Source organism: Carassius carassius, chromosome 21 (assembly GCF_963082965.1).
Source record: "Carassius carassius chromosome 21, fCarCar2.1, whole genome shotgun sequence".
NCBI lineage: Eukaryota > Metazoa > Chordata > Actinopteri > Cypriniformes > Cyprinidae > Carassius > Carassius carassius.
This window is the reverse complement of record NC_081775.1, coordinates 23207562-23351740: the sequence shown is the minus strand read 5'-3', so window position 1 is coordinate 23351740 and position 144179 is coordinate 23207562. Positions and strand designations below refer to the sequence as shown.

At 37.0% G+C, this 144179-nt stretch overlaps 8 protein-coding genes, 2 long non-coding RNA genes and 2 pseudogenes across 18 annotated transcripts in view; 5 read left to right on the top strand and 7 right to left on the bottom strand.

The window, feature by feature from the left end:
• Positions 1-29418, top strand: part of slc44a5b (solute carrier family 44 member 5b) — a 38257-nt gene extending 8839 nt beyond the window's left edge. For 2 of the 7 annotated variants that reach the window (XM_059503899.1, XM_059503902.1), the window contains exons 2-23: positions 9600-9648; positions 14092-14165; positions 15380-15464; positions 15641-15725; positions 15841-15969; positions 16719-16779; positions 17420-17543; positions 18973-19005; positions 20535-20618; positions 20711-20823; positions 21194-21325; positions 21477-21576; positions 21706-21798; positions 23035-23122; positions 23279-23541; positions 23659-23753; positions 23935-24038; positions 24257-24330; positions 24798-24868; positions 25097-25185; positions 26415-26499; positions 28347-29418. In XM_059503899.1, coding sequence (XP_059359882.1) covers positions 9600-9648; positions 14092-14165; positions 15380-15464; positions 15641-15725; positions 15841-15969; positions 16719-16779; positions 17420-17543; positions 18973-19005; positions 20535-20618; positions 20711-20823; positions 21194-21325; positions 21477-21576; positions 21706-21798; positions 23035-23122; positions 23279-23541; positions 23659-23753; positions 23935-24038; positions 24257-24330; positions 24798-24868; positions 25097-25185; positions 26415-26499; positions 28347-28498 — 2183 coding nt within the window. In that variant the 3' untranslated portion in view covers positions 28499-29418. Of the gene's footprint in view, positions 1-8974; positions 9207-9599; positions 9649-14091; positions 14166-15379; positions 15465-15640; positions 15726-15840; positions 15970-16718; positions 16780-17419; positions 17544-18463; positions 18488-18972; positions 19006-20534; positions 20619-20710; positions 20824-21193; positions 21326-21476; positions 21577-21705; positions 21799-23034; positions 23123-23278; positions 23542-23658; positions 23754-23934; positions 24039-24256; positions 24331-24797; positions 24869-25096; positions 25186-26414; positions 26500-26829; positions 27776-28346 lie in introns of those variants that run through there. The other 5 variants (XM_059503898.1, XM_059503900.1, XM_059503904.1 and 2 more) reach the window with 5 other exon arrangements.
• A 1829-nt stretch (positions 29419-31247) lies between these two features.
• On the bottom strand, positions 31248-34950 carry LOC132097907 (LIM/homeobox protein Lhx8). Its single transcript, XM_059503897.1, is given in 9 exon segments — positions 31248-31479; positions 31643-31802; positions 31937-32032; positions 32229-32329; positions 33368-33588; positions 33670-33791; positions 33900-34031; positions 34638-34718; positions 34720-34950. Coding segments are annotated over 9 exon segments (1128 nt in total). The 5' UTR covers positions 34858-34950; the 3' UTR covers positions 31248-31402.
• Positions 34951-42757: 7807 nt separating this feature from the next.
• On the top strand, positions 42758-50247 carry LOC132097906 (glutamate-rich protein 3-like). The gene is made up of 12 exons (XM_059503896.1): positions 42758-42895; positions 43799-43892; positions 44145-44270; positions 44565-44636; positions 44735-44863; positions 45169-45336; positions 46804-47001; positions 47077-47254; positions 47487-47673; positions 48167-48369; positions 48617-48778; positions 48887-50247. The coding sequence occupies exons 1-12, from the start codon at positions 42876-42878 to the stop codon at positions 49309-49311; spliced, it is 1962 nt and encodes a 653-aa protein (XP_059359879.1). The 5' UTR covers positions 42758-42875; the 3' UTR covers positions 49312-50247.
• On the bottom strand, positions 43199-47615 carry LOC132097909 (uncharacterized). The gene is made up of 3 exons (XR_009422795.1): positions 47475-47615; positions 47152-47241; positions 43199-43645 (listed from the first exon to the last, which is right to left on the bottom strand). It is a non-coding gene; the product is annotated as an uncharacterized LOC132097909 (long non-coding RNA).
• Positions 48377-51394, bottom strand: LOC132097908 (uncharacterized). The gene is made up of 3 exons (XR_009422794.1): positions 50682-51394; positions 48863-49164; positions 48377-48697 (listed from the first exon to the last, which is right to left on the bottom strand). It is a non-coding gene; the product is annotated as an uncharacterized LOC132097908 (long non-coding RNA).
• Positions 51395-55836: 4442 nt separating this feature from the next.
• Positions 55837-72285, bottom strand: fpgt (fucose-1-phosphate guanylyltransferase). The gene is given in 26 exon segments (XM_059502923.1): positions 55837-55996; positions 56076-56137; positions 57266-57306; positions 57308-57374; positions 58212-58235; positions 58238-58298; positions 58301-58330; positions 58588-58636; positions 59039-59089; positions 59262-59366; positions 63557-63751; positions 63827-63889; positions 63970-64057; positions 64380-64436; positions 64544-64580; positions 64582-64662; positions 65497-65594; positions 65597-65629; positions 65776-65821; positions 65824-65873; positions 66017-66120; positions 66260-66404; positions 68750-70144; positions 71354-71446; positions 71592-71759; positions 72004-72285. Coding segments are annotated over 26 exon segments (3354 nt in total). The 5' UTR covers positions 72077-72285; the 3' UTR covers positions 55837-55858.
• Positions 72286-72657: 372 nt separating this feature from the next.
• On the top strand, positions 72658-76472 carry lrriq3 (leucine rich repeats and IQ motif containing 3). The gene is made up of 7 exons (XM_059502853.1): positions 72658-72936; positions 73002-73325; positions 73433-73563; positions 73710-73842; positions 74348-74425; positions 74996-75119; positions 75192-76472. Exons 1-7 carry the CDS (start codon positions 72670-72672, stop codon positions 75824-75826), a joined length of 1692 nt encoding a protein of 563 aa, XP_059358836.1. The 5' UTR covers positions 72658-72669; the 3' UTR covers positions 75827-76472.
• Positions 76473-77479: 1007 nt separating this feature from the next.
• Positions 77480-85478, bottom strand: acot11b (acyl-CoA thioesterase 11b). 2 transcript variants are annotated; one of them, XM_059502852.1, is made up of 16 exons: positions 85305-85478; positions 83924-84135; positions 83261-83330; positions 83103-83163; positions 82006-82107; positions 81720-81855; positions 81102-81258; positions 80877-80996; positions 80167-80305; positions 79931-79986; positions 79713-79779; positions 79534-79617; positions 79286-79419; positions 78427-78558; positions 78211-78337; positions 77480-77993 (listed from the first exon to the last, which is right to left on the bottom strand). In XM_059502852.1, exons 2-16 carry the CDS (start codon positions 84111-84113, stop codon positions 77835-77837), a joined length of 1734 nt encoding a protein of 577 aa, XP_059358835.1. In that variant the 5' UTR covers positions 84114-84135; positions 85305-85478; the 3' UTR covers positions 77480-77834. The 2 variants fall into 2 exon arrangements, with proteins under 2 accessions (XP_059358835.1, XP_059358834.1); XM_059502851.1 differs by having other exon boundaries at positions 77481-77993; positions 83924-84123; positions 85305-85476.
• Positions 85479-86172: 694 nt separating this feature from the next.
• LOC132097904 (single-stranded DNA-binding protein 3-like) lies at positions 86173-96891 on the top strand. 2 transcript variants are annotated; one of them, XM_059503893.1, is made up of 17 exons: positions 86173-86364; positions 87013-87085; positions 87237-87298; positions 87607-87691; positions 90280-90369; positions 92845-92916; positions 93111-93170; positions 93291-93351; positions 93443-93566; positions 94149-94197; positions 94298-94333; positions 94442-94496; positions 94699-94763; positions 94940-95012; positions 95103-95131; positions 96375-96473; positions 96823-96891. In XM_059503893.1, the coding sequence occupies exons 1-17, from the start codon at positions 86309-86311 to the stop codon at positions 96853-96855; spliced, it is 1122 nt and encodes a 373-aa protein (XP_059359876.1). In that variant the 5' UTR covers positions 86173-86308; the 3' UTR covers positions 96856-96891. The 2 variants fall into 2 exon arrangements, with proteins under 2 accessions (XP_059359876.1, XP_059359878.1); XM_059503895.1 differs by lacking the exon at positions 92845-92916 and having other exon boundaries at positions 86175-86364.
• Positions 96892-100924: 4033 nt separating this feature from the next.
• LOC132097215 (type I iodothyronine deiodinase-like) lies at positions 100925-102679 on the bottom strand (annotated as a pseudogene).
• Positions 102680-124767: 22088 nt separating this feature from the next.
• On the top strand, positions 124768-125780 carry LOC132097214 (cystatin-like; annotated as a pseudogene).
• A 3315-nt stretch (positions 125781-129095) lies between these two features.
• Positions 129096-130110, bottom strand: LOC132097213 (cystatin-like). Its single transcript, XM_059502849.1, has 3 exons — positions 129913-130110; positions 129362-129472; positions 129096-129266 (listed from the first exon to the last, which is right to left on the bottom strand). The coding sequence occupies exons 1-3, from the start codon at positions 130108-130110 to the stop codon at positions 129189-129191; spliced, it is 387 nt and encodes a 128-aa protein (XP_059358832.1). The 3' UTR covers positions 129096-129188.
• Between the last annotated feature and the right edge of the window lie 14069 nt (positions 130111-144179).

Sequence of the window (144179 nt, the reverse complement as noted above, 5' to 3'; positions counted from 1 at the left end):
CACATGATTCTTCAGGAATCATTCTAATATTTCATAATTTGGTGCTCAAGAAACACTTTTTATTATAATAAATGTTGAATACATTTTTGTGGAAACTGTGGTATGAATATAAAGTTCAAAATAACAGCATTTATTTAAAAAAAAAGTTTTTGCCTAACATCGTAAATGTTTAACTACTTATTTTTGATCAGTTGAATGCATTCTTGATGAGATAAAGTATTAATTTCCTTGTGTGCATATATATATATATATATATATATATATATATATATATATATATATATATATATATATATATATATATATATATATATATATATATATATAAATAATAAATAAATAAATATTTTTTATTTATTTATTTATTTATTATTAGATGACATGACACTGTTTAAAATGAAAGTGTACCATTTACATATATGTCAGTCTTAATTACCAAAATGCTAAATGGGGCAGGAAGGATGTTTGTAATTAAAGAAGGTGTCACCGTTGAAATTAGTGTCACTGAGGAAACTGTGCCTGTCTCGCTTGGTGGTAATTTAGTTTACCTGGAAAGGATTGACACCAGCTGTTCCTTAGCTACGGTTCAGCTGATGCAATTAAACCATGCAAACTGACGAACCACTCAGTCTGTTAAATGTCGGACAGATTATAAATGAGATGGAGAAGTGGGGATAAGCCGTTGATCTGCTGTCTAGGGCCGCTGTGATGTAAGAGGTGTCTCTGGAGACGGCCTGTTAGCGAGGCAACTTTATTGCCACTCTTTTCATTGAAGTCAAATCGCGTCTTAGGGGAAATATAGTTCTGCTATATTGACTGCTTGAAGGATTTGTATGTTTCTTTGTATTCAGTGGTTAGGCAAGACCAGTAAATCTGTTCTTTAGTCTTTGGTTGTTAGTTTTGCTTGTTACTTGAGCTGTCATTTCATATAAAGCTTTCATTTGTTCTCTTAAATGAATCAAACTATGGGTGGGTGACATGGCAAAAATATCATATCACAATTTATTTCAGAAATATCACTATTCACAATTTTATCACGGTTCTTTGTCCTGTTGATTTTACTATTTTGCAAGTAGTCTGGGCAGAACAGCCAAAATAATTTCCCTTTTTTAAAAACAAGGCCTTTCAAGGTAGCAAAGTATAAAATAGAAAAGAATGGCAGATATTTAAGCCAAAATGAGCAAAGATAAAAATCTTTGTCATTATTTTATCTTTGTTATTAAAAAATAAGATCAAACATACACGTTACAAATAAAAATAATAAAAATAAAACCAACAGTGCTTTATTTTTCAGGTACAGTAAGTGAATTTAGCAGTATTAACAAATATAAAAAGTTAAACACTATATATATCAATTGCACATTTATTTTAATGAAAGCAACTAAGTTCTCAGTTAGGGATGGGACGATAACCGGTTTTATTGATAACCGTGATAAAATGTGCTGAAGGTTAGTAATATCGTTTAAAAATGAATTATCATTAAAACCGTGTTTGATTATCGCGGTTTTAATAACTCACTATTAAATCATGTCCAGCCAGCAACAGTCTGACGCAAGCGCAGCGCACAATGTTTTTTTTGTTTTTTTTTTCGAGAAGGAATGGCGAAAGTCAGTGACTTTTCTATGCTTTTCTATGCTTCTACACTTTTCATTGTAAGGAAGGAAATGCCACAGAATTTAATCTTTCTTTAAATTAAGTGCATAGAGTTGCTTGTTTTATTAGTTGTTTGTTGATTATTAAATATAAAACTTGCTGAAATGTTTTCAGTGTGAGCATCAACTATTTTTGAACACTTTCATCTCGTTTCAACAAAACCGTGATAATATTGATAATCGTGATAATTTTAGTCACTATAATCGTGATATTAAATTTTCATACCGTCCCATCCCTATTCTCAGTCAAGAGCAGTGAATTGTTTTTCTCTTTGTGTTTTGTTATTTTATTAATGTTAAAAGAATAGTTCATCCAAAAAAGAAAATACTGTCATCTGTCTGTCATAGTGTTTTATTTTTATAGCATAATTTACTCACTCTCAGGTTGTTTTAAACATGAATGAGTTTCTGTTTTCTGTTGAACGTTATATTATTAAATTAAGTGGGGACCAGTGTTGGGTAAGTGACTTTCAAAAAGTAATTAATTACTCTTACTAATTACATAATATTGTATTTAAATTACTAATTATTCTGTCTGAAAAGTAACTTAGTTACCCAATAAATAAATTTAATTATTCAAATTGCTAATTTGGCTACATCTTAAATCCATATAAACCTTAATAGAAATGTAATTCTTTATTCTTTCAATTTGAGTCAAACATAGAATAGTTTAGCCTTTTTAGCTTTAAAACAACTTAAACATTTTACAAAAAATGTAACTTTCTTTGGTTAACAAATAGCAATACTCCGAACAACAACATATCTGAATAACAAAAAAGCTTAAGAAAAGTTAAATAATGACAGAATCATAATTTTTGGGTGAACTATCCCTTTAATGACAGTCGGCAGCATGTCTCTCAATTGTTTACTTTTACTTTAGACATAAGCAACTGTGTTTATATGTAAACCTTGTGTGCTTTTGACAGTATTAGCACAATCAGATGATATACATAACTTCGTTTAGGCTATATTTGAAAGGCTTTTAGTGTGCATGGTCTTCAGGTGTACGCACAGGAAAAGTGCATGCAAGCATATTAAATGTTTAACCGGCAAGGTTTTAAAGCAAATAATGTACTTCTGTGATTGTGAATAAGTGCAGTGTCCTAGGTCAGTGTAGTGTATAAAAGCACGGATGAGCTCAAACTTCACCCTGAGAACACTGCTTCAAATTATCCACCCACCCACATCTATATTTGATCATCACAATACAATGATTCTAACTCTTAGTTTTGCATGATTTTTAACAGCAGATTCAGTGACGTTAGAGAGTAGACTATTCGTTTATACCGGCCGCACCACTACAAAATACTATTAAGAATACTAGAATAATTTTATTGTATTTTGTTGCGATGCTCGTCTCCGGTATTGCATAGATCCCATTAAAATCAGTGTTGTTGTCTACACTGTATGCAGTAAACTGATGCCTCATTCTGTTTATAACATGCTGACACACAAAAATGGAATTTGTTGTATAATGCGGAATTTCATGGAATTTGTCTTTTTTATGAATAAATTAAAAAAAAAACAGGTCATTACACACACACACACATACAGTACAGACCAAAAGTTTGGAAACATTACTATTTTTAATGTTTTTGAAAAAAGTTTCTTCTGCTCATCAAGCCTGCATTTATTTGATCAGAAATACAGAAAAAACAGTAATATTGTGAAATATTATTACAACTTAAAATAATAGTTTTCTATTTGAATATACTTTAAAAAAATAATTTATTCCTGTGATGCAAAGCTGAATTTTCAGCATCATTACTCCAGCCTTCAGTGTCACATGTAACATCCAGTCTATCACATGATCATTTAGAAATCATTCTAATATTCTGATTTATTATGAGTGTTGGAAACAGTTCTGCTGTCTAATATATTTGATTAATAAAAGGTTAAAAAGAACTGCATTTATTCAAAATAAGAAACAATTTCTAATAATATATATTCTAATAATATATTTTCTTTACTTTCACTTTTTATCAATTTAACACATCCTTGCTGAATAAAAGTATTGATTTTATTTTAATAAAAGAAAGAAAAAAAATAAATAAATAATTTCTTAAGGATCATGTGATAATGATCCTAAAAATTCAGCTTTGCATCACAGAAATAAATTATCATTTAAAGTATAATACATTTAAAAACAATTATTTTAAATTGTAATATTATATCACAATATTACATTTTCTTCTGTATTTTTGATCAAATAAATGCAGGCTTGATGAGCAGAAGAAACTTCTTTCAAAAACATTAAAAATAGTAATGTTTCCAAACTTATGGTCTGTACTGTATATATATATATTAAATATTAAACTGCAAAAAGATGATTTAAATATGAATGTTCTGCATTTTCATTTCATTACCAGAAAATAAACAACACAGTTTGTGTGAAAAATGTAATTATTATTTATTCATTGTACAGTCGTGGCCAAAAGTTTTGAGAATTACATAAATACTGGAAATTGGATAAGTTGCTGCTTAAGTTTTTATAATAGCAATTTGCATATACTCCAGAATGTTATGAAGAGTGATCAGATGAATTGCATAGTCCTTCTTTGCCATGAAAATGAACTTAATCCCAAAAAAAACCTTTCCACTGCATTTCATTGCTGTCATTAAAGGACCTGCTGAGATCATTTCAGTAATCGTCTTGTTAACTCAGGTGAGAATGTTGACGTGCTCAAGGCTGGAGATCATTATGTCAGGCTGATTGGGTTAGAATGGCAGACTTGACATGTTAAAAGGAGGGTGATGCTTGAAATCATTGTTCTTCCATTGTTAACCATGGTGACCTGCAAAGAAATGCGTGCAGCCATCATTGAGTTGCATAAAAATTGCTTCACAGGCAAGGATATTGTGGCTACTAAGATTGCACCTAAACCAACAATTTATAGGATCATCAAGAACTTCTAGGAAAGAGGTTCAATTCTTGTAAAGAAGGCTTCAGGGTGTCCAGCAAGTGCCAGGATCATCTCCTAAAGAGGATTCAGCTGCGGGATCGGAGTGCCACCAGTGCAGAGCTTGCTCAGGAAGAGCAGCAGGCAGGTGTGAGCGCATCTGCACGCACAGTGAGGCGAAGACTTTTGGAAGATGGCCTGGTGTCAAGAAGGGCAGCAAAGAAGCCACTTCTCTCCAAAAAAAAACATCAGGGACAGATTGATCTTCTGCAGAAAGTATAGTGAATGGACTGCTGAGGACTGGGGCAAAGTCATATTCTCCGATGAAGCCCCTTTCCAATTGTTTGGGGCATCTGGAGAAAGGCTTGTCCGAAGAAGAAAAGGTGAGCGCTACCATCAGTCCTGTGTCATGCCAACAGTAAAGCATCCTGACACCATTCATGTGTGGGGTTGCTTCTCATCCAAGGGAGTGGGCTCACTCACAATTCTGCCCAAAAACACAGCCATGAATAAAGAATGGTACCAAAACACCCTCCAACAGCAACTTCTTCCAACAATCCAACAACAGTTTGGCGAAGAACAATGCATTTTCCAGCATGATGGAGCACCGTGCCATAAGGCAAAAGTGATAACTAAGTGGCTCGGTGACCAGAATGTTAAAACTTTTGGTCCATGGCCTTGAAACTCCCCAGATCTTAATCCCATTGAGAACTTGTGGTCAATCCTCAAGAGGCGGGTGGACAAACAAAAACCCACTAATTCTGACAAACTCCAAGAAGTGATTATGAAAGAATGGGTTGCTATCAGTCAGGATTTGGACCAGAAGTTGATTGAGAGCGTGCCCAGTTGAATTGCAGAGGTCCTGAAAAAGAAGGGGCCAACACTGCAAATACTGACTCTTTGCATAAATGTCATGTAATTGTCGATAAAAGCCTTTGAAACGTACAAAGATCTTAAAGCAGTTTAGCAGCAAACATTTTGAAAACTAATATTTATGTAATTCTCAAAACTTTTGGCCACGACTGTATATGTTTACATTTGGAAAAGCTTTGCTTCCTGAATAAACCTTCCCCTGTTGGTTTGGCAGTAGCTTACTTGCCACACAGTTAACTCGTTTAACTTCTTAGTTCAAGTTTATATTTTATATATTTTTTATATTTTATTGTGTTATTTAAGTTATTTATAATAAGTGAAGTGAAGTGAAGTTTACTGTTAAGTGCACTGATGTCAGACTCATTTTGAATAATAAAGTTTATTGTTAAATTGTTAAATACCCTGCCATAGGCCTATGTTTGTTGCATCATTATAAGTGTTTGATCACCACATTTGAGTTAGCATTGCAAAAAATTTGCTTATGTGTGTCTATATATATATTCTGTTTATTTAGGCTATATACTGTATTCTATATACAGTACCAGTCAAAACTTTGGACAAACGAATGGGAAGTGTGTCCAAACTATACTTCCTACTACTTGTAGGAAGTATAGGACTACCTTGTAGGACTACTTTGACTGTACTGTACTATAATATAGCCTACACACAAAGAATATCGGCCGATATATATATTTATTCTCCCTAATATCGGTGTTGGCATTGGCCCCCCAAAAAAACATATCAGTCAGGCCCTAATGTGAATGTATGTCACATTGTACAGTATATTGACCCAGAGACGCCTCAACTGCAACTGATAGAATATGCGCTTTAACACAATGCTATTATATTTCTCCAAAAGCAGATTGTGGAGACATTTTTATTGTCCACTATTAAAAATCATCATATCGCCCTCAAACCATCCCAGCTAGTTTCCTAGTTTTACATCATGGATGGCCTAAGGGTGAGTAAATTTTAAGCAAACTTTCATTTTGAGAGCATTATTCCATTCCATTATCCCTATTGATAGTGTTTTGTAGTTGAGGGGTATATTAAAAGCATGTGGCAGCCACCAAGGAGGTGTTAATGAGTACCCTTCTGAAACCTATATTCAAATGGGACAGGACAAGGTAATGCTAACATTGTTATTCCCATAATACCTCAGGGGCATTTTCCAGATGTCCTGACCTGTTTGTCTGCTGTCGCCTGACCACAGTATCTTATCAGTTCTTCTTTTCTCTCTCTCTCTCTTCTTAATCTCATGTCTGCCAGTATTATTTATGTCTCTTTTTTCTTTTTCTCCTGTATATAAATGTTTTCTTTTGTAAAATACTCTTTTCTCTGAGGCTCATAATTTCTTTCTGTAAGTGTAACTGTGGTCACTTGTGTAGGGCAGTAAACATGAGAAATCCGTATCAATTTGTCAAATGGTAGAAATGTTGGATAACATCTCTATTGCAGTTATGCTGTTGTAAAGTTGCAATGATGCAATGAAATGAAAGTTTATCCTTTGCTTGCATTTATAAGCCTTGTCATTTTAAACTTTCAAGTGATTGTAACTGTTCAAGCACAGTAAGACATGAAAGATAACTCAATTCGGTACTCATATGCTTTTCTGGCAGGGCACAAACGAAGCACCCATTAAACAGCATATAAATGCTGAATTGAGGATCTTTTTGTTGTTTATTGCACTTAAACTGTCAGTTACACACATGAAAATGCCCAGCTTGGCTAGTTTTCACATAAACATAGTCCGTTTTGCATGTGAGTAAATTGGATCCGTACCTTAGGTCTTAAAGTGACAGTAGCCTAGTATACTCGCTGCTGTCTTGTCCTGAATGTTTTTCAAACAACAAAATACAAATAAAATCACTCAGCATTTGACTGAATAACTTTAGTTTAGATTTAATATGAATCAGTATAGAATAGAGACAATTTTGTTTTTTATTTCTCTTATATAGCCTAGGCCAACCTACCTGTATGTTTTCTGTTGTATTTATTTATTCTTTAACCCTTTAATTAGATACATTATTGGAGTACATTTACAAGAAAATATTATTTTCAGTTTAGTTCGATGTGTTATTAATTGATGATGAATTATTTGTGAGATCTACTAGCACTTTCTGAGGAAACATTGTTTTTACTCCACTATTTCTTTCCAGAGTAGTTTGAAAGGAGTGGGCATTCATTAAATTCACATTGTTTACAGCTCAGGATGTATTTCAGCCCTCATGATAAAAGAGACTGAGAAGCAGGGCTGACTACTGCTTATTGGAGCTCATCCAAAATCTTGTGTGTAGTTCTCCTTTCTTCTCCTTTGCCAAGGTCAAGAGGTCCAGAATGTTTTTGCAATTGATTTTTTTTGATCATGAAGCCCAACCCACTTGTATGGAGAACAAACCTTGTAGTTTACCCATTTATGTCTATAAGGAAAATGAACTATAGAATATTTGAATACAGAAATAGTCAATTTGGCTGTTTTTGAAAGCAATTTTTTGCACAAAAATGGTACTATGAAAAGCTGTATGTAAACTACTTTGTAGTGTTTAACATTTATATATTTTTTTCACACAATGTATAGAAGACATAAGTTTGGTTGTTTTGTATCAACCATTAATTTGCCATTCATATCACAGATTAAACAAAATTGCAATGTGATTGTTAGTTCCAGGCCTGCTTTAGAGAATATGCCATTCACACTCTTCATATCGGCCATCATAAACAGGACATCATCATGATTGCATCATAAAGCTGCATTGTCTTTAAAAACTGCTTTAACCAATCTAAGATGGTTTGCCAGGTTCTCATATCTTGGTCAATGTTGTCTGTTAGCTAGTTTTATAGGGGTTTTGGGGGCTTAAGAGCATCTGAAATCAGATGGCCTTATATATATGGCATCATGATATCATCATATAGTTGTATTGGAACATAAAACACTGCTTAATCCTGCCTAAGATTGCTTGTTGGTCTTAGCCACTTCTCCCAGCCTAGTCAGGGTTGTCTGTTGGCTGGTTTTATATGGGTTTTGGGGATCTAAAGTTATCTGAAAACCAGTTTAAACCAGCTAAGATGGCTTTTTTTCTTCCAGGATGGCATCACTGCCTGATCTTCAAACTTGGGCCACCTAGGCAGCAATCATCGTATGTGACAGCTGATGACCGTCTGCTCAGCTTGTTCACATACACTGGCACAGATCCTAGCAGACCTATGTATTGGTTCTGTTCTGTCAAAATTTGATACCAGACAGTGAGTCTGTCCATTTAAATTTAAGGATTTCATCTATTAATTGTGTTAGTAGCACATTGGGATGTTAATTCCACTGAGATGAAAAGTGATTGTATGTTAGGCAACATACAAAAGGCACTTTCTAAGTTTGTGTGTGTGTGCGTACAAAGCTTTGAGCAGGTGGCTGCCTTGCTGTTGTCTCATTGTGTTTGGTGTGTCAGTGGATGCTACCAATCTGAGCCGCGAGACACCAGTTCTGTTTCCTTTGTGAGCGGGCGAGAGAGAGAGAGAGAGGATAAGGAAAGTGTGGAGAGTGGATAGTGAGAGAGAGAGAGGCAGATGGAAGCGACGCAAACGCCCACCAGGCTGATTTCTCTTCCACCTCCTCTCGCAAACACGCCTTTGTGTGTAATGATTAACCGATGGGAGAAAGGCGAGAAGATAGCACCTCATAGGAAGTGACACACGCAGAGCAACATTATAAAAACACACAGTGTCTTCATTCAGAGAGCAGTGAACATGACCGGACCAAAAGGAGGTTACTACAAAGCAGAATTGGGTAGGAACTTACTGTAAATACTTTGACGAGGGGAAATGTCACTCTGTGAGCTTGATGTCAAAATTATCCAATGTGTTTAGAACTGTGGCAGGTACATTCTTTTGTTTGCCTGTGCTTTGCCTTTGCTCTTTGTTATGAGGCTGTTCAGACCTACTTGATCGATTTCTTTGTTTACTCAACATGGTGGTGACATCGTTTTGCATTGTTTCATTGTGGGCTTTTCAGAAATCAGTTAGTTTGTTTGCTCTTTGACTTGATCTGCCGCTTATGAGAAAATCTACTAACATGGCTCCTAACAAGAATAGATTAAATTCTTAGGGGGTGAAAGTATAGATTCAGTTGTATTGTGGCACAGTTTAAATGTGATTTTGACACTTTGTTCTTGCATTACAGGGGAGCCACACAAGTTTGACCCCACATTCAGAGGACCTGTTCACAACAGGTAGAGTAAATCTTACTTCCTTGTGATTTTTTTTGGAGTTCTTTTGAAGCCAAATTTATCACATGAGATACACGTATACATATTATTATTATTATTATTATTATTATTATTATTATTATTGGTATTCTGTTTTAATTGTATTATATATTATGTCTAATCAAATATAAATAAATATATATATATATATATATATATATATATATATATATATATATATATATATATATATATATATGTATGTATATATGTATGTATATAATTTACATGACATAATTTATAGATTTGATTTTCAATGAGCGAAATAAGAACAGCTACTAACATTTTTATACATGAAAAAAATGCTTATATATATAAAAGGGAACTTCCTATTGTTATAAATGAAGAAAATTCGAACTTCCCATTGTTTTAAATATAGCCAGTTCTAAGTACTATTGACTAAGCTTACAACTTAACATCTGGGGACTGTTTCATAAAACAAGTTCACCAAATAAGCCAGTCTTATCTCATTAGACTGCAGTTAGTCTGACTTATTGTCACTTGATTTAGTTCCATAAAGCAAATTTCCCATAGCTCAAGCTCAGTCACTCTGGAAACTTCTGCTTGGAATATAACCTGGGCTGCGTTTCCCAAAAGCATCGTAAGCTGGTTGGTTTTAGGAAGTCTGTGATGTACTTAAGCTTATGATGCTTTTGGGAAATGCAGCCCTGGTCCAGGGTAGGCTAACTGGCAGGCTAAACTGAGCTCCTCTAATACTGACCAATAGGAATGCATTGATGTTTCCACTGTCTCTCTCACATAATTTCACCTTATTATCAGTTCAACAATGAAAGTACTCAGAAAATGTAAATTAAATAATAAATCAAATAAATAAAAATGTAGGCTACAACCATCTATTTAATGTATTGTGCCCAAGATTTAATGAAATTGTTTTAAGATGAACACATTTTAACATGGTTGCTACTTGTGCATTCAGTTGATCGGCAGTTTCTTGCCGTGCAGCGTTTCTCGGGTTTTATGAATGCTGTACCTTTTATGATTATTAGTACAACATTAAAATGTTAAAATCTAAAGTTGCTCTTTAAAGCATTAAAAACACTCATTTAAAAGTTAAAATCACAAAATTAAAAATTAAAATAAATAAACTGACTACATTTGAACTGGTGAGAGGAATACGTATTAACTCGTTTGAGCTATTAATTAGGACTCTATTAGATAGCTTAAATTTGATTTTCAGTTAATGCTAACATTAAAAATACACTTATTTGTAGGTCTAAAATCCTACATGTCTAATTTAATGTCCAACAAAAAATAATACTGTGTATATATATATATATATTTTATATACATTTATATATTTTATAAAATGAAATATATATATTAAAAATATAATTTTTTTTGGAGGGGTCTAAAAAGTAGAAATGAATTAAGAAAAGATGAATATTAAATATTTACTTCTGACAATATTTATTTATTTATTTTTTATTCCTCTCTACTTTTTAGACCCTTTCAAAAAATGTTTTATATAATTCCCCCAAAACTACAGCTAGGCCAGAAACAAACACACATGCACCTTCATAGAATTGTCTTTTGATTTGTCCTGATTTGCTTGTGTCTGTTATTGATAAAAATATTGACTTTATTCATGGACCTGTCACTCCACTGGCCTGTTTCTCGCTCTGATCCAGAGCTGCTGGTGGATCAATGGTTAGTTCGCAGTGATAGCGGACAGCCCAGCTTTCACCCCACAGGAGCAGAGAAATTAATTACTGTTGCTCACATGTCCAGAGTTGCTTTTCCTCATTAACATTCAAATTCAATAGGATTCAGCAGATTGTCAGGTAATTCTGCTATTGATGTATTTTTGTTGCTCTAAATAGAGAGTGGCCATCACAGCTTGCAACCAAGCGTGTTTTTAATAGGGCTTTCCTTTGCTTTTATCGTATTTATAAGGCCCAGCTACTGCTAATTAGGGTTGGCTGATGTAAAACATCTCTGTTGGGTTAGCACAGCATGCAGTACTTCGCTGTGCTATGTTTGCTGTAATGAGATGCCACAATCCACGTCACAGCTGACCCAGTTATCATAGTGGCTCAGTAATAGATTGATAAAGTTTTTTTAGTTGTTTATTAAACCTATGATTATGATTTATAGAAGAGATTAAATTATTTTTAGTTTTATTTTTTCTTGGAGCACAAAAGGAACATTTTCTTCACTCAGACATTTTCTCTATACAACAGCAGTTTATAGTGATCACATCATGTCTAACTATAGAACGCACTATTAAAGTCCATACGACTTCATATGAAGTCCTAGAACATCTGAAAATCTTCTAAATGACGTGAACTTTTTGTGAACAGATCAATCTTTCCAATTAATTATTCAATAAACCTGTGAACTATTTGTTTTTTTGTTTTTTGTTTGTTTGTTTGTTGGCTACTTTTCCACCAGTACATTAGCACTGTATCTCCATAAATATCACCCAAGCTGTATTGCATTGAATGTCACTGACTCCCAGTAACATGTCAAATCCGCACCTTTGTGTGAAAGTGGCCCAACGCAACCACACACTCCCCGTCTGTGTTGAGCAGAATTTAAATATAGCTCAGTGAACACTGTTACAGATGACACTGTGGGTTTGTAGCTCTTGTGTTTGTAGTTTACACATCAGACACGTCACTCATTTCTACTGTCCTCCACATTAGCTGTCCACTCAAAGCTGCTGTATGCTGGGAGTTAGTCAGATTGCACAAGACTGAAGTTTACTGTCCTACTGAACTGTATGGCTACGTCCCAATAAGCATACATACTCTCTGCACTACAAGTATACACTTATGAATGTTTAGTATGATTAGGACACATTACCACAATATACAGTTGTGTCTCAATGCTACAGACCTCCTGGCTGTGTCTTGTTACCATCTAACTAACTAATTTTTTTAAAGTTCACTGTTGCTAGCTTTCGAGTTCTTTTTTAAAACTACTTTCAGATGTTCATCTGTGCATTTAAGTACTTTTAAATGGAGTATATCATCTGGGAATTTCTAGCTTAGTTTGTTTAGTGTATTATAATTTAGGATGGACTGCCAGTATAATTTTAGTACCGTACTTTTCGGACTATAAGTCGCACCTGAGTATAAGTTGTATCAGTCCAAAAATACGTCATGATGAGGAAAAAAACATATGTAAGTCGCACTGGACTATAAGTCACATTCATTTAGAACCAAGAACCAAGAGAAAACATTACCGTCTACAGCCGCGAGAGGGCGCTCTATGTCTTCAGTGTAGACTACAGGAGCACAGAGCAGCATCTCTGGCAGCATAGAGCGCCCTCAGGCGGCTGTAGAGGGTAATGTTTTCTCTTGGTTCATTTCTCCCGGTACATGTCAAATTAATTTTGATAAATAAGTCGCACCTGACTATAAGTCGCAGGACCAGCCAAACTATGGAAAAAAAAGTGCTTATAGTCCGGAAAATACGGTATTCTTTTTTTTTTTTTTACCGTTATAGTATTTATAAATGTTTGTAATTAGAGTTTATTTTTATATTTTATATTTTCAGTTTTCATTTATTTATTTCAAGGTTTTTTTTTAGTTTTTTTTTTTTTTAGTACTTCAACTTCAACTTTTATTTCAGGTAGTTGTCAATGCAACATTTTTCATTTTCATGCATCTCATATTAATGCCGCCGCAGATGCAGAGAGAGGCTTGCGCTGGGAAAGAGAGATGTCGCGCTCGTGCGGCAGCACCAGAGAGTCTCAAAGACAAAAAAATTATAGTCCAAAAAGTCGCTAGATTTGTCGCTAGTCGCTATTTTGGAAAAAAAGGCGCTAAATCTAGCAACAAAGTGGCCAAGTTGGTAACTCCACTGCCCAGCGGACTGGCTTAAACCGTCTCGCAAGTGTTGATAGGCTATTACTCGTGAGGTGTAACCAATCAGATAGCGTCGTGGGTGGGACATTGAGCAAGTCTGCAGAGTGGTGAATACAGAGAGGATGAGTCAGCCAAAGTAGCGCATTTTAAAATAAAATTGACTTTAATCAAACCACGGATCCGTGATAAGTTTTGTGATCCGTCTCGCCACTAGTGTAGTAGCACTGATCACTTTGAGGGGGGGATAAATTTATCCCCACCGGGGATAAAAATAATTAAGCAGAGGCAGGGATTCATTGACCAGAAAGGGGGAAATCCCACGCATCCCCCCCGGCAAATCGCACCCTGTAAAGATGTATGTGTGTTTTAACACTGTGTTAGTGGATAATTTTATTTTATTTCTAGATTTAGAGTTCACAAAGTTTTATTTGACAACATTTGATTAATTAGTAATATGTAATTCTTTAACTTATTCATGTACTTACTGAAATGCCATTATGAATGTAGTGTGATTTATTCATTTAGCACTCACATGCTCTCCCTTACATTCTCTTTTCTCACATTCCCACTGCAGGGGCTGCACAGACGTGCTTTGCTGTGTGATCTTTGTCATCGTCATCCTCGGTTACATCGTTCTGGGAACAGTTGGTGAGTTACACTCATTAACGTGTGCTTCAGCAGAGAGGGTTGCGTAATGCTGCTCATGAATCCAGTGCTATTAAGCAGCCAAATAGAAGCGGTGGGGGAGCGTCAGTCATAAACAGCAGCCTAATGCAGTGTTGTTATGTTCAGTTACACTCCCCTCACCGTATGTGGCTGTTTTTATAAGGACAGTCATTTAGTCCATTCTCAAAAAAGCAAGAGGACTCACACGAACCCATTCATTCACTTTGACATTTGATCGGTTACATCATTTGTGGTTTAGCTGTGGAGTCTGTGGTTAAAACCGTCACAGGCTCTTCTCTTGTGCCATTTCTGGGAGACTCACAGCTTGCCGACTGTTGGATCTGTCTGTGTTGGAAACATGCTGCCTGGGATTGTTATAAATATATTCCCCCCCAAAAATTCTAGGATCTAATTTTTAAAACAAATTTGAGTTTTTTTTTAATGATATCTGAAAGATAGTATGACATATAATGACAGATTGGAGAAATGGCTGGATAAAATTCGGATTTGCCATCACAGGAGTAAATTACATAGTTTAAAATGTTAATTTTAAATTTTATTTATATTATATAAACTGTACAAACTATGCATATTGGGTCTGTGTAGTGTAAGGCTCACCGTTTCTCCCACAGTGCTTTTTTTTCCTCATCTGCTCTGGCCTTATCGGTTTAATCCTTACAAGGCTAAATTAATACGACTGGCTTTTCTGTTGCCCTTTGAAGTGCACTGACAACTCATGTGACCGTTTAAGGATCAGGGTGAAATTCTGTGACCCTTGAAGCTCAAATTCACTTTTCAATGCAGACTTGAGTGGAGAAAATTAAATCATCATCAGGCAGAATCCTTCTCCACAGGGCTGTAGTGTTTTCGATTCTCTGTAGACTCAAATCACTCGTATTCAAATACATAAAGAGCCTCTTATGCTCCGAATTAAAGAGGTTTCACTTTATTTTTAGTTTGTTTTTCATGCATCTGTACATGTTTGTTCTGTTTGCTTCTGCCTGTTCCTTCTTAGCAGGAACAGTGGGTGTAGTTTCAGTGTTGCCATAAATACTGAGGGTTGCTGGTGCATAATAAGATTTTTTATTTTTTAATTACAGCAGGTCTTTGAAATGCATGAAAGTTGAATTGCATCTGTGGTAAACTTATTTGAGAAACATGATTCAGATGACATGACTTGTGTTATGTTTTTTAAGCTTGGATGCATGGGGATCCCCGGAAAGTGGTCTACCCGACAGACAGCTATGGGCAGTTCTGTGGGCAGCAGGGTACTCCTAATGCGTGAGTATGAGCCAGAGACAAACTGAGGTGTTAATGTTGTTATACTTTAATTAATAAATTGCATAAAATATTTACAAGTAATCTCATACTTAATATATTAAGTATGAGATTTATTTATTTATTAAATTTTTATGTTTCAAAGGTGGATTGAAACACCTTCTGTTTCTCCCCCACAGAAATAAAGCCATATTATTTTACTTCAATATTTTACAATGTGCCAATCCTACAGTCCTCATTAACCTCCAGTGCCCTACAACTCAGGTAATACATGCAATATTTGCAAACCATCTGTCATTCTTTCTAAGCTGGAATGTTCTGTGTTTAGCACTAGCTTGTTTTGTAACTAATGCCTCTCTTTCTCTCTTATTCACCCCAGCTGTGTGTATCCAAGTGCCCAGACAGATTTGCCACATACATCGACATGCAATTAAACTATAGACGCAATAAGAGCTACTGGGATTACTACAAGCAATTCTGCAAGCCGGGCTTCAACAATCCTGATAAGGTGCCACGTGGAAACTAGAGAGTATCTGCAAGAACCAAAACTTTGTAAAAATTCAGTGATCATCACATGCACAACGAAGTTTGAAAACCCTTGAAACAGGGTTTCCATAGCCGTGAATTTGTATGATTTTATTTTCTAGTTCTGGAAAAGTCATGTAAATGAATACAATCTTAAAAGTAAAGTGAATGTCTTATTTGTAAGCAAATCTTTCTTGAAGATTGTTTTTTTATTTTTTATTTGTTGGGCCGGCTCATAAATGAATAAATAGTTTTTTTAACTAATTGAGTTAATAATTATTTAAATATGAAACAATATATTAATAGTTCATAGAATAATCCTAATCCAGTAATCACAAACTACTTGAAAATTCATAGAAATTCATAAATTAAAAGTGGGAACCCTTTTATGTCTAGAGGAATATTATGCCTGTTATGGTCAGATACATGAGCATTTTTGATGACGATGGTTCATCTTAGCAGGCCGATATGTCACACTTGTACACAACAGCAGGCACCCACATTTCTTTGCGTGTCAATGCGTAAATGTACCAACGCAAACCATCAATGGTCTGATTCTGCTTAGTCACTGGATTTTCACACATTCTCACACATGCACATTTAGAAGCGCACATGGTAACTGTGTTTGAGCCAGGCCTGACATGCCGGAGAGATACTGTCGAGAGCAGCATGAATATTTTGTATTTTTATTTTTTTAAATGTATCTTCTTTCTTTTCTTTCTCATTTGACAGTCGGTTTCTCAGGTGCTTCAGGATGAAGATTGTCCCTCAATGATTGTGCCAAGCAGACCATGTAAGTTTTTTATTTTGTGAGGAATTTATAGTCAAAACAATGCTTTCTGTGCTGGTATTTTTCTTTATAATTGCCTGTCTTGGTGCCAAATCTTAGTTCAAATGTATATGCACGCCAACATCAATAATGTATAAAAATTCACACAATTCCAGTAGAATCTCAGAAGTTTAAGGAATGAGCGAGTGTCTAGACAAAGAAACGCCAACGTTTATGGGTATAAGTGAGTTCAATTTAATTCATGTTAGAATTTGTTTATGTGTAATTCAAAAGATACAAATAAAAGATTGCTTGACTTTCAACAGAAACTTGAATATCAGGAGATCGTGAGTTTCAGTTCAGGCCTAGATCTCTTTGAAGCCATCATTTCTGCTTTAATGTAAACATTGTGAATTATATAAGATATAGAAAAAGAGAAAAAGTCTCTGCCAAGGCTGTGAAGGTCACTGCATCCTCTCAATATCAGCAGAGGAGGCACAGAATGATAACAAACCCTTGGATAGCTGTTGCTTATCACCTCTCAGGAATTTAGGCCTTGAAGATAAACGAGCAGACAGACACAAAGCATGTCCTCAACAGCTACTAAATACTTAAAAATTAATTGGGATTTTAATTTTTGCGTTATTCTTTGCCGTTCCATCAGTTCTTCAGAGGTGCTTTCCTGATTTCATCACCAGAAACGGGACATTAACTGTTGCCAACAAAACAAGCTTCAAGGATGGACACGGCAAAATCAGAAGTGTCGTCGATTTGAGAGATGCAGCAAAGTAAGTTCACTTATTAGTAGTGCTTAGTGCATCGCACCCATATAAGAATACAGGTAAAAAAATTGTTGCACTGTCTGTATGGCTTTTAAATTGCTTTGATTGAGAGTAACACGGATAGGACGACTAGTTAGGCAAAACTAAAACAAAATAATTCAAATGTTGTTATATAATGCCTCTAAACTATCTAATTTACTTGCGTAATTATATTGCATATAATTTAAAACCTGTGCTAGTTTCACTCCGCAGTCTCTGTCTTCTTCCATAATAAAATAATTTCATCTCAAATCAATGTTTCATGTATAATTATATATTTATTTTGTTAAGTAGCTGTGTTTTAGGTGGGATAATTTACAGTCAGTTGGTTACCCGTGCAAAATAAACCCCTTCAGAGTCTCGATTACCTTGTCAGTGCTTATTTTGAGGTAATAACTGGCTGGCTATACGTTATCCCATAAATAAGAGTCTAAAAATATCCTCTGGCCTGCATAAAATCGCTCAGCTCTTCCTAATTAGATATAATGATTATTAATTAATGAATGCTCTTCTGAAGGAGCTCTCAGTTTCCATTTTAGTTGTATGAGTCAGAGTTTAAGTGGGTGTACGCTACCGTTCAAAAGTTAGGGGTCGGTAAGATTTCGACAGGATTCTTTGATGAATAGAAGATTCAAAGGAGCATAATTTATTTGAAACAACTTTTCATTTAATATTATGCATGTTTTACTATTTTTAAAAAAATCAATTTCGTGTATTCTCGCTGAAAGAAAAGCTTTAATTTCTTTAACAAAAAAAAAACTGACCTTAGACTTTTGAATGGAAATATCTTGCATCTTGATATTAAAAATATGTGTATTTGTACCAATACAAATAATAGTACTGTTATTTCCAACATTTCTTCCTAAATATACTGTCTTTCCATCCAGGCAAGAGAGGACAGTTTTATCTGGGTATGACATTTGGGCTTACAAAAGGTCAGAGAGAATCTGGCCTTTTAAGCAAATAAGTCCAGCTGTGCATGTTCGCATGAGTTTGCTGCTGCCATAATAGAACTGATTTTAAACACCTGGGGTAAAAGGTCACATGGGGTATTTTCTTATTTTGGCAGGCAGGTTTCTTGTAACTAGTTTTCAAGACAATGTTCACACAGGATGTGTTCTTACGTCTTTGACATCACATCTTGGTAATATTAGTTCAAAGTATTTTAGCTTTTTTCCATCTAGCTGTTTTTTAATGCAAGAATGTGTCCTGTGTGAACAGGACAAGTGTAAACACTAACAACTGTACTTTTGGATTGAGTTTCACTCACAAAAACAGGCACTTTTATACTCTAATCTGCAGATGCTTTTTGCAACTCTTCACCTGATTGCAGAAAGCCAAAGTTTTTGCTTCATGTGTGTCTTTTGTAACGTGCTCAATGCTTCCTTTTTTGTAGCAAAGTTACAGCTATGCAGCAAGGAACAGAAAGGTCTCCATTTCTTGTCAGCTTTGAAACTCGACCTTGTCCTTTGCTTCTCTATGAACTAACCTCCCTCGCCACATTTTCTGCACCTGCAGCCTCTCAAAGAATCTGTAGAACAGAAAAAACACATCTGTGTATGTTTTTTCCAGAGGTCACTGACAAAACCCCTCTGCCTCTGCTGAAAGAGCTTTTTAAGAATATAATGGCAAACATAAGTGAGGAAGATGTGATTTAATGTCATCGCAAGGTCGTTTTGAACATATACTACACTGATCGTGTTTTCAGCAAGGAAAAACTTAGCGAGGGAGTTTAAAATGCAGATGTTAAAAATGGGACACAGAGCTCTTCTCCATTCACCTAATGCTTCTCTGCTATAGGGAAACACACTTTTCATCAGCATTATTCGAAGAACATTTTTCAGTTTGATGAAATTAGTTAGCTATAGTGCAGCTTTCCAGCAGCAGGCTACTTTCTCCAGCAAGTAGTGATGAAACATGACAATGCTGGGTTGTTGTTTTTTTGCAGACTCATGCTCCCATATGAATCATTCATGATTCTTTGAGTTCCTGCGAAGGTGTCTGCACTGAATCTTTGTAGCAATGTACAGCTATTCTACTTTTTCCCCCTTTACAACAAGTATACAAAATTATAGCTAAGTATTGATAACTGCATTTATTAATAATTATTAGTAACTTTAATGTAGTTTAACCCAACTTTAAATTGAGTAGCTTTTATTGTGGTTCCTTTCCAATTAGACCAATCACTGCAGATTAACGTCAAGCAAAGGAGGGGTTTGGAAAAAATTAATTGTTGTGCAAATAGTTTGGGAGTCACTGAGCAAATAATGTAAAAATAAATGCATATTATAAGACAATTAAAGTGTTATTTTAACCTTGCATGCATGTCGACCTGTTCATGGGGACACCCAAAACCAAAATATGACCTTTCATTACCCATAACTGGGGCACTTTAAAAACATTCCAACGGTAGTTATGTAAAAGCACTTTTCTCACCATAGACTTACATACAGTAAAATACACACTATATTCATTTTAGTTTGGCCTGAGTAAATGAGACTGAGTGGGATAGAAATAAAGTTGTTTTTCCAAAACATTTCAGCTAAACAAAACATTTTTTAAAACATTAGATGTCCAGTGACCTTTTAAACAGTACAACATTGCACTGATTGTACTTATGTACACTATAAAAATATCAAAGCATCACTTTCAGTTGTGTCAGATTCAATAACTTTGACTACGTTCTTTAACCCTTCACCTCCACTGTGCATGAAAAACATGGCTTTTTCATGAAAGGAGGACACTAGAACAAATCTGATGTTTACACCGGTAACACTTGTGAAACATCAACCTGACCACTGTAGATCTATAATAACCAACTGTAGTGTGCCATTGCTTTCTTAGTTTAATGAAGAAAGGACTGTATATGGCATGTTTATGAGATAAACCTCCCCATAAACTGCTCTGTACAGTCAGTAGAGTTGACTGTTTTTGATGGTTTTCTGTGCTCGTTTACAGTGGCATCACCAGCCTGTTGGATGCAAAGGAGGTGGGCGTCAAAATCTTTGAGGATTACGCCAGCTCGTGGTTTTGGATCCTAATGTATGTACAACCTCACCTCGTTTTTCATCTTTAAGAAATTCAACAGATAGATGCAGTGTGGCTGATACAGTGTGGTTCATGGGTGTTTTCAGTGGTCTGGTGATAAGTATGCTGGTCAGTCTGATCTTCATTCTTCTGCTGAGGTTCACTGCTGGCGTTCTCTTCTGGATGGTGATCTTTGGGGTCATCGTGGCTGTGGGCTATGGTTGGTGATGATAAAACTGCAAAACTAAACTCTTATTTACTAGACTTTAAAATTGTACTAATTATAGGGATGGTTTACCACTTGGATGAATGTCGTTCATCCAACAGAAGTTTTTAGTAGTGCTTTTTGTCTCCTTTTCAGTTCGATCTAATCAGTGAATCAAATGATCCAGTTCAAAAAACTAAATGAATAATTCATGAATCAGACTAATCTGGTTCTCTTGAATTCTCAGGCAATAAATGTTCACATTAAAAATTAAAACCTGATCTTGTAACTGACCTTAACACTAAATGATGTGTCGGACAGTATGATAGTTTGTGAATGCTCTGCACTGCGGGTTCAGTTTCTGTGTCCTGACTGTCACTTACAGGGATATGGCATTGTTACTGGGAGTACAGTTCACTCAAGGGCAAGCCGAGCTCTGACATCACCATCTCAGACATCGGATTCCAGACTGACTTCCGGGTTTACTTGCAGCTGACTCAGACCTGGCTCATATTCAGTGAGATTTCTTCATTTATTCTAATATATGAGTGTTTGTAGTGAAGTTTGAGTCAAATAATGCATCTCAAGCCAAGCAATGCAGCTGCACTGTCAAGTTGATGACAGTTCAGTTTGATGGAAGTGACTGACAGCTTGATATTTTACCGCAGTGATCTCCTTGGCTGTCATTGAAGCTATCACCATCTTAGTACTGATATTCCTGCGGAACAGAGTTCGTATTGCCATTGCTCTTCTAAAGGAGGGCAGCAAGTAAGTTTCTTTCTGCCTGTCTTTCTCTATTTTTCTTCTGCTTAATGGTGGAGCTTGGAAAGAATGGAAAAACGCCTGAAACAAAGCTGTCAAATGTTGTTTTATATGTTATCTCTCTCTTTCCTACAGGGCGATTGGCTGCCTCATGTCAACACTGTTCTATCCCATCATCACCTTCCTGCTTCTGGCCCTTTGCATTGCATACTGGGCTGTTACAGCTGTGTATCCAAATTCGAAATTCATTTGAATGCTGAATGACATTTAGTACTTCTTAATTTTTAAGTGGAAATTTGTTAATATTTGTAATTAATTATGTAATAGATAAAAAAAAATTACAAAATATATATATATATGTGTGTGTGTGTGTGTGTGTGTGTGTGTGTGTGTGTGTGTGTGTGTGTGTGTGTGTGTGTGTGTGTGTGTGACCCTGGAGCACAAACGTCACTGGGGTATATTTGTAGCAATAGCCAAAAAAACATTGTATGAGTCAAAATTCTCAATTATTTTTTTTCATGCCAAAAACAACTAGTATATTAAGTAGAGATTATGTTCCATGAAGATATTTAGAAAATTTCCTACCATAAATATATCACCATTAATATATCTTATTTTTTATTAGTATAAAATCTCGATGTAGAAAAATTGACACTTAAGACTACTGTATATATACAGGTCCATCTAAAAAAATGTGAATATCGTGGGGGAAACAAACTTTGAAATATTTTACTTTACATGTAATGAAACCTAGAATATATAAGTGTATTTTTTCATTTTTAATTCCTAAGTTACAAAAAAAAAAAAAAACTTTTTCACAATATTAATTTTTTTAGATGCGTGTGTGTGTGTGTGTGTGTATATATGTGTGTATGTATATATATATATATATATATATATATTAGTACAGATGTAAAATAATAATTGTTTAAAAAATATGTTTAATAGTTTATTTTTTAAATATAAAATAATTCAAACCTTTGGTTAATAATTTGAATAATTAAACCTTTTTAGGTTTAATAGATTTTGTTATAATGTACGGCATTGGGACAAAACTAAATCTTGAAAAAATCTTAAAGACAATTGTGAAGGATGAATCTCGCAATTCATACTTTTTTCTTGTAATTCTGATAATTATGAGATGTATAAACAGACTTTGTAGCAGTTCTTAAAAGAAAAATCTGAATTGTGTGTTATATAAATTCACATTTGCTAGACAAAAATGTCAGAATTTTTATTACATGGCAGAAAACAAAAGAAGAAAAACTGAATTATGAGATAACTGTAACTGTGAAAATGTAAACAGAATTGCCCTATTTTTTCTTTCTGTGGCAGAAACCAGCTTCCATACAAGATTTATAGCAGCAGTCTTTATTTTAGCAGTTACATTCGGTGGCAAAGATATTACACACTTTAGCTTTAGCTAGTTTGTATTGTATTTTCCTTAACCACAACTTCTTTCAGTTTCCTGGCTTCATCTGGTGACGCGGTATATAAAGTAATGTCAACGCTACCTGACTGCAAGTATAACAACCTCACCTGTGACCCAGAGGTAAGAACTATCCCTCCTGTAATCTGTGATCATCTAAGATACACAGTGTATAGGTTTCATTGTACTACATTTGAAATATTAAATCCCTTATATTGATTCAGATTTAGTAATTGTGTCACATTGGTGATGCCTTCCCATCTCTTTGATGTGTTTCAGACCTTCAGTCAATCCAACGTGACTAAACAGTGTCCGGGCTCCCAGTGCACATTTGCTTTTTACGGTGGGGAGAGTTTGTACCACCGTTACATCTTTGTTCTTCAGCTCTGCAATTTGCTGGTCTTCCTCTGGCTGGTGAATTTCACCATCGCTCTGGGTCAGTGCACCCTCGCCGGGGCGTTCGCCTCGTATTACTGGGCCTTGAGGAAGCCAGAAGATATCCCACCTTCCCCCTTGGCTTCATCCTTTGGCAGGGCTTTAAGGTTTGTTGCCATCTGACTATGGTCTTAGAAGCTTGTAGATGATTGATTGTGTCTGAGTGGAGAGCTGCCGGACTGAAATGAATAGTTCACTGTAATCACATCACAATGTTATTCCAGGTATCACACAGGCTCTCTTGCGTTTGGAGCTTTGATTCTGTCCATTGTACAGTTCATCCGGATTATTCTGGAGTACCTCGACCACAAACTGAAAGGCATGAATCACATTTTAATTTTTAAAACTTTGACTCGTTTTCGTCATCAGTGATGGTCTCAGATGTCTCAATTTGTTACAGTTTCCACAAAGCTATCAAGAAGACTTTTTCAACAATATATTGTATAGTGTAGAATAAATTGTGAATAATGGTGCTTCTCTTTCTTCTGTTTTTGTCGCAGGTGCTCACAATGCATTTACACGCTTCCTGCTGTGCTGCCTAAAATGCTGTTTCTGGTGCCTAGAGCACTTCATCAAGTTCATGAACAGGAATGCTTACATTATGGTGAGTCACTCCACTTTTTCAAGCAAACTTTATGCTGTATATATATATTTATATATAAGTACCATATAACAGCATGTATTTTCAATGTGGATAACTAATTTGTTTCATTTATTTAAATATGAAAGCCAATGTTGAACCTGTGTTGTCAAAAATCAATCAGACTGACAGAAAGAAGGAATGCATTGACATTTATTGTTTGATTTGATTCATGTCCTCAGATTTCAATATATGGGAAGAATTTCTGTGCCTCTGCGCGAGATGCTTTCTTCCTGTTAATGAGGAACGTTATGAGGTAAAACTCTGCACAGCTGCTACATTTATAATGTCATTGTCAAGGTGTGAAGTTGCAAGGACTCTGTCTCTCTCTCTCTCTCTCACACACAGACACACACACACACGCCTGTCAGAGAATTTGTTATTATTACTAGTTATTGTGACATTTCCAGAACATTTTTAGGATGTTATTTTTTTTTAATTAAGTTTATCACTGTCAAAGTTCGCTAAATGTTCCCTCCATGTCATTAAAGAAATATGTTTTGTTGTCTGATGTTTTTCTTTTGTGTTCGACTTGTGAAGCATAATTTTAGCACAAGTCATGCATGGAGAAAAAAACATCTTTGTCTGGTACAACTCATATTTGGACAAATATTGTTTTCTAATAAACTGCAAAAAAAAAAAAATGTTAATTTACATAGGAGCTCCAAGACTAAATCTGTCTATATATAGCATCTATTTATTATTCTGGGTGTTTTTCTCTAGAGTTGCGGTTCTGGACAAGGTGACTGACTTCCTGCTGTTCTTGGGGAAACTGCTGATCTCAGGGAGTGTGGGTGAGTCAACCGTTTCATCTGTGACATACAGACAGGCCAACATTAAAACTAATAGAGTCAGGGGGCTTTAACCACAAACCCAGACATGGCATACACCTTCTGCCTTGATGCATATAAATTCTAAACACAAAAATGATTGATGATGTCTTGTTGTTTGCCATTCTATCTCTTTTTGATTCTATCTCATTCTATTTTTCTCTTGCTGATGTTGTAAATATGCTTTTGCAGGTGTCCTTGCATTCTTTTTCTTCACCCGCCAAATACCAGTAATCCAGGAAGAGGTGCCGTCATTAAATTATTATTGGGTCCCTCTGCTGGTGAGTACAAGCAATACAACTTCATGTTCTAGAATTTGTATACATATTATTTATTAATTTGCATTTTATAATTTTTTTAAGTGTATTAACAAAATTCTTAATCAGTCTTTAGTGATTTATGTATATAAATCAATATATTATATAAAAAAAATATTCTGTGTATGTGTATAATGCAATTTATATATCTGTTTATTAATAAAAAAAACTATTTAAAAATATAAAGAATTCTTGCACACAAAAACACACACATATATAAACACATTTTTATATATCTGTTCCTTTATTTAAGAAACAAATAAAAATATATATAATTCTTACACACACACACACACACGTATATATATATATATATATATATATATATATATATATATATATATATATATATATATATATATGTATGTATGTATGTATGTATGTATATATATATGTGTATGTATGTATGTATATATATATGTATGTGTGTATATATATATATATATATATATATATATATGTGTGTGTATGTATGTGTATATATATGTATATATATATGTGTGTGTATGTATGTGTATATATATGTATATATATGTGTATATATGTATATGTAAGAATTATATATATATTTTTTAATTGTTTCTTGTGTGTGTAGCATATATATATTAAGAAATGCATTTAAAAAATATATATATTTGTCTGCTCTCTTTTGTGTTTTTAAATATTAAGTAATGGAGCACAAAACCAGTCTTAAGCAAAACCAGTCTTAAGTCGCTGGGGTATACTTGTAGCAATAGCCAAAAGAACATTGTATGGGTCAAAATTATAGATTTTTCTTTTATGCCAAAAATCATTAGGATGTTAAGTAAAGATCATGTTCCATGAAAATATTTTGTACATTTCCTACCGTAAATATATAAAAATGTAATTTTTAATTAGTAGTATGCATTTCTAAGAATTCATTTGTACAATTTCAAAGACGATTTTTTGCACCCTCAGATTCCAGATTTTCAAATAGTTGTATCTCAGACAAATATTGTCCGATCCTAATAAACTATACATCAATGGAGAGCTTTATTCAAATTGACACTTAAGACTGGTTTTGTGGTCCAGGGTCACACACACACACACACACACACACACACATATATATTTAATAAAACATTATTGAAATGCATTTATCAAGAGAGATGTTGGGACCCTGAATGTATTCTAATTTCATTTTTCTTTTAATCTTTTTCCCCCATTCACAGACTGTGATATTTGGATCATATATGATTGCACACGGGTTCTTTAACGTCTATGCCATGTGTGTAGATACATTGTTCCTATGCTTCTGTAAGTACACCTTATTACATCTGCAGAATTCACTTATGTGTGTTTGGTAATAAACACTGAACTTTAAAAAGCTGGTTTAGTCCCCTTGATAAATACTGTGCATACCCACCTACTGGTCTTCCTTAACCTTTCCTCTACTTCTCTGTGCAATTACTTTGATCACTTCTGTTCTCTAACAATAATTCTAATGTAATCTTTGTGTATTAATTCTTTTCACTTCTTCTGCATTACTGCTGACTAACTCTGCTTTCTTATTTCTTTTACCCTTTTCCTTGAAACCCTCTGTCTTTCCTCCTTAACTGTTGTCTGATTTGATGGGACACCATTCAGGTGAAGATCTTGAAAGGAACGATGGCAGTCCTTCCAAACCGTATTACATGCCTCCAGGCCTGCACAGGATACTTAACAAAACTGATCAAGGAGGCAAAAAGTATGCTGTGTCCTGAAACCGTCCCCTCAGTGGGATGTGAAGAACAGTGCTAGTACTGTAGCACGCTGCATCTCTCCCGCAGCACAGCAAAGCCTTCTGGGATATGGAATCAGATAGCATTTATAGAAGCAATCTTCTCTCTGCACTGTCTGCTGATACTGACTGACTCCTGCTGTACTGTTGCCCATACTTTTTTCCTTCTTTTTCTTTTTGCTGATAATTCTGTCCATCATTGCCTTACCCATGTTTGTCTTCTGGAGCAAAGGTCTGATAATACTCTGGTAATCGATGATGAAAGCAAGTTATTCTATATATTTATAAGCATCCTCTTTCTCTTTCTATGCAGTCCTTTGTTTTCATGTCATTTTTGTTTAGAAGTTCATACAGTACATTGATGTGCATGTGGATGGATTGACTGAATTCTTAGTCCACATGATTTTAAGATTAACTTTGTCATAATCTATTGGAAAATGCTATTGTATTGGGGGGATCTTATTAGATACAGTGTTTATTCTTCTCTTATAACCATGTTTTGATAGAATCTATGAATTTTCAGGTGTTCTGATGGCAGTGTTTAGTAACTGTGCCTGGTTTAAAAGGAAGAGTGCTAACCTCCTTTGTTTTTTTTTTTGGAATCAATCTGAAAGTTTTTCAAGTTCAATTTATAAAAGGAACATAAAAGCCATTTTTTTGTAACTTTGTAGACCGGTTTGATGCTGCGTCTACTCTGTGAAGTTCAGTATTCAAGATGTCTTTTAATGGGGGAAAGTTTTGTAAAAAAAAAAAAAATAATAATAATAAAATAAAATAAAAATTTCCATTAGAATAAAGCTGAACTAAATATCATGAATGGTTTGAATCTTTTATTTTTCAGAATGCTAACAAATTTTATTAGCAGTATTATTCATTACATTCTCAGCTTCCAATGATATATGCTGTTCAAACCTGTGTAATATTTAAGTTTTTTTGAAAGAAGTCTCTTATGCTCATAAAAGTTGCATTTATTTACAGTAAAAGAGTAATTTAAAAGAACTACTTTAATATATTTAAAAATGCAATATATTCCTGTGGCGACAAAGCTGGGTTTTCACATGATCCTTCTGATATGGTGCTCAAGAAACATTTCTTATTATCAGTGTTAAAAACTGTTTTTGCTGTTTAATGTTTTTGCCTAAACAGTGATTCACTATCATTCAAAAGTCTGTGGTAAGAATAAATAATAAAATAAAAAAAAGTAATACTTTTATTGCACTTTTTTAATAGCATGCACACATTGAATTGCTCAAAAGTTCAAGTAAAGATGTATAAAGTTACAAAATATTTCTATTTCAAACTTTGTGTTCATCTAGGAATCACTGTTTCCAAAATCAGATGAGCGATTGGTTGGCATTAACGTTGCTTGTGCTCCTGTTCTCAGTGCTTGATCTGGAGAAGAACGATGGCTCGGCGACCCGGCCGTATTACATGGCCAGCAGCCTGCGTGCCATCCTCAACAAGAAGAACAAGAGACCAGAGGAGAAAAAGAAACGCAGAAAACAAAAGAAGGAGCAACCAAACAAAAGGCACTGACATGTAAAACACAGATTCTGGTTATTATGGTAAATGGACTTATGTAAGCAATATTAAGTATGTAGATAGTTTTGCATTATAAATCTCATTAGAAGCCCAAAAATATAAATACAAGAATCTTTGTACTGATCTGCATATTTCTGTTTATTATGCATGTAAATATAATTGACAGTAAGCAACTAAATTAATTGAGATTATTTCATGTTTATGGATGTTGAAATGTTTTTTTTTATAACCAATTCTTGTCTTTTATATGACCATTTGTTAGCACCCATGTGGGGTGAAACTGACACTTCTCTCATATTGAGAAAATAACTGGTAACATTTATTCGCTCTTCACTAAATGAATTTTGCTCAACTTTTGTAAGTTTTCCATTTGTAATTGCAGTTCAGCTGAAGTGCCTTATACCAACACGCAGTTAACAGCTCTTTAACCTCAACCACATGTTGATATGATTCCTTTTCTGCTGTGCAGAGCTTATAACTCTATTTATTCTTTCATTACTGCTCTTATTCGTCCATCCAACTGCTTTTCTCATCAGGCCCAGTGCTCTCTAGCAGTAGGAGGTTACACTGGTTACACTCCTTTAGTGTGATTTTTTTTTTTTGTGTCCATTCATACTTCATTTTAGCCCAGGAAGGACTTGAATTTATCTTAATAACACCTTGATATGAATATGTGTACAGAGTAGTGGTAGTTATTTTATGTGAACTAATTTCTGCCCCTACAGTTGAAACCAGATATTTACATACACTTAAAAAAACACAAAAACTTTTACTTCTTTACTGTCATATATTAAATCAGAGTAAACTTTTTCTGTTTTAGATCAATAAATATTAACATAATAACAATAACTTAACAATAACATCAGGTTTGTAAGCCTTCTTGCTCGCACTCGACTTTTCAGTGTCGCCCACAAATGGGATTGAGACCTGTGTTTTGTGTTGGCCACTTCAATACCTTGACTTTGTTGTCTTTAAACCACTTTGTAACTAATTTGGAGGTATGCTTGGGGATATTGTCCATTTGGAAGACCCATTTGTGCCCAGGCTTTAACTTCTCGGCTGATGTCTTCAGATTTTGCTTCAATATATCCACAAAATTTTCTTTCCTCATGATGCCATCTATTTTGTGAAGTGCACCAGTCCCTTCTGCAGCATAACAGCCCCAAAACATTATACTACCACCCCATACTTCATGATTGGGATGGTGTTCTGAGGCTTCAAAGCTTCGCCCTTTTTCCTCCAAAATATACCGTTTATCATTATGGCCGAACAGTTCAATTTTTGTTTCATCAGACCACAGGACATGTCTCCAAAAATTACGATTTTTGTCCCCATGTGCAGTTGCAAACTGTAGTCTGAGTTTTTTATGGTTGTTCTGAAGTAATGGTTTTCTCCTCCCAGAGTAACCTTTCAGCTCATAGTGGTACAGGACTCGTTTTACTGTGGATAATGACACGGTCTTACCAGTTTCAGCAAGCATCTTTACAAGGTCTTTTGCTGTTGTCCTGGGGTTGATTCGCACAGTTCGCACCAAAAAACTTTCCTCTCTGGGACTCAGAATCCGTCTCCTTCCTGAGCGGTATGATGGTTGTACATTCCCATGTTTTTTATACTTGCGTATTATTGTCTGAACAGATGAACGTGGGACCTTCAGGCATCTGGAAATTGCACCTAAGGATGAGCCACACTTGTGGAGGTCCACAATTCTTTTCCTGATGTCTTGATTTCTCTTGATTTTCCCATGATGTTTCAGGTGTGCCTTTATATGCATCCACAGGTGTGCCACCAATTAACTTTTTGTTTAAAGACACATTAAACTTTGTGTATGTATACTTCTGACTTTGATGAAAGTGATTAAAAAATACATTAAAGTTCTCCCTCGCTCGATTATGATATTTAACAAATGTTTTTTATTTATTTATTGATCTAAAACAGAAAAAGTTTACTCTGATTTAATGTATGACAGTAAAGAATTTTTTTTTTTTTTTTTCTGAAGTGTATGTAAATATCTGGTTTCAACTGTATTTTGATGCCATTAATTTTAAGTATTTGTTTATTTTAATAACTTTAAAAAAAAAAAACTTTTTTTTTTTGCTGTGGTTTTTCTATAGTTTTTCTAAGTATTAAGAGTGTTTCTTTACTAGTTTTATGTTGTTTAAAAACACTTGAATGTGAACAGTGATACAGTGAGTACATGTTCATTATTGAAATCTAAATTGTATTTCGAGTTTAACACTTGTCTAATCATGTTATTAATATGTAACTATTTAATTATCTTCATTTACAGTGTGGTACACATTTTTACTATTTTTGTAAACATATTGCGCTATTTTGTAAAGCTTAATAACATTGTATGATGTAATCCAAGTGCAAGGATAATTTAGGAAAATAAAGTATTTCATATAGACATGTGACAAGTTATTTATTTTTAATTAAATCACATGGGATGAACAAAACACACAATAATAAATAAAAATGAATGCCGTCAACTGATTAATCATGATTAATCGGATCCAAAATAAACGTTTTTGTTTACATAATATATATGTATATATTGTTTATATTATGTATGTAAAAAAAAAAAAGCACAGGCACACAGTATATATATTTAAAATATTTACATGTATATGTTTCAATTCATATAATTTATATTATATTTAAATATATATATTATATAAACAATATTTTTCTTAATTATATACATACACGTGTTTGTATTTATATATACATAATAATTATACACAGTACACATATATTATTTGAACAATAACGTTTATTTTGGATGCGATTTATTGTTTGACAGCACTAATGAAAACATAATTGAATACATTAAATACAAAGGTATCCGCAACATAAATGTAGTTAAAACAACTGGCACGACATTGAGTTGTAAACCGTTTAGCTGCTGCTGATTGGTAAATGTGTTGATTTTTGGGACAGTAACGGCTGATAGAGTAGAGATGACGGTGTGTGCACTAAAAACAAGACAAACAAAGCTATTAACAAAAGCACAAACACGCAGGGACAATTTTATGTCATCCTAACACTGGATACCTTTTCCATTAGCAGTTTTAGTAAATGTACTTATGTCCTATTTAAAGAATTTATCTGATTGTACTAGATTTCCTCAAATCTCACCATCAATGCTGTGCAGGGCTGTAAGCAGGGATGTGTGTGAATAGTGCTGCTCATTCAGAGTGGACACGGACTGGAGTGAAGACATATCTCCTGTCTGTACTGCTGAACCAGGGGCAGAAATGTGCTTCTTATGACGGGCGCGACAGTTTTGAAACCAAACCTGACCAGAAAGGATTTCAAAGAAATTACTTAGACAGCATATGAGCTTCCTTCTGTTGTCACATACAATAAACCATGCTAACATTTTTAGACGGCTTTATTTAGGCACTTCAGAAATTGCTAAAGAAATGTAACCTGAATGACGCGTCGGCTAAGGCCAGTCTGTTCAGCAAGCCTCTGAAGTGTCTGTGCGTCTGGGTTATTGTCCTGAGCAAACTGGGCCTGCATAACCTGCAAGCCACAAACATCAAAATAGTCTCAGAAATATTAAGCCAGAGGGGAACTATCTAGCATGGTTTGATTCCAAGTAGCAAAAACATAGCAGGGATCCATTATTGCTTATACTGAACTTCATTTTATTAACCCCAAAGCTCCAGAACTCAGTGTGTGATGCATATTGCACCACGAGAGCAATGCTGTTGTTTACCTGTAGCTGGTCTGAAGTGAAACTGGTACGTGCTCTTTTAGATGGTTTTTGGTTTATTTCACAGCCTGCATGCAACACACCTTCAGGAGAGACGTTTTTTCCTGAAATTATAAAAGGTAAGGCAAAGATGTAATTATTTATAAGACATACTGAGCATGCTACGAATCAGAAGACATCAAAACCAAACAACTGCTTCATTCTTCATAAGGAGTTACTCGATTAGTATATATTAAGACATTTAAAAAAAAACTAGTAATAAAGGAGCTCATAATAAAGCAGGAAAGAACAGTCATTTTTTTTCATAAATATGCAGTTTAATGAAGCTACTGATATATATATATATATGGCAAAAAATGTACATGAAATTCTGAAACCTTTAAATCAGTGACATTTATTGCAGATTTCTTACATGAAATTCTTATACATATCATACAGTTTCTCACAATAAGGTGTCTTAGCAAGATTATATTTAATCAGTTTATGATCAAATCTGTAGTTTTAATTATTGGGGCAAAACATAATGCAATGCAATAACTGAGAAATAAACATTCATCAAAAGCCTTAACTTGATTTTTCTAATACATTATGTATGGATAATCAAATAGTTGTTCAAATAAGTGTTCATCTTGAAATATTTCTATCTATCTATCTATCTATCTATCTATCTATATATATATATATATATATATATATATATATATATATATATACAGTACAGACCAAAAGTTTGTACACACCTTCTCATTCAAAGAGTTTTCTTTATTTTCATGACTATGTAAATTGTAGAGTCACACTGAGAAGGTGTGTACAAACTTTTGGTCTGTACTGTATATATATATATATATATATATATATATATATATATATATATATATATATATATTACATTTACTTTATTTTTCACTTCAATCAGTAAATATTTCACACCAAAAAAGACACATATCACAACCCAAAAGGTAGACATTTTTGGAATTACACCAAAAAGCTTGTATGTAGTTTTTTTTTCAGCAAAGTCTATGCAAGATCATGTTGATAATTTAGAAGTCTTAGAAATATGATTATCAATGATAATACAGCAGGCTTTATAGAGTTAAAGCACACCCCTGTGGACTCTCACTCATGCAGGACTCTCAACTTACCTTTTTCAGCAGCACCTTTGAGTTCGTCCAGCATGCTGTCGTAATGAACTCGACACAACAATTTTTGTCCAACCAAAGCAAACTCCTCGCCTGTGGACAGCTGCCTCTTACAAGAGAAGCACAAGAAACATGCCAAATGATAAACATTTCCCTTCGCCCTGCGCACCCAGTCCGTGGAGTGAACCGTTTCACCGCAGCACGAGCACCATGCTCGATACCTCCTGTCAAGCCATAATAGATTTAGTTAAATACATAATGAAACATTTTGTCTGCATATACATAATGTACACCTTTCAGAATACCTGAAGTAATCTAGTTTGCAGAAGACCTCTCGCTCTCTAACATAGCAGGTTGTGTGTCCGCTCAGAGTAGTTTGGCACACACTGCATGAAAGGCATTGCACATGCCAGCACAAGTCATTGACCTGCATTCAACAAGAGATTTTATTCAACTCAACTGATGGAATAGATCATACAGCATTTTAAATTGTCAATGAAAGGAATAAATATTAACTAACAAGGATCCTTCTCACCTTAAGCAGATAGCGGTCTAGGATGTCCTCTCTACATCTTGTGCAAACTGCTTTGCCTGGGAAAGCGTCAGATGCCATTGTTTGAGGCAGAGCAGATGGAGAAGACCGGCCATTCAGAAGTTCTGATGAACTCTGAAGAAGCAGAAATTCTGTTTGGTCGAACATTTCAAACATACAGAAAATTGTATTGGTTCCACACAACTATAGCCTAATTGAGTACCCAGAAAAGCGTTATATAAATGTAACGAATTATTGATTATATAGTCAAACTGCACACTTCTGTAAAGCACAAATAAACGCATTGGGTTAGGCAAATGCGTCTTATAAATTATATAAAATTTCTAATTCTACATTTAATTCATTTGATAACACGATTAACATTTTATGTACATATTAAATGTAAATTTTTAAATTAAATGTAAATTTTAATAAAAAAATTGTAACAAAAAAAAAGCTCCGTTTTACAATAAAAATATTGCATTTGAGTGAGGCGGATCTTATGATCTGTAGGTTATCGGTAACATTACATCGGCGGCAACTCATAGGTAGGCTATTGTCATTATTTAACGCTTTATTCTAGGATTTATTAATATCACACGTGTATCACAAAAACTGTAAAACTATTTAAGATTTTAAAGTATGCTAATTTAATAAAACCCAAAGAATTAGCCATAAATATCAGCAAAAAAGTCGACCTATAACATCGTAGATTCATATAAATATGTAGGCTATATTTACCTTACAAATGTCGCTTGTAACACCTCTGCACTTGCTGATAAAATCCTCACTGCGATCCATGACTGTAGTGAAAGCGCTTCGGATTTCCGAATGTCGCAACGAAACATGCCGGCTTTAAATGTGCGCGCTTCATCCAATAAACATCACCCACTCTCCTCTTCACCATGACAACCAGAACAATTACCAAAACTACATATACGACTTCCAGAATTCTAGTCATTGTTAAGACATGTCCGACTCTTGCAGTATATTATGTACTTGAAATCCGCTTTAAGGATTCGGAAACGGTTCACACATAATGCCTTCAGCCCAAACGTATCAATTACGCATGCCAATCAAAACCTCTGAAGAATCAGTGGAAGAAGAGAATTGATTTATTTAATAACACCAATTAAAACCCCGCGTTCGGCAAAAACGCGCCACCAGAGCAACCCAAAGGTGAAGAGGTCTCATTAAACTCTTGACACTTAATTGCCGCGATTTCAAGGCGGGTCCTTTTCTTCTTCTGGTAGTAATTTAAGGGGAAATGGTGGAAATATTGTGGACGGAATACATCACTTTGAAAAAAAAAATCAATTTATCATTATAACGAGAAAGGAGCTTTCTAGTTATTTATTTGTTCATTGCTGGTATTTCAAAATTAAACAATAGGTGTTGGCCTTAAGCAATTTCCGTGTTAATGAGCGTTTTCATTTTAATTGTGTCGTTTTAAAATCTTTATGCACCAGCTGACAGACATGTGACTTAAAATCTGCACAGTTGGACGTCTTAAACATTTGTTTGAATGTTCTTACATTATTTTAATGCTTTAAGTATGCATTATTTTAATACTTTAATGCTTTAATCTGTTATTTAACATTTTATTAGTCCATCACTAGGCCTATTGGCTTATTTTATTTCATAAGACTATTGATCATATAGGTAGGTCCGTTTATGGGGTCGCTTTTTATTGTTTTTAATTAACACATTTTCAGCAATTGTAGCTTACCTAATGACTGATATCCTAATAGGCCTAGTTATAGATTATAGGCTAACAATAATAAAAGTTTCTTGTGCTCATCAAAGTTGTATTTATTTGATCAAATCATCAGAAAAAAATGTAAATTTTGTAGAATATTATTGCAATTTAAAATCACAGTTTGTATTTTAATATACTTCAAAATATAATTTATTCCTGTTATGCAAAGCTGAATTTTCAGCATCATTACTCCAGTCTTCAGTGTCATGGTCCTTCAGAAATCAGTCTAATATGCTGATTTATTATCAGTGTTGGAAACTGTTGGACTGCTTCATGTGTTTTTGGAACCTGTTATTTCTTTTTGATTCTTTTATGAATAAATAAATAAATACACTCACCTAAAGGATTATTAGGAACACCTGTTCAATTTCTCATTAATGCAATTATCTAATCAACCAATCACATGGCAGTTGCTTCAATGCATTTAGGGGTGTAGTCCTGGTCAAGACAATCTCCTGAACTCCAAACTGAATGTCAGAATGGGAAAGAAAGTTGATTTAAGCAATTTTGAGTGTGGCATGGTTGTTGGTGCCAGACGGGTCGTTCTGAGTATTTCACAATCTGCTCAGTTACTGGGATTTTCACGCTCAACCATTTCTAGGGTTTACAAAGAATGGTGTGAAAAGGGAAAAACATCCAGTATGCGGCAGTCCTGTGGACGAAAATGCCTTGTTGATGCTAAAGGTCAGAGGAGGATGGGCCGACTGATTCAAGCAGATAGAAGAGCAAATTTGACTGAAAAAACCACTCGTTACAACCGAGTTATGCAGCAAAGCATTTGTGAAGCCACAATACGCACAACCTTGAGGCGGATGGCCTACAACAGCAGAAGACCCCACCGGGTACCACTCATCTCCACTACAAATAGGAAAAAGAGGCTACAATTTGCATGAGCTCACCAAAATTGGACAGTTGAAGACTGGAAAAATGTTGCCTGGTCTGATGAGTCTCAATTTCTGTTGAGACATTTAGATGGTAGAGTCAGAATTTGGCGTAAACAGAATGAGAACATGGATCCATCATGCCTTGTTACCACTGTGCAGGCTGGTGGTGGTGGTGTAATGGTGTGGGGGATGTTTTCTTGGCACACTTTAGGCCCCTTAGTGTCAATTTGGCATCATTTAAATGCCACGGCCTACCTGAGCATTTTTTCTGACCATGTCCATCCCTTTTTGACCACCATGTACCCATCCTCTGATTGCTACTTCCAGCAGGATAATGCACCATGTCACAAAGCTCGAATCATTTCAAATTGGTTTCTTGAACATGACAATGAGTTCACTGTACTAAAATGGCCCCCACAGTCACCAGATCTCAACCCAATAGAGCATCTTTGGGATGTGGTGGAACGGGAGCTTCATGCCCTGGATGTGCATCCCACAAATCTCCATTAACTGCAAGATGCTATCCTATCAGTATGGGCCAACATCTTGTTGAATCAATGCCACGTAGAATTAAGGCAGTTCTGAAGGCGAAAGCGGGTCAAACACAGTATTAGTATGGTGTTCCTAATAAACACCATACTTTAGGTGAGTATATATATATATATATATATATATATATATATATATATATATATATATATATATATATAATTTTAAAGCATTTATTCAAAGTGGAAATCTACAATATATACAACCGTTCAGAAGTTTGGAGTCAGTAATTTATTTAAATTTTTTTTTTAAGTAATGGATACTTTTATTCAGCAAGCACGTGTTAAATGGATAAAAAGTGATAAAGACTCACATTGTTATAAAAGATTTTAATTTAAAATAAATGCTGTTCTTTTTAACTCTTTATTCATAAAAAAAAAAAAACCTGAAGCAGCACAACTGTTTCCAGCATTGATAATAAATCAGCATAGAATGATTTTTAAGGATCATGTGAAACTGAAGACTGGAGAAATTTTTCTGAAAATTCAGCTTTGATCACAGAAATAAATTATATTTTAAAGTTTAATAGAAATTTAAATAATATATCATATTATTATAAATATTCTGTATTTTTTATCAAATAAATACAGCTTTGATGAGCACAAGAGACTAAAAATCTTATTGATCCCAATATATATATATATATATATATATATATATATGTATATATATATATATATATATATATATACATATATATATATATATACATATATATATACATATATATATATATATATGTGTGTGTGTGTGTGTGTGTGTGTATATATATATATATATATATATATATATATATATATATATAAAATATATATATTTTTTTTTACAATGTGCCACTGGAAATTCTAGTCAGTGCACTCTGATGAGGCCTTCTTTAGCCCATGTGATTTGAGTTAAGGGTGTCATGATCACTTCAGGACTGCAGGGATCTCTGTCAGGCCAATCAGAAAGCTTTGTAAAAATGCCCTAATCAGAGAGTGATTGCCTTCTCCACAATCACAGCACAAATGTCCAATCTAACACTGATTGCACTTGCTGCCACCCACCGCACACCCAAACACCACGACAATCCCACCGATGCCATCTCTCTCTCTCTCTCTCTCTCTCTCTCTCTCTCTCTCTCTCTCTCTCTCTCACACACACACATACACGCACACGCACACACACACACACACACACACACAATTCCTGTATGCAATTCACACAGTACCTGCTTATGAAGGATAATTCTGAGAGAAAGGCAAAGCAATATACAGACAAAATGTTAGTCAAATTAGGTGAAATTCAATAAGTAGAGTAATTTGTTATCCTACTATTTTAATCACACAACTAGATCGAGTCATTCATGCAAAGTCTTCACCTCTTAAGTGACAACTAAATCAAAATGTCACCGATGAGATTTGCTTAGATCCAGTGGTATATTGTTTTAATGGGGGGGGGGGGGCAGTAGGGGGGCAACCATACTGGGGGCCAGTTGCATAAACAGTTTAGTCTTTTTAGACATAGTTGTATAGTTAGTTACAGTTAGATCCCTTACTTGTTTGACTCTCTGGAATTTAAAGCTGCAGTCCATAAGTTTTGCGTCTTTCTCGCCAGCACTTGTCCTTGCATGGATTGTGTGCCTGCACGGCTCCAGTGCAGATGAATCTAACGTTTTGAGGAGTATGTATGGCAGTCAGTAACCGCACAGGTGTGGATATTTACTGTACTTTACAATCACAGATTCTAGGCTGCGTCTTGGAACATATGACCCAAATAAGAATTTTCACCGTATATTGTCATCTGAACAAGTAACATGTCTGCCATGTCTGTTCTGATCAACTGAGGAAAAAGGCATTACAATAAATCGTGCTTAAATCTAACGGTGATGAAATCTAACGATCAGTTAGCTCATATCACATCAAACCGTGCAGATTATTATTATTGCAGACCTGCAAACCTTGGATAAAAAATTTTTTTGAGTACACTGTAAAAAAATTCTGTGACATTTATGGTAAAATACCAGCAGCTGTGGTTGTCAGGACTTCAACGTTAAAAATATGGTAGCAGCATTTTAGGTTTTACAGACTTAACTTAAATTCACAATAAAAAAATGTATTACATTAACTTAATAAATGTTAATAAACCAACATATTGAAGTACTAATATATGTTTTGAACCACTGTAATACTAACAACCACCATAAACAGGTGGTGATGAGAAAGTCACATTTTGAATCAAGGCTCTTCACAAACAGCTCTTCAAAAAGCTGAGAAGGTATATATTAATATATATATGTGCACAGAGTCATTCACTCGAACACTAAACACCATCATGGTAACACACATGATACTGAAATAATGCAATAATGGGCTTAACAGTTTACTGTATTTTACAGTCAACCAACTGTTTAGTAAATTTTTGTTATCAAGGTTTTTATTTCATGCTAAGCCCATATAAAAAAATCTGTATTGGGCTGGGCGATATGAGCAAAAATTCATATCTCAGTATTTTTTGACTGATTTGCGGTAGCTACACGGTAGCTCTGTATTTTGTATTTGGATTAAACAAATAAAGTGAACGCATATATTAAGTGCAAAAAAGGGTTAAAATCACATTACATTGTAACATTGCAATCCATTTTTTTTTTTATATAAATAATAATAATCCTTTTAAAGCAGAAGTTAAAGTTACAAAACTAAAAATTGTAATAATAAAAAGCACAAAGTAAAAAGGGTATTTTGATTACCCCATTACACTATTCAGTTTGTGCTATCATACAAATACACTTACTTGTAGGTTTAAAATTCTACATATGTCACATGTATTGTCTCCCAACTACAAATATTGTTTTAGCGCGCATGCGCGTGGCGGCGCTCGTTCTAAATGAAGTCTGTGGAGTTTAGCGGAGAATCGCAAAGCAAAAGCTCATGCACTTCTGACAGAAAAATATTAATATTTCCATGGCTTTTTAAAACATTTACAGATGGAGAATATATTTGTGAAATGTAAGTTATACGGTTATGGCGGAGCTAGACTTTTAAAACAGGGGTGACAAGGTATTATTTTGGGGGGTCAATATACAAAGTGTTCAATTACACTAAAAATAAATTATTTTCCACAAAATGTATACAGATTAAATTAAAGTTGTTTATTTTCCAAAATGTACACAATTATGTATTAAGTATACAGCAAAAATAGAACAATTTGCTTGTTATTATTTACCATGAGTACACCGTTACTAATAATACAAATACTAAAGTAATACATTACGCAAAAGCTGAGTATATTGAGGTCTAGCCTATTTGACAACACAAGGAAAATTGCTTAAAGACGTCTAGACATGTTATGTTAAGTGCTAATATGTTATGTTAAGTGCTAATAGTATGTCTACACAAAGTTACTTCAGTACTTCAGTACATCTCTACAGTCACATCTACTATCAGGGATGCAAACACGTGTATGGTCAAAAAAGAGAGAGGTTATTGAAGCCCTCGCCCCGTGGCAAATATCCAGATACTTACATAATTGTGATGAATTTAATCCTTTGTAAGTTATCATTTTGCATTGTAAGATTACAGTTAACACCTTTAAATACTACATAAATGTATAATGTATTTTTATTAAACTTAGTGAGTGAGTGTATAAATGAGCAGCAAAAAAGAATTCTTGAAAAAATCTGCACAGTAACTTTATAAAATCTAAACATGTTAATAAAAACAAATTACTATTAGTATATAGTATATTTATATAGCCTACATTACACATAAATAATATACAGTTAAATTATGCTTATTTAAAATTTATTGTGTAGGCTAGGTATAAAAAATATAGGCTTTAATAATCTTTCAGTGCGCAAAACCATGATATATGAAACGCTTCAAAACAGAGCACACAAAGCGCGTATGCGCATCGCGGGTGCAGAATGATGTGCTCAAAGCAAAATGGGGTCACAGTGTGCTGCGCTGCACAAGTGCGCAAGAAGTTCACGGGCCACGGCACATTGCACAAAGTGAAGAAATGTCGAGCGCACAAAGCTGCGTGTCAGCTTAACCAATGAAAAGTGTAGCAGCAGCTGCACGCTTGTGTATGCTGCGTAAGGATGCATTCACGTCCGCTCGGAGATTTGAGAAATTTTCGTAAAAATGAACAGGGGTGGCAAGGACTAGCCCTCTGGCTCCGCCACTGAGCCTCACGCGCAACCTTTCTGCCAGTGCATCTGAAGGGGAGAGCACGAGCCGCTTTGAAACTATAGGCTACTAAAAGAGAAATAAAACGCAGAAATTATTTACATACAAAAAAAAAAAAAAAAATTTTTTAAAGAAAAAAGAAAAAAACGCTCTGATTGGTTGTACTCTTCATCTTTTTCTGTTGCTTGTTTTTGCGTAATTTTTGCAAATCGTACCAGCGTACTTTGAGGTCAAAATGCATAGCAAAAATTCGTACAGGTTGTCAGGTTATACTTTTTTTCGCAATTTATTAATGTTAACAACATCAGCATTGTCTATAGTGCGTATTAGCGTGTAGATTTCAGTTTCTGTACAGTCGGTCGTACCATTCGAATTTCATTTCAAGAAATTATTTTAACCCAAAAAAGCAAATAATGCTCACTTCGAACAGTTTGTCTTTAAAATACACATCTTGTGTAATCCCAGGCTAACGTATTATCTGTACTAGCTAATCAGAAGCAAATTTAAAACTGGAATATAAATAATTTAAAGTCATAATTTAAAGTCATTCACATATGTTTCATAAACACACAATCTTTTCTGGATTACAATCCGCCATTAAAATGATACATTTAATTATGCTAGAATCTGTGAGAAAAGATCCGCTACCTGCAGGATCCTCGCATGAGACTAACCCTTCCCCCAAACCTACTCCTAAACCTGCCAAAACTATGGGGTAATAATTTGGCAGGGGGTCAAACTTGGGCACAACACTGGCAAAACCTGTGCCACTCAGATTACAAAACATTATTATAAACTAACCGTTGTGCAACGGGCTAAAGTAAGGCGATAGTTTTGAACACTGGCTGATAATGTACTTGCTCAAATATTGATTTCGAAAAAATGTAACGGACTGCAGCTTTTTAAAAACAGTTTTATGTGTCTCTCATACATCCATACTCAGTAGGCTACGACGTGTAAATTTGTGAAATTATTTTTATGACTCTCTGTAAATAGAGTAAAACTAATATTAAAAAAGGACATTGAAAAATAACGAACATAGTAATAAAAAGAAAACACAGGGAAAAAAGCTTAATGTTTATTTTACTCACTGAAAATCCCCAGTGAAAACACTAGAGGACGTTAATGTACAGCTTTAAGGCTTATTGTAACCTTACCTACAATAATATCCACGAAATAAACCAAATTCAGTTTGGGTCTGAAAAATCTTCAAAACCATTACATTTGACATAAATGATATGTTAGACAATACATGACCCCCCCCCCCCCCCCCCCCCTACTATTCACTTTCAATCTAAATTAGCCTTGTATTTTTATTTGCATGAAGGATATGTAAAAAAAAATATTTAAAAAAAATCGACCATAAGATTATAATTATATCAATATATAATTATTACAATGTTGCATTTAAATAAAGCACAAAGAATGTCGAGTCTTATGGGCATGGTCACGTGATTCACCATGGCAACGCTGGCTGTCATCAGTTCAGCGCGAGGAAAGGTGTTGGGTAGTCAGAGCAGGGCAGACAGATGCACACATAGTTTTATTGTCCTCTGGATTAGAGAAAGCTCTCGTATTATCGCTTGATTCATATCAAAGATCATTGCGCACCGGAAAAATGAGTCATCTAAACCCAGGGTGAGTAACTAAACTAGACCAAGTTGCAGTGTTGCAGTGTTGACTGTAATGTAGGTAAAAATGTTCTCTAACTACTGTCATGTCTTTGACATAATCAATATTCATACTAATTATGAGTTTCAGCTTTATTTTTATGGCATGACACTATGTCCAAAAAGCTATTGTTACTGAGGAGCTGAAACAACAGAAAGAGATCAACCACTCCTTGATAGACGGGCTATATTGTTCAGACATGACTTGTTTATTGTATATCAAGGGAATGTTGTTTATTTGTTTAACATGCCTCCAATCTCTAGCTGTCATATTAATTCTATGTCTTAATTGCTAATTAAGACAAAAATGAATTATATTTAGCCAAAGTGTAATTCGAATGAATCCATATGTTTAGACTGTCTTCCACAGGCAATATGTTTTATTTCTGAACAATTTTAGAGAGAGAAATAAATTCAGAGGGGGCCATGGGTTAAGTGTGCCATCCATCCACACTCAATTCAAATAGAAACCAGACACTGGTAATGGTATCTACTTGGCCTGTGGATTGGTGTACAGGTTGTGTTGTCTTCTTTACAAACGCTAAGGGAAATCAAATCTGTATCGGAAAAAGCCAGGCAGAGAAACAGTCGAGCATTTCCAAGACTACACTTTACACAGATGTAGTGTTCACCTCAAGCTGAAATCCTTGGCACTGGATGCCTTGAGAATCACTGAATCATTCCATCAGTCTGTGTTTACATCACAAGTCCATCATGCCTGGAATGAGATGTGTACATGTTACAATGTGCCTGTTTCCACTGGGATTGCAGATACTGAATTTTTTTTATTTTTTATTTATTCAAACAGTGTAACATCTTAACATTATCAAAGTTCAGGAATACACTGTTGTTCTTGTTTTTGTCCATGTAGTCTTATTTCAGCTTACAATAGCTTATCTGACAAACATCTGACTGGATACTTCAACAATGCAAGAATACGAAGACATCTTCAGAAAGTTGGGCTGGTATGTGCAAATTAAAGATAGTCGAGCTAGAAAATTATGTTATGATTATTTATTGAGATTAACGAGAGTTTAGATCATTTGAAAAAGTTTCAATATTTACAAACTAACATATGTTGAGCTTTAGTTATAGAATGTAATTAGTATTCTCATAATGATCACTTTAGATAACCTGTTAAAAGATGAAAGGGAAAGCACTTTATTTTTTACAAGATCAGCTGCATCAGTCATTAAATGCAGGTGCATGTGCTTCAGATCTCTCGGAGCGGCCGGATTGTTCCCGATAAGGAGTATAAGCACAAGCTGATCCAGCGAGCGCATCAGAGACATGTGAGGGAGTGTCTAGCTCAGGCCATCTTTCACAAGGTGCTAGACATGGAGGTGAGGGCATTATACAGTCCACAGGTGCTTTATAAGACACTCTATTATCCTTGGCCATTGTGTAGTGTCAAACTAAGTTAGAGTACTGATGTCAGATATTCTGCTCACATAATCGGATGTGTACAGTATAAAGGCAGTATTTATGAAACCTTTGAACAAATTCAGTTAGGAGCACAATTAGTCATTTTTATCTAGACGTCTCATAAAATTATAGAACATTTATGAAATCCTGTACAAAAGCTAAATTTCTTAATATTTTCTATAAGATATTTCACTTTTCCGCTGTTTATTCAGCGCCTTCATCAAACTGAGATCAAGAGAAAACTTGAGGAATTTGCACGGAGGGAACGAATCCACAAAATGAAGGTTTGCCTTTTTACAGAACTCCTTTCAGACTCAAAGTGGCCTTGGTGACATGATAATAAAGTTCATTTTGTGATTCAGCTTTTTGCATTTTATGTTAGGCTGAGCGCACCAAGAGATATGAGGATGAACCAATGCTAATGCTGTCACCTCGGCCACCTTTAATGCCAAAGATCTCACACGCACGGCATTCTGGGCCGCAGGGAGAGCATTCCGAGTCAACAGAATCTGTGAGTGGCCTATTTGACTGTATAGTGGGTAAAATATATTTAAATTGTACTTAAAAAGTACTTTTTCATGTTACTTAAATTCATATTTTTTAATTAATGCGATTAGAATTTTTGTGTTTATAAATTTCATCAATAAATTTATTTACTGGAGGTTTGTATTTACTGCATTGTAAATAACAATACACTAAGGTTAGTGTATATAAAACTTTCTATGAAGTGTTACATTAGTAGGACATGTCACAAACATGTATATTCAGGTATGATATTTCAAATTTGGTAAGGGAGTTATTCTCATACTCCTGTAGCCGGGTTCCTCCAGGCCAAACACAGCTCCAGGGAAGATACAGAGGCCTGTTCGACTTAAGCCTCTAAACAGCAACAGTGCCACGGGCTCTCTGAAAAGAACGTCCCCTCGACAGAGACCCCGAGACCGGGACTCCTCCAATGACACTGATCAGCCCTTCAGTTATATGGTGAGACCATCTTGGGATGCTAATACATGTTCCCTTACAAAGCCCCTTATCACGGGTCACTTACAAAGCACAAATCATACTCAGACATCTAATATTTCTCATTTGAATACTGCTCTGCTGAAGTATTAAAGAATTAAAAGATTTTAAAGTGAAAGTGAAAGTGACGTGACATAGAGCCAAGTATGGTGACCCATACTCGGTATTCATGCTCTGCATTTAACCCATCCAAAGTGCACACACACAGCAGTGAACACACACCCAGAGAAGTTTGATATTAATATTCTAAATAATATTTTAAATATTGCTCATAAAATTCTTATAAAACCAAATTATCAAAGTTATGATTCACATTATTTGTATAATTGTATTTTTATTATTAGTCTTTTATTAAAAGTCTTTTTAATAAATGTGTTTGTTTTATTTCTTATAAATATTTGTAGGAAAAATATTAAAGTTTTATAAGAACTGGTCTCCAGAGCTATAAACTAGCAACCTTAGTGCATTGTTATTTTAGTATCATCAAGATACTATTAAAGTTTTTATTAATGTTTTGAATCGGTTTTTATTTTTATACTAATTTTATATTTTAGTATATACGTTTTGTCATTTTAAATTTGAATATATATATATATATATATATATATATATATATATATACATATACTGTATATGTGTGTCTATATTTTTATACATTTTTAATTTAAGTTCTTTTAGTACATCATGGTAATCTAAATTAAAATAAGAAACTAAAATGGCAACAAGCTGAAATTAAAAGTTTATATATATACAGTACAGACCAAAAGTTTGGACACACCTTTTGGACACAGTTTTTATTTTATTTTCATGACTATGAAAATTGTAGATTCACACTGAAAGCATCAAAACTATGAATTAACACATGTGGAATTATATATGGAATTATATACATAACAAAAAAAGTGTGAAAAAAATGAAAATATGTCATATTCTAGGTTCTTCAAAGTAGCCACCTTTTGCTTTGATTACTGCTTTGCACACTCTTGGCATTCTCTTAATGAGCTTCAAGACGTAGTCACTTGAAATGGTCTTCCAACAGTCTTGAAGGAGTTCCCCGAGAGATGCTTAGCACTTGTTGGCCCTTTTGCCTTCTGTCTGCGGTCCAGCTCACCCCTAAACCATCTCGATTGGGTTCAGGTCCGGTGACTGTGGAGGCCAGGTCATCTGGCGCAGCACCCCATCACTCTCCTTCTTGGTCAAATAGCCCTTGATGCCTTCAGTGTGACTCTACAATTTTCATAGTCATGAAAATAAAGAAAACTCTTTGAATGAGAAGTTGTATCCAAACTTTTGGTCTGTACTGTATATTTTCGTTAATTTTTATTTCAAGTAACAAACGTTTTTTTAATGATTTTAATTGTAGTTACATTTTAGTGAACAGTACTAATTCTATAATAACTAACATTTCTCTCTCTCTGGGTTGTTTTATAGTTGGACAGAGCTGCTGTGACACAGTTGACCACGACAGACTTCTCTAGCATGGTCTCGCCCTACCGTCTTCCTGTGATTAACAATTATGTGACCCCTGTGCCGCCCCTCACAAATAAAAAAGAAAAAGGGCCAAGAACGAAAGGCACACTCAGGGGTCGAAAGTTAAGACCCACTACGGCACCAACAGTTGTTACAGAGGTGAGTATATTGAAGTTTTACATTAAAATAAACCTTCACTTACAAATATTCTTTTATACACTATGCTATCTGCAGCCGTCTGCTCTCCAGAGGACATCAGCCCACAGTAAAGCATTAGTAAGCATGGTGTACTTTGGGAAGAGTGTTCACCTGTCCCATGATCTGATGGACCTCAGAGATGAAGTGAAGGTCTTCCAGCAACACTGTGGAGGAGAGAACCTGTGTGTCTACAAAGGGAAGCTGAGAGAAGGAGGTCAGTGTAGGTCTCTGTACATCTGGGCTTTGTAATTCATATTTTAAGGAAACCATGAATCGAGTTAAACTATTGATCTGGGGGCTTTTTGATAATAAGTGGTTCTTACCTGGTAGTGTTGCATATATTAGAATATATTATGCATATATTATGCGATTCTCCTCTTTGATTATAAGACACAATCATCAAAGGCAAATGAAAATAAACTTTCTTTGCTTACCCTTACTTGTAGAAGTGTTCCAGTTTGTGTCAAGACGCCACCAGGGATTTCCCTTCAGTCTTACGCTCTTCCTGAATGGCCTGCAAGTAGATCGGCTCAGCTCCTGCTGTGAGTTCAAACACAGGAAAGGTGCTCGGCTTGGGGGCAGACATGGACACTTCGGATTTTGCGGTGTGGAAGGAGCCTCTCCATGCTACAAGTAATGAAAATGGATTTCAATATATATCGATTTAAATTTTATATGTGCATACTACCTTTCAAAAGTTTGGGGTCTTTTTTTCTTTAATAATACTGTACTTTTATTCAGCAAAGCTGCATTATATTGATCAAAAGTCAAAGTAAATACATTTATAGTTATAAAAAAATGTATGCACAAAAACCATATCAGAATGATTTCTGAAGGATCATGAGACACTGGAATAATTGCTGCTGAAAATTCAGCTTTATCACAGGAATAAAATGTATTTTAAAATATATTAAAATATAAAACAGTTATTTTAAATTGTAATAATATTTCACAATATTACTGTGTTTTTGACCAAATACAGCCTTGTGGAGGATAAATTTAAAAAAATCTTACCGACCAACACACTCCCTACTTATCATTATTGGCTTTGGCTATTGAAAATGGGTCAACATTGGTCAACCACTAATCAGTTTGCATTATGGTTTTGTATGATGTCATTCTTCAGGTGTATTATTGCTATGGGCTTGGACAAAATACCCACCCCTCCTCAAAAAAGAGTGAAAGAGGCGCTGCCAACCTCTAAATCCTCTGATGCTAAGGATGCCACAGAAGTAAATGAAGATATAGAAACACATTCCAATGCAGAGCCTGACACATCTCAGGAAATGGAGACAGAACCTACAACACGACAGAAAAAGACCCAAGACGGTACAAACTCTTTGAGTTTGCTGATTTCAAATACACAAACTTTAATTGATGGCTGTGCAGGTCTATTGTACTATGCAGTTTAAAAAAACATGGTCTCAGCTATTGAGTTAGTGTTAGTAGAGCAGTAGAGCATGGCCATGGGTTTGAATCCCATAGAATACATATACTGATAAAATGTATATGTTAAATACACAAAAGTTATTGTAATGCATCTTTAAATGAACATTTATCTTGTGCTCTTATATAGTCTATGAGGAGGACTTTGAGGCAGATGATGAAGGGCCAGTTGAAGATGGTGATGAAGTAGAGGAAAATCCATCCACTGCTGCTAATGGAGGAGAAAAAGAAACTGAGACCAGGGATGAGAAAGAGAAAAGCAACTCTGACAGTGATGTTGCCAGTATGTCTAGTACGCATTACTTTATGGTCACACTTTTCAGCAACAATTGTTAAACATGTAAAATATCTGTGTACTTAAACACCTAATACTCACTGATTATTTGTCTTCTTCCTTCAGAAGTCAAAAGGTCACCATCTGTCTCATCTGGTCGAACATCCAGCTTGTCCAGCAGTGACAATGACAATAGTGAAAGGGAAATTGTGGAGGACACAAGAGAAGTCACCACTGCTGATGTTCCAGAGGAGAGCATACATGCAGAGGAAGTGATCACAACAGCTGAGGCCAAACCAGAGGAGACAGAGGCCACAGAGTCCAGCGATGTTACGTTGCCTCAAGCTGCAGCGGAAGACTCTGGGACACAGGATAGTCCAGGGGATGGCATGGAGAAGAGCGACCTGGAAATGTCAGAAGACACAGACAAGAAAGAGGGAGCTGAAGGTGAGCAATCTGGGGAGGATGCCAAACCTGAAGATAAGCCACAAGATAATGAGCCGGAGAGAGGTGAGTGTCTGCATGAAAATAGTGCTGTGTGCCTGTCATGATCTTTTGTGTTTATTCATGATAGTTTTTACAACATCAGAACTGGAGGGTCTGTTTTATGCTATTTACAATTAAACTAGCTGGGATTGCTGCGAGATAAACAAAGTGTTTAGTTACCTCACACTGCATTTTTAATTGAAGCTAAAGTGTCATTTGTTGGATGTTAAAATACTTTCTACTATCCCAGCCTAATATGCAGAGACATCTGTTTTAACATTTTTGTTTATTGTCACAACAGGCACAGAAATTACACATTTCATTATTAACCTATGAGCATCTTTTATTACTCTAATATTATCTGAAAAACTTTACTTACTTTCACCTGAGGAGAGGATAAAGACATGTACATGCCCTCACTAACTACTCAAGTTCTGATTGTGTTAAAAGCAGAACATATGTAACATGATTATTTGTCTAGACCACTGAGAGCCCAGTTTGTTAAACTCTATGTGGTCTTGCAAACAGCACTGTATTGATTGGTTTGTGTCATCAAATGTGTTTTTGATAGCATGATATGTGTGTTTCCATAAGCATTCTGCTCTGTATAAAATGATCTGTCTTGACTTTCACAATTCATCAAGAATGTTCAGACTTATTTTTGAGCTACTTATATTTCATAATATGACAAGTGCACTGCAAAGCAATGTTAGCTCTTGTGGATTTGATGCTGGGAATACAGAGCAGTGTTTTCTATTTGTGATTTTGTGTTAAGTTTCTGATTTCAATGTGTGTGGATCAGTGTGCATCTAACCATTTTTGATTTGTTTTTTGTCACACATGATTTTGCTTAATTGGTACACTTTAAGTTTTGTGTAAAATACATGTGTATTCTCATCAGAGATGGTTATGGATCCTTTTTGGACACCCGTCCTGTGTGAAAGTATTTAAGTGATTGTTCGCTGCATGAAGTGTTTGCTGTGTTTGTGGTAATAAACTTTTCATTTACACTATTATTTTTGTTTCATTGCTTTCTATGTTTCATTTCTAAATATATTTAACATGATTGATTAAATATTACTTAGTTAATTCACAAGATAGCATTAACATTTTGTTATGGATGTCATATGTCTGTCTCATTTCCTGTGACTATAAACAGCCAAGTCAATGCAGGAGAAGTTGGCTGAGACCATTTTGAAGGAATCTCAATGTAGTTCAGAGCCAGAGTTTAGTGATACAAGCACAGAGGAACAAGAAGGGGCCTCAGTGAAGACCCAACAGGATGGCCAAGGTTAAAAAATGGTCTTTTAATTAACACCGTTATTTATTTCCAAAATGGCACTAGTAAAGATTAAAAAAATGTACACAACAAATTAGTTTCTGTATATATCTGTAATATAAATAAATCTGAAATGGTTTAATTATAATCACTCACTTTTACAGGAATCGATATGGCTGAAATGACATGGGATGACATTCTGGATGAAAGTGAAGCCAACACACAGAAAGTTGTGCGTGAGGAAAGGCCACATGATGGTGATGAGAAGTGTCAGCCTGCAGAAGAGACAAATGCACAGGAACCTCATTTACACACAGAAGAAGAAGTACAAGAAATAGATGAGAGGGTGAAAGAACAAAGTGAGAGTACAAATGAGGCTGAACAACAAGATAAAAGAGAGGGAGTAAAAACTGAAACTGAGGTTACAGAGGATACAGAGTCTAGAAAAGAAAAAGAATCATTAGTACAAGAACCAGAGATGCATGCTGAAAAGCTGGACACTGAAAATACAGACACTGAGGTTACAGAGATGGAGGGAGAGGGTCAGGCATCTCAGAGAGAGAAAGGTACAGGAACAGGTGCAGGTGACACTGAGAGGCAGCGAAATGCTAATGACGTAGATCAGAACATAGAGAGGAGGAGCGATGGACAGAAAGACAGGGATGAAAGAGAAGACCTAGCAGATGAGGCTGGGGTTGATAGGTCAACTGGGGAAATGGTACAGGAAAAAGATGACAAGGTTGATGATGGTAAGGTGGAAGATGGAGAAAAATCTAGTGAAGATAAAGCAGAGGAAAAGCTAGAGGTTCAGGATAGAAGTGAAAGTCTGGGAAAAGAGGAGACAGAAAAATCTGGGGATGAAGAAACCCAAGATGCTGAGAAAGAAAATGAGTTAGAATGTGGCGATAATTTAAATGCAGAGGAGAAAGAAAATGAGGACAGTACAGAAAAAGATGAAGATGGTGTAAATGATGAACATAAAGGAGGTGAAGTTGAAGAACTGTCTAGTGAGGCTGGGAATAGAATAAATGAGCCAGAGGATGTTCAGGATGTGAGAACACAGGGTAATGAAAAAGAGGAGGATGCCCTAAATGATGAACAGGCAGAGGAAGAAGGGCAAGAGAAACCAAAGAGTGAGGATGATAATGGAGGAGAAACCGAAAAAGTGACAGACAAATCATTGGAAGATGGGGCTCAGAAAGAGGAAGAAGAACCAGAGATAGAGGACAAGAAGATAGATGAGATGGCACAGGGAGCAGATGGAAATTGTGTAGAGAATGAGCTAGAAACAGGTGAAAAGTTGGTAGAAGAGCCAAAGAAAGAGGTGACAGATATGAACAAAATTAGTGAGAATACTTTAGAGGCGGGGGATGGAAAAGAAGAGGTGGTTTCTGATGAAAATACAGGCCAAAAACTAGAGGTCAACTTTGAGGACCAAAATGAGGAATCTGTTTCACAGGAAGAACAAAATGAAATAGGTTCAAGGGGGGCACCCGATGATGACACAGAGGCCAGTACCAGTACCAAGGAAGAAGTGAGTGAACCTGCTGGGGTGAATAATGACCTGCTGGATAGTAACAGAGATGCTGAAAATGGAGAGAGACAAGACGTCAGTCTTGAGGAGGCTGAGAAGGTAGAAGAATATCTCCAAGAGAAAACGCAAGGTAAATCAGAGGGTGAGACAACAGGTGATAGGGCTCCAGATGTTATAGATGATAATGAAAAGTCAGAAACTGATAAAGATGTGAAAGAAGAAGAAAAACATGATGACAACGAGCAAGAGATTGAAAACAAGTCAGATGCTGGACTTTTTCCCTCAGAAAGAGAGTCTCAATTGGGTGATGAACATGACAACCAAGCCAGTGACAATCAAAAAGCAGACAAAGAAGAGGCTGATAAAGAATCTGAAACATCTGCAACAACGTTCATAGAAAACTTAACCTCTCAGATAACCCAGGAGACAACCAATAAGGATACAGAAAATGACATTGTCTCGGCAGATGCCAAAGTACAAGAACTAAAATCACTGCCTGTGGAGAAAATCAAAGATCCAGTTCTGAGCATCAATTCAGATCTGGCCACTCATTCAGCACCTTTAACTAAATCAGTTGGGGTGGATCTAGTAAGTAACTGGATTAACATACACCAAGAATCAAGGTATTTTCAGACATTTATCGAGCCTCTTGATGAAGAGAGTCTCATCTCGGAAGAAACCAAGGAGAAGCTTAATGGTGATGTATTTAATGCTACAGATGCAACAACAAGTACTGATATTGATGGCCTTGATGAAACACTCAAGAGTAGAGATGAAATTGCAACTCCTGCAAGGAAAAATCTCAATGAGAGCACAGAGTCTGTAATTGAAAGCATGAAAACGGAGACCAAAGCTGAGGCCATAGAAGCTGATGCTCACAGTAATCACTCCAAAGACAGCATACATACCTCAACCAAAGAAGAAGGAGTCCAGGAGGCCGGATATACTAAAGGTTCTTTGGTTAATATTTGGTCAAGACAGAGTAATAACGAACAGACCAATCAAAAAGACATTGCTGTACAGAAAACTTCAGTATCAGATGATGTCATAAACCTAGGGACAACAGGAACATCTGAAGACATTCAAGAGCATGCACCATGTGAAACTGAACATCAGGATGTACCGACAAATGTTGACCTGAATGGAAAAGAGTCAGAAAGTAAACAACAAAACATGACTGATGAAACAATGCATTTATCCCAAACAGAGGAAGCAAGTAACAAAGAGACCCTGGAGAGTTCAGAACACAATTTGCAACCTAAACATGTATCTCAGACAGAATGTATCGAGCCTCAGAGTCCAACAATCACAGTAATTACAGACCTCACAATCATCAATAAATCGGAAAACGGAAGCCAAGATGATACTGCAAGTGTAGACTTCCATTCCAGACAGTCGGATGGAAACAGGAATGTGGACGGAAACAGGAGAATGGAAGCAATCGATGGTCATTTAAAACAGTCTCTCAGCAACAGAGACACTTTGAGCACTTTCTCATTGGACGACGCAAGGTTTTTTGGGCCCGCAGGATATCCAAGATTAATGACTGCTCACACAGATAACAGTTATTAGAACAATAGTAAATCCTTCAGCTAACCCAGGGGTGTCCAATCCTTCTCCTGATCCGTCGAGTTTAGGTCCAACCCCAATTAAACCTATCTGAACCAGTTAATCAGGGTTTTCTATAACTTTCAGACAGGTGTTTTGGGGAAAGTTTGAACTGAACTCTGCAAGACATTGGCATTCCAGGAGCAGGATTGGACCCATATTAATGCGTTTAAAATAGCGGCACTTCCTTTTTCTTATCTGAGACCCACAGTGAGTCCTGTGTGCTTGTTAGGAAAGCTATCAACAGCCCACTGAAAATAGACACCGTAGGACTCGCACAGCACAAATAATTTAATTATTCATGATGCGGAGCCCTCCAGTTGGTCAGACTGCACTAGCTGTATACTGACATACTTCAGAACTTAACTAAAACAATTTAACTAAAACCTCAATGCTTGCGCTTTCCTCTGTGCTCCTGATTAATATAGTATTAGTAGAATGACATAAACACCTTGCCGATTTTTGGCACTAGTTTAGTGGTGTTCTTGTGATTTTACACTGGATTAGTTCACATACATTGCTATGATACCTTCTTTGTTTCTTGTCATATTTATAAAGATCATGGGAGTTAAAATCAAAACATGAGATGTTTCGATTCCACAAGCAAGGCCAAACTGCTCTAACAGTGACTGTGTTGTTAGCTGACATCAGTCATGATCCTATCAAGTTCCTGTTTCTCTTGCTGGCATATGTCTAAAAAAGCTGTTTGCATTTGAAATTAGAATAAAATACTGAAATACACATATTTGTCCCGCTCTACCAGATACTTACTCGACACTAAAACAAAAAACACAATATAAAAATATTAAAGAAATAATGTTTCTTTAATAACACTCTTATTTGCCAAATGACTCATGAGGTTTTGATTCATGTTTGTCGATCCATTTTGGTTGAAAGAAGTCAGAGCTCTTTGAACATTACAACTTTGACAGCAATGTGAAGCTCATAATTATGATGATCAGACATGTCATGTATGCAAGTGTGTTTTTTGTGTGATGTTCTTCAGATAGTTGCTGATTCTAGTTGCTGTCCTCAAAATTTCCATTGCTGCTGCCTGAATGGAAACACATGGTGCTCATGGGATCTGACACATATCCTGCGGGAACAGCACAGAACACAGTGACTGACACTCACTCTAATACAACCACCCACTTGTTGCACCATATGCTGACACGCAGACAGTGCTCTCGTCTTTGTGAAAATGTCATGTTAACTTTAAAACATGACTGTTGCCATTAAAATGAAAAACAATGTTGTCCCCCATTAAGCTGTTACATAAACAGATGAATCACATGTTTGATAGTCATTTCCAGTTGGACACCAACCATTTCGGTCAATGGGTGGGAACTGCATGTTCCTCCTCAGCTCATCCAGAGACAAGCCCTGTGAAGACCTCTGACCAGAGCTGTCAAGATAAAAGAAAGGATTGAATCAACAATGCGATTAGTATTGGTTTTAAAGACCACAGAACAAGCACGATTCTTCTGCGATATGAAATTTTAATGATGCTAAATTGGCTGTTGCTTTGATGTAGTCATATCAGCTCAGTGAGGCCTTGCAGGGTTTGTCCTGCTCAGATGATCCTCTTTTGAATTGGTTTTCTATTTAGTCATTCACAGTGTCACTTTAGCCTGATTTATTGCTTACACCACCTAACTGCATACATTGCTAGATCTGGTTACATAAAACATCACATTGCTAAGATTATGACTAAAATAGGCTCCAAAGTAGGAGTCCCTTCTAGGAATTTCTCAGTTGGTGGTTTTGTTGACAGTTGCCTGGTTCCTCCAAAACACACACACACATTCATCACCACCCATAAAGAATTAAGAGGTGACCACCAGCAAAGGTGAATGTCGTGCAAGTTACAGTTGCTTTCTTTTGTTTTCATGCCTTTGTTTCCAAGCAACAGCACTTCAGACTGTACAGAAGTGTTGTGGTTGGACTGCAAGGCACTGAGTGACCAAACAAAGGAGCAAGGTGACCTGACTCCTCCATTAATGAATGTGTATGACGCAATGGCCTCTATTTAAATTCATATTTGATTTCTCACTAATGTAGTTTGGCGATAAGTTGGTGGAAGGCTTTTCCTAGAAAATACAACTTAGTTTGCCAAATCATAGTCTCATTCATGGATAGTACGTAGGTTTGTGATAGATTTGTGTGTTTGTGTACTTTTGGGTCCAAATTGCTAATTGGGTGTTATTTGGCATATTCCAACTCGAAGGGGAGCTACATGACTTCCAGGACAACCACGTGCCACCAGGCAGTCAGTGGAGGATGAGGGTGAAAGAGAACCACTGCTGTTACTGGAGGCTGGAGACATTAGCTGGACACACATAGAAATATGAATAAGTATTTGACAAAGAGAATAACAATGTATAGTAGATCTGTGCATGTATAATAACCTCCACATTACATAGGCATTCCTGTATTTTGGCAACCACTTCTGAAAACTCTGAACTTGGGTCTTTCCTGTCAGACAGAGTCAAAAATAGGGGATTTTCATCAAAGAGTTTTTTTTTTTTTTTTTTTTTTTTTTTTTACAGGAAATAATCTCTGGCTATCCAATCAGCTGCTCCTCTGAAGAGGACTCGCTGATCGCCAAACATCAAGAGTGAAGGACTTCAAAAGACCAGACACAGTTCTTCATCAGAGAAAAGAGACACAAAAAACACACATGAATTAAAAAGACCATGAAGGCCATATATACACCACAGCTGAAATGACTGGCAATGATATGCTTTGTATAAAGAATCCTATGTTGTTTATGTACATAAAGGTCCCTATAAATATATTTAGCATCACAACTGTTTTCAACTTTGATAATAGTAAGAAATGTTTCTTGAGCAGCAAATCTGCATATCAGAATGATTTCTAAAGGATCATGTGAAAGCAGTTATTTCAAACGGAATCTTGTTCATCTCTTTAAGTGACACTAAATGAATGCACCATACAAGCTGTTAGTATCCTTGCTCTTTTAACGTGTTGCTCAGCAAAAGCTCTTTGCTCTAGAGAATAGTGTCAAGCTGCACTTGTTACCAGGGCACATTCCTAACAAGCACGCTTGACACAGTTTCAGCCCCGCACCTGATGACCAGCACTGAGAACATTGCAAAGAAGCTGTATATAAGAAATAACACCTGGGCTGGCACAGGTTTGTTGTAGAGAGACACGGTAGGCTAGCAACTGGATGCTCAACAAAAGAAAAAGAAATGCAAATTGTCCTGAGGCACAGAGATAAGGCATTCTGGGTAATCTAACTGATTATAAACAGACTCAGTGGCACAGAGTAGTAGTTCATGATTGGATTTAATATAGGGCCATGCAAGGAGACAGAAAAAATAATTGTTGGATTTTAAGAATTGTAATATTTCTAAATTAGTTTAAGCTCTTTATTTCGATTTATTATTATTATTATTTTATGATACTTTATGTACTTGCAAAAATTTGAGCAAGCAACTAAATGTTAGAATTTAAACTATGGAAAAGCAGCTATTCTAAATTCATAGTGATTTAAAAAAAATAGTTTACATGCATTTAAAGTTAGTCTGCGTATCTTCTTCTCTGAGCATCTTTTGGGCTGGATGTGGGTCACTCACCTCTGGACAGACATTCCAGCCTCTCTGAAGCAATGCAGGGTTTGGGAATCGAGTATCTAATAGGAGGGTGGACATGATGATACGCCATATCTGCCGCAGGTGCAGCTGTAAAGAGTTCACCAAGATTAAAGTGAGACCTTTCTATATCATTATAATACTAATACGCTTTTTTGATAATTTAATGGAAATATATATTTTCATCTGTTTTAATACTTTTATTGCATATTTTTAAAGGAAAAGTTCACCCAGAAAATGAAAATGTACTGATCCTCAGGCTATCCAAGATGTAAATGAGTTGTTTGTTCATCAAAACAGGTTTGGAGAATTTAAGCATTACATTACTTGCTCACCAGTTGATCCTCTTCAGTGAATGGGTGCCGTTAGAATGAGACTCCAAACAGCTGATAAAAACATCACAATAATCCACATCACTCAAGTCCATCAATTAACATCTTAAGAAGTGAAAAGTGAAAATGTGTGTAATAAACAAATCCCTTATTAAAGCAATTTAAATTTAAACAGTCGCTTCTGGTCAAAATACATCTCTATATTCCAAAGTAATGCTTCCTCCAGTGAAAAAAAAATTGGTTTTAAATTTGTTTATTGTGAACACAAAGTTTTTAGATTCACAAGAAGTTAAATGGACTGGATTCATGTGTATTATTTTGGACTGTTTGTTTCTGACGGCACCCATTCACTGCAGAGGATCCACTGGTGAGCAAGTAATGCAAAATATCTCCAAATCTGTTTGAATCACAAAACAAACCCATCTATATCTTGAATGGTCTGAGGGTGAGTAAATTCTCATGTTTAGTACTTTATAATGAATATTTTGTTTATCAACTTAAAAAATAAAGATGAAAAACCCATAAAAATTTCCAAATACAGAGGAATTGAAACAATATAAGCCAGTCTAAAGGGCATTGAGGGTCAGTGCAGTGCCTGGTTTGAGATGTGCAAATGGAGCTCCCACAAGCAGAGAGCATAGCTGAACATGTCGGCTTTCACCGTGTAGAGTGTACATTGGGTAGAAACACCTCTGGGACCATCCAACACAGGTTCTGCAGAGCATAATGAGAGCAAAATGACGAACACAAAACAATGTGTGACTTACAAAACGCCCACTAACCCCAAAGGACAGGCACACATACCCACCAAAGACACACTGTCGTACTTAACATGACGTACAAGAGAGCAAAAACCGCAATGTAGGCAGTACTAAAACAGCTTGCATGCGCTGAAAGAGATTATTAATGCATTAACTTTTTAAGGTGATAATTAATAGACAGAATTAATCAAGAACACAGAATGCATGTACCCCAGGTTGTTTAGTCATAGTATCCTCGTCCACAGACAAGCGAGACTCAAGAACAACGGAGTAGTATTATCATTACATAAATTGTGCAGATCAAAAGTGCCTTTTTCTAATTTAATACAGTTGTCTTAGTATTTGGTTTGTCCAACTTTTGCTTTTATGATCACAGCACTGAAGCTGTTGATTGACATCCAAAGAGCATCTTGAAGCTGGAAAATCTGACCCTTTGCACAAAGAAATTCACATGCTCAGATTTGTGAGTGACTGAGAAATCGTCACTATTTTGTGTATTTTTTTTTTTAATCCTAAAGCTTTCAGATTTTTTTTCCAGGCATAAATGTAATGTTAGAACCAAGATTTTTAACTTGACTCAACTGTTTTTGCTCTGACATATTAAAGCAGACTGAGGTAAGACTTAGTTCAAGTACAATGCTAAAAGTGACATATTGTACCTCCAAAATCAGCCACCACAGCGTGTCCATCTTCATAAAGCAGAATATTATGACTGAAAGCTTATCATTGGATGAAAGGATGTTTAAATAAAAAAATAGCTTAGAATGCCACATTTCATCCAGCTGTCTACTATGGAATAGGACGGTTTACACAAATGGACAAAGAAATACCATGATTATTGAACGAAGCATGTGATGATGATGATGATGATGGTGGTGACTAACCTGTTGAGGTCTCTGTGAATGATTGGTTGGATCAGATTGTGCAGATAATTCATGGCCTTCACTACATCAAGAGCAATGATGAACATGGACTGCTGATCGATGATTCTAGATGTAAAGACATAATTAAATGAACACCTCCTCCTCACCACTGATCAATACACAAACCCATCATTCCAACTCAAACAGATCAATGAGATGATGATCACCTTAAACTGCATATGGAGCACTAAGTAGAAATCAGATGCTTAGTGGAATTGATGTAGGTCCTAAAAACAAATCCTAGATTGCTTCAGATTTCTTTCTCTTATAGTTACGTTCTAGTCAGGACTTAACTATAAGAGAACCAATTAGAAAAGTTGCTGTTACTGTGGAAATGGGAATTGCAACACTAACCACCCAATTTTACATAATGCAAGTTCAAATAATTGCATTGGAACAATAATGTTTGGAAACATTATTTAAAAATCTTTTTTTTAATTTTTTTTTAAGGCAATTAAAAAAAAAAGTCGTTACTCATTCTTCAAATTATCCTACAGAAATAATTCTAATATGCTAATTTGGTGCTCAAGAAACATTTCTTATTATTATCAATGTTGCAAATGGTGAAGCTTAATATTTTTATGGTAACTGACATTTTATACTGTTTGATAAATCAGCAGCATTTATTTGAAATATAATTTTTTTCTAATATTATAAATGGAAAAATGCTATACATTTCTCGAACAGTACTGTTAACACATACAACCCGAATTCCGGAAAAGTTGGGACGTTTTTTAAATTTTAATAAAATGAAAACTAAAAGACTTTCAAATCACATGAGCCAATATTTTATTCACAATAGAACATAGATAAAATAGCAAATGTTTAAACTGAGAAAGTTTACAATTTTATGCACAAAATGAGCTCATTTCAATTTTGATTTCTGCTACAGGTCTCAAAATAGTTGGGACGGGGCATGTTTACCATGGTGTAGCATCTCCTTTTCTTTTCAAAACAGTTTGAAGACGTCTGGGCATTGAGGCTATGAGTTGCTGGAGTTTTGCTGTTGGAATTTGGTCCCATTCTTGCCTTATATAGATTTCCAGCTGCTGAAGAGTTCGTGGTCGTCTTTGACGTATTTTTCGTTTAATGATGCGCCAAATGTTCTCTATAGGTGAAAGATCTGGACTGCAGGCAGGCCAGGTTAGCACCCGGACTCTTCTACGACGAAGCCATGCTGTTGTTATAGCTGCAGTATGTGGTTTTGCATTGTCCTGCTGAAATAAACAAGGCCTTCCCTGAAATAGACGTTGTTTGGAGGGAAGCATATGTTGCTCTAAAACCTTTATATACCTTTCAGCATTCACAGAGCCTTCCAAAACATGCAAGCTGCCCATACCGTATGCACTTATGCACCCCCATACCATCAGAGATGCTGGCTTTTGAACTGAACGCTGATAACATGCTGGAAGGTCTCCCTCCTCTTTAGCCCGGAGGACACGGCGTCCGTGATTTCCAACAAGAATGTCAAATTTGGACTCGTCTGACCATAAAACACTATTCCACTTTGAAATAGTCCATTTTAAATGAGCCTTGGCCCACAGGACACGACGGCGCTTCTGGACCATGTTCACATATGGCTTCCTTTTTGCATGATAGAGCTTTAGTTGGCATCTGCTGATGGCACGGCGGATTGTGTTTACCGACAGTGGTTTCTGAAAGTATTCCTGTGCCCATTTAGTAATGTCATTGACACAATCATGCCGATGAGTGTCCCTCCCATCCCTTACGCACAGAGATTTCTCCAGTTTCTCTGAATCTTTTGATGATGTTATGCACTGTAGATGATGAGATTTGCAAAGCCTTTGCAATTTGACGTTGAGGAACATTGTTTTTAAAGTTTTCCACAATTTTTTTACGCAGTCTTTCACAGATTGGAGAGCCTCTGCCCATCTTTACTTCTGAGAGACTCTGCTTCTCTAAGACAAAGCTTTTATAGCTAATCATGTTACAGACCTGATATCAATTAACTAGATGTTCTCCCAGCTGAATCTTTTCAAAACTGCTTGCTTTTTTAGCCATTTGTTGCCCCCGTGCCAACTTTTTTGAGACCTGTAGCAGCAGTGTTGGGGAGTAACTAGTTACATGTAACGGCGTTACGTAATTTAATTACAAAATTATTGTAACTGTAATTAGTTACAGTTACTACGAAAGAATGAGTAATTAAATTACAGTTACTTATGAAATTTTTAACGATTACAAAGGGGATTACATTTGAATATTTACACACATCCACATACAGATTTAACTGATTTCTTTCCCAAATTGCACTGACTATTCTGAGACATACCGCCCTAATAATTTCCGGGATGCGGAAATACAGTCTGGTTCGTAGAATCCAGTCATAAAAACGAAATGCCTAACGCGGACGGAATATGCCACATTTTGGATGACTAAATCAAAAGTAGGTCAGTAGCTACACTTGTATCAAAACATGACATCGACTAGTGTCTGTGAATATAAAGCCCCAAAAATGCAATATATGACTTGCACATTCTGCGTGTCTGTGAAAATCAGGCGCGGACTGGACACCGGGAGAAACGGGACAATTCCCGGTGGCCTGGCAGACAATTTTGCCCCACTATTTAATATCATTATTGTATAATTGCCTGCCGAATGTACTAAAGCGATCATTTGCGAATCCGCCATTTGATAATTAAATCTCTAATAAGTCATGAAGTGTTAGTCATGACTCGCGCGCTCTCTGCTCCTCCGCCAAACGGTTTGGATCAGACTTAGAGTAATCAATGCGAGAGAGAGAGAGAGAGAGAGAGAGAGAGAGAGTGAGAGAGAGAGAGAGAGAGAGAGAGAGAGAGAGAATAGAGTGGACTGCTGGAGCAGAGAAGCAGAACTACTGTTCAGGGTTTCAGGTCAGTTTCATCTGTAAAGATGCTTTTTTGTCTTTTTTTTTTTTTTTTATTTAATCAAGCAGCAGCACGTTGCTCACCAGTCATCACTCAAAATACTATATAAAGGACATCATTATTATCAGTTGTAATGTTACAGTAGGAATTTATCTGAAAAAAATTCCGATTTTTTTTTTATAGGTTTAGGGGGAGCTACGACAGACAATAACACAACCCTTACGAAAATTAACATTTAAATGTGGTAACCAAAAATGTAAAATTATTTTACAAATGTATTTATTTAAAAATAAATATCAATCCATTTGCAAAAAAACAAAAACATAACAAGGTTATTTTACTTTTATATAGGCTAATAAAAGCAAGGTTAATTTCTGTAAGGGAAAAACATGACTCGTGTACAGTATTAGGATTTTTCTATAAAGATATTGTAGTATTGTAGAGTATTGTATTGTAAAGTATAGTTTTGTTCAATCTTGAGTATTAAAGTCATGAGAGAGATGGATAACAGGGCAAAATAAAGAGACTGAAGAGAAAAATGGAAGTGAAGGTGCAGTTCAGGAGAGAACTTTTAATTATTTTGCATGTCCCCAAATTAAAGATTTAAACCTTTTTTATGTCAGGTCCATACAAAAAAAAATTGTTTTGTCCATGAATTTGTTTGTATGAGTTTGAATTTTCCAGTCTGAATTTTTTTCCCAGTCCGCCTCTCCTGTAAATTAATGGCAAAGACATGGTTTCATTTACTACACATAGGCCTACTGAAGCTCGCAGTGTTTTCAACCTCTGCTGCCTCAGTATAGGAGTACACGAGCACATAAACATAATTTCTAGAACTGCTTTGTGTCACTTAATGTGCATTTTACTTATTTTGAGAAAACTATCATCATATACAAAGAGACAGCAGTTTAAAAAAAACACCAATGTTTTAGGAGTTTAGTACACAGAATACGTCACATGCTTATTAGATAACTGTATTTAAGTTGATGTATATGCTTTTATTTATTATTCTTTAATTTTCACAAATTTAGAAAAGTAATCAAAAAGTACTCAAAAGTAATTAGTTACATTACTTTAATAAAGTAATTGAAAAAGTTACACTACTATTACATTTTAAACAGGGTAACTTGTAATCTGTAACCTATTACATTTCCAAAGTAACCTTCCCAACACTGTGTAGCAGGCATTAAATTTTAAATGAGCTAATTAAGTGGATAAAAGTGTAAAATTTCTCAGTTTAAACATTTGCTACGTTATCTATGTTCTATTGTGAATAAAATATTGGCTCATGTGATTTGAAATTACTTTAGTTTTCATTTTATTAAAATTTAAAAAACGTCCCAACTTTTCCGGAATTCGGGTTGTACATACACATAGTATTCTTAAAATCACCTCTTCTTCTCGTGTAACAATGAGAACAGTGATCCTCTGGCCACATATTGGGTAAGAAAGGTAAACTGACTGGGGTCGTCCAAACATGCTCCCACAAACTGGATCACACAGGGGTGGTTGAGACGGCACAGGATGGACACCTCCCGACAGAACATATCTGTACCTGACTTTGAGCAGTATGTGTTTGCGCGGTACCTGTGGAAAGGTTATGGCAGTTTACTTTGTATACATGATGTGGACAATAAGGAAAAACAAGCAAAAAGCTCTTACCGTTTAATTGCAACTATCTTATTGCGGCACATTCCTTTGTAGACCTTTCCAAAGGAACCTACAGTTGCAGTGTTTTAGTGGATTAGGTTTTAATGGGGGACTCAGAGAGAGCTAATATTTATCACTGAATTGACATAACTGATCCAATAATCTCGTTAAACTCCAGTTCAGAAAGTTGAATGTGGAAGTTGGATGGAAGACTTGCTCTCAGGAGAAGCACATCTGCCTTCTCTGAGGAGAAAAGAGGGTAAACAGGAGTTTGTTTGTTTGTTTAATACCTTCACATCAATCATTATATGAAACTCTAATCAGCTTATGTTGTTGAAATATGCCCATGAGTCACAAAAGATGGTTCATGTTATTTGTAATGTCAGTTACAGATACAAACTTAAAGGCTTAAACTGTTGCAATTTGTTATGAGACAATTTCTGACTCACTGACTCCCAGAAGGTTTTGGTGACTGGGGGTTGCAGTATTTCAGCACATAAAAAGAGTATCATAGCAACAGTGATTCATGGTGTCAGCTAACTGTGTGTATGTGTGTGTGCTTTACCTTTAGTCATACTCTTGATCTTTCCCAGTGGAGAAGGAACAGAAACATATGATCCATCTGCAACAGAAAACAACAATAAAATAATTCACAGCAGCAACAGATTTGTTCAACCAGATAATTCATTGTACAGATATGTCAAGCTATATGTGGAGAGTGTCTCATACCCCCTCCTGGTTGAGAATATTCATTGCAGGGTAACAAAATCCTGAGGTTGTTTGTAGTGTTTTAGCAAAGTAACAATGGCTATCTATATATTTATATATATATATATATATATATAAGTCTTCCATCCAACTTCCACCTTCAACTTTCTGAACTGGAGTTTAACGAGATTATTGGATCAGTTATGTCAATTCAGTGATAAATATTAGCTCTCTCTGAGTCCCCCATTAAAACCTAATCCACTAAAACACTGCAACTGTAGGTTCCTTTGGAAAGGTCTACAAAGAAATGTGCTGCAATAAGATAACCTTTCCACAGGTACCGCGCAAACACATACTGCTCAAAGTCAGATACAGATATGTTCTGTCGGGAGGTGTCCATCCTGTGCCGTCTCCACCACCCCTGTGTGATCCAGTTTGTGGGAGAATGTTTGGACGACCCCAGTCAGTTTACCCTTCTTACCCAATATGTGGCCAGAGGATCACTGTTCTCATTGTTACACGAGCAGAATAGGTGATTTTAAGAATACTATGTGTATGTATGTTTTAACAGTACCGTTCCAGAAATGTATAGCATTTATAAAATATATTATATATAGATTCCCCGGGAACACATGATAGGTAAAAATTGATAGCCTGAATGCACTGCAAGTCGCTTTGGATAAAAGCGTCTGCTAAATGCATTTATTTTTTTTATTTAGTTTTATTATATATAGTAAAATGTATATTTGTCAGTCACACATCTAAAAAAAATCAAGGCTTATACCTGAGTTAGTATATGAAATAGTTCATGAACAGCATTCCTATTTTCTGTCATTTTAGACATTCTCTGTATTCATACATGTCTGTGTGTGTGTGTCGTGAGTGTGAGTTAAATGTGAGCAAGAATAGAAATATATGATACATAGACAAGATGTGATAGACAGACAGACAGACAGAGAGACAGAGAGACAGACAGACAGACAGACAGATGTCCTTTTCCCCCACTGGGGCAGGCTGGGGTCACAAGCTACCAGATTCATATCTGCCCCGTTGTCCAAAAGAAATTTGACAATCGGATGTGTCCATGGAAACAGGCATTATGGAGACCTGTTGTTTCAAATATCAACCAGACTATCAACATAACTTAAAACATATAATGTCTGTCTTATAACACTAAGATGTCAATTCACATAGGATTTCAGAATTTTTGTCATCATTTTTTGATGTAAACCAGATTACAGCTGTCATCATACGTGTGTGCCCATCTCGCCCCTGATGGTTGATGCTCACGGCATTGCATTCTGACTGAGCAGATACTTGACCATTTCCAGGTTCTTGCCGTAGGTGTAGGCTCTACAGAGTACATTAGACATTAATTTAGTGTGTAACAACAGGATCAGCAGGTGTCTTAACCTAATCTGTCTTTGAAGGAATGCACATTTCTATATAACTAATGAAAGTGTAACAATCGGAAGTGGTCAGGAGGAACGTTACCTGTGAAAGCTGTCTCACTGAAAATGTTCTCCTTACACAGACTCTCTCTGCCCGACAACTGAATAATCTCCTGCACCACTTCAAGTTTTCCATTGTAGCAGGCTCTGATGGAGAATATGAGACTCAGATCACAATCACTATAACTGCTCTCCAGACTCCAGATCATTTACTTCCACTTTAGCCATTTGTTGAGTTTAACTGCCACCTTGTGTTGTGTGGGATTCACTTCTCAGGTGGACTCACAGGTGGAGAGGTGTGTCACCATAGATGCTGAGAGAGTGCGGCTGTTTGTCAAAGGTGCCCTGCAGAAGGAAACGAACAACCTCTTGGTGTCCAAATCGAGAGCTGAAATGAAGGAGAACATGGTCATCGTTGTCTTGAGCATTGACTGTTTAGGAGAGATAGGCTTTAAAAGACTAGTTCACACAAAAATGTAAACATGACCCTCAGGCATAAATCTAAGATCTAGATGAGTTAGTTTCTTCATCGGAACAGATGCAGCATTTTTTTTTTTTTAAAGAAATTTATAAAAACTCTTAATAGAGGACTCAAGCCGGAAACAACGGTTTAAAGTAATAATAATAAATTCTTATTATGGATTTGTTTGTTATAAACATACAGATTTTAACTTCTCAATACATTAACTGATGGACTGTAGTCGTTTATGATGATTTTATCAGTTATTTGAATTCTCAAATTTGAAAAGCACAAAGCATTTGGGAATATTAACCCTTGACTGACCTTGAATGCAGCTAGGTGCAGTAGAGTGAATCCATTCCAGGATTTATTGCTTCATCTGAGCTGTATCAAAAATGCATAAAACAGATCTCAACATTTATTCTTTCCTCAGTTGCGTTATTAAAATAGAAGGCCACACATTAAGCCACATTTGTAAACACTAACTAATAGTACACTACAAAAGAGGCTAAGAAAACTTAGTTTCAGGCCGTCTCACCTGATAACATGTTTGAGTTCCTTAAACTCCTCCTCATTCATTTTCAAGTGTTACTCCAGTCTCTCAATTATAACAGCATATGAATCTCTCTTTCTTTTCCCACTCATCTTAAGCAAGACAAGTAGAATCAAGACCACAACATTGACACGATAATCCAATTTACAAGAATTCAAGAACAATATTTACTCACTGTCAGTGAAGACTGTAAATGTCAACAAGGATTAAAAGACTGGAAATATTGTATAACAACAGCTGAATGAATGAACTGAACTGAAGTAATCAAACAGCCAGCTGAAGAAACTTAATGTTTACTGTTCAGGTTTGAGTGGGTCTTGATTTATAATTCCCCATCACATTGGTTGGTTTCAACTTTTGTACACAGTTAGTTGGAGGGAAAGTCTCATGCAGTGGTAACAAAATGCTTTGGCACAATAGAGAAAAGTCTGATAAGGGATCACAGCCCCTGCTAAAAATACATCAGCCTTGGTGTGGAACGTGTGTCAACAATGACAGCTGACCTCTCTAAGGATCTGTACCTATTACAGGGTGAAGTCACGGTCGATTTCTCTCTTCAGACAACAGCTGCATCAAGACTCATCTAAATTTCTTTATCTTTCGCTCTCTGAACTTGGATGTGACTAAAACAGATGACTCCGTGTTCTATAAAGGAAAGGCACTACCATTCAAAATTTGGGGTCAGTAAGATTTGTATTTGTATTTTTTTGAAAGAAGTTAATACTTGTAAGCAAGGATGCATTCCACTGATAGTAAAATAAAACAAAAATCATAAAATAAACTTTCTGACAAAACATATCACAATTTCCACCAACATATAAGAAATGTTTCCTGCACAACAAAGTTTAAAATGGGTAAATTAAATGATAATTGTGTATGAGGTTACACACATGATTTATACTTCATCATGTCTTAATAGGTGTTTTGTGAAGATGCTCCAAGTAAGATAAATATTTAAATATAGTAGAAGGAATAACTCTCCACACACAAAATTAAATTGTTCCAACAAAAATGTAATAAATAAACATGCCTGAAAAAAAAAAAAAACATTGAATTGAGAAACACTGACGTTGGAGCAAATAGCCTAGTGGGCAGCACACCAATGTTTTTGCACTTCAGGGTTCACAGGTTTGTCTCCCGTCTTGTGCACTTTTCCTTTTCCCTCTCTCTCTCTCTCTCTCTCCTCTCTCTCGTTCTTGTCTTATCTAATAAAAGCAAAAATGGCAAAAAATAAATCTTTAAAAAAAAAACAATGGTTTGGTACAACCATTTAGTGAATACTCGCTGAAACACTGTTTCTATGGCAAACAAAGCTCTTAATGGCAGCTGCAGTGATGCATGACTTTACTATCTGCCGATTGGCTCTTTTATTCAGAAGGAGGGACTTAGTCCACCATATTGCATGTTGCACTTTCTCCCATTCGCAGCAGTGTGAGTGACGGTCTTGGTATTTCTATAGTGTTTGTTATGGGCACTTTAAGAGTTTCATCAAATGGCTCAATCTGATCTCATGGCAATACGTAAATGTTTGACCATATTTACGAGGTGGTAAATTCATAGGAATTTGTAAGAAGGACCACACCTAACACCTAATTCATACCAAATCATACGATTGCTCAGATTTAGAAAAAACAGTGTGTGAAAACTGATTTCAAATCAATTTAGTAAAAACTACTTTGAAGACATGGCCTCAGTACTTACAAAGCTTTGCCTTTGCTGAGCAGCATACGCAATTAAATTATTGATCATTTACACACGTGCTCAGACAGAATGACTTAAATTAACCCTAAGAATGTCTTCATAAAGTTCTTTCCTAAATTTCAGCATTTCCTCCAGGTTCTTGTTCTGCAGAGTTTCTTGTAAAGAGGTTAGTGTGGCTTTTTTTGGTAGTGTGAAACTGGTTCCACTATCCAGTGCCTTCAGCATCCCCAGTGACATCACAAATGAATCCTTTAGATTGGAGCACACTGGGAAAATGCAGGCGTTCCACAAACTACACATAGATGTGTCTCCCGAGAACCTGACCTTCTCAGGAAACAAACCCCAGAGTCCAACACAGTCCTCCAGATTAACCTTAAACAAACTCAATGCTTTCATATGAGCAGGACTGGATACACTTTTCTTCAAATCATCTTTAACACCAAAAACCACAGTCACAAAACCCGTTTTTCCATCCAGGTTTACAGATAAAGAGTGTATGAAGGTGTCACTTGGAACTGTTAGATCCGTGTCTATCCAGCAGCCACTGATGATAGATCTACTTCCGACTTTAACTCTAGCATCCAGTCTGGAGTATTCCACAACACTGCCCTGGGACATGCTCACACTGGGATGCAGGATACTGTGCGACACGCAAACTCTAGTTCTCTCCGATGGCTCCAAGTCGCACACACTGAAGGCAGCAGAGACCAGGCCGAGTTCTGCTCTGAGACAGGGGTCAGTGCTGAAGTGGAACAAGTATTCCTCTGTGGTGCCGACATGATAAAACTTGGAGTTGTTCAACAGGATGACGTTGAGTGCCGTGCCTTTGAGACGATGGAAAATCTTTCTGCGAATCTCAACGAGACCGTTTTCCTTCTTTGTGACGTTGGCAGTGTTTTCTGTGTAATCCACAGTAGCGCTTCGCCCCAGGGCTTGAAGAAAGTCTCCATAGGCATCGATTTCACATGTCAGAGGGCTGATTTCACGGAACAAGGTCAGCAGGGTCATGGCAATCCCGTAATCAAAATAGTAAGTGCTGTCGGTGTAAACAAACTCCTCTCCTTCCCTCTTGCAAACGGCGTTGCATTTGAACATCTTTTCAATGCTTGGTTTGTGCAGAAATTGAGAGCAAGTTCTGTATTCCATATCACAAATTCTGGGCATGTGTGCTGGTTCAAGAACAAAAACTCCATGAGTGGTACCAACAGAGAGAGGAGAGGGATGTGCTAAGGCAGTAAAACCTGACTTATCAAACACCACACTCTCTTGGTCAGAAACACTGTAGAGCTCTATATCATCAGCACAGGTAACCAGCATTCCTGGCTTCATGTTTGAGGGGAAATCCACATAAATTGCAAGTTTGAGCTCCAGCATTTGATATAAAGGGTTTCCCAGGGGCACAGCTGTGAGTATTTTACCCAGGGCACTGGCACTGGGCAAACGTTGACTGAATCCTCCTGCAAATATAAAAAAAGCATAGATAAATAAGTACATTTTAAAAAATGTATACAAATTAATATATCCAAGATTTCTTGGCCTTCCCAAGAAGACTATTAGACAGCTGCAGCTCATCCAGAACACTGCTGCTAGAATTCTGACTAGAACCAGGAAATCTGAACATATCACACCAGTCCTCGGGTCCTTACACTGGCTTCCAGTTACATTTTGATTTTAAAGTACTTTAACTCGTTTATAAACCACTCAATGGCCTAGGACCTAAATACATTGCAGATATGCTCACTGAATATAAACCTAACAGACCACTCAGGATCGAGTCAGTTAGAAATACCACGGGTTCACACAAAACAAGGAGAGTCCGCTTTTCGCTATAATGCCGCCTGCAGTTGGAACCAGTTTCCAGAAGAGATCAGATGTGCTAAAACATAAGCCACATTTAAATCCAGACTCAAAACTTGAATGCTTAGCTGTGCATTTATTGAATGAGCACTATACAATGTCTGAACTGATTGTACTGTATTTTATATATAATGATTTTCTATTTTTACATTTTAAATGCATTTTAAATACATTTTTTGATAATTTTAAAAGTTTTTAAATTCCTTCTTTTATTTTTGTGATTGTTTTTAACCATTATTTCACTTCCTTTTATGTATAGCACTTTGAATTATCATTGTGTATGAGATATACTATAGAAATAAACCTGTCTTGCCTTTTCAACTTTCTATTCATCATAGAATCCTGAAAAGATATGTAACAAAGTTTTCAAAAAATATTAAGCAGCTTAACTGTTTACATACATTGATAATTTCTTGAGCACCAAATTAGTACACCTGTATGATTTCTGAAGGATCATGTGACACTGAAGACTGGGGTAACGTACACTGAAAATTGATCTTTGACATCACAGTAATAAATTACATTTACATTACATTCTAAACTTATATCAAAAATATACATAACAGAAACAGTCATTTTGAAATGTAATAATGTGTCACAGTGTATTTTATTTTTATTTAGTTTTTTTTCTTGTTCTTTTACTGTATTTTATGAATAAATGCAGCCTTGGTAAGCATAAGAGATTTCTTTCAAAAACTTAAAAAAAAAAATTCTGACCCTAAACTTTTAAATTATGCATTACAGCTCATTTACAATAAACAAAATGCATGAATGAGGTTTGGTGAATATTACAAAGATTAATATAGTACCTGCATGAATAAGGATGACTTTAAATCCTGACAGTGACTTGCCATATTTATCATGTAGACACTGCAGCGAATGTAAAGTTGATCCACCATTACCTGTATGTTCAGAAGAAGAAACAACTCTTAAAAATGTACTTTAAATATTTTATATTTTTTATATATATATATATATATATATATATATATATATATATATATATATATATATATATATATATATATATATATATATATATCTCACCAATCTTGCATCCTGGAGGATCTGCAAACACATGATAATTGATGCCAAGAGGCAGTTCTTTCCTCTCCAGTTTCTCATTGATCTGAATTTGATAAGCAGACCTCTGGTCCTCATCCACTGCAGTGATGACCACAAGATCCCAGAATACATCAGACTGAACTTTTTTACCTGTGGATGGGAAATAGACAACTTTTACTCCGCTTATAGTTATAGAAACCCTTATGAGCAGAAAATGTCACGCAAGTGAATATTCTCAGCAACAAAAGTAGAGAAAAGTACCACAGTAATACCATGTTTATTTGGACATCTAGTAAATACCATGGTATGTGATTGAGACAATCGCTCGGCAGCAATCAACAAGTCAAGCAGCTGTAAAAACAAGAAAAGTCTAAAGATGTAACGGAAGCTTTACCTCTTATTTGTTTGAATTTTTCAAGTTTGTCCTTGGTGGATTTTTGCAGATGGATGTTAAAGCGCTCTGCCATTGTGAGAATCTGACCAGTCAAATCTGTCTAAATCACTACGCTAACATCTGGCACTTTTAATAAACCACAAATTTGAACCAACAACAGGACATCGATAACAGATGTTATTTGGCGTTTAAAAAAAACAACTAAACCCGTTAGATGTGTCCTGTAACCTGTGTACACATAAGCACTTCCGGGTTCCAGTCACGTGACAAACAAACTCTGACGTCCATACATAGCACTCTCCATCGAATAATATACATTAAACTGAATTAATTATTCATAACTTTCAACCACCCGACACAAAGCTATTCGTTTTATTTGTAAAGTGGTGTGGGTGGTTTTCAAAGAAAATGTTGTTGAGAAGCTTCTTATATTTCCAACCAATGTTGTCATAGCAACTTTTATCTTGGAATCACTCGGCCAACAAAAGAATACAGTTGAGAGCCAGACACAAAACCATGGTAAGAACAAACTAAAGAGCAGGTTGAGAATTTGAACAGTTTAGTTTTTGTGAAATATGCAAATATGTCCAAATATATATTAGGGATTATATGATAATGAACTGTAGACGGTAGTCCTACCACAATATGTTTCACAAAGATGTGAAGATGGTTTCTCTGGAGGGATACTGGGCCTATTTGGTAAACTGCTCTCAGTCTCTGATACTGGATCATGGCTGCTGGACATCAGAGAGTGAGAAAGACCTCAAGGACATTATAATGGTCAGATTGAGCAGTTTGCTTTTAAAGAGTCTGGATCAGATTGGATCTTGCAGAGCACTGCGAATTTGCTTCTTGGCGGAAAACTTTCTGACCAGGATCGAAGCTCTGATGGAATGCACTCGCTTGGTGAAGTTGGATCTGAAAGGAAATCAGGTATTCATTTCATTTGCTGCCCTGAATATTTGAGTCAAATCACTAACAGTCATCTTTCTGCTCAGATTGTTCAGCTCCCTGATGCTTCATGTTGGAGTCATCTGAAAGAATTGCGACTTCTATATCTACACGACAACAACATGTCAACTTGGAACAATATTAAAGGCCTGTCTGGCTGTTTAAACCTGACTGCTTTAACTCTCTATGACACCCCGCTCAGTTTAAAGAAGAGTTACAGACACTGTCTGGTCAACAGTATATGGTCACTGAAGGCCTTGGACAACTTTGTTATCTCTGATGAGGAAATCATTCAAAACTGGTCTCTTCCTATTCGATTCAAGGCCATGAATCAACACTTTTGTGTCAGTTTGTACCAAACTATAAAGTCGGTTAGTGCTCATTATTTATCCTGGTCTTCATTTGTTGTTTTTACTGCTATGTCTAAGTGCAAAAAAATAAAAACAACAACATATTTTGATGTTTTCTTTTTCCTCAGGATTCATTTGAGACAGAGATGAAAGCAACATATAAAATAATTTCTGAGATAAACAGGATTCAGGCCGTTTATTCCCCTACACTAATTATACAGCGCTGGATTCGAGGTCATTTAATTAGAAAGAGTCTTGGGTAAATATCTTGCATTTTTTTATGTCTTGACATTTGCTATGCAACGTTTTATGCTTATTTTGTTCACTATAAAGTACAAAACAGTTATTTATTGATAAAGATATTATTTGGGATTTTTGGTTTTAAGAGGATTTCTTCATTATCAGGCTTTGCAGTACAAAGAAACCGATAACGTCTGAGAAACCATTCATTTCCATGCCTTTGAGCACAGAAATTGACCAGGTACAATCCCAGTCTCAGAAAACAATGGAGGAAGACACAGATAACCACCCTGAACTAGTATGTACTATATTTGACTATGTATATATATATTACAATTCAGAGGTTTGGGTCAGTAATTTTTTTAAATGTTATATTTGATAATTTATTGGATCAAAAAGACAACAAAAACAGTAATATTGTGAAACATTATTACAATTTAAAATAATAAATATTGTCTATCTTAATATATTTTAAGATGTATGGTGGCAAAGCTGAATTTTCAGCAGCCATTACATTCTTCAGTGTCCTTCAGAAATCATTCTAATATGTTTATTTGATGCACCGAAAACATTTCTTATTATCATTGTTGAAAACAGTGCTGCTTTTTTCACGATTCTTTGATGAAGAACGTTTAAAAAACATCATTGAATTTAAATATAAATGTTTTTATAGTTTTGAAAAATTATAGATGTCTAATATATATATATATATATAATATTAAGAAAAAAAGCAAAGCATTTAGGTTATTTAAAATGCTCATGTGCAGTATTCTAAAATGTAGTTATATGTTTCTCAACAAAAGAAAAATGAAGAGAGAAAAACAGAGATCCAAAGACTTCATGTGAACCTTGATAAACTGATGCAAACTGGCTACCCAGAGGTAATGTGACAGTATAAAATATAAACACTGTACAATCTAAAAAATAATGGGTCGGCTCAGTAACAAAAAAATAAATAAATTGATGCAACTTTTTGGGTGGATTTTTTACGTCATGATAACTGCTGCTTACATTCATGTAGTCTACTCTTCAGCATGAAATGTAATGTCAAAAACTGACAAAACATAACAAAAGCTCCTTTAAATGTCAAATATAATATTTCCCTTAAAAAACTGCTAAATTGAACACTCATTCTCCTTATCTAGTCCAATGCAAAGTAGATCTCAACCGCACAAAAATTAACAAGACAATTTTATTGATTGTTGCTACAACTACAAAACACAGAAATTTGAGTTTACATACAATATTAAGTTTATATTAACAACATTATGTCAACAAAACTCATTAAAATAATGTTGGCCACTTAGAAATTTTAATGAAATAAATTAGATTTTTATTTTACTTGCAACCATGCATTTATTAATTGTGGTAACAGGTGCATTGAAATTTTTGCATTTCATTTTTTAGGGTGTATCTAAATGTAGACTGTTCACTTTGTCACTTTTACACAGGTTATACAGAATGCTGCAAGTGTTAAATCAAATGACAGTCAACAAGACATAAAAGCACCATGCAACACTCCTCAGTGCAGTCAAAGTCTGAAATCTAAGGCCCAACTAAATACACTTGACCCAGGTACAACAGAAGTTTTTACTTTAGTTAGCTCTCTGAGAGAATTGATTCACTGAATGCTTCTGTTCTGCTTAGATATCAGTGTGACTGCTGATCTCTGTAATGAAGAAACTGAAGAAGGAACCTTTCGTGTTTTGGGACTAAAAGCTTTGGTCCACCAGAGTGAGCCACTGAGTGACATGTTGTGGTCCCGTAAAGCTGCAGGACAGGACGTACGTGAGGCCATCAGCCATTTTCACACTCAGATACCGGGTCCACAGCCACGCTCTTCTGCAACTATTCCAGGGAAGCGCATGATTGGTTGTTGCCATGACAAAATCAGCCTCACCTCCTTCAAAGTCATTGAAAGAGTCCATCAAGCATTTGATAAAGCCAGAATGCAGAGACACCTTGAAGAGAAGGTAACGGAGCACCAGATAGACCGTGAAGTAGCCAAGGGTCGCCGAGACATCTTTACAGAAGCTCGAAGGACAGAAGTACGTCTGCGGCAGGAGCGGGAAAGAGTGGATATGGAGAAAACTCTTACTCTACAGAGAGCCAAGCTGGAGCAGGACATCCATCATGCACGTCAGAAACATGCCCGGTTTTTGGAAGAGAAGAGGATGAGGATCCAGGAGCAAGAGATGGTTTGCAGTTTCAGCCAACAGCACAACTCTCTAGCAAGGGCCATGCTTAGATACCACACATGGAAACGTGGTAACCAGTTATGAATGCATGAATGTTTTTAATCAAACTCTCGGTTTAACATGAAATTTACATATAGGTTAGTTAGAACCCATTAGTACACATTAGCTTCAAAAACAGAATATACTGCACTATAGTATAGAATAGTCTAATAATATATTACAGTACTTAATAGAATATGTCTGCAGAGATTATATTATAGACATTGAGATCTGCTCCTCTTTTCAAAATCAAAAATATTGCATAACAGGACCCAACCCCCCCCCCCCAAAAAAAAACTCCCCTAATACACAACCACCCCCATTCTTCAGGCACAAGTATTAAGAAACTAGTAGCCACCAACTTTACATAACAAGTAATTCCACATTATCTGGATTATTATTACACTCTTTACATAAGCACTTAAGAAAGATTAACTGAATGGCATGTTTTAGCAGGAGAACTGATTCAAATAACAATATTCTTTGCTATGTTTCTCAACAGTTGTAGTATAACAGGAGGATCTTTAAATGATCTTTTAATTCCAAGGCAAGTTTAGCTTTTTATTGAATAAAGATGAGCTACACTAAATTGCTACATGTAACAGTATTTATTTAAAAAGGTCCTGTCCAACGAATCAGCAGTGTGAAAATCAAGGCATTGTTCTGGTCTGACATTAAATGGCAGAGTCTAACATCCGTCACTAAATAGACTGAAAGTCTATGCAAACGTGATTGTGCATGTCCCAGGAAGTACCAGATATCGACCATGCCACCCATTTGAAGTTCATTCGTTTTATTTTGAGTACTCTGAGTCATTGAGAATGACAACAGTGCAATATACTTGCTTAGTCTTCTGGAAGTGGCATCTGCAGAGAGTTTTACATTATTGCACATGACCCTAAATTCAGGACCCAACCCCCCCCCCCCCAAAAAAAAACTCCCCTAATACACAACCACCCCCATTCTTCAGGCACAAGTATTAAGAAACTAGTAGCCACCAACTTTACATAACAAGTAATTCCACATTATCTGGATTATTATTACACTCTTTACATAAGCACTTAAGAAAGATTAACTGAATGGCATGTTTTAGCAGGAGAACTGATTCAAATAACAATATTCTTTGCTATGTTTCTCAACAGTTGTAGTATAACAGGAGGATCTTTAAATGATCTTTTAATTCCAAGGCAAGTTTAGCTTTTTATTGAATAAAGATGAGCTACACTAAATTGCTACATGTAACAGTATTTATTTAAAAAGGTCCTGTCCAACGAATCAGCAGTGTGAAAATCAAGGCATTGTTCTGGTCTGACATTAAATGGCAGAGTCTAACATCCGTCACTAAATAGACTGAAAGTCTATGCAAACGTGATTGTGCATGTCCCAGGAAGTACCAGATATCGACCATGCCACCCATTTGAAGTTCATTCGTTTTATTTTGAGTACTCTGAGTCATTGAGAATGACAACAGTGCAATATACTTGCTTAGTCTTCTGGAAGTGGCATCTGCAGAGAGTTTTACATTATTGCACATGACCCTAAATTCTAACTTAAAAGGTAAAATATCTAAAAAAAAAAAAAAAAAAAAAAAAAAAAAAAGAGAATTATCGTTTTTAAATAATATTAATATTCATCAAGGTTACTTTACAAAATAATTCTGCACATATATACATATATATATATATATATATATATATATATATGGATTTTTAACAACAAAAAAGTCTCCCCTAATAACAATGCTTATGCCTTTTTATAAATTTAAATACAAAACTGCCACAGGGGCAGTATCCTAAGGTACTAATATGTACCATTTAGAGGCAAATATGGTATAGTGATGTAGCTTTTAGCTTTTGTATCATAGGGTCCCATTCCAGTGACAGTTCTGTGCCTTTATTTTCTGAAGGGTTTTACGTACTTAAAGTTCATGATCTTTTATACTAAACTTAAATGTGAATGTCTATGCCAAGCTTATATACCTGGACTATAACAATTTTTTATTTTAGCAACAAAATCAATTTCTGAAGAGCAACGATTGTCGAATTCAGCTTTCTCACAGGGTGGAGGTTGGCAGGCAAGCCAGGCTGTCTTTGTTCTCCTCCAGAAAAGCGCTACATGAGGCAAAGGTGCGGTAGAAGCTGGAGGAAAGCCCAGCGATGTCAGTGGAGATATAGGGCAGCACGCCAGGAGTGGCCTGGTTGTAGTAAGAAATCTGAGAGAAATGCATACATAAGCATGTACACCAAACACACTTAACCTTCAGTACTTTAACACCTATAACATGAGTTATAAACGGTGTTATTGGCTAAAGTACATGCACATTATTTCAGTTAAAGAGACTGCTACATTTACAGCTGTGTTAATTCTTGAACTCTTACTCATTCACTCATTCAGTAAGTGTCCAAATAGGCTTTCTGTGTATTTATTACCTTAGTGAAAGAGTTTTCCTCTTCCCAGATACTGAACCCAGCACACAGCACCTCTCCTCTGTTGTAGTCTTGAGTGGGAGGGTATGCAGGCAGGGTCACAGAACGCAAGGCAATCAAATAAGGCTCTCTAAAAGTGACAAAGATGTAATAACTTATTTTGTTATTTGGGAACACACAAGACACAATATAGAGTTTTTGTAGGAGTTTAAGATTTACCCAGAATCACAAGGGCGCCTCCTGGAGGCCAGGAGGATGAAGTCCTGGACTTTGCCTCCTTTAGTCACAGAGGGGGTGACAACTCGGTAGATGGTGTCGTCTTCATGAGAGTCCGTTATCACTTCACACTCTCTATATTAAGGCATATTTATTATGGTTAATTATAATATCATAATGCATTCTATGTTAAATCAAGTCATTTGAAACTGTGGCTGATCATTTTATTTTATCTGCCAGCCATTCTAGCAAACAGCCTGTAAGATATGAATAAAAAATGCATTTGTAAAAGTAACATTTCATTTAAATTTACACTGCAGCAAAAAGTGGACCAATAAGTGTTCATTTATAAATTTTAATGACGGTCTGTTAAAAGTAATAGGATTTAATGTTTTAGAGTCTCATGTTCACCAAGGTTGCATTTATTTGCTCAAAAAATACAGTACAACAGCAATATTCTGAAATATTACAACTATAACTTTTCTTTTTAATTTGTTTTAAATATAATTAATCTTTGTGATGGCAGAGCTGAATTTACTCATGATCTTAACAAAAAATAAAACAAACAACCAAAAAACATTATAATATGTTGATTATGTGCTCAAGAAACATACAGTGTTTCTAATTATTATCAATGTTGAAAACAGGTGTACTACTTTTATATACTTTTTAATATTGTTTGTGGAAATTGTGACATTTTTTTAGGATTAATAGAAATCCCAAAATAAGAGCATTTATTTTAAATAGGAATAAAAATACTATAAACTCCACAAAGTTTATATTTTAAACAGCCATTATATATTTTTTAAATAGCTGTTAAATGTTCATGTCTTTTTTGTTATATAAAATGCATTTGACATACTGGTAGTGGTGGTCCCATGCCTTCCTTCGCCTTAGATCAGACAGTAACAGAAAAACCTGCTCGGCCGCCACAGCCACGTGAGTCTCCACCTTAAAGCACAACATCTGGTTCTCCTCCAGGGTGTATAAACTCACCTGGGCACAATGTTTCAGCTCATTCATTTCCCTCAAGCATCTGCAACATTTTTGACTGCTCATGCAATCTCAAAAAGACAAAATGGGTAATTGAAGTGTACAAAACTTATCCACCTTGTTCTTCTCTGAGGTTAAGACCCAGTTAGTCCGGGCAGCCAACATCTTCAGTGCCGAAACATTATTGTAACTGAGGTACATCTGCCAAGACATTAAGACATGATTAGTCACATGGTCTTATAAAGCATGTCGAGTAAATCCATGGGGTTTATAGCTACTAGAACAGGTTAATATACCTGGTTACTTGGGTCCCAGGGAACCGAGAGAGGAACCTCACTTTGTTTACAGGATATTATGTACTTCCTGTAAGAAGAGAGCATACTCATGTGATCTAGTGTCCCATGCTGGTTTTAGAGCTGTAAAGTTAACTTTGAATATGACATGCAGCCAGAGCTTATAAATAGGTGTATGATATCATTAGAATATGGCATAACCTGTTCCTACTGAATCCTACCTGTCAAGGCGGATTTTCTTTCTGGCTATGGCTTCCTGAAAGCGTCTTTTACCATCCTGAAAAGACGGGATAATAAGATAATGATTTCTTATTGAAATAATAAGATACAGTTTTAATAACTCCGTATTAAGCAAGCACTGCACATCCAGCATTCATTTTGTTTCACCCTCTTGAACTCCATCAACAAGTTAAACTCTTCCACCATGTGAGGGATTCCAGGAATGCTACATGCTCACCACAGGCTCGGGCCGTATCCTTGGCAACGTGCATGGCTTCCTGTCATTGTCCAAGACCTCAAAGGTCATGAAGGCGGTGTTGATATGTCGCAGGGGCTCTCCACCCTGATAGGCCTCCGCACACACTCCCACCTCCATACTGGAATAGCACACACAAAATACCAGTTGTTCAGGTTGCTCAAAGATAAATCAGGCTTCTATGATTCATGGATGTAAGTGATACTGAACCATAGCTTTTACTGGTTATAATATACGTATGTACTATATTAAATCTGTTTTTAAATCCTTAGTCTACATAATGGTACTGATCCATAGCTTTTATAATCCAACAAAACAAATATGATCAACAAATCTAATATTAAAATTTATACATTTTATAAATATTATACATATTTTTTTACTTTATATATTTAAATATAACCGTTAAAAGTTTTGGTTCGGTCTCTTATGCTCACTCAGGCTGTTTTCAATTTAATTATATTACTATATATGATGCAAAGCTGAATTTTCATCATCCTTCTCCAGTCTTTTTTGTGATTCTTTTATGAATTGAAAGATTTTTACTGCCATTGATCAAATTAATGTGTCCTTACTAAATAAAGTACCTTTTAAAATATTTTCTTTTCAAAAACAAAAATAACTAGACTCCTAACTTTTGCATGGTAAATATATACAGCCCCAGCCACAAATGTTTCTTGATATAGACGTACCTTTTCTTGAAAGCATTGTTTACAATTGCCTTCAACACCAGTCTGTCTCCAATGTGGGATGGCCCACGAAAGTGGAACATGTCTATGCTCCTCAGAGTTGGGTGAGCATTACACAAACGACTAGAAGAAAATGCATTTAGAGTATGATGCACTGAAACACCAATGCATTTAAATATATATTTTTTTATCATCAGATTTGACTGTAGTAAAATAGTGACTGTACACCTGGCAGAGATGGTGGCTACATTCTCCATCCAGGCCATGATTTGTCCACCAAACGTGCTGACCTGGTGATTAGCATGGGGCGGGAGCACCAGCTCGACGCTTTCTACTCGAGTCCGCTCTGCAGGCACAGCATCCTGGTAATCTAGACACTCACTCACTGACAAACAGATAGAGCACCACTTATCAGAGCTACTGCGTCTTCCAGTCTATTTATTCTACACACTTTAAACCATGTGACCCTTTGTAAGTGAATGGTGAAGGTTTACTGAACACACACACACACACACACACACACACACACACACACACACATATATATATATATATATATATATATCTACAATTTTCATAGTCATGAAAATAAAGAAAACTCTTTGAATGAGAAGGTGTGTCCAAACTTTTGGTCTGTACTGTATATATATATATATATATATATACGGTTAAATGAGTGTTGGCGGCATGTTTATGAAGAGACACCAAACAAACCCAATGACACCTTCAATCAAAACTCAACTTCTGATTCATGACTCATTTCATGTGTTCCTGAGACCTCTCTTCAAAGTCTTGCAAGTAAACAAACACACCTGGAGAAAGTGAGTGAACAGCATCTCTGCTCACCTGTCTGAGAGGAGCAGCTGCTGAGAAGATCATTAATTATCTCTGCATGGATCAGTCTCATCCTCCTGCGCTCGGCTGCGAGGCTGTACTCCATCTGCTCTGCCTGCGTGCGTGGAATCACCTGCTTCAGCTGTACCTGTGTAAATCCAAACACTGCGCTGATCAATCGCAACTCTAAAAAGACCTGGACCAAATCCAAGATCTTTTTCACAGATCTGATTCAAGGTGTGTGAAAACTTGTGGCTGAAATTGTTCAGATTTAGTTCGACGTGAAGCTTTTTTTTACCTTTCCTGCTTCGGTACGTCGGGCCACAAAGGTGGCGAAAGCGTGGCAGACCCTCCACTGTCTGTCACTGAAGAGATCTTCACAGCTCACTGAAATCCCCACCTGAGATAGACCCACATCACCCGCCATACTTCATTTAGAAGAAGCTTTTATCCAAAGCAGCTTATAAATGAGGAACATTGCAATTTATCATAAGGTTCAACAATATTTGCAGCATACCCCTAAGGAAAGAAAATATATTTCCTTATATTTTAACAATGAATATTTTAAATTATTTATTGTATATTGAAAATATACAGAAACATATTTTGTGTTTAATATATTACAATATATTAAAAAATTACCGCTTTTCATATATTGAAACATATGTGACAGTATATTTACTTTTATATCGTAATGTCATTTTATATTCAATTATACATTTCATAATATATAGGTGTATGTGTGATAAAATACGGTACTGTGTGTGTGTGTGTGTGTGTGTGTGTGTGTAAATTATTTGAATTTATGTACTGTATATTCACATTTAATATGGGAACATGTATGTGCAATGTTGAGGAAAATGTATATTGTGATACAGAATATAGATCAATATATTTATATATAGTACAAATAGCAATCAATCCATTAAGTAATAAATATAATTTTCTACCCACCAAGAATGCTAACATATTTTCATATATGAGATGTATGACTATGCAAAGAATAGTGAGTTAAATATGAATATGTGAAATGAATATGAAATTATGAATATGTGTTCAGCACATGATAGAAAATTTAATTAATTGTTTTAATAAGATTATTAGGCTGACATGTTAAAACGTAGTGCAGTTTTTATATTTATCAATATATAGTCATACATTATCTATGCATATTGAAAAATATAAGCACTAGTTTCCCACCTATGGAACTAGATTATTATATCACATTATATTTTTAGTATATGCCCATAAGACACAAGTTAGAGCAAGTAAGATGCAGAAACATGTTTTTCAATGATTAGTCAATAACTAAAATTCAGTATGTTAATAATACCAGCAGATGTTTGATTTCACATGATATAATTGTTTGTGTTCACTAATTTCATCTAAACAAACCTCCATGCTGGATGTGAAGGCTCTGTTGACTTTAGCTGTAATGTTTACAACCTGTCCAACCCTGCATGAAGACACATTTTTTTTTATACAGTATATATATAATAAACAAAAACCTTTTGTTTCAATTCAAAATTACTAGTTCCTGTATGTCTTGTTACCCTATGGTGGTTTCAAAGTGAATGTCATCCACTGAGGCTGTGATGCAGGAGCAGCCAGCATGTCTCTCAGCTGGAAACAAGAGAGCAAATATTGATAATTAATAAATGTTTACACCCACAGCAAGCATTTAAGCAGGTTCACCTGAAAAGCAAACACGCAAGTATGTAATCCTGAAGGATGAAAAAAAGTCCATGCTACAGAACGAAGTGAAAAACAAACAGGTCTGCACAGCTTATTTTAAGCAACATTGAGGAACGCATGTAAAACTGTTACCGACCACCATCTGTGTTCTTCACAGTGCTACAAAGGTTTAGCCACATTCTCAGCTGAAATGCTTTTGCCTTTCATCAGTTAAACATGATTAAAAATCATTCCAACTGCTATTAAACTTTCTCAGCAGCCTGTTACTATGTTTATTCACAAAACGAGGATGGAAATCACAGTCCAAACTGCACAGACTCCTCCATCTGCGATGTCGAATGACACTTAGTACAAGCATATGGTGTGGAGGTGTTTACGAATAATGATTCAGCGTGAAATCAAATCACCTAAAAGAGTAGGCCTATTCTTTCGTTTTTAACTTAGCTGAAAGTAGTTTTACTAGATCATTGGCAGGGTAAAAAATCAAGTCAAATCAAATAATGGTTTCATTTGAAACAGACCAGACAGGCAGGCAGTGGAGTCCATCCACTTGAGCAGCTGCCCAGCACTGAGTTCTCCACAGTAGTTTGCATGGCAGGGGAGGACTATCTGGCTCATCTTTACTTCAGTTTGGTTCCTGTACATCGCTCCATTTTCCAGAATAAACATGGGCTCTTCCAGCGGCATGGGATCCCTGGGCTCATTTGCCATGACTAGGGCTCTGTTGGAGCAACTTACATGTTAAGATGTTTATTTGTGTGCATATTTGGTGCCGATTAGCATTTGTAAGAGCATTAGGATAGAATATCACTGTCTTGAAAGATATCAGGACATTTAGCTTTTAGATCATATTCTCTTATAAGTGGTTTTGTATAAAAATGTGCATGAATATCATGACAGGTAGACTTAACTGTCGTCATCTTCACAGGACTCAACACACGCGCTCATGTTTGTTTTCAATTGCATGTTATAGCTACAGTGAGCATTTTGCTTGTTTTCATAAGCCACAGAAATCTCCAGTCAGTCCACCAATTCAGTTCAGTTCAAAACTTGCAACAGATTTATAATCCAAGAAAATTCCTATTGGAATTACTGTGCTGCAGAGCCTAAGAGATTAGGTCTACTGTATGAATAAAAATAATTGTGTAAATTAAATAAAATCATAAGATTTTTAATACATCAAGAATAATTTTTGGATGGATCATCCAAACTGTGTGAATTGCAATAAATTCTAGTTTATAGGTGCAACCTGTCAGATTATATACAGAACAAAGCTTTTTTGTCTGTTAAAACGACGTGCCATAGCGAATAATACGCTTAACTCGTTTCTGTTTGTCATTAGAATAAGCCTGTGCACAGTCAAATAGTTCAGCTATTAAGAGACATGTAAGAAAATATTACAGCTCATTCCATTATAGCTGTCCAGATGGAATTTACTATTGAAAGCATACAAATTTAACCTTATATCAAATAATCAGTGTGCTGTTATGCATGATCAAAGCGCAATAGCCTACGAGAACCTTTTATGTGTCAAACAAACGACCTCCAACACAAAGTGGACTGGAAGTAGGCTAGTACTGTACCCTGTTGTTGACTGACATCATTCTACTCATTCATATTCATGTATTATTTTCATTGTAAGCTGCAGAAAAGTTATGAAAGCTACGTAAAGTTATTTAAACATATGCATATTAATATATATTTTTCTAATAAAAGAAAAAAAAATACATAAAAGATAGTAGGATGAGATCTTACAAGAACATTACGTTGCATGCTGCTGATTTTATGCAAAACAAATGATTACGTTTTCCAAAGTTTGCATAACAGGTTTGCTATTCTGCATTCCAAGTGTAAAATAATGCTTGGGCAGGCTGGTAATGACAAAAAAGTAAGCAGACTTACATGAATAGATGTCAAACCACTTTCATTTACACGAAGAAAGAAACAATGTCTGCGTTACGTCAGAAACTTTGCAAGATGTTTGAAAATAATAAACAGACATATTCCCGATCATACAAAGTGTCCACGCTGCGCTCGACTGCAGAAGCCCTATAGAGTTACAGAGCCGCCCAGAAACTTTTTAAGGTAGACTGACACAGCATCAACCTTATGGAATTAGTTTGAAATATGCTAACAGTGTTTCTATATTATAGAAAAATATTAAGAAACAAAAAAGATTCTACGTGTAGGGTTTTAATTATTTAGTTAGTTTAAGGTTTGCCTAACAAACCCTTAACAAACACGAAGCCATTTTTTTATTTTTAACATATTATTACTTTTAAAGCATCTTAATTTATTGCAAAGAGTGCAGATGTGAGTACTCGCAGATGAAAAGTCCATAGTATATAAATTCAATAAACTGAAAAGGTAAATATGAACGCAAATCAATAAAATATGTCTAATGATGTGTTTTACGTTACAGTTGTTATTATTATTGTTATTATTATGATAGCCTATTTCAATAATTTTAATAAGACATAAAAATAGGCTGTCTATCAGTGAATGATTCGGCCTAATTTCTTGTTTTTATTGCGATTTCTCACAATTTAACTATCATACTATGCAACACATTAAGACAACATAGTAAACAAATGCAGGGCTAATTAATGTGGAGCGCTTAATGCAACCCATCTTTAAAGAATCACAGGAAATTGGAGAAAGAAACTATTTGGTCACCGAGTTTACGTCAATGCAGGGCTTCACGCAAGAGAAATGGCGCCCTGCCATTGGTCAATTGCTCTTGTCAATCAAACAACACCATTCCCCCCCGCCCCAGTGGTCAAGTTTGGTTGAGAAGGCGTCACTGTGTTTAGTTTGTGCATTCGAACCAGGAGCAGTGACAGATGAATTGTCGAAAATAGAGGAAAAGGGAACGCGGGCGACTCTCCCGTGCACACACAAAAAACATGTTTCCTAAAGGCAAAAGCTCCGTCGTGCCATCGGATGGTCAAGCTCGGGAAAAGTAAGGTCTTTTGAACATTGGCCGTCGTGCGTGTGTTATTGTGTTGGATGTAGCCTATTGTTAGGGCAGTATAGGCTCGGCTGCATATGGAGCGTATGCTGCTGCTATAGGCTTGTCGTGAGAGCGTTGAATCGAAAGTGCCCAGCCGTGCGCCATTCTGGGGTCCCCCATGGCACAGAGCTTTCGCCTCTTGTGATGTGATCCAGAATAAAAACCGTGCCTTTTTAAATCACCTACGTTTTAATGCAGCCATTTGAAATAGTTTGTGCATGCGGGACGGGCGCTTCAGTGTTCCTTGTTTCATTTAGCCTCAGACGCCAGTCTTGGAGGGGAGTGGGTCCCGTCTTTTGTTTAGTTTTTTTTATGCATTTTTTATGTTTTTGAGATGCATCCTTGCTCAGTGGGGGTTTATGAATAATAATAAAATATAAATAAATTAAATATTTAAATCTGTATTTTTTGCTTAATATAATGAATATTTTCTTTGGATAATACATTCATTTTTACTATAGACACTTTAAGTGTAAACCAGAGAGGAGTGTGTTACAGTACTGATTTCTTGAATTTGTCCTCACCAACCATATTATGCCTTTTTTATTAATTGTTGCTTTTTTAACGTAATATTGTTTTCTCTCTGTTTTATTGCAGGTTAGCTCTGTATGTTTATGAGTATCTGTTACACATTGGTGCTCAGAAGTCAGCACAGACTTTCCTGTCAGAAGTAAGGATCCCAATCTCAGTGGAGGACCATGCTTTAGTTTTTTTTACAGACACACACTTGCAAACATTACAATTGGAAATGTATTTCAGGCCTGTGCACTCACAGACTGCCTTTTAATTCAAATATTTGATCATTTTCTGGTCCATTTTAGATCCGATGGGAAAAGAACATCACGCTGGGAGACCCTCCTGGGTTCCTGCATTCCTGGTGGTGGTGAGTATTTTGGGTGTATTTTGTCTTTTTATAATATTAAAAGGAATAGTTGACACATTTTTTTTAAACCATATATTTATGTAAGAAACAGACTGAAATTTGTGTTAAAATCTTTTACCACACACAGCTCTTAAATTGTATGGTTTGTAACTGCAATGAAAACTTACCAACTAAAATGTTTTTTTTTATTCCATTGAAGCGAACGTTGTAGAGGTTTAAAATGACACGAAAATGATTAAATTATGCTATAATTTTTGCACGAACCATTGGCATATGCAGGCTTATTTGACCACTTTTTCTTTACCCAGTGTCTTTTGGGACCTCTACTGTGCAGCTCCTGAGAGGAGAGACACATGCGAACATTCAAGCGAGGCCAAGGCTTTCCATGACTATGTGAGTACAGAAAAGCACATAGTGTTTCCATAATGTATGCAGATTAAGGACAAAATTGCATTTCATGTTCCTGTGAATCTTTCAGACTCTGGAAGAGTCTCTATGTTTTATAATAAGGAAGTGTATACGTGTTGTGTGTGAAGGATGTAGTGATCAACCCTACAATAGCAATGATGTCAGCAGGCTTTTCAATGGAATCATCACCGTTTCTATACAAAGATGGTATGTGTCTCGGATGATCAGATTTGTAATGTAAATGATCAAGGTCTGCATCTTCACAAAGATTGAAGCCAGGACAGCTCTTACTATTGTTAAATATTTAAAAATTGTGTTACCTTTTAAAAAGTGACCAAGGACCACAAAACCATCCATAAGGGTAATTTAAATAAAAAAAGAGAGAGAGAGAGAGATTTACACACAATATGAAAGCTGAATAAATTAACTTTCCATTGATGTATGGTTTGTTAGGATAGGACAATATTTGGAATCTGAAGGGTGCAAAAAATCATTAAAAATTTGAGAAAATGTTTAAGTTGTCCAAATGAAGTTCTTAGCAATTCATATTACTAATAACAAATTAATTTTGATATATTTATTGGACATTCACAAAATATCTTCATGGAACATGATCTTTTATTTAATATCCTTATGATTTTTGGCACAAAAGAAGAATTTATCTCAATCTCATTTCTATGCATTTTCCCAACAGCTTGTATAGGAATGATGCAACTCTTAGGCCAAAGAGTTCTCCAGTTTTAGCTTCTTACCAGTAATACATGGCCGCTGATGTCTAGCCGCAAGCTTTAGTGAGGGGCCATAGGTCAGAGGTCATATGCAGCAAGTCTAAAAAAAATCAAACCCTTGGTCCCCTGTCTAGACATCCTAATCTGAAAGGATGCTGCCATACAGGGATACATGAAACATTATCTGCTATGCGAAAATCAGCCACATGTTCAGCATGGCTGGATCTTCAGGAGTGTTATAGGGCATTATGTTTTGTGATCGTCGTAGTCTCCTGCCTTTTGTGCCCAACTGTGGTCGGGACCGTGGCGTTGGGTCAGGTCTGTGATCTCTTATTCTCCAGAGGGTGGGGGAGGAGGCTGCGCCCTCTTTAAACAGTGGCCATGTTGTCTTCATGCTGTGTCAGGGGAAACACTCCCCCTCGGGCTGCGGTGGGGATGGAGAGTGATTGATGGCTGTCATGGAGCCTGTCGGTAGGCAGATTGGAAATGAGGGAAGAGACAAATGGAACGAGGAGCATGGAAGCGAACTTGGAGAGTGAGGGATGGATGAGCTGTGTGGAGCAGGACTGTGTTGGATTTGTTTTATACTTTCAGGACATTTTGGTGATATAATGATGTTAGCCTGTCATCAGGGTAGAGCATCCAGGAACATATCCCTGGCTAAATTTGAAGGATTTTCCTTGGTTATGAAAAATTTTAGCTAATCCTAAGGTGACATGAAATGACATTCCTGTCCATTTAACTTAAGTAATATGATTTTCCAAGCGAAACAAGATGCTCAGCAAGAGGAGGAAGGGTGAAAATTGATTTTATCCATTTGAGAATTGATTGGATCATGAAAAGTAGACGCGTTCTTTTCCAGAATTTTTTGTTGGATTGCTTACTTTTCAAAACAGGAAATGACAGCCTTGGTGATGTCATCCAAAATAGAAAAGTCATTTTGGAAATGGATCAAGTCATTGAATTTTACTACAAACTTTAGTTTTCTTAAGCATTCCATTTTTCAGTTTTATTTTAATTTAAGTTTTGGTATTTTTGTTATGTGCATTTGAATTTTTTTATTAGTAAAAACTATTCCTCTTTAGAAAATATTTACATATTGAAATTATATTTACAATTTAATTTCATGTAATATTTATATTTTATTTGAGCTTTTTCAATTAGCAAAGACTAAAAAAAGAGAAATTTTTTTTCTTTAGCTAACCATAACACTGAAGTTTGAATATGTAAAAAAATATCTATTGTGTCTATTAAGAATGTAATAGGATCTATCTTTATATCGATTTTTAAAAATAAAAAGTCCTCTTGGCCCTTTAACTGTGAACTTGAATAGACTGAATGAAAAGCATAGCTACTTCATTGTTGTGGATTAGTCTCAGTCTGACTCTTCCTATTGGCCGGTTCTGATCTGTGTTGTTCCATCAGGGTCAGCTGCTCCTCTTTCTTTCTACCTCCTTCCTGTGGTATTTCACAGTGCTCTCTGAAAAGCCTAGCTCGGTTAACTCAGGCTGAAGTGTGACAGGCAGCAGACCACACTGTGCTTTTTCCACTGCCATTTTATGCATGATCAAATCCCAGTTGTGCTCTGAAACCTAGTTCTTTCCTCTTGGTTTTGTAGACCTTAAAATTGGATTTTACACCAGTCAGTTGTGGCTTTGCCATTGGCTTTATTGCTTGCTGTTAGAGCACAGATTTATGAGTGCTAGAATGAATTAAGCTTCATTTTCTACTTGCGGAATAAATCTGTTTTGCTAGGGGAAAAAAATCTGACTTAAGATGTACAGGTGTCCCCCACCATTCTAATGTGTCCTCATCTTTTTTTTCCTTAATGATTTGTGCCCACAGAGTGCCGCTGCAGCCCCCAGTCCTGTTCTTGGGAACATGCCACAAGGAGATGGCATGCCAGGTGGACCCATGCCCCCTGGATTCTTCCAGGTTAGATCATCACCCTCTTTCTAAACCTCATGTCTTGTGAGATATTTTTAAGATGTCGCTGATCCAAATCCTGCACAGGCTATTAGTCAAACGTTTGGTCACACTGAACTAATGTTTCTCATGATTTTAAAAAGCTGTTATACAAATGTATTATTATTACATGTATGTGTATATATTAGGCCTGCCATCTTCTAAGGATTTTTGTGGTTGACTAGTAGTCGTTCATTTTAAGCATTAGTCGATTAATCGCACGTTTATTAATAAACTATTTAAATCATTATAATGAGCCTTAAACTGCCGACATAGCCTAAAAAGCACAGTACACGCATAAAACTTGCCACAGTGCTCTGGCAGAAGTAATATGATTGTGTCAGGGAAAAACAGTAAGGAGGCTGCATTAACATTTTAATAATTCACTGATAAACAAGTGCTTTCTTTGTTTCCGTTTAAGAGATGAAGTCAGCGACACTGACTCGTCATCTCTACAATAGTAGATGCACCTGTATGTTTCATACGGATTAGATTATCTGAAAATATTTGTTTTCCATTTGAATTGGTTCATTTGAAAGAAGAGATTTCACTCTCTGTAGATATATTATTTTATGTCTTAGGTAAAGATATACATGGAGTTTCGCACTCAAGTTCACAGAGGCTGAGATGGCAGAAAGTGCATCCTTTTTGCTTTCATTATTTTACAAAAGCAAAAATAATGTTGTTGTTATTGTGAGTGCACACAAATTAATGTAGAATCTTTACAGATTTGAAAGATTTATTTCTCTTATCTGTATGACCAAAATGACAGAGTATTTTAGGAATATGTGAATGCACCGGAGCCTCCATCGGTGGTGCAGTGGACGCTAATATTCAGCTTCCACACTCCACACAGACACTTGAACAGCACACATTTCTAAAGGTTGACATTAGATTGAGCGGCCATGTAAAGCTGCTAATACCGTTTTTTCCGGACTATAAGTCGCACTTTTTTTCATAGTTTGGCTGTTCCTGCGACTTATAGTCAGGTGCGACTTATTTATCAAAATTAATTTGACATGAACCGAGAGAAATGAACCAAGAGAAAACATTACCGTCTACAGCCGCGAGAGGGCGCTCTATGCTGCTCAGTGCTCCTGTAGTCTACACTGAAAACATATAGCACCCTCTCGCGGCTGGAGACGGTAATGTTTCTCTTGGTGCTTGGTTCTAAATAAATGCGACTTATATTCCAGTGCGACTTATATGTTTTTTCTTCATCATGACGTATTTTTGGACTGATGTGACTTATACTCAGGTGCGACATATAGTCCAAAAAAATACGGTACTTACATATTTCAGATAAGCCATATTTGTGGTGGATGAATGATGGGCGAGTGTTTCGATGTCCTGTCCGATGTACTTTATTACCATAGACCAGCTGTTAACGATCTGTGAGCCTTAAACGACTTATGCAATTTTTGTCAACCTTCTGGTCGATTAACAATTAGTTGACTATAAGGGGGCAGCCTTATTATATATAGCTTTTAAATATTTTTGTTTTTGACCATTTTTTTTTATTTATATGCAAATTAAGTTTAAGCATGCTCTCTTTCTATAAAAAAAGATTTTCTTTTATTTACATCTATTTCAGTTAATTATATGACATGCATATCGTTTTTAAAAAGTTTAATATGTATATGTAGCTTTAGATTTTAATATTTATAAATATATATATATATATATATATATATATATATATATATATATATATATATATATATATATATATATATATATATATATATATATATATATATATATATATATATATATATATAATTTTTTTTTTCAGATTTATGAAATGTATATATAATTATAAAATAATCACAATTAATGATTTTATAGGATACAACATGAATATATATGGAAAAGATACTTTATAATTTTCCTTATATAATCTTGTTGTATCCTATATAATAATTAATTATTATTATCATTATTTAGAAATGTTATATTTCCTAAATATTTTAATTTACCAGTATTAACGGGAACATGTGCAGAGGTTCATATCGAGAGGTTTGACTAATAGTGAAAATGATTTTGTTTAAAAAAAGAAGTAAATTTATTTATTATGATAAGTAAAGTGATTATAGTAAAAACAGGGAATGATGGGGCAGCTCTGACTACTCAGTGTTGGGTCCAGTATTATCTTTCTCTATTTAAATTGTTGAATTCTTCATAAATGTTTAATTTGTTCGCCCATTGATTCATTTGTTTAATTTGTCCAAGTGCTTTGCTCTTTCAGGGTGAGTTTATCTGTACAGCCACCAGTCACTTACGATTCTCAGTGCGTTCTTTGGTGTTCTCTCCCCAGCTCTTTTAATGACACTCTCTCTGTTTTTCTTTCTTGTCTCTCCATTGCCCTTTTTATCACTTGCTACCTTTCCCTTGCTTGGTCTCTCGATCCTGCTCTCCTCTCATGTGGTCTCTTCACTTTCTTAGGGCCCTCCCGGCTCCCAGGCCTCCCCTCACGCTCCTCCTCCCCCTAACAGCATGATGGGACCACACGGCCAGGTAGCGGCTCCTGTCTATTCACGGGCTATTTCTTTTGACTGATTCTGCCCTCTGTATAGTTTCTCTCTCGCCATCGTCCTGTTAGTCTTCTCTGCTGAGCTGTGGTTCCCCTGTGTTCTCCGACACATCATCTTTAGATTCAGGCAGAATGTCATTGTTAGAGTTTTCTGTTAAGTTGATTTTTTATGTTGCAGCCTTTCATGTCACCTCGCTTTGGTGGGGGACCACGACCCCCCATCAGAATGGGCAACCAGGTGAGTTAGTTCATCAATGTGGTCTTGATGTCAGCTTTTGTAGCTTTAATTAAAATGTCCAATAAAAAATACATTAATAAAAATAGATGTTAAAATTAAATTTGTACAACACTTTCCCAGCCCCCAGGTGGAGTTCCAGCTGCCCAGCCAATGCTCCCAAACATGGATCCCAGACTACAGGGTGAGCATGAGTTATGAGTATATCTAAGTTAACATATGTTAAAGCTGCAGATGACCTAAACTGATTTGACTTCTCCTTTCGCCATCTCAAGGGCCGATGCAGAGGATGAATGTTCCTAGAGGAATGGGTCCCATGGGCCCCGGCCCCCAGAGTTTTGGAGGAGGAATGAGACCACCACACAATTCAATGGGCCCTGGCATGCCAGGAGTGAACATGTAAGACCTTTTGTGACAATAGTGTTTGGGGTCACTAAGAATTCAATCAAATTATATGTTTTTATTCAACAATGACACATTAAATCGATCAGAAATTTGAGTAAAGACATTTATAATGTTACAGAAGATTTTCTTTCCAATAAATGCTGTTTTTTTTTTTTTTTACTTTTTATTCATCAAAGAATCCTAAAAAATGTTATCAAAATAATTAACAGCACAACTGAGTTGTTGCATTGATAATTTATCAAGCAACACATTTGCATATTAAATTGATTTCTGAAGGATCATGTGACTGAAGACAGGCGTGATGGCTGCTGAAAATTCAGTTTTGACATCACTGGAGCAAATTACATTTTAAAATAACTTTTCGGTTGTAATATTTTAGGTTGTAATAATATTTCATAATATTTCTTTTTTGTGTGTGTGTGTTTTTTTTTTTTATATATAAAAAAGCAGCCTTGGTGAGCATAAGAGACTTCTTAAAAATCTTACTAACTCCAAATTTTTGAACAGAAGTTAATGATGTAAATGACTGATTAAATGGAAACTGAATACTAATCCATGTTATTTTGTGTTTTGTAGGGGTCCTGGAAATGGCAGACCACCATGGCCAAATCCAAATGCCAACAATGTAATTATTCTAAATTTGAGTATTTTATTAGAGTAATTACATTTATTTTTTATAATAGAATACTACATTCCCAAACATAATTCTGTTTGTTTTGGTTTAGATGCCATATTCATCACCATCTCCTGGTGCTTATGGGGTAAAAAAAAAAAAACAGTTCCTCATCTACTGCACATTTTATTACTATAATAATTCATAAAGACTTTGGAGTATAACTTTAAAGCTGTAATCCATTTTGTTTCTCCAGGGTCCACAAGGAGGGGGTCCTCCAGGAACACCTGGAATTGTTCCTAGTCCAGCAGGTCTGTTTGCCACACATTCAGTTCAGAAAACACACAGTAATTCAGCTGAGAGTCTTTCATAACCTTCTCAATTGAATTTAGTTTAACTCTGATTTCCATAGATGTCCGAATTACCCCAGGCTTTGCCTAAAGCAGGATAATGATTGTTTAACTGATCATGGAGAGATTTCCTTCCCATTAATGAAACATTTTTCATCCTCAGACTCCAACAACTCCAGTGAAAACCTGTACACTATGATCAACTCTGGAGGTGGAGGTCGCAACAGTGTAAGAGACAGACCTGCTGACTCATTTCTCAGAGGCACACCATTCACAAACTGCTTAGTGTAGTACATTAGCGCAGAAGAAAAGTGCCCTTGGCTGTGTTCATGTTACCCTTTTTCATCATTACTGTCTGATGGCAGAACATGTCAGTTTGTTTTCTGTTTTTTTTTTCTTTCCAGTTTCCCATAGGCCCAGGCTCTGAGGGCCCCCTAGGGGCCATGGCAGGAATGGACCCAATGCATATGAACGGAGGTGATGCTAATGTAAAAGCACATGGTTATATTTAAAATAAAAACTTTCCTATTTGAAATTTTTTTTTTTTTTAATCTTGTGCCTTTATAGGTTCAGGAGACCTGGACGGACTTCCAAAGGTGATTTATAATCTTTCTAATAGTATTTAAAGACCACCAATGTTATATTTGGTTGGAATCAGAATTAGATGTATTTCAAGAATATTTAAAAGAATGCTTCAGGAGTGGGTCCTAAAACATGGAAATGAGTTAGCATTTTAGCACTTCTGGTTCCATCTTCCTGAAGACAGTGGGTTTTTGGTTAAATGCCTGAAATGAGATCTGTGGTGAACACAAACCTAAGATATCTTCATGTTTGATTCAGTAGCTATGTTTCCTTCCAAAGATTCAAATTAAACTTATGCGCAAAATTGTGAATAAATCACCGTATTCATCCAGAGTCAAAAAACAAAACAAAATCGGCACTAAATATCGCTAAGAAAACTAGGAGAAGCCACTGAATATAATCTTTTATATGACAATTCTTTTTTTGATAAAATTACTTGCACCTCAGAGTGAGCAGACGAAACACAATAAATGCAGTCGTTGCTTTTGGAGGTGAATGCAAGCTGTTTGGGGATGCAGTCGTGTAAGACAATAATACAAAAATACTTTGACGACAGTCTGCTCAGACATTTCAGAATGACCATAACAACATATAGATGCAGTGAAAGAGATCGGTCCGATGCGCATGGAGGAATTTATTTCTTGCCGGGAAAAAAAAAGTTTATCCTACTCGAATGTGTGCATCTTAGTGTTTCCATCCATTGTTTTTTTTTTTTTTTTTTTTTTTAAATAGGTGGATGGAAACATATCTATTGACATTAAACACATCAGAAATGCCCCAGGCAAGGTTTTTTTTTAAGGCAGTTGGTAACAAGTGACTAAATGGGACTGCACTGTTAAGAATCTTTTTTTTTATTCCGATTTTACTCACACTCTTACAAAGTATTCTAACTGAAACTTGTAGATTTTAAAATAAGATCGAAAGAGTTTTCCGAAACCTAGAGATGTTGATTTGAAGTCATGCTTTGATGTAGTTCGTTTTACAGCCTAACTTTTAGCTTTTTACTATTGACATTGTATTTAGATTTCAAAAGTTGTGTTCATATATGAAGATTATCATGAAAAGAATCATACAGAGAGAATCATAAATCTAGACACAGCTTATTTTCTGCAAATCCTATTGGAGCTAGGGTGATGCTAACTTCCTGAGTGGCCAAAAATAAATCATTAAATATGTAATCTCTGCAGCACTCTTATTCACTGCTTATTCACATCCTATATGATTACTTTCCGTCTAAGTTTCACATCTCTTCATCAGAATTCTCCTAACAACATGAGTGGCATGAGCAATCCACCCGGGACCCCTAGAGATGAAGATGTAGGAGGCAGCTACCTTCACTCCTTCCAGAATGAGAATGTAAGATTAATTAACTTTTACATCCCTTTGTTATATATTAAAACAAGGTTTCCCAAACTGGGAGTTAAATCAAATCAACTTAATCAAATTTTAACTTAAAATCGTAGTCTCACATCTGTACTTCAAGGAAATATTTTCTTGGCTGACAAATCAAGTTTGGGGATTATAGCTGTTTTGAAACTGCTAGCTAGCGATGTAGCTTAACAATGTGCCATTACGAGGCACAGCTCTTAAAAAAAAAAAAATGGTGTGCTGGAACAATGAAACACAAACACCAAATTGATGTAAAGTGAGTTTGTACTTTTCCTGTAGAGTGTACTAACTTGTTTGTTTCTTTCTTTCTTTACAGCAGTACTCTCCTTCCATGACCATGAGCGTCTGATGCCAGTCTGTCTGCTCCGTTCTGGAAACTCACAGGAAACTACAGGAAATGGAATTGGGTGGGACTGCCCTGCATCTTCAAAAGTTGTCACATGCAATATCAAAATGATTTTTGTTGTTACTTCTTTTCTTTTTTTAAATGGCTAGCAAACCTTTTCTCCTCTATAAAGATCGGAAGATCTAAATGCGACTCAGTGCTCCTGAATTTTTAGTTTTCTTGTTCCTCTCAGAGGCCATCTCTCATTAAGAAGAAAAGTATGGTTACTGCTGACATAGTCGCTGGATGTGTGTACATTTTGTGCCGAAGAGGAATAATCGCAGTTCGCTCTCTCTTTCTCAAAATCCGACATCCACGTCCAACTTCAGCATGGTTTACACGTACGAAACTTCCTCCGACTTTTTGACACTGAACTCTCATACGTGGCCTTGAATTCTGTGAATATTTTATTGCCTTTCAATGACCTGTTTTTATTTTTCTCAAGCGAAACGCATCAAGTGGTGAGAGAATTCGGTCTTTTCTGAACGGGGAAAGACTCCCAGTTGTATTTTACTTGTACACTGTCATTTTTGTCTTCAAGCATTATAAGCAGCTGCTTTTAAGGAATAACTGCATTGACTGGTCCTGTCGTGAAGAGGACTTTTTTTGTTTTCTGCACTGATTTCAAGTTCTTTTATTTTTCTGAAATGTAACTGCTGTCTCAATCTTTGGTGAAGACCGAATGATACGCTGATCCTCTCAGATGCTGACCCTGACAAACATACTACCTATGAGACCTTCTCGGAGCTCCTCAGGCGGGTGACTGGATTGCGTGTCTGGATGGGTATCCCTGCATAATTTTCGGCTGTTGTTGGGTTTAATTATGTCATGATGAATTTGTGATGGTTAAAAGATAAACCATTATCATGTTTTCTTTTTTTATATATATATATCTATATATGTAATTCCCTCCCATGTGCCTCTTGTTTTAGCTCTGAAATGGTTTGATGTTGGTTTAAAGGCATCATCCTGTAAGGATATTGCTTTTGTAAGCTAGACTCTAGTGTGTTTGGATTTGTTTTGTATTAGGTTTCATTTGAGCGACATCAGACAAGGTCATACTACAGTTAGAATGGTATCATCATCTATTTATACAGACACTTGGACATTTGTTTTACATTTTAGTAGTGGTTTTGCACTGCTTTTGTTAGCTTGTGAATCATACTTTTAACTGTGGGCTGAATAGGCTTGTTTATATATTGACTACTAAATTATTTGGCTGCTTTGAGGATCTTTTGTCTTATGTTTTTCAGTCATTTATACTAATTCAAGCAGGAAAGCAGTGTTTCAGCCAGTTTCCAGCAAATCACTTTTTAAGAGAAAAGGGAAAGCTCAATGTGAAATGATTTAAACTTTGGAAAATGATGTAAAGCTGTTGATGTTCCCCGACTTCTTTAGGGTAGCATCTCCCCAGAGGGCCAAGATCCAGCCATTTGATTTCCATGTAAATCATTCTCTTTGAATAAGTGAACCAGTTTTGATGTAATATAAAGTTGTTCCCAAATTGTCTCAAGCCTCTGTCTGTTTTCACTCATGGGACAATGCATGTAATGTTTTTAGTAGGCAGAGCGTGTCGTAAGAATCCATTGACAAAGCTCTTCGCTCTCCTCCTCTGCGAAACATCCAGCAGGATCATAGCGTACACAGCTCAAATGAGCTACAAGTGATTCATAAGAGCTCTACAGGTTTTGCCCAACCAACTGACACTTAAACTCTACAAACCAGTGATCGTCCTTAAGAGTCTTTTTCTTTCTCTCTCGAGAATGGTATTGGTGGCTGTTCCCACAGAAAATGTTTTCCATTGTTTTTCAAAGTAAACACGCACTAGACCAATGGTTTGCAACCTACCATTAGTCATTAAGAATAATGTTTTAAGAGCTAGCAGCCCTTTTAAATGAATGAAAGCACAGTCTGCAGTCAAACTTTGACTTTGGGGCAGTCTGTAGCTCTGAGTAACCCACAACAAGATCCTGACTGCCAAATACATCATGTGACATGAGTCCAAAGTACAAACGCAGTCATAAGGTTAAGGTTCTTGCAGCTGAAAACAGCAACTGATCGTTGTTTATCATTCACAAATATCTCGGAATTGAATTGCTCAAGTCTGAATTAAAGGTTAAACAGGTAGAAGTTCAAAATCCAGTTTGTTTTAATTATTTTATATGATCTTCCATCATTTCATTTAAACTTTCCATCTTTTACAGCTTAAAATTATTTTTAAAATATTGTGCAAGGGTTATGGAAAAAACACCCATCTGCAATGTATTTTGTTAGCATATCCCATACATAGATGACATTAGATTCTATACTTGCATCTAGATTAACATTGTCCATTAAAGACTAGGTTTACTGTTACTAGCAGCCGTTTGAATAGCCATTTGAATTGAAAATTCAATAATGTATTTAGCTGTAATAGGTTTGATGAGATGTACTCGGTGAAAGGGTTGCAATGTGCAACATGTTCTTAACTGCCTTATAATACAGTCGTGGCCAAAAGTTTTGAGAATTACATAAATATTGGAAACTGGAAAAGTTGCTGCTTAAGTTTTTATAATAGCAATTTGCATATACTCCAGAATGTTATGAAGAGTGATCAGATGAATTGCATAGTCCTTCTTTGCAATGAAAATTAACTTAATCCCAAAAAAACCTTTCCACTGCATTTCATTGCTGTCATTAAAGGACCTGCTGAGATCATTTCAGTAATCGTCTTGTTAACTCAGGTGAGAATGTTGACGAGCACAAGGCTGGAGATCATTATGTCAGGCTGATTGGGTTAGAATGGCAGACTTGACATGTTAAAAGGAGGGTGATGCTTGAAATCATTGTTCTTCCATTGTTAACCATGGTGACCTGCAAAGAAACGCGTGCAGCCATCATTGCGTTGCATAAAAATTGCTTCACAGACAAGGATATTGTGGCTACTAAGATTGCACCTAAACCAACAATTTACAACAACGTCCAAGAAAGTCCAGCAAGCGCCAGGATCGTCTCCTAAAGAGGATTCAGCTGCGGGATCGGAGTGCCACCAGTGCAGAGCTTGCTCAGGAATGGCAGCAGGAAGGTGTGAGCGCATCTGCACGCACAGTGAGGCGAAGAAATTTTGGGTCCATGGCCTTGAAACTCCCCAGATCTTAATCCCATTGAGAACTTGTGGTCAATCCTCAAGAGGCGGGTGGACAAACAAAAACCCACTAATTCTGACAAACTCCAAGAAGTGATTATGAAAGAATGGATTGCCTCAGTCAGAATTTGGCCCAGAAGTTGATTGAGAGCGTGCCCAGTTGAATTGCAGAGGTCCTGAAAAAGAAGGGCCAACACTGCAAATACTGACTCTTTGCATAAATGTCATGTAATTGTCGACAAAAGCCTTTGAAACGTATGAAGTGCTTGTAATTATATTTCAGTACATCACAGAAACAACTGAAACAAAGATCTAAAAGCAGTTTAGCAGCAAACTTTTTGAAAACTAATATTTATGTAATTCTCAAAACTTTTGGCCACGACTGTACAATGTGCTTTTTTGTGAAAACGACAGTTATTGTTCAAAGTGTGCAACTTAAAAGAAGTTCCTTGAAATATTTATCAAGTGTGCCATGGATAAAAGAGCAGTTCAAGATGTGCTTTTCACTGAAGGACAAGCACACGCTATTGCTGTGAAGTTGTCATGCCTTATACAATGACATACACTCACTCTTATGAGATATATATGATGATTTATTTGAATAGTTGTTGAAAACAGTGACATCTGTGCTTCTAAATTTGTTTAGAACAAATGACTTATGAGTTATCAGTTTACAGATCACAGTTTTAATCTGTAAGCATCATTTACAGTCACAAGTTAAAAAAAAAAAAAGCTTACAAGCACAGGTGCCCTTCCCAATCTCTGCTGATGAATGTATGGTCTTTGAATACAATACTGGTATAATTATGTATTTGCCTTAAAGCAGAACAAATTTATCAAGGTTTATATATATAAAAAAAATGTTTACACCCCCCCCCCCTCCTGTGTTTGAAACATCAAGGTTTTAATCTGTAACTGTCACAAGCAAACACAAGGACTCAGAAAGATTAAGCACTAGAAGTTCAGAAAAGTGCAAATATATCAATGCAATGATGAATAGAAAACTGCAATTTTTTCCCTTTTAATTAATTTTCTCCAGAACTTTTCGAACCTCTTCAGGGTGGTACCCCCAAGGTCCAAAGCCACCCTGTTAGGAACAATAAAAACCGAGTGTGAAAATACTTCCATACTGTGGACTTCTTGATCAATATTTAGACTATACAAAACACTGCCAATCAAAAATGCAGCAAAAGAACAAAAACCATTGTGACTATAAAACCTTTTGCCTCATTCGGTTCAGCTCATTCCAAACCTTTCAACTCTATAAACAAGAAATCTCTAACTACAAGAGGAAGAGAGTTTGCAAAACCTCTGGTCAAGAGCATTAACTGCTTTCCAAAAGCTGTGCCAATCTTCCAGAGCTTTCACTAGCAACTCTCTACTGCTCTCACGAGAGCCGTTATAAAGCTTTGGAGGCATTTCCTGTACTGTGTGCACTATGCAGTTTGTCTACATTACAAAACACTCACCTGATAGATAACTTTCCCACTCTGAATGACATAGAGACGCTCAGGCAGGGCTCCGTATTTGCTGGCAGTGATGTTGGTCATCTCATCCACTACCACAGGGCAGAGAGGGTCTTCTTTGACCAGGGTCCGGGCCGCAGCCAGTCTCTCCTCCAAGTTTTTGTGCACACTGATGTCAACGTTGTTTGTAAAGGCCCAAGCATCTACAAGAAAACAGAAGAATTTATCAAGTTACTTAACACTTATCACCTAGTGCTCTACTTGTAAAGTACTCCACAGTGTATTCTAGGCAAAGGTTATATCAGTCCATGTTGTTACCACTGCATCAGGACAACAGCAAATTATTTGAAATATTATTGTAATTACCAGTTGCATGCGCTTCTGCAAGGTAAACAACAAGGAAATCTGCCACATCACTGAAGTCCTTGACAAGTTGTTTTAACTCGTCAAGTTTGTAAAGAAATGGGGGTCAAGTGCAGCTTCCGAAACTCAGAACCAGTGGACGGTTCCCTGTCAAGAAGACTGCATCAGTAACAGTGTTGGGTGTAAGGCATTACTAAGTAATTCATTTGAATGTAATTTCATGCAATACTGCCTAGACTATAAAACTAATCTTTTTAATGTAACATCCCTTTAAATACTCTGGTCAGTTCAAGATTGTGTTTTCTTTAATTGGAAGGACCCTTAGGACTGATGGAGTCAGTTTAATTATACAAATAATAATAATAAAGAATACATTTACTATACCTTTAAGAAAACGATGAATGCTGGTTTTCTGTCCTTCCAGGGTGATTAAAGCTGTGTCCGGAGCCGCGTGCCCCTCAAACGCCTCCAGGCCCAGCGAGCACCAGTTCACGGAGAGCACGGTTTTAATGAACCTCAGAGAAAAGAAAGTCGGACCCCAGTCCTCGTATCGGAATTTGGGGTTTTGAGTCATCGTCGACTTCTCTCCCATTTTCAGATGGATTTTCCTCATCAGTCCCGGGGAAACGAAAGACAGGAGTTTCAACAGAGTCATCTGCGCTATCGCAAATAATATCATGGCCACAGCTGATACATAAACCGAGAGTTTTCTGAGCGCATATCCCACTGCTGTCCACATCGCGAGAAGAATGTATCAGTCCACGCGTCGTGGCGCGAACACTAACGTAACGTGAATGAAAAAAGACGTCAAACTTTGCATGTGTTGTAGCAAAAGCTTACCCCCTCCAGTCCACACATAGACAGTAAAAGTAATGGACACAGCGACCCCACTGGAACTCAATTGAGACAAGTGAAGCCCATTTTTAGTGATTTTTAGCACTTCCGTTTCTGACGCGCAGACTCAAACTAAGCTTGATGACGTCAGCAACCTGTCTGACAGATGTAAATCTTCTAGTAGCTGTGCGTGCAAATTGCCATCGTTAATCTTGCAGAGACGGCGAGCTTGAGCAGGGAGTTCTTTGGCGTGAGTGAGCAGGAGTAAGTATTCTGATTAATTATTTTGTATAGTATTTTAAAATGTAACGCCAGTACGCCATATTAAGTTAATGCATACTATTAAGAAGTTATGTAAAATTATGTTCAAGAACTGATATGAATTCATACCCAATAGTTATTTAACCGCCCAGGGATCGAATATTTTAAATATAATTTATTTTTTGATGCACATGATGTTGTATAACGTTAATGGGCGCCGAATATAACCACAAAATGGCGTTAACTGTTATTTACACATCTACACCGCAAGAGAAATTGACGAATCAGTCATATAAAAAAGTAAATCGCTTGGACAAAAGCGTCTGCTTTGGCCTGTTAAATAACATATAGATAATAAATGGACAATAACGAATGTCACAAATAACATCTATAACTAATGGTTGCCCTTTTCATTTTTCTTTCCTCATAGGTAAAATTACAAACTTTTCTTCTGCTAACACCAGAAAAAGTAAAAAACTAAAACCATGGCTAACTACGCTACCAACAAATGTAAGCCATATTAATATAGTATCATTTAGAATATATAGTATAAAATATGGAAAGCAACACTGTAAGAGAGAATAAAATAATAAATGAACCTTGTGTAATACCTATATTGTTATTATTATTTCAATGAACAGATAAGAGCAATTAATTTCTGTTTTATTGTATATTTGCATAGACTTTTTTTCTGTTTTGTTCGGATATAAATAAATCAATGGCCAGAGACAAGTTACTTGTGTGTTAAAATCTGTTTACTCATACTGACAAAACAGTGTTTTGATTGTGATTGCTGTATGCTATTAACAGGTCCATGGATCATCGGGAGTAGCTACATTCGTCGTGGGGAAGAGAGGACCAGAGAGACCATCGGGGCCAATCTTGGCCTATTGGCCAAGGTTTACTGGTTTGGCTGTGATGGACTTTGATGGCACGGACTCCTTCCTTTCTTCTACCGGTCCCTCAGAGGAAGAGCAGCCCCGGATGTCCTGCTCATTCACTGTGGCGGGAACGACTTGGGATGCAGGAAGAGCATCGATCCCGTCGCAGCGATGAAGCAGGATCTGCAACATCTCTATCGCCGTTTCCCTCAGATGACCATTGTGCTGTCTGACATCACCCCGAGACCTAGGTGGAGAACGGGCCTTCCGGGGAAAATTGACAAGTCCCGTAAATGGGTGAACAGTGTCATGGCTACCTTTGTCTTGGGAATGCAGGGGGGTATAGTGCGTCACCCTCAAATTGTATTTAACAAGCCTCAACTGTTTCTAAGAGACGAAGTTCATTTATCACCTAGGGGTAATGATATTTTTTAAAATAATTTAGCTGAAGGCTTGAGAGTCTTAATCCAGTAGGGGTGATGCTGGATTAAACTTCTCAGCATGTTTTTAACTTGAAACAGTTGAAGATTGTTAAATTGTTTTGGGGTTGTGTATGTGCCTTTTGTCTTTAGTTTAATACATGTTCACATTGGTAGACATAACACTGTTCAATAGTCACTGCTCTTTCTCCCCCCACCCTTCTTTCTCCCCTCCGTGCCATTCATGTATCACCCTAGCCATCCACCCCATGGCCTCTCACTTTTCTTCCCCACAACGAATGTAGCTAGAGAGGGGATAAGGATTTAAAAAAAAAAAAAAAAAGTATTACTTTTTTAAAATTGTTTTTGTGTTTCAATAAATAAATATTTATTAACAAAATGATTGAATATTTATAAGCAAAACACAGTAGACACTTCAAGTAGACATACTTATCGAGACGGTTCGCAGCACGACGCCCGCGGCGACGATCGTCGTGTCAGGACCACTGCCCACGTATCGACGAGGACACGAAAGGTTCAGTAGACTTTTTGCTTTAAATGAATGGTTGTTGTCATGGTGTAAAGAACAGAAACTGCTATTTGTTAATAACTGGAATCTTTTCTGGGAGCGTCCTAGGCTGTTTCGCGCTGATGGATTACACCCCAGCAGAGTTGGAGCGGAGCTGCTCTCTGACAACATCTCCAGGACACTTCGCTCCATGTGACTAGTAAGACAATTCTCAAATAACTATTATGATGACTTTTGTTCCACCCACTTAAATGATAAAAGTACTTGCGCTGTAAAAACTATTAAGACTGTGTCTGTTCCCCGAATAGTGAGGTCAAAATATAATGTAGGATCTAGAAAAAATCTTATCGTAATTAAACCAGAAAAATGTAAAGTAAATGAACAAAAACAATTTTTAAAGTTTGGGCTCATAAATATTAGATCACTCACACCCAAAGCAGTTATTGTAAATGAAATGATCACAGATAATAGTTTTGATGTACTCTGCTTGACTGAAACCTGGCTAAAACCAAATGATTATTTTGGTCTAAATGAGTCTACTCCACCAAACTACTGTTATAAGCATGAGCCCCGTCAGACTGGTCGTGGCGGAGGTGTTGCAACAATATATAGTGATATTCTCAATGTTACCCAGAAAACAGGATACAGGTTTAACTCTTTTGAAATACTTCTGCTAAATGTTACACTGTCAGACATGCAAAAGAAATCTAATGTATCTCTTGCTCTGGCTACTGTGTATAGACCACCAGGGCCGTATACAGAATTCCTAAAAGAATTTGCAGATTTCCTCTCAGACCTTCTAGTTACAGTTGATAAGGCGCTAATCATGGGAGATTTTAATATTCACGTTGATAATGCAAATGATACATTAGGACTTGCGTTTACTGACCTAATAAACTCCTTTGGAGTCAAGCAAAATGTCACCGGGCCCACTCATCGTTTTAATCATACACTAGATTTAATTATATCGCATGGAATCGATCTTACTGCTATAGATATTGTACCCCAAAGTGATGATATTACAGACCATTTTCTTGTATCGTGCATGCTGCGTATAACTGATATTAACTATATGTCTCAGCGATACCGTTTGGCCAGAACTATTGTTCCAGCCACCAAAGAAAGATTCGCAAATAACCTGCCTGATCTAGCTCAACTGCTATTTGTACCCAAAAATACACATGAATTAGATGAAATTACTGACAACATGGGCACTATTTTCTCTAATACATTAGAAGCTGTTGCCCCCATCAAATTGAAAAAGGTTAGAGAAAAACGTACCGTGCCATGGTATAACAGTAATACTCACTCTCTCAAGAAAGTAACTCGTAGTCTTGAACGCAAATGGAGAAAAACTAACTTGGAAGTTTTTAGAATTGCATGGAAAAACAGTATGTCCAGCTATAGACAGGCTCTAAAAACTGCTAGGGCAGAGCATATACACAAACTCATTGAAAATAACCAAAACAATCCAAGGTTTTTATTTAGCACAGTGGCTAAGTTAACAAATTACCAGACGCCACCTGGTTCAAATATTCCACCAACGTTAAATAGTAATGACTTTATGAATTACTTCACTGATAAAATAGATAACATTAGAAATACAATAGCGAATGTAGATTCTACAGCGTCTAACACTTCAGTTTCATCCATCGCACCCAAAGATAAACTGCAGTGCTTTACAACTATAGGACAGGAAGAGCTAAATAAACTTATCACTGTATCTAAACCAACAACATGTTTCTTAGATCCTGTACCCACTAAATTACTAAAAGAGCTGTTACCTGTAGCCGAAGAACCGCTTCTCAATATCATTAACTCGTCGTTATCTTTAGGTCACGTCCCAAAACCATTCAAACTAGCGGTTATCAAGCCTCTTATTAAGAAACCAAAACTAGATCCTAGTGTACTGGCAAATTATAGGCCTATTTCAAATCTTCCATTTATGTCTAAAATTTTAGAAAAAGTTGTGTCTGCTCAATTGAGCACCTTCCTGCATAAAAATGATCTGTATGAAGAATTTCCCACCATAGCACAGAAACTGCACTTGTTAAAATTACAAATGACCTGCTCCTTGCGTCAGATCAAGGCTGCATCTCATTTCTAGTCTTACTTGATCTGAGTGCTGCGTTCGACACCATAGATCATGACATACTCATAGATCGATTACAAAACTATACAGGTATTCAAGGGCAGGCTCTAAAATGGTTTAGATCCTACCTGTCCGATCGCTACCATTTTGTTTACTTAAATGGGGTGTCATCTCATTTATCATCAGTAAAATATGGAGTGCCACAAGGATCCGTCCTAGGTCCCCTTCTATTTTCAATATACATGTGGCCCCTTGGTAATATTATTAGAAAATACGGAATTAGCTTCCACTGTTATGCTGATGATACTCAGCTATATATCTCAACGAGACCAGATGAAACTTCCCAATTATCTAAGCTAACAGAGTGTGTTAAAAATGTAAAAGATTGGATGACAAATAATTTTCTCCAATTAAATTCGGATAAGACAGAGATATTAATTATTGGACCAAAAACACTACACAGAATCTTGTAGATTACAATCTGCAACTAGACGGATGTACTGTTACTTCCTCTACAGTCAGAAATCTGGGTGTTATATTAGACAGCAATTTGTCTTTTGAAAATCATATTTCCAATGTTACAAAAACTGCATTCTTCCATCTTAGAAACATTGCCAAGCTACAAAACATGTTATCTGTTTCTGATGCAGAAAAGCTAGTTCATGCATTCTTGACCTCTAGACTGGACTATTGTAATGCACTTCTAGGTGGTTGTCCTGCTTCGTCAATAAACAAGCTACAGGTAGTCCAAAATGCAGCAGCTAGAGTCCTTACGAGGTCAAGAAAATATGATCATATTACCCCAATTTTACAGTCTCTGCACTGGCTACCTATTAAGTTCCGAATCAGTTACAAATTATCAATACTTACCTATAAGGCCCTAAATGGTCTAGCTCCTGCGTACCTAACTAGCCTTCTACCACATTACAACCCATCACGCACCCTAAGGTCACAAAACGCTGGACTTTTGGTAGTTCCTAGGATAGCAAAGTCCACTAAAGGAGGTAGAGCTTTCTCACATTTGGCTCCCAAACTCTGGAATAGCCTTCCTGATAATGTTCAGGGTTCAGACACACTCTCTCTGTTTAAATCTAGATTAAAAACACATCTCTTTCGCCAAGCATACGAAAAATGTATCTTTTAAATTGTGAGTGTAGTTGCATCTGATCAAATGTGCATTTTTATTCTTTAGCTTGGGTTAAACTAATTTTACTTTGTTGGAACATCAGCTATGCTAATGATGTCTCTATTTTGTTTCTATGTTTTGCCACGGGATGGATTTACACAAGCTCCAGTCTGGATCCAGAACACCTGAGAAGAGATGATGCTGACCCTCAGAGGATGATCCCCGATGATCCTAACCTTGAATCAACAAACAGAACTAACAATTATTGCTACATGTGTGACTGCATTATATAATAACTATTAATTAATAATATTGATAGTTCATCGTCTAGCTGACTACGTCTTGTATTATTATTATTTTTTATTTTTTCTAAAATCCTGTCAAACGTGCACAAACTACTAGCTACTACTAAATATTGTAGAAACATAATTTTCTGTAAAGTTGCTTTGTAACGATTTGTATTGTAAAAAGCGCTATACAAATAAACTTGAATTGAATTGAATACTTTGACAGAAATGTCATGTGGTTTTATTACTTATGGTGTTAAGGCCAATTTTCCAAACAAGTTTCTTTTAGCCCCTCGAGGTTAGCGGTGGAGTCATTCCCGATGCTCATGTCCATAAAGCACGCACAGAGATGTGGTTTCAACAACAAATCCCGTGGTTTATTAATCACAATCTCTGGTTTACTTTAGAAACAAGATTACAAAAAAAAAAAATAAACTTTTAACAACTTAAAAGCTGTACCATTTGCATGTGATCGAAGAAACTGTTGCTCTCCACCCTCTAACTCAGTTTTCTCAAACAATGCTGCTTCCCTATTAACACCTGTGTGCCCTAATGACACATAAGGGAGGAGGAGCAAATCCATTCACATGACGCATTAGTGCAAAATATGAAAAATCATAATGTTTAAATCATATAATTAAGCACAAAATAAATTAGTGTTAGTCAAAAATTGATATATGGCTCCTACATATGGTTTAGAACTTTGTAATGATACATATTCAGTCAGTAGCCTTCACAGTGAATATTGATAAGGGAGATGTCAAGACACCTTTAGATTACATTAGACTTATCTTTATTGTCAATGTGTACAGTAGAGTACAAGTACAGAGACAATTCAATTCAATTTATATAGCGCTTTCAACAGACCACATGGCCATCCAAAGCGCTTTACAATTTGCCTCACATTCACCCATTCATTCATACACCGACTGCGGTGTCAGCCATTCAGCCGGGGATTGAACCACCAACCTTCCGGTTTGTAGACAACCTACATGAACCACTGAGCCACTGCCGCCCCCTCAATGCAGTTAGTGTCTAACCAGAAGTGCAAAAAAAGTGTGGTATAGTGTAGTGTATTATAAACAGTAAATGACATGATATTAGTTTAGAGTTAACCTAGTGGTACGGTTTACAGTAAGGATGTTCATTTCAAATTTATTTGTATAGCGCTTTTCACAATACATATTGTTTCAAAGCAGCTTTACAGAAAATGCATTTCAGAAATGTATTAATTTAGTGCATAACATATCGCCGGCATTGAGTCGTCTCTTCACAGGTGTTGGGGCATCTGAAGTTTCCATGAGAGGCTGGATACAAACTGGAGCTGACATAGTCTATAACAAAAAAGCAGATGGGAAATAATTAGCATAGCTGCTTTTCATAATATTAAAGCTTCAGTAGGTAACTTTTGTAAAAATTTATTTTTTACATATTTATTAAAACTGTCATTATGTCCTGACAGTAGAATATGAGACAGATAATCTGTGAAAAAAATCAAGCCCCTCAGGCTCCTCACAGTGGTCCCAGAGCCGTTGAAAAACATATTTAACGGCTCTGGAGTGGTCCTATTGCCATTTGCAGAAATACACCGCTCCCGGTAAGAAACAACCAATCAGAGCCAGGAGGAGTGTCTTAGGAGTGTCAATCAAGCTCGTGTGCGCGCTGATCACCCCCTCTCTCCTGCACACTCACAGCGCATGCGGCCATTAGTGATGGGAAGTTCGGATCATTTTACCGACTCGGACTTTTGAGTCTCGTTCAGCAAAATGAACGAATCTTTTTTCCGAGTCATTTCGTTCATTTCGTTCATTTTAGCAAAATGTAATGAAAATGTTATGTGTTACTTCCCCAACACATCTAGTACTTACGCAAACGTTGATCCCACTAAAAACAATCCAAAACTAAAATGCTATAAGATACAGAAAAAAAAATTCCTTCTTTACCTGGGTCTTCAGTCTGTGATTAGCTCACTTCACCTCTTATCTGACAAGAGTCCTCGGGTTTAAGTCATTCCTTAATCACGTGACAGCCACATACGCAAAACTAACGCAGTCTTGAGTCGGAAAGAGAATTGATTAGTTCATCTCATGAGTCTTTCGGGTCTCGGGTCGAGTTTGACTCGTTCCTTAATCACGTGACAGCCACATACGCAAAACTAACGCAGTCTTGAGCCGGAAAGAGAATTGATTAGTTCATCTCATGAGTCTTTCGGGTCTCGGGTCGAGTTTGACTCGTTCCTTAATCACGTGACAGACCCATACGCTATTTCTGTCACTGTGTTTTTGTTACTGTTTGTTGAGGATCTGTGCTTTGTTATTATTTTATAAATAAATAAAACCCTGTTATAAATAAAATATTGATTAATTTGTCTTTTTGACTGTCTATCGGTAAATAAACACTAGGCTTTATAATAATATAATAATTCAAGCTTACAATAAAAAGTATTTATACTAGTTTGTTCATTTTTACTCCAATTTTGAGTTTGCTAGTATAATAATTGCTTTTCCTAGGCAGACTTGACATATTGGTGTAATATATGTATAAGAAGATTGCTCAAAAAAGGACATAATGACATATACATTAAAAGCAAATAAAATTTTGAATTTGAATTATTAATGTTAGTTTAAAACATTAAGGTTATGATAACTTCAGCTTTAACAGTTTTAACCCAGCTCAGAGTGAGGAGGATACTTCAGATCCTGGTGCTACTGCCAGTGCAGGGGCCATGTTTTGGGAAGACTTTGACGAGAGGGTAGCAAGCTTGAGGCCTTCTGCTACCTCTTCTAAGACCTCAGATGCTATAAAGGTGCAGGCCTACCTTGCAGAGCCACTCTTACCCCGCACATCAGACCCTCTGGCCTGGTGGAGGAGATGTTCACCAGTATACAAAAGCCTTTCTGAAGTCACAAAGACAAGACTTTGCATTGTGGCCACATCTGTGCCATCTGAAAGAATTTTTTCTAAAACTGGGCAGATTATCTCAGATAGAAGAAACAGACTCAGCCCATCCAAGGTCAGGGAGCTTGTTTTTTTTAATGCAAACATGCCTTAAAGCAAGTCCTAAAAATATAGCCACAGTGTGTTATTTATTTTAAAGCTTATTTATTTTTATTTATTTAGAAAAAGACTAGCTTGTTGTGCAATATTTTTGTTGTTGTTGTGATTTTAAAGGTAATTTGTTATTGTTATAAGGCTCCGTAGCTTTAGTATCTCTTCATTTTCATTTATTTTTATTTAAATGGTTTAAAATTATTTGGGGAATAGTTATACTCTTTGATATAAAGTTTTTATTTTGGCACAAAAGTGTTATTTATTTTAAAATGTATTCATTTTAAATTATTATATAAAAAAAAGCAAAGCTTGTTGTGCAATATTTAGTTTTTCTTTTTTTATATTGTACTTTTAAAGTTCATTTGTTAAGGTTATTAGACCCTGTGGCTTTATTATCTTTTAGTTTTATCTTTATTATACTTTTTTATTATTTTGATTTATTTTGGAATAGTTGTCCTCTTTGTTACAAAGCTTTAATGGCACAAAAATAAACAATAAACAACAATTCAAAAGTATGTACACAGTGTTTTTTAATGTTTATAAAGTGTCATATGTTACAAAAGTATGGTTTATACAGACAATCTGATTTAATAATTACTCTAGCCAATGTTGTCACATCACGGGACAAAAGAACGAACAACCCGAAGAACCGAAAGATTAACTAATCAATTCTCTCTCCGACTCAATACTGCATTCTTTTACTGTCTATGGTTTTAGCGTACGGGGCTGTCACGTGATTAAGGAATGACTCGACCCGACCCGAAGACTCATGAGATGAACTAATCAATTCTCTTTCCGGCTCATATTGCATTGGTTTTAGCGTATGTGGCTGTCACGTGATTAAGGAACGAGTCAAAAACCCGATAGACCCGAACTATGAACTAATCAATTCTCTTTCCGGCTCATATTGCATTGGTTTTAGCGTATGTGGCTGTCACGTGATTAAGGAACGAGTCAAAAACCCGAAAGACCCGAACTATGAACTAATCAATTCTCTTTCCGGCTCAGACTGCATTGGGTTAGCGTATGGGGCTGTCACGTGATTAAGGAACGAGTCAAAAACCCGATAGACCCGAACTATGAACTAATCAATTCTCTTTCCGGCTCAAGACTCCATTGACTGACAGGTGAATCCATAGACATGTATGGTGAATCACTACTACTAGAACAGAACCTATAGAATAATGCGCATGCGCGACTGAACGAATCACTCCCCGAGACGACTCGTTCTTCCCGAGTCACATTAAAGATTCGTTCAAAATGAACGAATCGTTCAAGAACGACACATCACTAGCGGCCATTCAAAATCAATACTGCCGGTGTGCCGCAGCTGTGCTAAAGGGGGGGTGAAATGCTCATTTTCACTCAATCTCCTGTTAATCTTGAGTACCTATAGAGTAGTACTGCATCCTTCATATCTCCAAAAAGTCTTTAGTTTTATTATATTTATAAGAGAAAAATAGTCTGTGCCGATTTTTTTCGGAAAAACACGAGCGTCTGGAGGCGTGACGTGTGGGCGGAGCTAAAGAATCATGAGCGCTAGTAGGCTTTTGCGTTGAGAGCGTTTGGAAGTTGTGACATTACCATGAGGAAAAAAAACCCATCATCCAAAACAAACCATGGCTAACAGTCAGATTCAGCCGTTTATTTATGATCCAGAATCAGATCACAAGGCTGAAACTGAACGAGAGCAGCAGCAGCAATGACTACAGCAGGACGTCTGTGGTATGTATTGAAACTTTTTTTTTTGTAAAATGACTAAGTTCCACTTTGTCGTCTTTTTTTTCATTAAAAGTGTACAAGGTTTATTTGATGTGCTTACGCGCCGATAGCTAAGTTAACAACACAGAGATATTTGAAGCAGTTTTACTTACCGCCTGCGGTTCCAACACACGATCGTGACCCTTTTTCGTTGGGATTGCATCATCCTTAAATAAACGATATGCAAATCCGGCGTCAAACTGGGCCTTGTTTGTAAAACAAGCATCTTCGAAATGCAGGGAACAAACAAAAACACTTGCACAACTCCGTCGACGCTCTGTAAAAATAAACTCCGTCCACTGGTCCCTTAATGTTTTTTTTTTGGTAATCTGTGCAGGGTTGTCTTGCCCTCGCAACCAAAAACACACTTCTTTTGTGACATTTCGCGACGCTCTGATCAGTGAATGTATTTGCTCCGCTCTCCTCTACGGGAGCGCGCGCTCTTCCGGCAGAATTGCCCTTAGGACCCGTATAAGGAAATTCCGCTCCATCTAACGTCACACAGACCCATACTCGAAAAAAACTTTCCGAAACTTGTGACAAACCGGAAGGAGTATTTTTGGAACAAAAATACTCCTTCAAACGTACAACTTAATTTTTGAAACTTTGTCCATGTTTAGCATGGGAATCCAACTCTTTAACAGTGTAAAAAACTCAGTATACATGAAATAGCATTTCACCCCCCTTAATGACGGATAAACAATCCAAACTGTCAATTCCTCGTGTGACACCAGCTCATAAAATAACGGGTAAACGGAAAAAGACAGATGACGATGAAAAAAAAACCAAAAAGAAAGAATTTGATAGAGTCGGAAATAAAACAACAGTAAATATCGGAGCGGCTTTTCAGAGGTGGAGGGAGCTGAGTTACGTGTCCTGAAAGGATTTAAAACCGATGCCGAGTTAGCCACATTTCTGCTTGACAAGTAAGTATCCCTGCTTGATTTGTTTCATTTTTTAAGAACTACACAACTAAGATAATTTCAAAACAGGCCTGACAAGTTATGTATGGCATGATTTCTTGTAGATTTCAGGGTTGTGCTTTGCATATAACATCAACACCAACCAAACATCCGATGACTAACGTTACGCTTCCTATCCCTGCCCTTTCTAGTATTGTTGGCGACTCATCCTCAGATCGGTACGAAAATTATTGTGAAAGCCTATATTACTAAGTTCACTATGTTGATTCAGCCTCAGCAGTGTTCATGGTGTGTTATTAGATGTTTGGTCCGAATGATTATGATGTATGATTCATTGTACAAACATAAGGACAATTAGCCTTTCATAGCACATCATAGCAACCGTTACTATGTGAGGCAGTTCCGACAAACTTTGACTCCAAGCAAGATGGTGAAACGGTGCGCCCACAGCGTTTGTAAATCGCCAACGCACCAATAAAAACGAGTCTTTCTTAAAAATTTTAATTAAGATAAATCCCAAAATAAGATGGGTATTTGGCAATAACGAAATTAATTAAGATAAAGACTCTGCCTTATTTGCTTCGCGATAGCAGCTGAAATTTAATAAAAGATTAATGCCAACATTAGCCTATATAGGCTAGCCTATAGGTCTACATTATGCATTTAAGACTCAATTAGTATTTAGTTATCATTTTTAAAACTTTACTCACCAAGATAATAATACAAATAGCTACTCGCAATAGACAATAATAGACCATAACATATGAAAGAGAACTTTCCTGGCAGTACAAGAGCATGACTGGTACACAAGGCTGTGCTGGTTGCATATGAGGTACAGGACATGGTGTTTCTTAGATTTCGCTTTTTTTCCCTCCACGGCATACTGTAACCCCTTTTGCCTCGATCTGGAGGATATCGCGGAGGTATTACTCCAAAAAAGGTCACTGACACGCTCGGGTATACCTCTTCCCGTCATGGCAATCTGTCGCGCTGGTCGTGTTTGACCATTTGTTTGTCGGAAGTAGCAACAGTAACTAAGGGGGCCGGGGCTCGCAAAAGGCTAATTGTTCGGTGTTAAGATGGCAGTAGTGGATTGAGGCCCATCTCACAAAAGATGAGGTTGAACAAAGCCACAAGAATCCATTGGGTAGCAAAATCGCACAACCTCTTGATACAAAAACATACCATACAGGTACTGAGACAAGACCAACACGCACAAGGTCATTATCAAGCCAGCCAAATATAAGGACTTTGTGTAAAGCTGAAGTAATTTTCAAACAGTAAAAAGAATACCAAATATGGACTAAATGTGTATTTTTCAAGGGTAGTCAAACAGATTGTTATAGTTCTAAAGTGCAACCTACTCGGGGGGGCGGCAATGTTGTTGTATTGGTTATCTGAGAGGTTTACACACGTATGTTAAACAGGTGGGATGTTGTGATGCGTAATACATGTGAACGTATAAATGGTATACGTGAGCCGGAAGTGTTATATTGAACATGTGCTGTGCATTAAGTGATTCAGACTTACAAAACTACAGCAGCAAGTCTATGTTGGATAAAACTTAAACGATGTAGGCCTAGTTATTAAATATAAAGCTAAGCATATAAAAATATTGAATACATTATTTGATGTAACTTAATTTGTATTTAACTATATAGGTATTTAAATAATTCAGTATTATAGGCTGTTGTCTGGCCTTATTTTTAAATTATTATTATTTTTTTTTAATGACAAGTGACTTCCTGCACTTGCTATACTTCAGTGCGAAAAAGTACTAAACTTAAAATTATTTGACTGTGTGTCAAATTTAATGCCACCCCTGGCTGTCGCCAAAAATCAAGAAATCAAATCATAAAATCAAGGTGGTCACATGCTCCAATACCTCTTTACCAACGACACTATTCTGTTGCTTCCGTTCTCAAACTGTTCAACATTTTCACTGCACAAATGTACAAATATCTTGTAATGAGATGCATTAGTAAAACGTGTTTTCACAGAAACCATAGTTATTTTCATCTGTTTTATACAGTATGTTTCCAAAATAAAACTGTTTTACAAAATTGAGCATGTGGTAGTCATTGCTGCCAGTCCTTTGTTTTGTTTTTTACTTTATGAATGTACAGCACTGATCTAAGTGCAAAATAGGGTCTAATACGCAACAGTTGAGAAATTAAGTTTATGAGTTTGATTCTATGTTGGCACAAACTTGCTCACTGTGTAAGATGAGAAATGAAGAACGATATAAAGACACTTATGTACTAGTAACAACTATTCTCCTTTAAAAAAAGGTGTCACATGGAATTGCATGACAGCCAACAGTTCATGTGGAGAAGCTGTTTGTTTGTAATTAATATATGCTACAAATCAGCAGAGTTTGATACTTGCACTTTTGCTTGTTATTTTTTTGCTCTTCTAATGGGCGAGATTTACATTTTCTCTAGTTATATATGAGGCCACTATTGCACACATACATGAAGACATGGGTAAACATTCTCAGAATTAACTTTATTTTATTATTTTTTATCTGACTCAGGGGATGGTGGAAGATGACCAACAGAATGTGTACTTTATCAGTTTAACCCTTGTATGGTGTTCGGGTCTGTTGGACCCGTTTTCGTTTTTTATCAAAAGAAAAATTATACGATTAATTATTTTTTCAAACTCCTTTGCCTTGGCTCATTTTCTGTGAAGAATATGTATCAGAACACATTTTCAATGAAAACACACTGTACCATCTGGGACATCTGTGTCCTCATAAAACAAACGGCTTTAAAAACCCATACTACATGGTGTTTTTTGTAATTCAAAAAATGGCAACGTTTTAGGGGTGGGGTTAGTGTAGGGGGTAGATTATACAGTTTGTACATTAGAAAAACCATTACGCATATGGAGAGTCACCATAAACAACATATCTATGTGTGTGTTGTGTGTGTGTGCATGTGAGAGAGAGAGAGAGATTGTATGTAAGTGTGAGAGAGTGTGAGTGCAAGAGTTCCTGCACAAGGTTGCAACATTGTTGCAAAATTTAAGCACCAACATCTTCTGCTCTCACATTCCCGCACATTTTACCCTCTGTCTTGTAGGAACCAATATTTATTTTCTCTAAATTGGGGGCGGGACACAATAAATATAGCTTTGCCAGTGTGGTTTCTTATCACAACTGATCAAGATGGCCAAATGATTCGCTGCTCAGAGGGCCTTGCACTTGATTTTGGAAGAGACAGAAGATTTTGAGATTTCTGACAATCTCAGAAATGAGATTGAGCATCACCTAGTTCCGAAACGAAGATGTGCCACAGGACCAGCCCGTCAGCATCCAGGACCAGCCTGTCAGCATCCAGCTCCAGGACCAGCACGTCAGCATCCAGCTCCAGGACCAGCCCGTCAGCATCCAGCTCCAGGACCAGCCCGTCAGCAGCCAGCTCCAGGACCAGCCATTCAGCAGCTCACAAGTAATGAAATGTTGATCTCAAAAAATGGGGAAATTGAATGGTCTTCTTTCCCAAGAAATTAGCCACCCCGCATGGCTGCCTCCCCCTGTTTTCCAAGCCTGGGCCTAATGTCACCATTGATGAGCAGCTGATGCCATTTAGGGGCCGCTGCCCCTTTAGGCAGTATATACCATCTAAACCTGCCAAATATGGTATAAAGATCTGGGCTGCCTGTGATGCCACTTCCTCATATGCTTGGAACTTACAAGTCTACACAAGAAACCTGATGGAGGAGCCCCTGAGAAAAATAAAGGAATGAGAGTTGTCCTAGACATGACTCAGGGACTCAGTGGACACAACATCACATGTGACAATTTTTTTTACCTCACACAAGCTGGGACAGGAGCTCCTAAAGAGGAGGGAACTATACGGAAAAACAAGACAGAGCTCCCACCCCAACTGCTGACTCGGAAAACATTGCCGGGTCGCCTTCTGTGTGAAAGCAAACACGTCCCGGGATTGATTCCGGCATTGAACCCGGGTCGGGGACCTAGTAACATTGCCGGGTTCAATCCCGGGACGAGCGCTGTGTGAACAAAAGCCAGATCTAATGCCGTGTTGTTGTGATGACACACGTTATCGCGTGACTCTTTTACCGGCTGTTTTGAAGGAAGATCAACGTTCGCGACAAAAAAATATGTGCAAACTGTAATGAAGCAGAGATCAGTTAGTTCCTCACTTTCCACGCTGACGCCAAGATCGTTCGCTTGCTTGTCACGTGTCATTACGGGACCTTTACGCACGCACACATCCCGGGTAATCACTGGCAGTGTGAAACTGCAAAATCTAGCGACCCGGGAACAATTGCCGGAACACTTTACCCGTGTATTTGCTGGAATCGCAGTGTGAAAGGGGCTCTAGAGAATTACATGGCTACTGTATGTGTTCAGCTTGTGTTGTGTAAACTGACCTGAATGGGTTACATTTCTAATGAAGTTCAAATAAATAAGTCAATAGTTATGAAAAACCTTGCTTCATCTGTAAATTTGTTGAATTTTTTCCACTCATATCTTGATTATAATTGATTTTCTTTTTTTGTCATTTTAGTAAAAAATGTTGGAGATGCGAACCATTTCAAACGATTCAGTTCGATTTGGTGAACTGGTTCAAGAAGATCTGGTTACATCGAATGATTCGTTCGCGAACCAGATATCATTAAACTGTTGTGTTTTAAAGTTGTAGTTTTTGCTATTTTTGGACCAAAATGTATTTTCGATGCTTCAAAAAATTCTAACTGACCCACTGATGTCACATGGACTACTTTGATGTTTTTCTTACCTTTCTGGACATGGACAGTATTAGGGCTGTGACGGTTGCCGTGACAACCGCATCACCGCGGTGGTCGGTTGCTACCGCGGTTGTCTACTGCCACCGGCGGTAGTGCACGTGACGTCACAAACTCTATAGCAAGCATAATACAAAGTTTTGTATATAAGTGTAATAACTGTAATAGTTGCAAATTCTAAATCTATGGTAATTAACAAATTACCTCAAACACAGAGTTTCCTTTAGATTGGAAAATACAGTTTATGCATTCAGCAAATTAATTTAGTGTTGGGCGATGGATCTTGTTGGGAAAGCAAATACCACATCGCCGATCTGGAGTCATCTGCATTCGTGTCACCCATCAGTGTTTGCACAAGTTCTCGTGATCGCAAACGCTGGCTGGTCAGGTACGGTGAGGCTTTCTCCAAACTGGACAAATACAAACGAGACAGCGATACATGAAAGATGAACGATTCCTATTTCAAAGAGAGCGCGTGCAGATGAGGAGTTAAGGAGCTCGCTTGGTGGCGGAAAAGTAAACCGGACGCAACACAACCGCGTTGCGACAGGTTTAGTGTCTATAGAGGACATTTGAACTCTGTGTCAGTACCTCACAGACCGGACGGGGGATTTATCATGTCGTGTTGTGCTGCATCCAGTATAGCATCACTGATTATGATGAGTATTTTCTCGCGCTTCGTCGCTCGCGTCCGTTAGACAGGGTATATTTAACTTTCTTATTTAGGCTACTTTCTTTTTTAACTGCATTATTTCTTTGATATTTATTTTAGTGTTTTGCAGGCGGCATTTACTGACAGAAGTGCTCAAATATACACGAACTGACGAGTTAAATATGATGTGTTAGATGAGTGAGACAGTGCTGGGCTGATTTCATAGACATGTGCATACATATAAATATATCCTGTATATAATATATATAAAAATATTACATGCATGCAGAGTTTAAGTCAGCTTTAATAACCTTTTTTTTGGTAATTCCATGAATTAACTGACCACGACACTGCTTGCACATAGTTTATTTCGCAGTTTGATATGAAAGGATACGCACAAAGGAAGCGCGCACCGGCGACTTTGAGCACAGGATCGTCCGCGCTTGCTTAACTTGCACCTGATAATAAAGTGAGTGGAGCGCGTGTCTGAAACGTCTCCTGTTCAGTCATTCTGCGACTGAATAAATTCACTTCTTGTCATGAGAAAAAGTGACAGAAGCAGCAGTTGTGAGTGGGTGGCCATCTCCGCCCCTATATGTTAAATATTTTGAATACGTTAAACTGAAAAAAATTATCGCCTTCGTTAACGAACAACTTTTGACATACATACACATATATATATATATTTATAATATTATTATTATAATATTATTATTATTATTATTATTTATTTTATTTTTTTTATCAACACCGCGCCACCGGTGGTTGTTGGTCCATGACTACCGCGGTGGTAAAAATCAGCCACCGTCACAGCCCTAGACAGTATACCGTACACACAGTTTCAATGGAGGGACTGAGAGCTCTCTCTTATGTCTTAATGACATAATTTTGATTATTGGGTGAACTAACCCTTTAAGCAGTGAAGGACACATAATTCCCTAACGAGGGGCACTTAACAGCTCCTCTAATATTGCTGTTTAGAGTTTGATAACAGAATTTTTGCATTAACTGCTTTGTACTGTAACAAATAAAATAAGTTTTTGTTACGATTGCCTCTTGCGAGACTTAATAACTTCAAACTGAGCCTCGATCAAGCACAGCCACAAGACCCAGACAACAAATTAGGTCTTGCCGACGTTGGGGCGCATGTGCCTGCCCGACATAAAGTGCCTCGGTGAGATGTCTTATGGAGATCGGTAGCTAATCGGCAAGACATCGGGAAGACGGTGGCATTAGAATGATCGCCGACCGTGAGCCAACGTAAATCCGACATGATCGCCGACCGTGAGCCAACGTAAACCCGAAATAATTATGACCTATGCGGCGCGATCCTACTAGAGCGGCGAAAAGCATTCAGACGCCTCGCTCCCTTTGACTTAACACTGGAACAGCTGATTTTCGGCTGCATTGCTGGAAACGCCACAGCATGCTTGAAAATCAGCTGTTCCAGTGTTAAGTCAAAGGGAGCGAGGCGTCAGAATGCTTTTCGCCGCTCTAGTAGGATCCCACCGTTATATTAGGTCTTATGGATTTGTTTAGGCTAACTGCTGTCAGATTGTGTTCCAAGGACACAAGTTTCCTATTGTGTATCAACAACACTCAATAACAGTTTATGTGATGTGTTAATCATAAAATTTATTCCCTAACAATTTGTCAAGAGCTAGTTGAGAAGTAGGCAACTAGCCCACGCATGCGAGACTCCGTGGCTGTGCAGTCTGCAGCCCCTTCCTTATATTTGAGTTGCCAGGTTTTATGACAAAAAAGTTGAAATTTAAAGTAAGTGATTGTTTATGTGTAGGGTGTATTTCATACACAATCTGACAACCTGGGAAATGTCAGTCTAACCTAAAAAAAGAATGGATCAGTGATTTTAAAATTAAGTTTGATGGTTATGCAAACTAGGCTACAGGAGTTTTCCAGGAGAAATAACAAAACAAAATAAAAAAACAGGAGGGCACCAGGAGATGACCTTGAAAATGTATTTATTATATTTTTTATATTTATTTTTTATTATATTTTTTACTTAGTTTTTGCAAAAGCAGTATCATTTATTTTAACACTCTACAAATCACACAGAAAACAACAACAAAAATAAGAAATAAGAAAATAATAAATAAAATAATAGAAAGAAAAATCAGTCCAATCAATTATCAATCATTTCCCTTAAGATGCTTGCTCGCCCCGCCTTTGCCGCCCCCCATTCCTGTCCCTGCTCAGCCGCAGCCAGTTTCTCACGGTCATCTCAATGTCAGCCTCGGTGGAATTTTGTTGAGCCGGATTTCTTAACACAGCACCTAAACAAAAAATAAATAAAGCAACAGGGGAAAAAATAAGACAGTAGCACAAAAGTCTGTATCTTCGTTTCTATAAAGACAATTCCGAAAAGTCAGAGCATTTTACACAAAAAAAAAAAAAAACAAACAAACAAAAAAAAACCTTAAAAGACATTTGGTTGAGAATAGTGTGAGGACAGTATATAAATAGTGACAGAATGTTGCTTCAACACATTGTAGGACTTACTCAGGAGTACCTGATGAACAGGCCGTGATTTAAGGCCTGTCTTCTGACCCCTACCGCACCAGTTCAGCTGGGTTGAAAGATTCTGATCAAATATTTTTGTGCAGACTCTCCAAACGGTTTCCTTTAAACTCTTCCCACCAGACAATGACAGTTTAGTTATCTGTAAAGTAAAAGATACATTTAACTAATCCCATTTCACAACCTGCTGTATTACATTGTCTTTGACTGCTCTCCCATGCCCACATCCATGGCTGAAGTGCCCTTGAGCAAGGCACCTAACCCCTCACTGCTTCCCGAGCGCCACTGTAGCACTGCTCTGGTTTGTGTGTGCTTCACCTCACTGCGTGTTCACTGTGTGCTCTGTGTGTTTCACTAATCATGGATGGGATAAATGCAGAGACCAAATTTCCCTCACAGGATCAAAAGAGTATCTATACTCTATATATAGGTGTCTTATCTGACGATAAATCAGGGCTTTTGTGAAAATATTTAATACGCGAACATATTAAGTCAGTTAATAATCACAAACCAAGTCAACAGTTAGCCTAGTTAAAACAACTACCTTAACCAAGTCTAAAAACACGTTACGTTAGCTGCTAACGTTTGTTAATCCTCCGGCGCCAATTTCTGTCATCCGTTTATCGAAAACATTTCTCAGAAAACTCGACGTTTTTCCAACAAAAGAATATTTTTCAATTAAAAAATAAGTACACAAAACAAAATAAACACATACAGGCCTGAAAATTTTGTGTTTGAAATGGATAAACATACCTGAACACAAGAGAGTCCGTTATTACTACCGAGGCGATGCTTCTGTGTAGATTTGATCACGCGCATAAAAACGTGCGCACACGCGCGCCACCTAAACGCCCCCTTGGTTAAAAAAAAAAGGCAATTTACTTTTGTAAATCACACTTGAAAAATCTACTCAAAAGAGATGCAGTATAGATTTCGGCCCGCGCTTGAAAATAAATTTATATAAAGATAACATTAAATCTTAACAAAATTTCTCACAAAGACTATATGTTTACGTTTTTTGAATCAGAACTCATTTTGTCGTTTTAATTGCAAACGTTTTTATATCTTTTTTCTGAACCTGTTTTGGACGTCTCATGTTTGTTGGGTATTATCATCATATAAATTGTGGCATACAGATTTTACAAAAGTTCAACACCTTCGCGCTTACATGTGGACCAACGGTTAGATCTAGGCAGCAGCATTGTGAAAAAAATAGAAGCGGGATCGGCAAAATGGTTCCTCACGATTCTTCCGCCGATCTCCAGAGTGTGCATGAATTGGAGTGGCTGTAGACTCATCCCGTCGATGGTTTACCCACCTAAGTTTTTTGGTGTGCAGGGGGAAAAACCCCTTCCGATACTTTGCCGCTGGTGCCCTCCAATTGCCAACGTTGGTAAGACCGAACGTGCTGTCTGGGGAGAGTCTTCTACGTCACTCCTGAAGAACTTCAACCTGCGGGCGAAGAAATATGTCATTGTTTTGGCTAGATTTGACTATCCTTACCCTACCTGATTAATCAAGGGTTAAACGTGTAAGATACAAGGACATATCGATCTAACACATAAGACTAATATTACCCGCAAAGTAATGTCAGTTAATTGCAATGTACAAAGAGGAAGACTAAAAAGAATGTTCCAACCACTGATCTATAATATAGAACTGGATTGCTCATGACGTCATGAAAGTGAAGCCGCAGCGCTGCCATATTGGTAATCCCTAGTGTGCGTAAACGTTCTATTGAATTAATAGGAAACTGTACGATTTTAACTAGAAAACATCACTTAACAAGTCAGCGTTTATAAATCTGAAGTATTTTTGAACATTATTACAATGCAAACACCCTAGGCATGTAAACGGTTATTTTTTTAAAGGTCGCGAATTTCCCCTTATTAAAAAGCTACGTTCATTACAGAAGCGAACACCATGAACATGATAAACATCAGACAGACATGACCTCAACATATAAAACAAACGACAAAGTGCTCTTTCTGAAATCTGAATTTATTCAGAGAAATAACTGACTATATACAGTACGGATTTAAAGACATAAAGCTTTATTTCCCAGATAAAGTAGTAAGTTAAGCTTTTCATTTATAGAGCAATATTAACAACATAACTGTATTATCCATTGTAATATATTCAGACACATGTCCGATACTAATACGTTCATGTTTAACAATTCCTGAAAAATTATGTTAATAAAGAAATAGGCTATATTTTGTGTTGGATCAGTTACCTGTGTCGTCAGTGCGCAGCAGACACACCCACCTAAATGATTTGAATATATCGCTTATACTGCCCCAAAAGAACGTAAACACTGCAGATAACATCTGAAGTAAAGATGAATTTACATACACATAACATAAAAACGAATTCCATTTGATTGATTTGCTTCAAATATAGTTATTTTAGGAGAGCGCTTTGAATGTTACTCAATGGTGCTCTCTGCTGGTAGGGATTAGTAAAATGGCGGATCGAACACATCCGGTGGCTTCACTGTCTGTTGGCAGTTTAGAACGCGATGAGCCATCCAGTTATATATAGATCAGTGGTTCAACCACAGTGCACCCCTTACAAGGGCAGCAATTAAATAAAAAAAAGACAAAACAATGAATTTGTCCAAACCCATTGCCTCTCCCTGAATCTGATTGGTAGAGGTACAACGCCCCGCCCCTACACGCAGGTATATAATTCAATCTCATTAAGCAGGATCGTTAGCAGTTTGCTTGTTGGCGTAACAAGGAAGGTGGAAGAATCAAGACAGAACGAGTCACTTAATCCCATTCAAACATGTACCTTTAGATGATTGTGTTGTTTTTGGTCGTGTCTAGTGTGGCAAGCGCTGGGATGCCTGGAGCTCCTGTAGATGCAGACATTAATGATGATGTTCAGAAAGCGCTACAGTTCGCTGTGGCCCAGTACAACAGACAAAGCAATGATGCGTTTGTGCGTAAGGTTTCCAAGGTCCTCAAGGTTCAACAACAAGTAAGTACTTTAAACGTTTATTCGGTTTGTAATGGTTTCAACTGGGAATGTTGCTGAATTTAAAGTTCTTCCTTGAACGCTGTCATGAGACCTGGATAATGATGGCGTAAAGAAATATGAAGTCCAAGTTGTCCAAAGAGAACAGAACTGTTTGCCTCAACTTGAAAGCCATTTATGATATGCTGTTTAAGAAAATAATTATATGGTAAACGAGTAAAGGATCGTTCAAGTGTGATTTTGCTAGACATGTTCTATTGAAACCGTAAGTGAGAGGGCTTTCTCCAGCAAGACTTTGTAACAGTGGTGGCTGCCCCTAACTGAAATTATTCCCCTTAAGAAAAATTTCGGCCACAAGACAGGGTTTTATATACATTTCAACACTCTGGATTAGCCCAGTTATATCTGAACATGTTTCTGGTTGACACTGCAGGTTGTCGCTGGCACAAGTTACATCTTTACTGTGTAGATGGACATAGCCTACTGCAAAAAGGGTGGTGTGAAGACCATGTGTGCCACTCCGAAAGATCCCAATGCTGCACAGGTTGGACACTGTCTATTTTACAATATTGTGATTTTGTTTACATTTCTAGATTTCCTTGTTAAAAGGGATTGACCCCCCCCCCCCCCCCCCTTTTTTTCCCTTCTAGGCCATTCAGTGCGACATAACGGTCTTGAGCCAGCCGTGGTTAAAGTCCTTAAAAGTCACTAAAAACACCTGCATGTAGAGCTTGTGACCAGTGCACTTTGGGGCTTTTTAACATTCAAGCAGCAATAAAGTGTACTTTCTGTTGGTAATGAACTTCAAGTCTTTATTCTTGATAAAATAGAAACTTTATTTGTCCTGAGCAACTGCCAACAAATTATAAAAATGCTTAACACCATGTATTCTCAGACTCCGTTGCTCTGAAAAGCTACAGTTTGTAGAAATGTCAATTCTAAAATGCATGTTTCTTTGATTCATCCTTTACTATTAAAACATGATTGAACCATGTCTGTGCTCCCAGCCAGCACATGGCCAACTTTCAAGTTTACCACTAAATGGATCGGGTTAAACCCTTGTAAATCCACTTGTTTTGTTTCTTAAAGCTCTGTATGATTACTCTTTAATGTCTTAAACCGCAAAGCCCTTTTAAGACCTCTCACTCAAGTGCAACGCTTATCTCTTTGAATGGGGAAACTTCAAATTCTCAAACCCTTAAACCTAACAATTAAATTTAAACTCTAAGAAATCTGGCAACTGTCATGAGTTTTTGCTCAAAAACCCCTTAAAGCTTATTTTTCAGGCTAGATCGGACCGTGTGCATGCACAAGAGCACATCTTCTAATGCTGGCTGTTCTGTATTGGGATTCTTTTGAGGTCTAAGCATGGGTGTTTACGTCTTCATATTTTCGCGAGTTCATAATTTAACTTACAAGAGGTTAAAGTGGTGTGTGTGTGTGTGACTGCTGATTTGGCAGAAAACTTTGTTCCACCTAAAGCTAATCATTGTTTTTGATCATTGATCTAAATAGGCCTACAGTTAGAGTCTAGAAAGTTTACTCCTTACTAAACTTTAATGAACAACAGATCCACAAACCGAGGATGATGGTCCAGCACATACAAGGAGAAAGGTTTGTAAGTTTTAGTTTCCACATTTTTATGAATGTAACCATGTAATTCAAGAGTATTAGTGTGAAGAGAATTTGTTTGTACTATTAGTATAATTCTGAACGTTCTTTTCCAATCTCCATTAACTAAATGAAGCTAGTTATAGGGGATTTTATGTTTTTAATTTTTTTTTTACGATGACCATGTACTGCGGTCAAATGTCCAGATCATTTGCAGTAGCGGTGTCCTGCTTTTACAGTTGCTATGTAAGCAGACTTGTATGTACCAGTGACCACTGCCAAAACCTGTAACTGACTGCAACAGAATCACGGTTTGTTACTTTAGTTGCTGCTTGACTTGCCATGTCGAGGCCTACAGGAATAACTTATTTCTCTTAAATGTGCCACAAGTGTTTTAACTGAAGAAACCAGCTTCCCAACAGGAAGCCATTGATCTATTTAATGTGAATTTTTCAAACATTTTTGTGGAACCCACTTATTTTTCTGCGCAGTGATGACTAGTGAAAAGTTTCTAATTTTTAAGAGTATAGTTAACCCAGAATTCTGTCATTTACATTACATCACCCCCCCCCCCCCCCTTAATCAGCTCAAAATGATTACATGAACATGTCAATGCAAGTGAACTAACGGTCATGTCTGGTGTCATTTCAGGTGTCTCAGTGCAACTGGTACAATGGTCTCAATCTTACAAAAGTAGATCAAAAGATAATACAGATCCTAAGAGATATTTTGCCTACTGTAATGGGAGTGCCCCTTCCCAGGGTCCTCCATGTAAATTGAGTTGTAAAACCACCCAGGCTTGGGACCGGAGTTAATGCAAATTCCAATTGTTTGTTCCTGTCTCCATCTCGGGAGATGTTTGTCTTGGTCTGATGTATTTAAACCTTTGCAGCAAAAGGATCAGGGCCTTATAGCCAGATTGAGCCCATAGCATGAAGTGTCCACACTTTATACTGTGTTTCTTGCTAAAAGTCAGGTATGCATCTTTTACTCTTAGAATCATTTTTGAGAATTTGATGTCTTGTCTTGATCTCTCTCTGAATTGGCTATCTTTTTTTTTTTTTTTTTGTTTTTTAAACCATATGTATTATGCCAATTACTGAACTGGCATAATTTCCTGACTGATAATAAATGGTTACATTTGATTTTATTCTGACTTACTCTAAAATTATTTCATCCAGTAGATTAAGTGTAGGCATGTTACCGCAAATCTGTGTCCAGGGTTAGTACATACTAAATATCAGGCTAGATGGGGCATGAGGCACATCAAGTGAGATTATAGATTTTTGACTAACTGCTCGACTTCAGTTTTATGCAGTTGCATTAACTATGGGGGGGGGGGGATACTACTGGAATATTAGCATGATTTGGGCATATTTCATAGTACTAGCCCTAACCTTTAGTTATTGTCTCACTATATTCAAGTTGTTATAATTAGACCACTCATAGGGGGCTAGGTAAAACGTGATTGGAATAGCAAATTTCACAGTGCTAGCCATAACCTCTGATTATTGTTTGATCTTTAAATTGTTACATAGGTGACTGTAGGGGGCTAAACAGAACTACTATTTAAAGAATGACAAGCATGAGGCGGTCTATTAAATAGTTAGTCATAACCTCTTAATAATGATCAGACTGGAGAGTTTGTGATCGTGGGGTACATGTATACACCGGCCAGCATGATACTCCCTGAGCGACATAGATTCCTAATGGAGCAAGTAAATATAAAAGTAGAGTTAACTAGAATAATCAAATGTCAGAATAATAGTAACTAGAAACTGGCATACAACCAATTTGCCTTTTCAACCTAAATTCGAGGTCAAACAAATGGAGGCTTTAACCTAAAATGAATAACTCCGAGCCGAACACGCAGGAAACCTTCATCCAGCACCTGACACCTTCCTTGGGCCGAGTGCCTGGACCTTACATTATCATTAAAATGATGAAAGTAAACGTTTTGTCGAAATAACCTTATCAATTCTGAATTAAATATTCATGAACGGTACCATGTGTGTATATATAGGAATGAAACTGAGCTAAGTCTTGCTTGGATAATGCAGTGTCGGGCAGTCAGCATCACATCTAGTCCAGTTGATTCGGCCCAGAAACTGAAATTGAGCTCACAGGTATCCAGGCCGGGTGAGGCAGATAGATCGATGGACCGGTCTCTAGCAGGTGAAAATTTAACTGAAAATGGCCTGAGTGTATGGAGATGGATTGTATATAAGGTAGATGCAAATAGCCTAAGTGTTCTAAGAATGAAAAAAAAAAAAGGTTTATGACTATGAAGGTAAGAGATTGAGAATACCATTATGATGTCATTTAAGAGCTTAGCCTAAACTGTTACTATAATGTTTTTGTCAGCATTCAAGTGTACAATGTGTCTGGGTACTTTTCTTGGTATTACCAGACTCTGCATATAAAATGTTCTTTAATAACTTGAAACTGTATGTTCAGAGATCATTTATGGTGTTGTAATAGAGTTTGTTGACAGTTGCTCAGGACAAATAAAGTTTCCATTTTATCAAGAATAAAGACTTGACGTTCATTACCAACAGAAAGTACACTTTATTGCTGCTTGAATGTTAAAAAGCACCAAACTGCACTTGTCACAAGCTCTACATGCAGGTGTTTTTAGTGACTTTTAAGGACTTTAACCACGGCTGGCTCAAGACAGTTATGTCACACTGAATGGCCTTGAAGAAAAAACAAAGGGGGTCAATCCCTTTTAACAAGGAAATCTAGAAATGTAAACAAAAATTACAATATTGTAAAATAGACCGTGTCCTACCTGTGCAGCATTGGGATCCTTCGGAGTGGCACACATGGTCTTCACACCACCCTTTTTGCAGTAAGCTATGTCCATCTTCACAGTAAAGATGTAACTTGTGCCAGCAACAACCTGCAGTGTCAACCAGAAACAAGTTCAGATATAACTGGGCTAATCCAGAGTGTTTAAATGTATAAAACCCTGTCTTGTGGCCGAAATTTTTCTTAAGGGGAATAATTTCAGTTAGGGGCAGCCACCACTGTTACAAAGTCTTGCTGGAGAAAGCCCTCTCACTTACGGTTTCAACACGTCTAGCAAAATCACACTTGAACGATCCTTTACTCGTTTACCATATAATTATTTTCTTATGCAGCATATCATAAATGGCTTTCAAGTTGAGGCAAACAGTTCGGTTCTCTTTGGACAACTTGGAATAATTATGGTTCTGAGACTTCATATTTCTTTACGCCATCATTATACAGGTCTCATGACAGCGTTCAAGGAAGAACTTTAATTCAGCTACGTTCCGAGTTGAAACGATTACAAACCGAATAAACGTTTAAAGTACTTACTTGCTGTTGAACCTTGAGGACCTTGGAAACCTTACGCACAAACGCATCGTTGCTTTGTCTGTTGTACTGGGCCACAGCGAACTGTAACGCTTTCTGAACAGCTACATCGTTAATGTCTGCATTTACAGGAGCTCCAGGCATCCCAGCGCTTGCCACACTAGACACAACCAAAAACAACACAATCATCTTGAGAAACATGATTGAATGGGATTAAGTGATTCGATCTGTCTTGATTCTTCCACCTTCCTTTTTACGTCAACAAGCAAATTGTTAACAATTCTGCTCATTTGCTCAATGAGATTGAATTATATACCTGCTTGTAGGGGCGGGGCGTTGTACCTCTACCAATGAGATTCAGGGAGAGGCAATGGGTTTGGACAAATTAATTGTTTTGCCTTTTTTTTTATTTAATTACTGCCCTTGTAAGGTGTGCACCAGTGGCGGCTGGTGAAAATTATGTTAGGTGGGGCTGTCATATTCGGTTATTTTAAATAGCTTGGCCTTGGTAACCATGGGACACCAGGTCTTATAGCATTGTGGCTCCCAGGTTGTGGAATGCTTTTGCTCAAGACGTCTGTCAAGCATTCACCCTTTTCTCCTTCAAAACCATTTTTTTTTTGTCTGAATATTACTCTTTAGCTCAGAATCTTTAAATTTTACCTTATTATTAATGTTTATGTTACTTGCTTGAATCTTTAACCTAACTTTGTTACTGAACTCTGTATATTTATATCTGCCCTTGGTATGTCTATCTTTGATGTTGAGGTTTATTTAGTTCAATTCCTTAACCTAGGCCTATATTGTAAAGCGACTTTGTTGGAAAGGCTATATAAATAAAAAAATCCTATTATAATTAATAACCACCCAGGATACCAGTGCTCTGTGAAAAGTAATTATTTAATGCCAATATTAAAAGGTTGAGGCATTTTTTGCACAAAAACAAACATATTGCACAAACTTTCTATTTGCATTTGAAATTTAACTCAAACAAAATACTTAGTCATTAATTAGCTGATTAAATACAACTATTACCTGCAACAATTTTGAGTGATTTCAAACAAATGTTCCACAAAATGTACAGTAAATAAACATAATAAACTCGATACTTTAGTAGTGGCTCGCGCCCATTGCTCGCGCCTCGCGGCCGCGCGCAGTTTGGGGCGCTAGGCGAAGCGCCCATAGCTGACTAGATTTTAGCTCGCTGATTGGCTACAGTTTATGTCAAACATTTATATCTAAAATCAGCAATTGGCTAAACTGCTCCAAAGACCCGCCTTTCTGGGGCGCTTTCTCCAGCGCCCCAGAGCTGATCACGTGTACAGATCTAGACGGGACGTGTAGAAAAACAAACATTTTGAATTTCTATAATATTTTTCAAATATACTAGCTGCATTTACTATCTCAAACACACAAATATTGATAATTTTATATATGATTTATTTATGTATTTACATGTATTTGACTGCAGTCTATGGTATATGCTCATGGGGGGGCGGCGCCCTAGCGCCCTCTATTGGCCAGCCGCCCCTGGTGTGCACTGTGTTGGAACATTATTTTTAGTCTTCCTCTTTGTATATTGCAATTAACTGACATTACTTTGCGGGTAATATTAGTCTTATGTGTTAGATCGATATGTCCTTGTATATTACACCTTTAACCCTTGATTAATCAGGTAGGGTAAGGATAGGCAAATCTAGCCAAAACTGTGTAATATTTCTTCGCCCGCAGGTTGAAGTTCTTCAGGGGTGACGTAGAAGACTCTCTTGTGGCTGTTTTTGATTGAGGCTCAGTTTGAAGTTATTAAGTCTTGTAAGAGGCAATCATAACAAAAAGATAGCTTATTTTATTAGTTACAATACAAAGCAATTAAAGCAAAAATTCTGTTATCAAACCCTAAACAGCTATATTGGAGGTGCTGTTAAGTGCCCCTCGTTAGGGAATCAGGGGGCTGTTCCATAAAAGCCGCTTAGAAAAGCGGGGATTAAAGTCCAAAACCTGACTTGAATGAGCCGAGCTAAACATCCGCGCTTAAATTGGTTCCATAACAGTAAGTTGAGGATCATGTGATCTTACTAATTCAGTCAGGTTTAAATAGTCTAGATAATTGCGCGTGCACGCCATTGTTTAAAAGTCCTGAAAAGTCGAGCATGGGTCAATCGATTTACTGTGGGCTACCATGGCAACAAAAGGAAAAGATAGAGCAGCGATGTTCACTGCAACGGAACAGCGTTTGCTATTGGAAACATATGAAGAATGTAAAGATGTCATCACCAAAAAAGGCAATACAGCGGCAATAAATAAAGCAAGAGAGAAAGGCTGGCAGGAAATTACTGGTCGTCTCAATGCGTAAGTAGTGGTGTAAGCTTTTTAAAATACTTCATCAACATTGAATGTGTGTCACAATACATTGCAAAGTTTGTGTGTGAATAACCGTAACGTTAATTGCTTCCACGCAGCAGCAACTTAAGTGAAGGAAAAAGAACCTGGCAGCAGGTGAAAATAAAATATAAAAATATAGTTCAGAATGGTAAGTAAATCTAATGGTATGTATATATGTAATCAATGCCAGCTTGAAGATACAACTATTCAGGGTTTTTTTGTGTATTTTTTTCAATTGCAGCGACCAAAAAGAAGACTGAGGTTGCTGGCACTGGGTGAGGGCCACCACCAGTCAGCTTTATGCCTGCAGAGGAGCTGGCTTTGGAAATTAATAAAGGGAGGCCCGTCCTTGAGGGAATAGAGGGGGGGACATCATCTAAAATGATATCACGTAGTATAAGGAGTGAGTATATAAAAGGTGTGTGTTTTATTATCATTGTTCCTTCCTGACTAACTGATTTCCTCCTTCCTTAGGCATTGTAAGCCTAAGTACACCATAGTAATGTCCATAGCAACTACTGTAGTGGTGCATTTTGGTAAAAAAAAAAAAAAAAAATTCTATCAAGATTCTGTATGCTTTATGGATCCACCGGACATCATGTTGCCTGTGAGTATGAGACCTTTTAAATCAGTCATGTAAGCTAATGAGTTTAACTTAGTTTAATCAGTGGTCACAGGGAGAAGGCCCATCAGTTGAGGAGGATGAGGAGACTGTGTCTGTATGTTCAAGGAGGCCTGAGGTAGTCACAGGTTCCATGTGATACTGTATTGAATATTAAAAAGTGTACTTGTGTGATAAAATGATCATAATGTGTTTTCAGGATGCTGACACTGTTCTAGAGCCCTCTCAGTCTGGGACCACATGTGACAAAGTGAGTATTAAGAAATGAAAACAATGTGACAAGAGTATTCAATGAAATAACTTAAATCTATGTTGCTACAGAACCCAGAAAACATAAAAGGAGTGTATAAACGCTACCTCCTTAAACAAATGGAAGCGATTGATATCGACATCCATCCAGTATAAAAAAACTGAAGATGAGGAAGTTGGAGCTGGAAATTCAACCGCTACAGAAAAATGCAAGCAGAACTACCATTTTTAAAAAAGGAAAAGAAAAAAAGTTACCTTTTTGATCCCTTTCCACAAAATGTATTTGTGTGTTTTCACCCCTAACAGGCAGATTCACTCTGAATAAAGACAAATCACATTAAATACTTTGACTTCTGTGTGTTTGTTCAACTAAGGAGAAAGTTGAGGGGCCAGTGGAAAATTTTAAAAGCTACTAATGGTTTAGACCATATTAAGCAAAATAATTATTTGCATATGTGTCTCGTATAAGTCTGCCTGTTTCGTTTTCTTCCAATACTGCTTTATTGCCCCAGTCTTCCTCTTCAACAATCCTTGGTTGCCTCTCTCTCCTCCGACAAGCAATGTTATGGAGCATTACACAAGCAACTACAACGTCACATGCCCTAGGTGGAGTCACTCTGAGGTGCTTCAGACACTGAAACCTTGACTTTATCAGCCCAAATGTCATCTCTATACGACCTCTTGTGCATGCATGGGCAATGTTGTAGCGGTGCTGTGCCTCTGTCTGGGGCTCCTGATAGGGAGTCAAGACGTAAGGCAGGCATGGGCATCCCTTGTCTCCCTGCAAAACTCCTGAGAATTCTCCTGCATAGACAGAATGAATATATATATATATATACATAATGTAGGTTTTTTTTAAGACTTTTTGCGATTTAAGTGATTACTAGCATACCTCTTGCTAGTTGCTGGTAGAGAGATGAGGCTCTAAAGATTCTGGAGTCATGCACAGAGCCTGGCCATTTGGCATCTACATTTGTGATGATGCAATCTGCATCACTAATCATCTAAAATAAATTAAACCTGTAAGTCACTACATTTTAATTGCGATGAACTAAACACTGGTGCCCAGCTTAGTACAGAACACTTAGTGCTAGAGCATAGCCTTCAATATCATCTCAGTGGGACCGTACCTGTACATTGATGCTGTGTACTGATTTCCTATTCACAAAGTCCGTTTCATGTGGACCAGACGGACACTTAATACGCACATGGGTGCAGTCCAATGCACCGATAACATTTGGGAAACCTAGGAAAATTATGTTTGTTTTAAATATGTCCCATGTAAAATCAACAGTCAAGAAATATTTCCATGTTTTATAGTTATTTGAACTTACCAGCTATTCCATAAAAGGCATGTTTAATGGTACGAATAGCTTCGTGGCCAGGGAGTGTGATGAACACATTGAGTAGTCTTTTTAAAGAAAGGTACACAGTTCGTACAGAGCGGCAAACTGATGCTTTGCTGATATTCTCTGCATCTCCAACTGCACAAAAATGTTCCACTGGCAAAAAAGCGAAGTGCAATGCACACCGTCTGTGGGACTGTGAGCGCTGTTGCGGCGTGTATTATTTTCAATGTATGGGCTTAGTAATCTACAAATATATGCAATCCCATCTCTTGAGAACCTATATCGCTCATACAGGTAGCTGTCATTAAAAGCCAATGGGTCTGACCTGTCTCTGAAAGTTCTCTCTCTTTGAAATGCCCTCCGCAAGACTATAGCTCCCTCATCCACCACCTCATCTATGAAAGGACACGCCATGGTTAAGTTTGGAAACGATTTCAGCTCCCTATTTATATACTTTTAATTAATTACCAAACTCATTAACCAAACTCACCAATTAAACACACAAGTTTTGAACATTTCTTAGTGTATTTATACCTTATAATTTCTTACATTTATTAGTAAAGTACATTTGCTTATTTATTTATTTAAAAAAAAAAATATTAATAGTGGTTAAGTAAAATAAAATTACATCGAAATACCAGAAGGTGAGTATAAATGGTATGCTCGTTAAGCCTGAACTCAGACTTAGCCTGACATTTAGCCTGCCCCGGACCAGGTTAATTTGCCAGCATAAGTTGCCGGGGTAACTGAGTTTGAACTTTTGTAAGTTTGATTTATGAAACCGAATCTACCAAAAATAAGCCTGACTAACCGAAATAAGCCTGGCTTATACTCTAATCTTGGTTTATGGAACAGCCCCCAGGTGTCCTTCACTGCTTAATGCAGGCAGCATCTGAACAGTAGTTTACTCATAAGACCTTTTATACTAATTTCTGTGTAATTCCAATTATGCATATCAATGTCTGTATCTCATGATGGACGTCCTTAATCTGTCTGTTACACATGCTGTCTGCAGCTGGTATTCTTCCTCTTCATCGTAATTTTCGTTTGGTTCACCATCACTTGATGTTGAAACAGGCCCTCTTCACCCCTGCGTACCCTCTTGTTTACCTTTGTGATTGATTGCATAGCATCAAACTCATTAGTCTAATTTCACAACTGTTGCGTATTAGAACCTAGTTTGCACTTAGATCAACCCTGTACATTCATAAAGTTTAAAAATCATAGGACTGGCAACAATGGCTTTACAATCAACTAACACATGCTAAATTTTGTAAAACCGTTATATTTTGGAAAAGTACTGTATAAAACAGAGGAAAATAACCCCAAACTTGAGCTTGCTGTGTTTGTGCTTTGGTGTATTGTTAAAAACCTGTAGAAGAACAAGATTTGGATTGTTCTTCTACAGGTTTTTAACAATACACCCAACATTTAAAGTCTCAAAAAAAAAGAGAGAAACTTGTAGCTGACGCAGAAAAGGTTGTATGTTCTTTTAAGTATTTCAGCCATTTATTTTGTGAAAAGGTATTTAGTTCACAAATGGTTTGTAATGGTTTATGAATGTCCATTTGGAAGTTGTATTTGAGAATTATAAATACTGGGTAATAGTGACACCTACTGTTGAAATGTGTAACATTAGTTGAATTTGTCACGTGATCTAGCTAGCCATGTGAGTATCAGATCCACAAACAAATGCGCACATGTTAAGAGCTGTTTAATTGTAAGATTATTCAGAAGGAATGCCTACATAAATGTCTCCTAGTGTCTCCTGGATATTTGATTAGTGTCATGATGTAAAGATGTTGATATTCGAAGGGGGTGTCATGATGTTCAAGTGATGTCGAAATAGAATCAAGATGGCGATGAAGATGACACTTATACTCTTTGAAAAGAAGACATTAAACGTTAAGACATCAGTTAAAGGTTGATTCTTTTAATCAGAAGAAAACCTTCAGAAGCCGTTACAAAACTTTTTTGAGTGAAAACAGTTGGTCTTTTATTTTGGTGAAAAATTATGGTTGCAGCGAACATTTTTTTTTTTTTTTACTAACGTGTCTCACTACAAAATATTAGTAAATTTTTGCAGTGAAAATAGGGCTGTACGATTAATCGAATGCGATTGTCATGCGCAGTTAAGCCGGGCATACACTGTGCGATTTCTGTGCGATTTGGGCAAGGTACCAACTCACACTGTACGAGTAGATCCCATGTGATGTAAAGCCAAAGCTCGTGATTATTATGCGCTCACTGTACGGTCCGATCGTCAAGTTGCGATTTGACTGCTCACACCATACGTGGGGAATCAACACGTATGATCCCTCAGAACCCGGATGTTTGTGGCTGTTTCAGAATAAACATGCTGTCCCGGGATAAACCATAGAGGGATAAACGCACTGCTTTGGTGATATGCGCAATTCTGTGTGCTGAAACCGAGCGCCAACCTCCCGCTCTCTCTCGTGAGGCCAATAAGGAAGTGACTAAAACTGCAATTCATCGACTGGCCGCTTGAGGCTGGCTGCAAAAGGGAGTCAGTCTCATAGACTCCCCATGTTAAAATGCCCAACTTTACAGCAGGAAAAACAACTGTGAGGGGGGTGAATTTTTTTTATAACTCATCCGTTTAAATTATATTAAGACTTAAAGTTCTGCATAATTAAGGGCGTGGCCACTTGAGTGACAGGGAGATTGCCGCTGCTGACACTGCCGTCGCGCTAGGTGGGCGTGGCAACAGCAACTAGCTCCCGCCTTTTTGCCCATTTTTGATTGTCCGGGAGAGTCGCGCGGTGACGCGCTGCCAAGATGGCGACGGCCCGCTCTACACACTTTAAGCTTCAAAAACTCTCTTCAGTAGTCTACGGGTGACGTCACGGACACTACGTCCATATTTTTATACAGTCTATGGCTGAAACGTCAAAAAAAAAGGCAGCCAGGCAAATGCAGTTCAGCACCTATATCCTCCCAACTTTTCTCTCTGGCACCTGTCGTGGTAAGTTGACGATGACACGTCGAAAAGGCTGACATATTACTGCCATAACTCCACAAGTTGTCCCTCCATCACTTCAGTCCACACTACACGCCGTGTCGCCATGGTTTCATTTATGGTATCGCACATGCGCAGTGAGGGAAGCACGGAAAATCGGTCCGTAGCCCTGCTTCAATAGGTTAACAAAATTTGATGTAGCTATGGGCACTCAGTTTTTCTTGCTTTGAAATACATTATGCCAAAATTTCATTTTATTAAAGATGAATTTAAGTGTAGGCTATTGGCTATGACTAAGGCAAATGCTATCCCCCCTCTCCGTTCCTGTCTCAGACCTCAAATACCTTAAATATGAGCCTTTATAGACATAGTGTCTCTTGCCAAAAGAAAATGCTGTACTTATTCAAACAAGATCTTTACAGTTGCAAGACTTTGTTCAGCTGCTGTGCTGGCCAGGGTTGCCAGGTTTTCACAACAAAACCCGCCCAATTCATACAAAAAAAAAAACTATCCCAATCGCGTTTCAAGTGGAGTCCCCAATTAAAAATCTCGTACCAGGTGGCAAACATACAGACAGTGCACTTTTTTGGCGGGTTTCCCTTGGTAAATTCGCATTCCAGGAGTTAGCTAAATATCATGTTGTTGAGGTCGCTTTAATCTGCGTACTTGGCAACACTGTTGCGGTGAAACTTCAGTTCATTCATCCAGAGCTTGCTCTGATGTTTAATTTATAAAGTTTTATTTTGAAATGTAATTCAGTAACAATTAGCTGAAGCCACAGCCAATGGTGAAAGTCTTTGTGTGATGCCCACTAAAGTGTTATCACATTTGTGGTAGTTTGTGGAATTTTAAATTGAATGTTTTTGGAATATTTGTGCAGAGGTAATTTACCATGTTCCACCATCCTTGGACTAAAACATTTTATATAGAGGCAATGAGTAATTGTGGAGTTCGCCAGCAGGGGGTAGTGTGGCATTTATTGTGCTCCACTGGGCTTTACGTCAGTTTTGTCCGCTTTGCGATTTTCCTCTTTCTGCTGAGCGAGGCGAAAAACGAACGCAGAGTTTGCCTGGTCTCATTTATTTCTCCTGTTTCCAGGTTGGTGGAAAATTAAATTAATCTAAGTACCTGAAGTGTAATATGTTGACATGTCACTGAATGTTTTAATGTTCGCTAATAAGGCTGTGTTATGAGTATGTGGACATAATTGTACATATGGCAGTCGGCACATTTTCGTGCCTGTTAATGTCACCTGTTACTACCAAAGTCACGTCTGAAGAGTTTTATTTTTTTAGCTCCTTGAACATTTTTGTAAAGTCGTAATACTCTCTAATTGTATGATATTGTGTAAAATTGTGAAAAGCTAATGTTAAAAACTGAGTTTGTCAGGGTTAAAACCTGATGTTAAAAGTAAATGTGATTTTATATTTTAAAAGTGGTTAAAAACAAGTTAAAAGTCTGTCAGCTCATGCATTTTGGGAAGAGTAAAAATGACTTTTGCTGGAAGAGGAAGATGCATTTAGGAACCATATGTAAATTGTGACAAACTATGTTTTATTTATAAGTGATGACATAAGCTATGTTTTATTTTGAGTTAAAAAGATACAACTTAAAGGGTAACCGTGGTTATTGTCATTTTGATTTATTTAATCACTCAAAACTCAGTATTTGCTGAAAGATGGAAAAAAAAAGACAAATTGTATTTTATTTTGAAGTCGTGTTTATTTGATAGTGAACATTGAGTGTTTGTAACAGAGGAGGATTTAAAATGTGAATGTCTAATAAATCCTCTCCTCCCTCTTTCTGCTGAGCGAGACGAAAAACGAACGCAGAGTTTGCCTGGTCTCATTTATTTCTCCTGTTTCCAGAGAGAGCATATAAGCTGTTTATGTGGTGCCAGCCGGTACCTGTAACAGTTTATTGGGGGCTCGTCCGGGATCACTCCCACCTTGTGGCCGGAAGCTGATCCAGTGATACTGCAACCTTGGACCAAAAGTGACCTGATGCAACCAGCGAGCTGCAGCCAGCGGAAAAAGATCTCCAGATACCATCGATGCCGTCTATGGATGAAGAGGTTACCTGTAATGAATAAAGACTAAGGACTGTGCTGTGCTGAAATCAACACCCATCAAGAACAGAGCGTGAATTGTGATCCTGGACTCTCGTGACCAAGTGCGAGGAATTGGGAAGCAGTATGGCGGATGGTGAGAGGAAAAGGTTGGTGTGGGCCATCAAAAAGACCCTTCTTACTCTCTCTGTAGATGAACTGTTCCAGATTGCCAAGTCAGTGGGTCCAGTGCCAGGAATTGACGAGTCTCGCGTCAAGTTGACAGATGAGGAGGGTTGTTTTGAGTACATTTGCAGTTTCATGTCCAGTGAGCCTTTACTGGAGTTAGAGGATTCTGGGATGGCACACTTATTAAACTTAAGGGAATTAATTGACATAGTCATTCAGGGTCGTGCTTCACAAGTTGCTGTAGCAATTGATCTATCTGGCAGCGGGGATGCAAGTCATGCTAATGATAATGTTAACCCAACTGATGATAGTGATACTACCGATATTGGGATTACTAATACAACTCACATGACACTATCAACGGCTAGTGACACACATGATACAGAGCTGCAGAAAATACTTCCTAGTTATGAGGAGCTGAGTAAGAAAATTATGCAGTGCAAACACACACCCACTCCACAGTCTGTACCTCAGTCATCTGTAAAGATAGGAGGCACCACACAGAGTAGTAAAGTAGCAGGCAGCAGAGGTTTAAGTGAACACACGACACCATTAACACATGACAAGTTGTTCTCCTTAAAAGAGTTGTCTTACCTTCATCGCAGGGAACTGAAGATACAGGGGGGTCAGATTGGGGACCAGGGGTCAGATCTCAGCTATAACAGTGTCTGTCGGCAGATGGAAGATGGTTTAAAGGAGCAGTTCAGTGATGCAGAGGTTGTAAGAGCCGTCCTCAAAGTCATCAAGCCAGGAACTTTTAAAGACATGTTGATGAATAAGGATGATCTGACTGTAGAAGAGCTAAAAGCGTTCCTCCACTCCCACCTGGGTGAGCAAAGTAATACCGAGCTGTTCCAGGAGCTCATGTGCACCAAACAAAAAGACAATGAGACACCCCAACAGTTCCTATACCGAGTTATAGGACTTAAGCAGAAGATCATGCTGGCCTCCAAACATGCTGACACAGATGTCAAGTATAGTGCAAGCACAGTGCAGGATGTGTTTCTCCACACCATATATCAGGGCCTAGGTCATAAACATGATGATGTCCGCAGAGAGCTGAAGCCATTGCTTGGGGACCCCAGAGTATCGGATGAGACGATTTTAAAACAGATGAAGAAAGTGATGTGTGATGAAAGTGAAAGGCAGCGAAGGCTAGGTCCCGCCACCCGTCAAAGACTAACAAATGTGCACAGTGCTCAGTCTGAAATTAATGCTGCACAGTGTCCTAGTGTAAAGGAGAAGGTGCCAAAAACAGATGTGATCCAGCAGTTAACAGAGAAACTTGAACAGCTTACAAGTACAGTTGAGCTCATGAGACAGTCAATGCAGACACAGGTGGCAGGACAGTTCAGCCACAATGGAAAAGGTAGAGGAGACCGCAGGAGAGAGAAACCATATGGCTGTGACAAGTGTGTGGAGCAAAATCGTCCCGACTGCCCTCACTGTTTCCACTGTGGTGAAGAAGGTCACCGGGCAGTGGGCTGTCTAAAGAGACCAACACGGCAGGGAAACTGGAGCCGGTCTCTGCCGAGGGACAAACAGTGACCGGGTCTCAGCGATCGTCCCAACCTGACACTTGTCACACTGATCAACGTGGAATTGAAGGACTGGAAAAAAACAAAATAATGGAAAAGAGAAGGAAAGAAACAAACAAGACAACCAATCCATTCACTTATGACTTACCTCACAGCAAAGGGGAACATCTAGCCAAACTCATTGGAAGGAAAGCTCTCACCCATTGTAACCTTAATGGATTAGCAGTCAGTGCTCTGCTGGACACTGGTGCTCAAGTCAGTATGATTGATAGAGACTGGAAGAGTAAATATCTACCTGACACTCCTGTTAGGGCACTCAGCGACATTATAGGTGACGAAGACGAGTTAAGGGTGTATGCAGTGAATGGTGACGTTCTCCCTTTTGATGGCTGGGTTGCCCTTACAGTCAATTTGATGGGGAATGAGGACCCTAATCTGTCAATCACTGTGCCTTTTCTTGTCAGCAGTCTTGCTCTGGAGAGACCACTGTTGGGTTTCAACGTGCTGGAAGAGATGATACAAAAACAACCTGAAAAGCTGATTCCAATGTAATGCCTTATGTATACCAGCAGAGAAGGCAGAGCTTATGGTGAGCTTCATCCAAGCCAGCAAACCCTCTGTGCAGTGCGGGCTCCTACGGACAGGCAGACAGGACATGGTTATCCCAGCAGGTCAGGTAGCCTGGGTAAAGTGCCAAGTCCCTCCCCTCATGAGTACATCTGACACAGTCTTCCTATTTGAGCCTGATGATGACAATGTGCAGTTGACAGAACTGGATGTGGGTGAAGGTCTGTTGGAGGTACAAAATCCAAGAAAACCTTATGTAGCTGTACCTGTGGGTAACAACACTAAAAATGCAGTAACTCTTCCAAGAAAGACAGCACTTGGTGGCATCCACTGTGTTGAAAAAGTGATCGCAACAGACTCACCTGAAGCACCCGAGCCCACAGTGACTGTTAACAGTGCTGTATCAACATCTGTTGACGCCCATCCATCATCATGGCAACCTCCCATCGACCTCAGTCACCTTGATGATAAACAAAGGGAAAAAGTCAACAAAATGCTGTGTGAAGAAGCCAGGGCTTTCGCACGTGACGGCGATGATATTGGATGCATACCAAGCTTACAAATGTCAATTGCCCTCACAGATGAGATTCCTGTACAGAGAGCATACTCAGCAGTCCCCAAGCCACTGTTTAAAGAGGTAAAGGAGTACGTGCAGGAGCTGCTGATGAGAGGCTGGATTGTTAAATCTAAGTCCCCTTATGCTGCCCCAGTTGTCTGTGTTAGAAAGAAGGATGGCAGCCTACGTCTTTGTATCGATTATCGGCTCCTGAACAAAAAGACTGTGCCTGATCGACATCCACTACCCAGAATACAAGACCTGACAGACACACTGGGGGGCTACACCTGGTTTAGCATCCTAGACCAGGGAAAAGCTTACCATCAGGGTTTCATTGCCGAGGGTTCGCGTCACCTGACTGCCTTCGTCACCCCGTGGGGCCTCTACGAATGGGTCCGTATCCCATTCGGACTCTCAAATGCCCCAGCAGCATTTCAGCGGAGCATGGAGGAGGTGCTAGGCCCCCTCAGGGATGAATGCTGCATCCCTTATCTGGACGACGTGCTCTGTTACGCAAGAACATTCGATGAACATGTGGAGGCCCTCCGCAAAGTGCTCCAGGCTCTTCAACATCACGGAGTCAAACTGAGACCTGAGAAGTGTGAGCTTTTCAGACAAGAAGTCAGGTACGTGGGGCGCCTTGTGTCAGCTGATGGTATCAAGATAGACCCACGGGACCTTGAAGCAGTCAAAACCTTGACAAGCAAGACACCACAGACAGTTGGTGAAGTAAGGAAACTGACCGGCTTCTTGGGATATTATCGCTCCTACATCCAGGATTTTTCCAGGATCGCGAAGCCAATCTATGAGCTTCTCCAAACTAAATCAGGGAAAGCCCAGATTTCAACATGTGGGAAAACCACCAAACGCCCACAGCTGCCTTCCCGACAGCCTGTCGACTGGACCACTCAACATCAGGAAGCTTTAGAGCAATTGGTCACTCTCCTTATAACCCCACCTGTCTTAGCGTATCCTGATTTCAACTTACCTTTCACGCTGCATACAGACGCCTCAGACCAGGGCCTGGGGGCTGTCCTCTATCAGCGCCAGAATGGGACACTAAGAGTCATTGGCTATGGCTCGAGGACTTTGACACCTGCTGAACGTAACTACCACCTGCACAGTGGAAAACTGGAGTTCCTCGCATTGAAATGGGCTGTGTGTGAAAAATTCCGGGACTACCTGTACTACGCTCCCCATTTCACTGTGTACACGGACAACAACCCACTGACCTATATCATGAGTACAGCAAAACTCAATGCTGTTGGCCACCGGTGGGTGGGAGAACTCTCAGATTTCCAGTTCGACATCAGGTATAGACCTGGAAAATCAAATGTTGATGCAGACACACTCTCTCGGCTCCCCTTGGACATGGGGAAATATGAGGTGGCTTGTACAGAGGAGTTCTCGAACGAGGCAGTGCGTGCCACATGGGATGGGAGTCAGGCAGCAGAACGGAAGGATGTGGCCTGGATTGCAGCACTTAACATGTGTTCACTGGATTCTCCACCACAACCTCATTGTCACCTGCCAGCTATCAGCCATGATGATCTTGTTAAGGCTCAAAGAGAGGATCAAGCCATAGGCAAGATTATTGAGTTAAAGGAGTCAAACACAAAACTGACAGATGACATATGCCGAACTGTAAGTGGAGCCACCAGAAAGCTTCTGCATGAGTGGAGTAAGTTGCAGCTTGAAGATGGCCTCCTTTACAGAAGGACGATCCAGGTAAAACAGTTAGTCCTCCCTCTGAAATACAGGCCGATTGCTCTGAAGTACCTACACAATGAG

What these genes read in the sequence shown, in the direction of transcription:
- LOC132097906 (XM_059503896.1), top strand. Translation starts at nt 42,876, where the DNA reads ATGAGTCATCTAAACCCAGG. An exon ending in ATGAGTCATCTAAACCCAGG is followed by an intron (nt 42,896 to 43,798) that starts GTGAGTAACTAA and finishes TTGTCCATGTAG; the next exon opens with TCTTATTTCAGCTTACAATA. An exon ending in GGAGCCTCTCCATGCTACAA is followed by an intron (nt 47,674 to 48,166) that starts GTAATGAAAATG and finishes GTCATTCTTCAG; the next exon opens with GTGTATTATTGCTATGGGCT.
- lrriq3 (XM_059502853.1), top strand. Translation starts at nt 72,670, where the DNA reads ATGGTTTCTCTGGAGGGATACTGGGCCTATTTGGTAAACTGCTCTCAG. An exon ending in TGTACCAAACTATAAAGTCG is followed by an intron (nt 73,326 to 73,432) that starts GTTAGTGCTCAT and finishes CTTTTTCCTCAG; the next exon opens with GATTCATTTGAGACAGAGAT. An exon ending in TTAATTAGAAAGAGTCTTGG is followed by an intron (nt 73,564 to 73,709) that starts GTAAATATCTTG and finishes CTTCATTATCAG; the next exon opens with GCTTTGCAGTACAAAGAAAC.
- acot11b (XM_059502852.1), bottom strand. Translation starts at nt 84,113, where the DNA reads ATGGCAAATGAGCCCAGGGATCCCATGCCGCTGGAAGAGCCCATGTTT. An exon ending in AACAATGCTTTCAAGAAAAG is followed by an intron (nt 80,306 to 80,876) that starts GTACGTCTATAT and finishes GTGCTATTCCAG; the next exon opens with TATGGAGGTGGGAGTGTGTG. An exon ending in AGGCGCCCTTGTGATTCTGG is followed by an intron (nt 78,338 to 78,426) that starts GTAAATCTTAAA and finishes TGTCACTTTTAG; the next exon opens with AGAGCCTTATTTGATTGCCT.
- LOC132097904 (XM_059503893.1), top strand. Translation starts at nt 86,309, where the DNA reads ATGTTTCCTAAAGGCAAAAGCTCCGTCGTGCCATCGGATGGTCAAGCT. An exon ending in CACAGACTTTCCTGTCAGAA is followed by an intron (nt 87,086 to 87,236) that starts GTAAGGATCCCA and finishes GGTCCATTTTAG; the next exon opens with ATCCGATGGGAAAAGAACAT. An exon ending in CCCAATGCATATGAACGGAG is followed by an intron (nt 95,013 to 95,102) that starts GTGATGCTAATG and finishes GTGCCTTTATAG; the next exon opens with GTTCAGGAGACCTGGACGGA.
- LOC132097213 (XM_059502849.1), bottom strand. Translation starts at nt 130,110, where the DNA reads ATGTTTCTCAAGATGATTGTGTTGTTTTTGGTTGTGTCTAGTGTGGCA. An exon ending in TCCTCAAGGTTCAACAGCAA is followed by an intron (nt 129,473 to 129,912) that starts GTAAGTACTTTA and finishes TTGACACTGCAG; the next exon opens with GTTGTTGCTGGCACAAGTTA. An exon ending in AGGATCCCAATGCTGCACAG is followed by an intron (nt 129,267 to 129,361) that starts GTAGGACACGGT and finishes TTTTTCTTCAAG; the next exon opens with GCCATTCAGTGTGACATAAC.